We start from the raw sequence: 144179 nt of genomic DNA on the forward strand, positions 1-144179 counted from the left end.
AGATCAGTCGTCTGCTGGTGACAGGCAACATATAAATAGGAAGCCACGTGATCACAACACTCCCTTGCTGTGCGGAGCAAAAAGTATTGCTCATCGTCGAAAACCCATACAAAATACCCGGATGTTACCAGCGGCACAGTTTTGCCGATACGATTTCATCAACGCTATTTTTGTAGGGAACACTTGATATTTTTGTGTGAAATAGATGAATATATCCTTTATCACTCGAGGTTAGTAAAATAAAAACTTTAGATGATATTACAGATAAAAAATACGTTTTTGTCTTACATCGTCGAAAACCCCTGACACCGGGATAATATAGTCTCCCTGGCACAGTCAACTGAGGTCGGCTATGTGTACGTTCATGATTTATGGCTTGGGGGTGATGGTAAGTTTTACGGAGAAGCATGTCCAAAATCAATGACCACGCCCTAGAACATGTGTACAAAATTGATGACCACCCACCCCACTTAAAATCATTATACCCCACCTCCCCAACCCATATATTACATGAACGGTCCCTAATTGTGTACAAGTAAATATCGGCTTGGACAGACAATGCCTGATAACCTAGTAAACAGTTTACTCAATGGTTTAACTTAAAATCACACAAAACACCCTTGTCAGAACATACACAAAGGGAGGTAATTGCGTCTGCTCAAGATCCTAACTCACAATCCTGTAACACAGGCCAATGTTTTGCTTCCATAGAGCCACGGTTGTTTTTTATATGTTTTTATATCTTAATCATTAACTGTCCCTTTTATGGTTTTGTGACGACCAGTTCTAACTCGGATGTTTCCTACTCACAGTTTTATGAAGAAATATTAACAGTCTATGGGTAATGTGGAGGATACGAACCCTTCCATTATTTGAAGGAAATTTAATTTGCCACTAAAACGCCAAAAAATCCATATATATAAGAAGTCGCTTGTTAGTGAGTCAGTTGAGTTTTACGCCGCTTTTATTGACATTCCAGTAATATTATGAAATTACACCAAAAATGGGGTTCACACATTGTACACACAGGGAATCGAGCCGGGCATTCTGCGTCACGAACGAACACTTTAACCACAAGGCCACCTGACCAATCTGTCTCACAGTCCCTGAACGTCATTATTTCCCATTCCGACCAGCCCTCCCTGCAATACTAAAGCTCTAAATGAAGCAAGTCTAGATTTCCTCAGGTTCTGAATCTCCCATATTACTGGTCTCGTTTTCATTTTAAAAGGAACTACATGTATTTGTTTCTATCAAAATTATATTTATTCAGAGACTAAGCGTCTGTCTAGGACACTGGTCAGACAGACCTGTGACGACTGCTCCCGAGATCTCGAGCTTTGCTAACCTTTACCCAACAACTAGGAGAAAGTAGCTTTAAAACTGTATGCCCATGGTACAATAACTCTGTCTTTAAAATGGCCACATCTGTATCAGAACGGGTTAGTGGCTACTGTTTATGGAGGCGACATGTGATGTTTCTAAATAGTTATAAATTCCTCTGATTTTAAACACTTATAGTTAATGTATGTGTGCCGAGTTAAATTTAACCAGTCGTGATATCCCAGCCCTTTAAACATGTGCATAAATTCATAAACAGTATGTCGTATACCCCATTATACCACAAAATATTAACCATAAGGCCACACTTTTTTATTACTTTGTTTACGGATTCTTTACAGCAATATTCCTGTCGGTAGGTGGTAAGAAAAAAAAGTCTGTTTCCGATTTTTTCTTGATGGCAGTCAAAAGAAAGAGTAACCTCCCTTTACCTATCGTTTTGTTTCAGCATTTTCACTTAGTAACGTCAATTCGACGATTTTATTTGTTTCAATATTTGAAATTTTGTTTTGCAACGATGCCAAATTCGTAAGAGAAAGTCGATTTCAATAAAGCGGATTTTAAAATCATTTATTTGGATTTTATTTAACGGCGGTATTTCAAAAATGGAAAATTTGATTTTTTTTCCCACTTTAGCAAAAGTTGCGGTCTGTGGATCTGTAAACCAAGTAATAAAACAAGTGTGTCCTAAAGCTTGTGAATAACACTGACAACATGATGAATGACTAAACTAAAAACATCCCGCTCTTCTTCTGGTGTGTTATAATATACTCATGCCAATAATGGTTGTCACCCCCTTCAATTCCTTTAATTGGAGAGGGGTGTGGGGTGGGGGTGTGAGGTGTGTGTGGGATTGGGGTGGGGAGGGGAAGTCGCTTGTTAGTGAGTCAGTTGCGTTTTACGCCGCTTTTATTGATATTCCAGTAATATTATGAAATTACACCAAAAATGGTGTTCACACATTGTACACATAGGGAATCGAACCGGGCATTCGGCGTGATGAACGAACGAACACTTTAACCACAAGGCCACCTGACCAATCTGTCTCACAGTCCCTGGGTGGGGAGGGGGTGACAACCATTATTGGCATGAGTATACTTTCCACGAAACCTGAGCAATGCGGCTTATGCTACTTTCATAACTCATAAATTATTCCATTACCAAACTTGTAAATCATTTTTCAATTTCCTGAATTGATGTATGCTCTTTTTTCATACATACGTGTATTGTGCCCAGTGCAGTGTATTCGAAACAGGTGTCACCAAGTCACGAAAACTTCCGCCCACTTATGAATTTTAACACACTTGATTCCACTGTAGGTTTAAGGTCTCTACAAGTGTGCCTCCTTATCAGGGAACCCGTGAAGATCCGGGTTAGATTTGATCTTCAGTAACCAATGCTTGTCGTAAGAGGCGATCAACAAGATCGGGTGGTCAGGCTCGCTGACTTGGTTGACACATGTCATCGGTTCCCAATTGCGCAGATCGATGCTCATGCTGTTGATCACTGGATTGTCTGGTCCAGACTCGATTATTTACAGACCGCCGCCATATAGCTGGAATATTGCTGAGTGCGGCGTAAAACTCAATTCACTCACTCACTTCTCATCCATGCACCACACGCATACACCAACGTCGTATCCGAATTGCTTAGATCGATGCTGATGCTGTTGATCACTGGATTGTCTAGTGCAGATTCGATTATTTACAACCACCGCCATATAGCTGGAATATTGCTGAGTGCGGCGTTGAACAACAAACCAACCAACCCTGTCAGGGTACGATGCCATACAATCGACCCAGTCACCAACAGGCCTGACCACACCATCCATTAAGTTACCTTTAGGGGCGGTCGGGTAGCCTAATGGTTAAAGCGTCCGCTCGTCACGCTGTATACCCGGCTTCGATTCCCCACATGAGTACAATGTGTGAAGCCCATTTCTGGTGTTCCCCGCTGTTGTATTGCTGGAATATTGCTAAACGCGGCATTAAACCTTCTCGTTTAACGGCATCATACTGAAAACATTGTCAAAAGATATCGAAAATGATTGGAGCATTTCAGAAATGAAAGTTCCTACTAAATAGAACAACACCAATTTTTCTTCAGGATTTACTCACACCTGTAGTAAGCAACCGGACAAAACTATATGACTTAAGAAACTCCAATAATTTTAGCGAACCATGTACAAGACTGAGGTACTCAACATCATCTTTTATTCCATCAGCAGTTAAAATGTGGAATAATATTCCCTAAGCTATTAGAAATTGCGACTCTGTTGCATCATTTAAATTTTATATCTACGTGAAAGAAAAATGTGCACCTTAATATTATTCATATGGAATAAAGGGGTTAAATGTTTTGCACACAAGATTAAGATATATGATGAGCACACTTAATTATCATATATTTAGAATAAATTTAAAAAATGACGCATCATGTCAATGTGGCCATGGATGTGAGAATGTTTTCCATTACTTCCTTGAATGTCCATTGTATACTATTCAAAGACATAAGCTGTTACACTCTTTAGAAGATTACACTCTTTAGATATGGGTGTCTGTCAATTTGGAGATAACCTACTACATATACGACTTTGTGCATAACATCTTCTTGTTTATTGCACAGAGCAACGTTTCGGTGTAGATTCTTACACCTTCATCAAGCTAAAAGTGATACAACCAAGAAGTGAGAAGTATATACACACAGTAAGCTACGACATTCAGCAGATTACAATTACCAACAGTAGCAGTGATTGTCGTAAGGGATCGGGTGGTCAGGCTCGCTAAATTAGGTGACACATGTCATCGTATCCCAACTGCGTAGATCGATGCTCATGCTGCTGATCACTGGATTGTCTGGTCCAGACTCGATTATTAACAGACCGCCGCCATATAGCTGGAATATTGCTGAGTGCGGCGTTAAACAACAAACCATCCAGCCAATATAGCAGCAAGTAATTGATAACAAGTGGCACATGATTGTGTGCAATGATTTTCAGCTGTGACTATAAACATCATCATTATTGGTGGGTCATGACAAAACAGGCTTTTGTCGACTTTACACTTTTGTTTTACTTGGTATAGTGGTGGGTAAAGTCAGGGAGTTGGAAGAATGGCCATTTTAAGCTTTGGTGGTCTTTAGTTTTCTCAATTTGCATTTAGGAGCCATTGCTTTAAGGAGAGACTATAAATATTATTCCATATGAATAATATTTAAGATATTAATGAAAAAGGGGATTTGGGGTGATGTATTGTGTAGTTTTAACGGTTCTATGTACTGTAAAACGGACTTGTATAAATAATGTTGGTAAAGCGCGCGAGTGCACCTTCCGTCTCTGTCCACACACACACACACACAGCTATTTATTAGTGAGGGTGTAAACAGTTTCATTTTGAAATCCTTGTTCTAACACATAGTATCACGAACAAATGTATGTCAAGGCAAATCTTTGTACTACGACATATACAGCCGCGATCGTTTCGGCGTATTCAAAATCAATTTATGGGTAAATATTTTGTGAGAAAGACATATCAACAACCTAGATCTAAATTTCATTTATTTCTTATCTATAAAGTTTACTTAACATCCATTAATGCTCATCGTAAGTTTGAAATGGAAAAATACGGGCAGCTACGAGGTAGTGAAACGGGCACCTGCACGAGTAATTTATGTATGGATAACGTCACGTGACACAAGCAAAGACGGTAAACAATCAGCAAGTGACCTCAGTGTGGCGCGTTGTGATGCTGTAACTGTTTTGACTCTTTACGCATGAGGTGTGACCGGCCAGCGTTCCCAACATGCGAGGGAAAATCTATATATAGCGTGACCTACCTAATGTGAATACGTCGGGTCATCAGCATAATGATTGAAAGTGGGTGATGACGTAAAATCACCCGATCGGCTGCTCGCTGTCGATTGGCTAAAGTCTCGTGGTGAGATTCAGTCACAACAAAATGGCCGACAACCTGAACTGGCCGATCGGTCTGGATAATTTGCCTGATCTAGGACCAGACTTATTGGCAACAAATGATCTTGAAAGTGGCGGACTTGGTAGCGTTGATGGTAAAGTATATTTTGACCAAATTTGAACTTTCTGCCGTATTTCATTCCAAAGATACCAAACATGTACCATCACGCCTGAACGCGGCGAAATCCCTGAAATTTTACTACGAGAGAGTGGTTAGCGTAGCTTGGTATTTGTATGTATGGTTGCAATTGGCATATGTCAACGACACACGTTGATGGTCTGCTACAGAAACTCTCATTACAATTAATTATGAAGCTATATTTTATCCTCCCACACGCCTGTCATGTATAGAGTGAAGCGTTAGAAACACCGGGCTTTCGGCACTGGCTCAAACAACCCCAACCCTCCAACCTGTATGTTCAAGGGGAAAAGGAAAATAAATTGGAAGTGTTTTTTCTTTTATATCGCCAGAATGTCTGTTGACAAAAAGGAGGGGTTTGATTTACTACTGATTTCGAATTCTATTAATGAAGTATTTCTGTCTGTCCACCATTATTTCTAGTCCGCCTTCGGAAGACACTTGCGAGTAAGGCTCATATACACGTCTAGGGCGAATATTGTCCCGAGAATCAGGAAAACTACTTAATCGCCCGATTTCCAAAGAGAAATATGATAGACGTATTTCATCATTTGGATTATGTAACAAGTTCATACTACCTATTCATGGGAAAAATAGCGTACAGCTCTTTCCCCAAAGATACTATCCATGGCGATGCTTGGTATACTATATTTTACAAAGGTGGGTAACCCCTCCCACTCATATTATTACCACAATACTATTATGCCGCTGGGGAACCTTCTCAAAACATGTATGAATGTTTCCATCTTTGTTAGCTTTACTGTAGAAATGCATCAGACTTACTTTTAGTGAACATATTTGGAAATCTTGATTGCTCACATTTCAGATATTCTGAAATATATCAATGGGGATAATCCAACTGGTGACCTCTTTGACCTGCCTTTGGTGAAACAGGAGCCGGATACATTGACAGCTGAACCGCAGCCAGTGTATGTAGAAGCAACCTCAACAGCAGCACCAACAACACCAACAATACCAACAATAGAATTGGTACAGCCTGTACAAGCTGTTAAAACTGAAACCCAGCTTGAATCAATTAGTGAATTGTTGAATCAAAATGCACTCAAAACATTGCTTGAGATTAACATTGACAACACATCATTTGGCAGTCAACTGCAGCAGGTTGCTGCTCGCATGCAGGCCGTGCAAAAAGTTCAGAGACTTGCACAGCAGCAGCGCACAGCAGCAGCAACAACAGCAGCAGCAGCAGCAACAACAACTTCAGCAACTGCAGGCACAGACTGTACAGATACAGCCACAAGTGCAAATACAAACTCAGCCACAGGTGCAAATACAAACTCAGCCACAGGTGCAACAGCGCTCTCCTCAGCAGCAGCTGAAACTGATTTTGCAACAGCCTTTGGTTACGACGACGACAACCCAGGCTCAGCCTCGTACCCAGGTGCAACAGTTAATACAACAAGCAGTGTCTTTGCAGTCTGCAGCACCGGCTGCAGCCCCAGCTCCGACACCGGCACCTGCACCCACACCAGTACAGCAGACGACAACAAATGTCAGTCAGCTTAGTTTGCAGCAACTACAACAGGTTTGATATGCCCCCTCCTTCATATGTCAGTCTTTGTGTTGAACGACATTGAACCAATGAAAGCACAAAATCAACTTACTTTTAAGATATTTGTTCTCAAACATATCAAACAAGATTGGAGTCTCTGAGACAACTTTGTTTTTGCTTAAAACCATATGTAATTATATTAATGCAGAACATTTTGATTTGGTTCGATATCATTTTTGATGTACAAAAAATCGAACATATTTTCAAAAGGTCAGCATACATGTAAGCTAATTGCAAGTTTAGTAAGAAACATATTTCCTGGTTTGTAATATTACAAGTGGGTATGCTGATTAAATGAAACACCGAGAACAAGAATGGATGGTTTCTACGGTAGTCTATGTTAACGCTCATCACGGACCACGCATGCATTTGTTTCACTATTCCAACTACTGCGCGTACCCCCTTGTATTACAAACCAATAATAGCGATTTGAAACTATGATGGCAAGGTAAAATCATGAGGATTCACAATCTTAATTTCACTTTATGTGATTTACTTTTTGGTTTAAATTGAATTTCATCGGTACGTTTTCACTGCAAACAGACTATAGTTGTTGTTCAGTAATGTTGTTAACCATGGTAATAATGAAAGTATTACTTATATTATTTCACCTCACTCATATGAAATATTTGTGTCTTTTCCAAAGTTGTTCACGTCGGCCTTTTCTGTTTTAGTTGCTGCTTCAGTCCCAAGTTTTGAAGACCACCACTGTGAGTGAACCAACACCAACTGTTGTGTCAATTTCTTCTCCAGTCACTACAGTCAATAATGCGAACACTACTGTTAGCAGTGTGACATCATCACCGGTGCAGACAATTGTTGCTGGGGGCAACACCATACTCACGAGTATTCCTATCCAAGTTGTAGATGGTGACAAGGTACCCATCAACAGACTCAATACCATGCCCAAAAAAGCACACAAAGGGGAAAAACGCACAGCACACAATGCCATTGAGAAACGTTACAGGCTCAGTATCAATGACAAGATTGTGGAGTTAAAAGATCTTGTAGCAGGAACAGAAGCAAAGGTAAGGCAAATTGAGATGCAGAATTTCCTTGTACTCTGGTGAACATTGCTGTGATCCGTGTGTCTCACGACATCTCTGCAGGATTTACATAGATGTTAAAACGAGTCCGATAACTCAAAGTAAAAATGTTTTTGGGAGTCTTTTTCTATGTATGGGAGTCTTGAAAATATTTTGTTAAATGATTCCATTATTCATTCTAAAACAAGTAAAGCGAGGGTTGGGATCTTGTGATATTTTCTTTCCTGGATCATCTTGGCATGGTTAGTAAGTAGTAGAAGATCAAAGACTTTGTATAAGAAATGGTTAAACTTGAAGTCAGTACTTGATTTTCAAGTATTGTAATTTGCAGTCCAAATTGCATTTATGACTTACTTATTCCAAGAACTAATATCTGATGAAGAACTGAAATGCATCTTCAGAACTTGGAATTCAAGGTAGTTCCTTGAATTCCAAGTTCTGAAAAGTTCTGTTCCTATTAATGACCACTAGATGCCAACTTGGCAGTGTTGTCTGATTACATGATGCATCAATGTGAAATGTCTGTTGTAATATTACTTTGACCTCAGATTTTCAATTGTTTGTATGGTTTCTTTGCTTCAGCTGAACAAATCTGCAATTTTACGGAAAGCGATCGATTACATCAGATATCTGCAAAACAGCAACAACCGCCTGAAACAGGAGAATATGGCTCTCAGGATGGCAACCAGCAAGCAAAGTAAGGAGTTCACTGAATATTACCAACTAAAGTTGCATGGGTTCATTTTGGAAGGTTATTCTTAACTGACTCAGGGGTGGAAATAACTTTAAAATTGCTAGTGTACACCGGTACAGTGGCACATGTAACATCACTTGCCCTGATAATTTTTCCACTATACTGGCCGTTTTCTTGTTGATTTTTTAAATAAACAATATAATAAACATTGGAAAGTCAACTGGACACCGGTACAGTGTAATATACAAATTTGCTTGCCCGACAGAAAAAAACACTGGACTCGGACGTCGGGCAATGGGTTATTTCCACCCCTTTGACTAGGTCCTATTACCATGATTACCTATATTTTTGTTGTTTCAGATCTGGAGGAGTTACTGACATGTAAAAAGGAAGCAGGTGCATTCCCAATGACACCTCCAGTGTCTGACAACTCAGAGCCTGATAGTCCTCTCTCCAATGACAGTATGATGGGTAAGGGATTTGAAATTCAGTGTGAATATGATTATCATGAAACGATAATATGTATGGTCATGTTTTTGTGATTGATGCCAGAATCCCTATTCTTTGATTGTTGGTATTATCACTTGACTTAAGACATGATAGGACAGACTTGAATGGTGCTTTTCTGTAGGGTCAATATTTGATGGTTTTTCTTTTATTTTGCAGATGATTCTGGTGATGAAGAGGATAGTCAGTTTGATATCACAAGTGGTATGCTGGATCGATCTCGTATGGTCCTGTGTGTGTTCATGCTTGGTATTCTGGCATTCAACCCATTCAATTCAATACTTGGTGGTAGCAGTAAAGTCGGTATGGAGGCACAAGTCGGGCTTGGACATGGAGCTAGTAGACATCTCAATTCGCTTGGAAACTTCTCACAAGAAGCCACCAGTGAGTTTTCAAAATTAAGTTTATCATAAGATGTAGCTTTTCACCCAGAAGTTTGTGTTGCTAACTAGAGTATTAAGTAGGTACATTGAAAGTATATATGCCCTTTATAAACAGATTTTCAGTCCTCTTAAACGGCGAATAAATGTTTTCATATGTGACTTAATTTTAACATTGGTGTCCTTATTTTAAGTTTTGTTGCTGATTCTCCTTTTTAGTTATTTCCATCTGTACTGTAGAATAATCTGATGCATAGATGGTATTTTTTTGCAAGACCCGCTTTAGCAAACAATGTCTTTTTTCCATAGAACATGTTAAGCATCATCCTCGATAATCTCCAGAGTATATGTTACGATAACTCTCCACTATACCCTGGACACATCTACAGTTCCGCCGGATAATTTTATTACCTCCCTTGGCTGGCATTTTATCCAATCAGGTGTCTACGCTGGGAAGTTGAGCGGACCGATCACAACTCACTTTTGCTTCTTGAATTATCTAACCGATTAAACTTGGCAACACAATTGATGCAGAGGTACTCTGAAAGAGGTTGAAGAAGTTTTTGCATATGTTTTTTTAAAGTTTCAGACCTGTAAATTTGTCTATGATTTCCCCCCAAATCTGAGTCGCACTGCGAATAAACCTTCGCGGCAGCGACCACTATCTTTGTTGACACTGGCAAGCTCGGTTGTAACGGCGTCTTAGCTGATTGGCTACTGTGAGAATGGGGAGCCAGCCAAGGGAGGTAATATAATCATCGGGCCAAGCCGTAAATGCGTCTAGGGTATAAAGGAGAATTATCGTAACACATACCCTGGAGATTATCGAGGATGGTTAAGCATGTGGAGAGGTACTTTTTAACTGATATATTTTCACATGCCTGAATTTAATGTATTGCAGGTGGTTACCAAGGCTGGTTTAACTGGATGTTTCCGACACTCTTCCTGTGGCTGATGAATGGTGTTATTGTTGCTGGTGTACTTGCGAAGTTATTGATCTACGGTGAACCTGTCACTTGCAAGAACTCAAATGCATCAGTGTCATTCTGGCGCCATCGGAAACAAGCTGATACTGACATCATGAGGGTAAGTAAGAGCTTTGGTTATTCATTTCAATGGTGATAGTGATGGCTAAGTCAACGGGGAAATTTTCATGAAAGTATGTTGTGCAATAAGTAATTATTCCTCTGATGAAAAGGGGGCGTTGGGGTAGCCTAGTGGTTAAAGCTTTGGCTTGTCACGCCGAAGACCTGGGTTCGATTCCCCACATGGGCACAATGTGTTAAGCCCATTTCTGGTGTCCTCCGCCGTGATATTGCTGGAATATTGCTAAAAGCGGCGTAAAACTAAACTCAGTCAGTCAGTCTGATGAAAAGAACTTGTTCTCAATTACCAATTTTGACTGGTGGATTGTTTAGAAATAATATGACTAGATTTTTATCTAAAACAAGTAGTCCTTCCAGATTTAAATTGTCTGTGGAATTTTAAGCAGTTTTGGTAAGTCTTCTTTACTGACTTACGGGGTGGTGGGGTAGCCTCGTGATTAAAGCATTCGTTCATCATGCCGAAGACCCGGGTTCGCCCATTTCGGGTGTCCCGTGCCGTGATATTGCTGGAATATTGCTAGAAGCAGCGTAAAACCAAACTCACTCACTTATTGATTTACCTCATCTTCCAGGGAAGCTTTTCGGCTGCATCTAACCAGTTGCGACAATGTCTACAAGCTCTCGGTCGTCCCCTTCCTACTTCCAAGTTGGACATGCTTTCTGGTGTTGCTTGGCAGTTGGTACGCCAGGGACTTCACCGTGTTTACCTAGGTCGATGGTTGTCCAGCAAAGCAGCAGGTTGGAGGAACAACATCAAGAGCAGTGATGTGAAGGAATCTGCTCGGGATGCTGCTATTGTCTTCCACAATCTGAACCAGCTTCATCTGTCAGGTTTGTTCTTTAACTGTGTTAACAATGCAGCTTGAAAGTGTAACGTGATAAAACACTGCCTTTTCATGTCATACATAGAACAACTCTTCTCTGTATCTTGTACCATGCGTAATGTAGGGCCATAATTTTGATTATTGGTATTTGTTGGTAAACTGTACAAATAACTAGATATGTGTCCAATAAAACTATGTGCTATAAGAGATGCCAAAAGACTATATAATGTGCTTAATGTGCTTGACAGTTTGTTGATGAAATATTTGCTCTTCAGGTGAGTTGAGTGGTGGATCTCTCTGGGGTTTGAACCTGGCTCTGAGTGCAGTCAACACAGCAGAAGCTGCCCGAGAAGCTATGTCACGGACTAATCTGGTGGAGATATATGCCACGGCTGCTCTACAAGTCAAGACTTCCCTCCCAGAGAAACTGCATTTTCTTGCTGTGAGTGTTGTAGCAAGTTTATGTTAATGTTCTCTTTTCAAGTGTAAGCATGATGTAGTCTTCTATTCTTTATCCGTAGTATTGCAATTGATGACCCATCTTGATATTGATTAATAGAATTGAGGAGTCCTGATAGTCTATCTGCTAGTTAAATCAGTATGAGAAGTAAAGGCCGTCATGGGGTAGAATTAATTTCTTTGGGTGTATTTTATTTATCATTATTTGATTCTTTCGCTGAGTGAAAGGAACCAAGTTGTCTCATTCACCATATTTCGCTCAGTTGCCTCACTTGAAGCCTATGGCCTTGGGGTTGACAACATTTTGTTCCTTGTGAATGATGTTTCTTCTCTGAATTACAGCGCTACTTCCTCAGTCGGGCCAGGAGAGTGTGCTTGAAGTATGGAGATAGAGTTGGACCTCATGTTCAGTGGTTGGCTCAACCCGAGGGACACCGTTTCTTTGTGGACTCCAAACTGAAAGTTGAATCAAAGGACACATTTCTCTCTGCTCTTGACAGCCAAGGTAATTAATTTAAATGTTAATTTGCAAGATTTTTCCTTATCCTGACTCATGCTCTTTTTGCTTGTCTTCTTCTTCTTGCGAACATAGTGGAACACTTGTATCTCCCTAATTGAAGCTCCCTTCAATTTAAAATCACTAATTAGTATTCACCACGAGTTACCTCCTTTCCACAAGCCGGGGAACGAGGGAGCCACCTCTACCCATGTGCCTCACTCTCTCTCCTTCTTAAGCCCAGTGAGCTGGGCGTGAGGCGCCTGTGTCTCCGACACACTATATCCTTTGATTTATATTTAGTTAGTTACCTCGTTATAGACATCTATAGAGGTTTAGCTAGTATCCTTCAGCGATTATATATTGATATTTAGTCGTTTTCTACAGTTTATTCACGGGGCGCCGTGTTTGTTTCAGTGGATTACGTTGATGAAAATTCTGTACTATTGCAGATTCGTTTTTATGCTGCTGCTGATCCGCCTTTAATATGATGTAATGCAGAGCCATTTTATTATATTCACACTGCAGTTGCGGTACTAATTTATCAATTCTACCTTTTTATTAATATTTACTGCGTTTGTACGCACAGCAGATAGGTCAGCGTATGCAGAGTCTAGTATGACTGATACGGAACCCCTCGCCAGTCTACTGCTGTTGGCCGACTCCCCTCCGTGTGGTGTTCCGCTAGAGTGGTGGAGAGGTGTGGGGCGTAGTCCGCCATCTCCAAGAAGCATCCTGCTTCCCCAGACATCCCATCGTCGCAGCAGAAGACTAGAGGTTTTCTACTACATCTCAACAGCGAGACCGTTCCCATCCGAAGTTTTGGGCCTGTATGATGATCAGCCGGTCATCATACGGTTGTACATCAAAGATTGACCGATGTCGGCACAGATCAGCATGCAGCCTGATGTACCAACGCCAGATATCGATGATGCGTCCTGAGGGTCCCATCATTACCAACACTCAGCGCCAGGCGTCGCACCCAGGGCAGCGTCGACCTCTGAGGGAAAATCAGCGAAGTCTACTAGGACTTTCTCAGCGAGATTGTTCCAACCGATGACCTGGACCTCTACGATGATCAGCTGATCATCATCCCGGCGTCTCGCCACAAGAAGCGACCGGTGACAGCTACAGCGACATCAGCAGAGATCACCATGCAGCCTGATGCCTCTACACTGATGTCGGACGATTTTCCGGTGGACCCCTCCATTAACACCGCAGATAAAGCACCGGCGACCTGCGTCGCAGACCATCCCAGAAGACATGATCGACAAATTATGAACATCATGGAGGACCAATATCTCGCGTGTAGCAGGGTCGAACGCCAGCGAAGGCTCCAACGTAGACAACACCCCAGAGGCACCCCGTCAGCGTAGCAGCCAGGGCGATGTCACCTTCGCGAAGGAAGTCACGGACCACCTTGGCCAGGACCTAGATGTACAGCCTTTCGCGAAGGCCTTCCAGCGAAGGAAAGGACCTAGATGTACAGCCTTCGCGAAGCGGAAAGAACCTAGATGTACAGCCTCAGCGAAGGACTGCTTGCGAAGGCAGGATAGATCATCACCTTATCGCGGTTTCATCCCTAGATGTGGACTCGGACCATCAGACATCACGGAAGCCTTAGCGAAGGTCATATCGTCGTTCCCCGGACCGGACGCAGAGGAAGCTTCGGCGAAGGCATCTTCAGCGAAAAGGACACCTGAATCCAGATCATCATCATCTAGAAGGACATCGAGGGACTATACAAGAGCTTGTGAAAACTATCAACGTTCCCTCACAAGTCTCGAGAAGATCAACCCATAGACAAGTTGATCATCGATATCAAGTATAAGAACTACAATCATTATATTGGTTCTGTTGAATCCATGGCGAGGCGGTATGTTAAGCTGGCCTAAATAGATCTAGAGCGATCAATTAGACACTTATCACCAGACTTAGTATACACGACTTACAGATATGATAAGATGATCCATGCGCGGCCCTACTTAGGCAAGCAGCCGTGATCCCACATCCTGTTAAACACAGAGGCTGTTCACGAAGCAAAGCGCTCATATATATATTTATATATATATATATATATATATACTAATCGGGCTTTGACTCTCGACACCTTCGCGATGGTCGCGAAGGCTAAGTGTCAAGTCTACTTCACCCAGAAGATCTAGAAGGGATACTTCGAGAACTTCGCGAAGTCTCCGGCGTTCACCGAGGAAGTCTCCTCCAAGGTTTCCATATACTAGCCACTTTCGTCATATATAGCTACTTCGTCAGTCCGTTCAAGGCGTCGCATATAAGTTGATTATCAACTGTATGCCAGATGCCGATCTATAAGCCTACTGCGAAGATAATTGCTTAGGCTATTTACAACACAGAACGTCAGCTGTATTATTAGTCAACGACATTTCATAGATCTTCACGAAATCAACTATTCGTTATAAATTGCTAATATACAATCCCGGACGGCGATACGATTATCTACATGCGTGACCATTACGCATATCTGCAGACAATTCAATATCGAAATTGAACAGCAGCCTTGTTACAGCGGCAGTATAACTCTTAATCGTCAAAGTTTCTGAGAAGAAATATGTACAACAAGTTCAACGTTAATTCTACAATTATGGCGATACATTCATGTATACAGTCTACAAGCTCACAACTTACAAGTTGTTTATACCCTTATATATAAGGAAGTCGAATTATATTCAAAACTGAAATTATTTTCCGACAACCAGGAAAATAACCTACCCAGCATAAAATTACAGAGCGAGATATTTCGGCGGAGGTTTCAGCGGTTACCATTAACCCTCGAAACACGTGGTCACTCGGATAACCGGAAGCTACGGTGAAGACCGGCGTTTATGCTAATATCAACGGCGACAAGAATTTATTCAAGGTGGGTTTTTTCCCGCTACACGGTGACATCACAGCCGGGTATTTATACAGAATCAAAATGCCTTGTTCTGATTGGACCCGCGAGGGACAACGACCTACACAGAGGTCGATCTCTGTTCACAGTTCAAGACTTACGTCTGAAGTGACAACTACATATCAGTGAACGAGCAAGCCTCATTTACAGTCCAGTTAACCTGAACATTCATGATTAGACTGCCTTTCTTCAAGTTAGAGACCTCCCTGTCAAGTTAAGGCGAGGATCGGGCAGTCGAGGCGATTTTACATAAAGTTCAGCGAGGACAGACACACCTGGTTGTGCACCTACATCGTCAAAGGACTTAGCAGCGAATTACCTGAGCGAAGATACAAGTGGATCTAAATCCACAAGCGTTTCAGACTACAGCTGAATTTCATCAAGCGACTAACACAACTAGATGGTTAGTAAACCTACTAAACTTCTGTTTGGAGAATAAAGCGGAAATTTCCGCTTCAACCTGGGGATATGAATATGGTGCTCCAACACCTCACAAGTGAGGTTTATGAACACGCCTGGATGACATACTTGGACCCCATGATACGATGATTCTATCAAGATGGCCAGCAAGAGCACTGTAAATTTATCTCCACCAAACCAAACAGGAGGAAAAATGCAACAGATTATTTCCTCTATCATCAACTTACGCAGAGTGAAGTCTCATGTACTATATCTCCATTTGGATCAGAACTGTCATACTACTACGTGCATATGCGGGATGGACCTATTCCGACCCTCCATGAGCTTAATACTCATGATATTATAGCTACTTAACTTCTAGAATTGTTCTACACAAATGTGATTGAAATAATGGAGGTTTATTTCTGAAAATCCGATATGGTGGTTGCAAACCATTATCTGAGAGATATCACCACGAGGCGTCTCAGGTATACACCAATTGATCCCATGGTCCTCGCACAACAGCTGACAGTTCCTCGGAGAAGATAAGTCAATCTAACAGATTTTTACTTATCTTATAACAATACTAAATAGCTTCATGCTATATATAATTTACTTAAGTTCCTTTTATCATCACAGTACTATGATTATTACATCATACAATATATAAGTTAACAACTCTACAGAGTTTGTTATTATATATATTTACCTTAAGTTATTCATATCTTAAGAGTAATACTATGGTTACATGATAAATGCATTAGCTAACAAACTCTACAGAGTTTTTGGCTATTTTATACATAGCTTAAGTTAATTAAGCTAACAAACTCTCTGAGTTTTACTATTATATAGGTAACCCAAGCTAATTATACCTTAAGCATAGTACTATACTCATATTATTAAAATATATTGGCTAACAAACTCTAAGGAGTTTTGCTATTATATAGGTAGCTTAAGCTTATTCATATCTTAAGCTTAGTACTATGTTTATATCATATAAGTAGATTAGCTAACAAACTCTAAAGAGTTTTTGCTATTTGGCTTAAGTATCATCATATTTCTAAGCAATATGGTTATATTATAACATGTATTAGCTAACAAACTCTACAGAGTTTTAGCTATTATATATGTAACTTAAGCTTATTCATATCTTAAAGCGCAGTACTATGTTTATATCATATAGGTATATTAGCTATCAAAACTCTAAAAGAGGGTTTTGCTATTATATATTTCGCCTAAGTTTCATCATATTTTAAGCTTTATGGTTACATTATAACATATATTAGCTAACAAACTCTACGGAGTTCTTGCTATTATATATGTAGCTTAAGTTTTCCTTCATAAGCTCAATACTAGGTTTATATCATAGCTAACAAACTCTAAAGGGTTGTTTTCGCTATTATACAAATAGCTTAAGTTCATTATATCTTAAGCACACTACTATACTCATATTGTAAAATATATTAGCTAACAAACTCTACGGAGTTTTGCTATTATATATGTAGCTTAAGTTAATTATATCTTAAGCACACTACTATACTCATATTGTAAAAATATATTAGCTAACAAAACCCTACAGAGTTTTGCTATATATATGTAGCTTAAGTTAATTATATCTTAAGCTCAGTACTATACTAATATTATAATATATATTAGCTAACAAACTCTACAGAGTTTGGCTATTATATATGTAGCTTAAGTTAATTATAGCTTAAGCACAGTACTATACTCATATTATAAAAATATATTAGCTAACAAACTCTACAGAGTTTGGCTATTATATATGTAGCTTAAGTTAATTATAGCTTAAGCACAGTACTATACTCATATTATAAAATATATTAGCTAACAAACTCTACAGAGTTTTTGCTATTATATATATAGCTAAAGCTTATTCATATCTTAAGCTCAGCATTATATCTATATCATATAAGTATATTAACTAACAAACTCTAAAGAGTTTGCTATTATATAATTAGCTTAAGTTTAATCATATCTTAAGCTTAGTACTATGTTATATCTTAAAGTATTTTAGCTAACAAACTCTAAGGAGTTTATACTAGCATATTAACAAGCTTAAGTCTATTAGTCTTAAGCATTGTATTAATGTTATATATACTTTATCATAATAAGTACATGGTAATAACCTTTTATATGGCAGCTGATAAGTTAGCAGCAGGAATTCATCAGTTCAGTGCCTTTATGAAGTTCCCATAGGGTTATTACAATCATCACAGTTCAAATCACTAATTATTAAAAATCCAAAGTATTAGTATTCCCACCTCCGTTCCGTAGGATGCTACAAGCAAAAAGAGCATGAGTCAGGATAAGGAAAATATGTAATTTTTGAGTAAAATTGATATTTTATAAAAAGGAGCATGAGTCAGGATAAGTATAAAATATCAATTTTACTCAAAAAATTACATTTTTCTAAAGGTGAGGGACGGTGCCGTCCCGTGGCTACAATGTGTGAAGCCCATTTTTGGTGTCTCCAGCTGTGATGTTGCTTGAATATTGCCAAAAGTGGCGTAAAACCACACTCACTCACTCTAAAGGCAGTGCCTTCCCAATGTTTAAATGTCACACTTGTTATTTTCAGTGGACCCACTAGCTAAGGTTACACAAGCCTTCCGAGAGAACCTGTTGTCGCGGGCCTTGTATTCCTTAGTTGCTCCTGAACACCCAAACAGGTGAGAATAGAGACGTTAGTGTACTACTTTATACTTACAAGTTGGATGCTACACTGAGCAATGTTCCAGCTATATGATGTTTGCTTGTAGATATGGAACCTGGACCAGACACAAATTTAGTGATTGATGAAGTGAACATTGATTCTATCAAAAATTCACTTTTTATGTCATTATGAAGGCAAACTTGGTAAGAAAATATTTTCAACGCCATGAAAGTAAGTATGTTCTGAGTTAATGAAATGATAACTTTTAATTCCAGGAATGATTCTGTGTCTGAGACAATGCAGTATGCACAGTTGCTGTGCAATTGTTCATGCACAAAAGATGGCCATCCTTCAGCTGCCATTGGAGACTTTGGGGTGAACAATGCAGGTATGGAAACAAGTTTGCTTTATGGCACAAGAAAGACAAAATGTCAGGGAAGCCCAAAGTTAGTAGGACTACCTGATGTATTTAAGAGTGTTTTTACAATAGTGTGACTAATATCATTGAGATAATTAATTATTTTTACTTCTAAAGTTATAAAGTAATAAGAATTAAACCTACTTTCAGATGAGGTTTCTCTGTGGTGGGCTGGCATTGTCAGTGTTGCCTATTACTGGCTGAAGGGAGATGATGACAATGCCAAGGACTACTACAGTGTGCTGGATGTCTTCCCTAAGAAACTGCAGGCAAATGAGTAAGCTATTGCTGTTACATGCCATGATATAATTGAAAATTCTGTTCAAAACAGCATTAAACATACTTAACTCTTTACTGTCAGGTTTTGAAAAAAATCTGATGTTATGACATGTTCTGATGACATTGTCTTGTGAAATAATACTCACATTTAACAAATGTGCTGTATTACAGTGATCCATTGCCAAGAGCTGTGATGTTTGCCTACAAAGCAAGAAAGAGCCTGTTGGAACATAGGGAGAATTTTAACAGCAAGATGTGCATCAGACAATGTGACCGTGCAGGACGTTCACTGCGGGAGAGTCTGAAACTTGTGTACTCACAACAGAAAGCTGAAGCTGTGAAGGTAAGCACTACGACCTGCATGTGCACAACAAAGTTTATGTTTATATTTGCTGAAACTTGAAGATTCTGCTGGAGCTGGTTCTGAAGGAATACAAACATTCTTGTGTCTGTGGTGCATTGTAGTTGCATTGCATTAGCTAACAGTTATGCAATGCATCTGCAGTGCAAGCACAGCTGCAGGTTCAACATCAGGAGGAAACCACAATATACAGGTTTTTACCTCGATTCACAAACATGGGGATCCCAGAGACTGATTGATGAAATGAAGCACGTGAAAATGACAGAAACAGCCAAAAGCTTATAGTCATAGATGTGATGTGGGTACAAAGAATAATAATAATAATAATAGAACTTTTTATTTGCATCCATTCTCTTCATGTGTGTGTACTGGGCACACAAATGCGCTCCCCGTAAATCCCTGAATATAAATGTCTTGTCAGAATTTGAGACCTGCAGTGTAAATATATAATTTATAGTTTATACAGTCAATAAAATGTAAAAATGAGTTTTAAAACAAGTAAGATCTGTATTGTTGTAATTTGATATTCAGAGTTTGGATGGCTAAATTTTGTTGCTAAAGAATTCTGAGGTCTTTAATTTGTCATTGTCCTGAATACAGATTTTTTTATAAAAAAAATATTGATATGGATTTTATTTATCGTTGCAGGCCATCCAGCTGCTTACTTGTGATTGGTTGCTGATGACTCGGTCACAAGTTTGGGAGATGACACATGATTGGCAGGGCACTACCAAGCCTGTCTCTCAGACAGAACTCATTGCCTTCCAGCAGGATCTGGCCAGTCTCCGCAAACTGTCACAGATCATGAAGACTGCTTTGCCAAAGGTAATATTATGTTTGAATTATGTAGACATGTTATGTAAGGTAATCAGGTTCAATTTGTTTTAAGGCATGCTTTATGTCATAGCAGCTATTCTATCAGCTGATATTTTGGCTTGATTATTACTGACCATGTACTTGTATCCAGGTGTTCCTGCATGAAGCCATGGCTCGAGTGATGGCTGGGGCTAGTCCTGCACGTACTCAGCAGCTGCTTGACCGGAGCATCCGGAGACGAAGCACAAGAACTGAGACATGTAAGTATCAACATTTGGTGTAGCTATGGATAAGTGTAAGTACGTAATTATGTAGGTGTGTGTTGATATCCTCCTAAAAGAAGTTCACAAAGTTTTTCAAATTTGATTTTACTTCCTACTCACTTTGGTTTGAGTTTTCATAGCTTGTGCCGTCATTACTTAACGGGCTTACATTGTATTAAACCAAAATGGATTCCTGATGTTGTAATTTACGATTTTGATAGTATGGAAGAATCTAGCAAAATATTTCTGTAGTCACTGAAACAACTGAGATTTTTAAAGATTCCCATATACTAACTTCACAATACATGAAGTATGTGTGTGTTGTCTTTCAGATCATGAAGAGACTTCATACAGTGACACATCTGAGAGAGAGCAGGCCTCTGCTCTGTTGTTAGCAGGACGCCACTTACCTGATCCCTTAGTCAGCAGTGTGGGTGCCAGGGTTGGGATGGTCACCCAGGCCAGTCACCTGTATGAAACCATTGGAGATAAAAAGTCTGTTCTGCTTTGTCGAAAAACACTTCTCCAGATGGAAGAAAGTTCACACAAAAGCACAGATGTTGCAATAGAATGCTGAAGTCTCCTTTCATTTCATTGTAAATAATCTCAGAATTTTAACATAACTTCAAACTGCTTTACATATTTAAATTCTGTTTTGTTTTGATTCTTATTTGTTCTGTTTGAATTTGCATTTGAGTTTAAGTTTTGATATGTTGACTGTTACTCATTTCTTGTTTATTTGAAATTGTCACGTTGTGCCAATAATCCTGGCAAATAGACCTAAACACTTCAATATCATTACTGAGATTTTACTGGACATGTTGCTGAACTTTCTATTTTCTTCATAAACTACTTTCAGATGCACTGGAAATGTCTCATCAATTATATATTGTTCAATTTTATAAACATGTCACGAAAAAAGATTGTTGTACATAAGTGTCATAAGTATTATTTAAGATGGGGCAAGAATGATGTGAGAGGTGTGTGTGACTTCTTTACACTGTCAATAAATATTTTAGTATTTATCATTGTATCTTCTGTTTTATTTCCCAGGTATAGACTGTTTTAATAATGGATATTTCTGAATAAAAAACCCTTCAAACCACATTTGCTTTGTCAGATGGCTAAGGTGGTAAAATTGGGTTTAACATTAGTTAACATATATATTTATGGACTTCTAGTGTAGAAAATAGGATCGACATATACAGTTAGGGTCATTTACTGTCAAACAGTTGAGTTCCCAATATATCGCAATACGGGTACCTGAATCGCAATATATTGCAATACAATTTATTTGCCAATACACAGCCCTACTAAAACTTTACTTTCTTGGTTTGTTTAATGGCCACACATTTTCTATGTTTGTACCCCAATATGTATCGACATGTAACCATGGACTGCAGATGAATATCCATTAAAAACTGTTAACCTAGATGTTAAAACAACAAACTACATTTATTTCTCAGTTTATTCCATGAAATGTAAAGCAAAAGGACATTCCCAGCTAGGCAAAATATATATATTTATTATTCATATGGGGAAACCTAACCAGTGTCATAATTATCATATGTGCACTTATCACTTTTGCCTAGCAACCATTGTTTCTGAGTTTCATCGTCAGTATGTCATAAAACAATTGAACGTGACGTCAATGAACTGGGCAGTCACACTTGCTTACCGTGTTTTACTGCACAAATGCACATGAATAAAATGGATAATAAAGAAATTATTACACTTGCAAGTGTGCCACACAGTTGCTCTCGCTGGGGCAATATAAAATTTCGCACTCGTTTCGTATAAGTCGTATGACACACTTGCTCGTGTAATAATCTCTCTATATATTATATATATATCCTTCCAGGCAGAAGGATGCATGGGCGATAAACAAATGTATGTATGTATATATCATGTCCACCTACGAATTCCTGTAGAAGAGCTAGCACCATATTACAAGATCATTCATAACATATACACAGTGAATTGTAAATATGGAAGGTAACATTCTCAGTGATACAATCTAGTTCTACATCTACATAAGTGTCTGTGGATTTTTACAACCAAGATTACCAAGTAATGTCATGTTGCTGTCAGTATCCCTGTGGAGGAAGGCAGGGCTTCTGGACAAAGAATAATTAACTCAGTTGGGCAATGCATTCAGCAGGGAACAGCATCACCCTTGCTTGTATTCATACCACTGCCTCGAGTTAGGTTTGTGATATCTACATACTTGTGTTATAACGTCAGTACAATTCAATTGCCATAAGAAATTCATGATACAATACAACACATATGATTCATAACATTACAAATTCCATTCTTCAAGAAACAGCTGATGCAGATATATATATATTTCAGACAGGTTAATTAAAAATATTTATTACAAAAATACAAAATCTTTTACCTATGTAGTTTCTTTATTATTAGGAGCTGTGGGGTAGCCTAGTGGTTAAAACGTTTGCTTGACACACCGCAGACCTGGGTCCAATTCCCCACATGGGTACAATGCCATGATATCTCAATATAGCTAAAGGCGGTGTAAAACCAAACTCACTCTTTATTGTTATTATCTTAATTTCACATCATAAATATTTTGCCTATCAGTAATAAAGCATCCTCAGTCATGTATTATATCTCCATTCTATTTACATACAAAGTACACTACTGTCATGACTGAAACAAACAGCAGTACTTGACCACGTTGATTGGTCTTGTTGAGTCTGTCTGCATTTCATCTGAAAGACCTGATGACAAATGACCTTCCCTTATCCTATCTCAATCCTTTTGGTAGTTTTTAACATAACATTTATAACAGTCTGCAGATAATGACATGGTTAAGTGAAATGCATCAGATTTCACTATCTGATGCAACAATTTTGAAATTAGAAGAGTCCTCTTGATTGGTTGTTGTTTTCAAGGTCATGGTCACGAGAAGATCTAAGTTGAAGATACAAGGGATGCCGATGACGACATTACATGTGAAGCTTTGGTGGTAACCTGATCAAGGATGTTGATCAAAACAGTGAGTGAGTGAATGAGTGTGTTTAGTTTTACGTGTCACTCAGCAATATTCCAGCTATATGGTGGTGGTCTGTAAATAATCAGGTCTGGACCAGACAATCTAGTGATCAACAGCATGAGCATCGATCTGCGCAATTGGGATATGACGTGTCAACCCAGTCAGCGAGCCTGACCACCCGATCCTGTTAGTTGCCTCTTACGACAAGCATGTGTAACTGTACATCAATTCTAACCAATTCTTCATGGGCTTGATCAAAACAGAATAATACAAGAATACACAGGAGAAATGAGGATGCAACGGCAGCTGATACCAGTACATGAAAGTACAATTTTGAAGGGTGCATTGAGGTACACATGCATTATACCAGATACCTGCCTGCCATATTTAATTAGGTCACGTGATAAGAGCTCGGAAAGGTGAAAAAGTATATAACTGAGATGAAAATAACCCTAACTCTAATCCTAACCCTAACCCTGCTAGGTATCCGGTATAATGCATTCTTACCTGCATTGAGTTCCATACAGCATGATACAGTAAATAGAAGTGATTTACCTAGATCTCATCTGAGATCAATATTCTCACCATAGCTAGTAGGACCATATCTACAATTTTGTTGAAAAATAGGGGTGAAACGGTAAGTTCGTACGGTACATATTGTGGTACAAGGTATTTGGTTCAGTCTGTTTCGGTTCGGTATATTATGAGAACTTACTTACAGGAAATAGAGGCTGTCTAGCAAAAAATCCAAAGATACTGACAAATTGAATCAATTTCTAGACATTCTAGAAAATGGTTAAAAGGTGAACAAAATGACAGTATGAACACAAATTTTTGGCTTGCATTACGGTATACCGAACTGAAGGTAAAATACTCCGGTTCTACTAATACTGTGGTATACTGTTTTACCCCTATTGAACAAGAGTCATCAGAAGATGACAAATCCCCCTTTCCCCAACTTATTTGAAAGAGCAAATCATCTGACAGTTACTTTTAAAGACCCACTTGATTTTTTCCCCCAAAGAAATGAAAAGTATAAATACCAAATATGAGCAAATTGCAAAAGGCACCGATTCAAGATCTGTTATATATCTGTCACGTCTTGTAGAAAGATATTGCACGGTTTTTGAGTTGTGCTCCAGAAACGAAGCCCACCCAACCCTTTGAGACTAAGTCCAAATCGTTTTCATGGAAACTGAGAAAATAAAATGACAAACATCTGTAAATAGCAAAAGGCACCACTTTAGCTTCTGTTTTATTTATCTACCAATTTTTTTTAGTTACGCTCAAAACGAAACGCACGAAACAAAATGATTACGAACCGACGGATGGATGCATGGACAGACAGACAAGGCATCGATTATATCCCCCAGCATTACATCCCGGGCGATAAAAACTATTTGCTAAAATTACTTCAAAATACCAGCAACAGCACTGGTTAGATTGTGCTCAACTGGTGACAAAAAGTAGCATCAAATCACTTTTGCCCTTCAAGTACAGTATGAGCTGTAGTGAAATGTTTGCTATCAACACTTGATACAACACCCTATGGAGGTATCCCTGATCTTCACACAGCATGATATTGTATCTGTGTAAATGATCTGATTTTAAGATTGGAAGACATTTAATTCCCATTTTGAAGAGGAGTAAGTGGAATATTTAATAAATCAGAAATGACTTCACGCAGGGAAAACTTCAGGAACTCGACTTTAATTATGCTTTTGCCCTACACCAAAGTCATACAACCGTAGCACTATTCAAAACACCATTGCTTGTGAAGGAAACATATCCTGCTTTATTTGTCACCAGAAAGATGTCCTGAGGTATCTTCATCTCCCTGTTCGGCAGTGACCTCCTTTCAGGGATCTGGTGACCCCCTCTCCAGGTTCGGGTGACCTCAACAGGATCTGGTGACCTCAAATCAAGGTGCTGGTTATTCACGGAATGTCTGTCCTATGTCATGAGATCAGCTTCACTTCATCTTGATACAAGCATATAAATATTGCATCACAGGAATTGGTAGCTGTAGACATAACATGTCAATTTTCATTGGCCACAGGGGTTATGAAAAGCATATTTTATGAACAGCTACAGAATTCCTGGGGTACTATATATACCAAAAAGGATGTTAACACCTTTAAACAAACATAGCCCTTCAAATGCCACCCTGACCCACAGAGACAAGACAGTATTTTCCTGAGAATCAAATCTCCTCCATAACATAATCCACTTTTTCTGCTACCCTTTTGCAGCCAGTTACAGAGAAAACCTGTTCACTTTCAGGCCAGAATGAGAGTTCCTCAATAACACTTTCAACTCTCTCACTGGTCACTGGGTAACCCTTAACAACCATGCTGTCTTTTATGCATTTCCTCACATGGGTCTTCTCCAGGGGAAGGAAGGGGATGTATGCTGTGATCATGTGCTTGGTGATCAACTCACTGTGCCAAAGTCCAGCTGAAACATATTCCATCAGTCAATACTACTCGTCATATCACCACCGGGACTTCATTAACCATGTTTAATGAACATGTGAAATCATTTGAAGTTTAAGAAGATATGAAGAAATGGGAGAGTGGGAGAGAGGGAGGGAGGGAGGGAGGAGGAGAGAGAGAGGTTTAACTCTGCTTTGAGAGTGTGTGTGTGTGAGTTTAGTTTTACACTGAACACAGCAATAGTGTGGTGTGCCTAAGGGGGACAACTCTGCATAGTGAATTACAGCGTCTCATACTGAGCCGCCAGTTGTCCCTCATAAACAGAGTAGGCCTGCAACTTGTATACACTGTGCATCACTCATCATAGATCTCAGGCTTATATACCTGTGAAGATCCGGGTTAGAATTGGTCTTCAGCAACCCATGCCCTAGATTGATGATCTTGCTGTTGATCAGTGGATCGCATGGTCCAGACTTGATAATTTACAGACTGCCGCCATATAGCTGGAATATTGCTGAGTGTGGTGTTAATAAAAAAACAACCATCCAAATCTTAGGCAAATAGCAGTTTGTCTTAGTGAGTGAGTGAGTTTAGATTTACGCTGTTTTTAACAATATTCCAGCAATATCACGGCAGGGGACACCAGAAATGGGCTTCACACATTGTACCCATCTGGGAATCGAACCCGGGACTTCAGCGTGACCAGAGAACGCTTTAACCACTAGGCTACCCCATCGCCCCCATAACCCAGAAAGAGCTTCTTGTAAGCCAAATCTCCGCCGTGATGTTGCTGGAATATTGCTAAAAGCGGCGTAAAACCAAACTCAGTCAGTGTAAGTCAAATCCACCTCTTGACTTTAGATGTGTTGGATACTAAATGTTCAATTAAATCCATAATGAATTTTACTTTTTGAGTTGAGTGCAGCACGGGTAATAATCTTTTCAACATCTGCCATTTTGATATCTTCTCTGGGGTAGCCCTGTGACCATTGTTGATACACATACTGTGTTATGTCTTTTCCTGCTGTGTTGCTGTGAACAGAGAAAAAAACAACATGAACAAGGTGAAGGTGAGAATACAACAATAACTCCCCTTCCTTCTAAGCCCTTGAGGTGAGGTGAGGTGAAATTGGGTTTAACGTTGTGCTTGAGAATATTTCGCTCATATGATGACGAGCATGCGTGTGTATGTGTGGCTGCTTGTACTAGCCCAGACTGAAGCTGGTTTTATGGTGCTAGCCCACTGAGATACTATGCCACAGTGAAGCATGAATACCCCACTCAGACACATTATACTGACTCCAAGCTGACCAGTCCTTGATGTACCCATTAATGCCGAACGCCAGGCAGGGACCAACAAGTACCATATTTTAACGTCTTTTGGTATGACGCGGTCGGGATTGAACCCGCGACCTTTTGCTCTCCGGGTGGACGCTCTAGCCACTACACCATGGAGGCGGTCTGAGGGGTGGTTAAAGCATCTGCTCGTCACGCTGAAGACCCAGGTACGATTCCCCACATGGGTACAATGTGTAAAGCCTGTTTCTGGTGTCCCCCACCGTGATATTGCGGGACTACTGCTAAAAACAGCGTAAAATCATACTCACTCACTCAAGTCCTTGTTATATGTACAGATCATAATAAAGGGCTGAACAAGAATATACAAATAGACTTTTCCATGAATCAGTTAAGCATGCGTATCAAATAATGACAGATAAAGACAAAAAAGTATTCAAAAACCAATATTATTATTATATGTTAGTCTACTAACCATACACTAACTGCCCATCACAAATGAAATTGAACAATCTTAAAATGGCTGCATAATGAGCAGATGACAGTCAGTGAACCAGTCAGTGAACCAGGAAATGACGTAACTTGAACCTTGAAAGTATGGATGAGCTAAGAAGTTAGTTAAAATGCATATATTTACAGAAATATTTACAAAACTTTAATTATTTTGATAATTGCTGACCTCAGGAAAAGGAATATTGCTTTGCGGTAGTTGACACCTCCCAGATTTTCATAGTAGTCGAGATACGGCTTGATGGTGTCAATGAGACCTGATGGCATCTTGTCCATCTCATCAAATATAAACAATGAGCGAGAACAGTGGGTGATGTTGTGCTCAATCCAGGATCGCAGCTGGTCCTGTAAGATTGATGTAAACCCATGTCAGCAGTCACCATCATCATGATCAAAATGATCATAATCACAATCAGAATGATCATAACAATTCACATACACAATCAATTTATTCTTCGACCAAGATCATTAATGACATGTGGAGGCCCAAGGATGTTAAGCAACATGCAACCTTGTTAAATTGTGTCCCTTTGCCATTCTTGATCAGCATATTGTGGGTTTAAATATGTAAATGTTATGATAAAACTGATATCTTATACTTATCCTGACTCATGCTTATTGCTTATCTCCCCTCTCCTTCGACGGTTAAGTGGAAACTTGAATCGCTTTCAATTCCCTGAAACGATCGTAATATCACTCACCCACGAGTAGCCTCCCCTTTCCGCCCAAACGGTCCCACATGACCTGAGCCCAGTTCTAATCACTCTCTGCGAAATAAGCCCACATTACGACTTACAGTGAAGCCCATAATGCTGAGAGGGGATGGCCGGGAGGGCTTTAGATCATGAGTCAGGATAAGTATAAAATATCAATTTTATCATAAAAATTACATACTTTTACTTATTGTGACTCATGCTTATTGCTTCCCGATTCCGACGGAATAGGTGGTGCCCGTCAGGTCAGCCACCTAACGGGATTCACTGTGGCTGTCAACCAAACAGTCTGATCGCATACCCCCTGGGAAACTATTCTTGCGGATTCCTAGTTGTCTAAATTGTATACGAAAGGGGGGACCACTTTCTCTGAATTTATTACAAGAAGTAAATTTTATAGATTTTGTGGATTTTAGATAATCTAGTACTCTTCAACGAGTTATATTAGAACGATCCATATGTTAAGGTTAGGACTATTACCGAAACTGAATCACAACCCATATGTTAAGGCAAGGACTATTACCGAAACTGAATCACAACCCATAAGTTAAGGCAAGGACTATTACCGAAACTGAATCACAACCCATAAGTTAAGGCAAGGACTATTACCGAAACTGAATCACAACCCATAAGTTAAGGCAAGGACTATTACCGAAACTGAATCACAACCCATAAGTTAAGGCAAGGACTATTACCGAAACTGAATCACAACCCATAAGTTAAGGCAAGGACTATTACCGAAACTGAATCACAACCCATAAGTTAAGGCAAGGACTATTACCGAAACTGAATCACAACCCATAAGTTAAGGCAAGGACTATTACCGAAACTGAATCACAACCCATAAGTTAAGGCAATTACTATTACCGAAACTGAATCACAACCCATAAGTTAAGGTAAGAACTATTATCCAACTGGGTTTATATCACTCATGTGCTGACTTAGTAAGACAGGGGAACACGGGACTCTCTGCTGGTGGCAATGGGTCAGTTGCCTAGCGTCAAGGAGTCAACGTGGACTGAACTGGTGAACACCTGATACATCCTCTGTAGCAATGTCTCGAAGACAATGATTAGCAAACACTGAGTCGGATCTCCAAAAGCAGCCCTCCATGATGGATGACAATGAGCAATTCCCATGTAGTGCGAGTGTCGACGCTAATGCTCTAACTTCATGAGGGTTAGATGCTCTAGGTGGAGCCAGTCCTGCTGTTTTGTAAGCTCGTAGAATGATAGCTCTGATCCAAATGAGATTGTGGATCGAGAGACGACAATAGTTGTGGCAGGTGACAATGGAATAAAGAGACGTTTACAATTTCTCCTTCTTATAGCAGTCAGTTCTAAGTTGATTTTCAAAGCTCTGACTGGGCATTGGGAGAAGTCCTCTGTCTCATTCTCGGATGACTGATGACAATCCTGGTACGTGGAATTGACAATCTGGTTGACCAGGTAGTTGATTCTTAGCTATATAGTCCCATCTTAGTCCCAGGAGGACTGCAGCATGTTCTCCTGTGTCGAATTTCATTCGTCCATTGTTGCATGTATTTCTGACATCCTTGCTGCTGTAGCTAAGGTGAGGAGAAATAATGTTTTCTGAGTTAACAACTCAAAAGTGTCTCTTAAAGGTTCGTAGTCGTCACTGGTGAGATGTTGCAGCACTATATTGAGATCCCAGGCTAGGATTTTAAATTTCTGCTGTTTATCCTCTAGTATAAATGACCTCAGTAGAGTGACGAGTTCAGGTACTTTGGTGAGTTTAACTCTGTGTTCATCGTGATAACCGAGCTGATTGCTGCCAAATATGTTGAAAGTGTAGATCCTTTCAAGTGTCTAGTCGATCTCAGATCATAGATATTCTGCTACTTGAGGATATGTAGCTTTCGCGGCTAAGAATCCTTTGCGTGTTGCAAAAGTTAAAAGTTGTTTAACAAACGAATATAGTTTCAAATCACTATTATTGCTTTGTATTACAAAGGGGTAAGTGCAGTAGTTGGAACAGTGAAACAAATGCACGTGTGGTACGTGATGAGCGTTAACATTTAATTTGCATACCCCCTTGTCATACAAACCATACAAAATCGTTTGTTAAACAACTTTTATCCATGCTGAATAAAATTCTCAGATTTAAATGTTCATTTGGCAAGGTAAAATTATGAGGATTTGCAATCTTAATTTCTCTTTATTTGATTTACTTTTTTGTATAAAGCGAAATTCATCGGTATGGTATCACAGCAAACAGACCATAGGTTGAAATGCTTCATGTTGTAGATGAGGCGCAACTTCTCATTGGAGTTCTTTTTTGGAAAATCGGAGAGTAGAATCCTGGTGTGAGACTGTGTTCATCTAGAATGTCTACGGCGTTCTTTACAAATAGTGATTTGATGGCTTCCGTCAGTTTGATGTGTTGAAGTTCTGGGTAATGATGCACCTAGGGTGTGACAGTGAGGGGTGTCGACGCCTTGAGCTGAATCTCATAGCCTTCGCGTAACACCTATAGAACGTAGTCATCTTGTATGATTCTCCAATTTTCCCAGTAGTCATCTAGACACCCCCCCCCACACACACCCTGTTGAAGGTTCTACAGAACACCTGGGAGGGACGACCCAGTAAGTCTGAACCTGATCTTCACTGACGAGAGGAGCGGGAGCCTCCTGATGAGTGGCCTCTCCCAGAACGTCCTCTTGAGTTGTCGTATGATCAACGAAAATTCCCTGATTTGCCTCCTTGAAAGCTTGAAGCCCTCTTATCCTTGGCCTTCTGTATGCCTGGGAACTTCGATCGGAACAGTCCTCGCCATGACAACTGATGATACATATTATCCATCGTCTGCATGGATCTGATGAGCATCTGATCTCTAGAGTCCTGGCATACTTCTCGACGACACGCTGGTCTATGCTGCTGTCAAATAGTGTAGATGCTGCCCAAGGTTGACGTAGCAAGGACTTACCATGGTAGTCTGGCCAGTTGCCAGATGAGAAGAGTCCTTGTTGATGCAGTAAAGTCAAGCCCTCCCATGTAGACGCAAGGTGATCGGACATAAATTCCTGATCTTTCTTTTGCATGACATGTGATGATAATATCTCATCCTCTCTGTCTCGGTTTTCGGATCCTGGAAGTTGTTGATTAAAGCTTTGTTGATAGCTCAAGATCTAGCTAGTCCAAAGAAGGTATGTCTAGTAGTAGTATCTAGGTTAGCCAACTTCCTATCTTCTACTCTGAAGCTATGAGACTTGGAGTCACTGATGATATAGAGGTCGTTGTCAATCTCAGGCCCTCAGAAAACAGTTCCATGCAGTGTAGAGGAAATTTCCTTGCATTAAACGCCGGTGTATGACCTTGGTGTCTAGTAGCATTCACGAATGCTGATTGAGGTTCGACGAAACCTGAAATATCGGTTTTATTGGCAGGATCGCCTATCGATTCCATTGGCGTAGATTGACTGACAGGTTGTATTTCTGTTGAGCACTGTTGTTGTTTCATGCTAAAACCACTTGTGTAACATTAGCCACAAAATCCTGGTCTAATGGTAGTGTAGTATTACCCAGAGGGTTTGCGAATGCTTGTGATTTAGTCATATTACTCCATTGATGACATTGAGTGGATGCGTTCGCCATTCGCAGATGTATTCTCTCTCTGAGCTAGTAGAGATAAAGTTGATTCATTACTAGTCGACTGGTTCGCAATAGTAGAACAAGTTGACTGAGGTGACACCGGTTGATCGTTAACTGAAGAGTTTTACAAACTCTGATGTTGTAGACGACGATCTACGTTGAGACAAGTGTTTTCATGATTGTTTCTGTTATGATGATCTGCTGTTTGAGAACCGGGGATGATCAATATAATGTCGTCAAAGCATTCTCGAATGATGTAACTACATTTGTAGACTTTGTTGATCTGGCTGAATGATGTGATGTAGATTTTGACGTTGATGCCTTCCTTGATGACGTAGACAATCTCTTTTTCTTAACTAACCTCTGCAGCTCAATTTCTTCCCTAAAAGGGGACTTCATCTTAGGGCAAGGTGTGTAGCTGTCTCTGTAACAGCGACAGAGACAAGAGAAACCACGGAAGGAATCTCCAAAGATTGCACCAACAACTCACACTCTGATGCTTGATAGGCACCCATATCAGCAGCTGCCCTGCTATCACGTTTCTTTGTCTCCATTAGCTTGTGTAAACGTGCTAAGAAATAATTATTAAATTGAAATGATGATTATGAGCGTGATATTTACATCGTGATACTAAAGAGCATGAATGAATGGTACAGAAAGAACACACAGGGTGTGGATCAACCGCTGAAAATCATAGCCTGCATTGTTGACACGCCATCATATGTAAACAGTTACCTGCAATCGAGTGTAAAACACAACAGTTAGTTAAAATTTTCGCCTAAATGTTAACATTGTGAAGATAATATATACAGCTTAAATACAATTCACAGCCTTAATTTGGATAAAGAGGCCGAAATATAAAGGATATTAGCTGCAACAGAGACCCATAACGACTGTCCAATCGTCTGCTTGGGCGATGAAGGAGAGAGTGATGAGAGCTAGGCTGAGGTCACCTGGAACCGTTTGGGCAGGAAAGGGGAGGCTACTCGTGGGTGAGAGATATTACGATCGCTTCAGGGAATTGAAAGGGATTCAGGTTTCCACTTAACCATCAAAAGGAGAAGGGAGATAAGCAATAAGCATGAGTCGGGATACGGAAAAACTAGATTTTTTTTCTGATTATGATTCTGGCTCATCTGGGACATTACATCTTCCTCATGGACGTCACCAAGGACGTAAACATCTTGCCTGCCATGGTCACTTGTTTTGAATCCTAGATAAATCTCTCATGAAAAACAAATTAAACATATTTAACAGAACAACGGTAAATAAAACAAGTGTAGAAGTGAGCAAAGCTCACATACCCCCGCTTCCCACTTTGGGACATGGAAATGACTGATATTGATATATAAATGTGACAAGGATCAGCAGCTCACAAGACTTTCTCCTTGACTCTACTAAACTTTATATACAAGTTAGATAATTGTTTTGCCATGTACTGATTACAGTAATAATTTATGGAAACATTACTTTTTTTGTGTTTTCCGTGGAAACCTGACATACAATTGAACTTGTTGCACACAATGAAGTGGACGTAGATGAAGATTGTTATTTTTTAGCACATGGCATATCTGTTGGTCATGATTAACTTGTGTATTATGTTTGGTGAACCTAGCATGTATAGTTTTGATGATATGCTGTGGCCAGGTAACCATCAAACACATTTTGCACCAAGTCATGTTTCCATGGAAACAACAACAAAACAAGTTCTGAAAAACATTAAAAAAAATTAAAATAGCAAAAGGCACATCAATGGGTAAATATTAACATGTGTGTGAAGTTTGGTGAACCTAGCATGTAAACTTTAAGAGATATGCTCCGGACAAAACCATCAAACACATTTGGCACTAAGTCGTGTTTCCATGGAGACAGCAAAAAAAACAATATTCTGAAAAGGCACATCAATGGGTAATGATTAACATGTGTGTGAAGTTTGGTGAACCTAGCATGTAAACTTTAAGAGATATGCTCCGGACAAAAAACACCAAACACATTTGGCACTAAGTCGTGTTTCCATGGAAACAGCAAAAAAACAAAATTCTGGAAAAAAATAAAAATAGCAAAAGGCACATCAATCAACTTTAAGAGATATGCTCCAAACAAAGTTTCGGGACGGACGGACGGACAGACAGACAGAATGAACGCTATATACCCCCGTTACTTCGTAGCGGGGGTATAATAAGTTACTATTAACAAGATAAAAATAAAACACATCAGTTAAAGATATATAAGGGATTTTTATCCACTGAACTGGTATACATATGATAAATGCTACTGTGACAAAGCAAATAACAATGTACCTTATAGAATGGCACCATTCCTTCATGTGGAAACTCTTTGGTTGCCGAGATGAGATGGACAAACTTGCTGCGCATCCCTTCTTTATAAAGCTGCTCTGCTACAATGCGACTAACATAGTTCTTCCCAGTGCCTGTCCAGCCATGGAAGGAAAGAACAAGCGCCTTGGCAGGCTCAGCAGACTTGATGTGTCCACGGATGTGATTGGTCACAGCTTTCAGAACAAGGTGTTGGCCATACAGCTTCTCATTAAGCTGCTTTGGGAGACCTGAAGTATGGATTATTTGAATGAAATGGATGTTTACCAGTATTTGAGTTGCAAACGCTGCTGCTGTATCCTCATCGTCATTTCGTGAAGGCCTCCAGTGTCATTTTATGCCACTATGCACTCTGTGTCTGATACCATTTGTGACATGTAAAGTATTGTTTGTTTGTTGTTTAAGAAACTTTAACACATCATTTGGCGAATTCCAGCTATATAATGATGGCTTGTAGTGAGTGAGTCAACCAAATTTCAGCCATATTGTGACGAGTGGTGCTCTGTAAACAATTAAGCCTTGTCCAGATAAATCAGTGACTGACATCATGAGCACCGACCTACACAATATGGATGACATGCATCAACAAAGACGACAAGACTGATCAGCCTGAGCCCCATTTCACAAAGCGATTGTAGTGTTAAAGTGATTGTAACTCCCATACTTTAACATAGACTTACAAAAGTCGTAGTGCTATGATCGCTTTGTGAAACAGGCCCCTGATTATGGCACTATAGAAGTGAATGCATTTTTAAAGGGGGATTTACGGTAATCTTGGTTAATATCACCTTGCAGAGACTGCTGCCCTTGTTACATTCTTTTCCTTTCATATAGTACTATGACCAGTTTAGTGACAATATATATCTTGATTGAGGTATAAGTTTGAAGTCTACAGCCGTCATCATGGTCATACTATGTAAGACCAGAGACCATATATCTATTATATGGTCTCTGGTAAGACAAGTTACTGTTGTACAAATGACTTCTTTACACTCAATCACAGACAGTGTTGGCTTGCAAACTTGAAACATATCTTTCATAGGACAGGCATGCCGATTCACAATCGAGTAGCAAACAAATGCACCACAAATGACATAAATAAGGGTTAGAGCCAATTGAATACCACTTCATATCCTGCTGAAAACTAGCCTAACAAGGCTGCTCATAAGTCATATCTCTATCTGCAGGTTTGGGAAACCTACCAATCGGCCTATAATAGGCCGAACAGGATATTATAGGCCGTTCTGCCTATTTTGCTATAGGCCGATCCGGCTATATTTGAACATTTTTCTCATTATTTCACAAACTATCAACTTCCACACGAAATGGTTTTATATGATCATAGAGATGAATATTTAATGAACCTCCTCAGCTTGAAAAACATAAGTTTTTGGACAAAATGGAAATTTATATCATGTTCAGGAAAAGATGTTTCATTAAGAACACAATTTTGCATAGATTTTCCTTTTGAAAACAAACACTGAATATCTATGTCATTAATTTGCACTGAAAATTGTCAAAAAATATTATAGATTTATATTTCATTAGCAATTTCCAAACTTCTTTATTATGTGATGAAAATTCTCAAAAAGGGTTTGAATGAAAACCTTAGGACATCAAACCTTGAATGATGTTAATATCCTCATGCGGAAATGCACCGCTTCAAATTTATTTGATAAATATCATAATTATAACCTGATCTGAGTTGCACATAATAAAAATATAAATTGTGTAAAGGGTGTGACAACAGATGTAACGGGTATAAAGGCCAAGGTCAAGTGTGACTGTCTAGAGTAAAGCATCCTCGCCAGTACCTGTGTGGTTGTTGACTATCCAGCGGTCTCCACAGGTTTCAGTAACATAACTCTTCAAGACATCGAACCCAGAAATGACGGCCGCGGCTACTACTGCAGCGGCAGCGGAAATGCCGGAGATTGGCTCAATACACACAGCCAAATGCAGAAAGCATGTACTACTGAGAAAAAATCCCGTAAACAGTACACAGCCTCGCATTTTTACACATTCATCGGGCGAGCAAGTTTGTTTTCGTTCTTGCCTTTGAGTCCGAGATTGACGCGGAAGTGACTTATCTCCCCTTCTTTTGTAGCTCCACACAGAGCGTTAGTGCGCGGAGTTTCATCGATTAGCAGCACGAAGGGGAGCAACTCTAACAACATAATCACATGACAGCTTTGTGTTGACACCAACTTGTCGAAAAGCTTAAGTCCTGTTTTCTGGAGATGAAATGAAACTATAGCGAGGATCTGAGGAAAGGTATGTTCATGGATAATGATGCTAGCGTTTCAGGTTCTACTGTGATCCCACCATATATTAGAATTTTATCTTTTTAATTGTAGTAGCAATAATCATGTCATTATAAGTTGGTCGCCGCCTGGAGCTGATAGCGGTTGAATGAGCTTGCCAGAAGACAAAACCAGTTCAGTCACGAGATTGGATGTTAGGTTATTTTAGTAACCAAATCGCAGGGTATGATGTATCATGGGTGTTGATGATGAATAATTGATGAAATTTGGCATTCATAACGGGTGTTGGTGCTGAGAGTTTGAAGATACTTCAGTTTTTACACTCAAACGCAAAACTTGTAACAAAGAAGAATAACGATGTATGAACAACTTCGATCTGTATGACTGGAAAGTTTCTATGCAGATTCGAACACCTTGCAAATGATGAACAGAAAAGGGATTTAGATACATATACACAAGTGTGAGAAAGAGTTTTTACAGTCAATATGGGGAAGCCAGTTAGCTACACAATGCCTAAGGTCAGAGTATAAACACCATTTTCTAAGTGTCTCTCCAAGAAACTACTCACAACAGTTTCATCTCATGGCTATTGTATTAATGGGCTACAAATAAAGCGTGACTAACAACCATTATGGATGACACTGAGTCATGTGCAGATGTGGACAACTACTGGTATTCGTACACACAGAGATCTGTACCTTGTACATGTTGTATATGACAGATTCATTCACAAATATTAGATAACATGTAGGTCAGGGATGGGTAAATCTGGGTAGGATGGTTATCATTATTACCCTAGTACCTACAGGACTACTCAGACCCAAGGTTAGTCACAGGATATATTCTTCAATGACAGTAAACATTGTTTCACTTCTGTCACACATGTTTTCAGTCTCAATCATGCATATTGTAGCCACGTTTTGCATCTGAATTAAATTTGGACCCATCCTAGCAGTATTAGTCACATGCAGATCTAGATGGGATTGCTTGGAGAGCATTTGAAACCTATTTCTGATTACATGTGCAAATTTCACAGTTTTCGTTTGGTCTCAACAGGTGGTATGTTTTTAAAGAACGAATAAACTTCGTATTTTTGTACACTTTTAACCATTACATATGAAAGACTTGTGGTTAGTCTTCAACGGAACACCAAATTCTTTCTTTAAAAAACTTGTGGTTAATTATTTACGAGTGATTAAAAGTTGCCAAAAAGCCGTCTGCTTCACTCTCGCCTGCCAGCGAAACCACAGAGAGGTTACGTAATTCTGTCACCAGAGCACTGCAGCGAACCGGAAGTGACGTTATGGGAGGAAGGATTTGAAGTCAGTTGTCTATAAAGTGTGTAATAAGCTCGTCATTTTGCTGATTTCTCGACGTTTTCATCGAGTAAAAAAATCAAAACTACTTACCAGTTTTAGTAAAATATGTATATGAATGATGACCAAAAGGATCTTGCATGATACAACTTGTAATATAACAATTTCTTCCTCGGAAGCGAGGTTGTGGTCAAAGTGACAATAGTATTGTAAGTAGTATTATATTGACACGCACCTTGCTTCCAAGAGAGAAATTGTTATGTTATAAGCTATGTCATGCAAAATCCTATTGGCCATCAATCAAATACATATTTTACTACCAGTACAAAGAAACAGTACAAAGTAGTTTTGATTTTGTAACTCGGTGAAAACAAACCTAAATAGCATTTGTTCTCAGACTGTCGGATGTTCGTGACAGGACGTCGCAATTTTTAAAAATCATAAGTCATGGGCAAAAGTCTGTTCGAGAATAAATGAGATTATGGTTTGTTTTCATCAAGTCAGAAAATCAAAACTACTTTCTACTCGTAGTTAAATATGTATTTGAATCATGACCAAAAGGATTTTGCATGACACAACTTGTAACATAACGATTTCTTCCACGGAAGCGAGGTGGAGGTCGAAGTGACAATATTGAGAAAGCCACAATAACTCGTTGTGCCTAGTGGCTGCAAGAGTTGTATACTCCCCCTAGGGAGTTGAGATTGATAACATGATGTGCCTTTGAGATTGACATCCAATGATCGAGGGAAAAAATACCAGCGCCTTGAGCAAGCACTAGTTGCCTAAATAAATATTGTATAATAATATTAATAATAATATTGTGCAATAAATTTCTTGCTACATTAACGTCCACTCACCACTATGTAGATACTAGTTGATCGTGATGAGCGAGGCTGATCATAGTTTTCACTATCACTAGCGTCTGGCTCGAACAATTAAGGCCTAGCGATTGTTTCTTCATTGAAGATTCAATGGAAAGATTGTCGCTGTCTGAATTACTTCTGGACATGATACAGTCTGCTTTGTACAGAAATGCCAACCCACTGAATTAACCATATTGAAATCACTTGACATAAATGGTAACAAAAGCCAGAGCTAGCCAACAGGTAACGGGTATGACAAGCGATGTTGACAGAATTGTCTATGAAAACAAGTTGTAATTTGGAAGCTAGGCAAAGCAGGTGACAAGATTAAATGACAGTAGATTGTGAAAACATAAAGCTTTCACTTTTCACAACAATTGTCACGATTTCAGGTTTAGACAAACCTGTAAACAAGATAATTTATCCCTGGAAATGTACATGAATTCTACAGTGCCCCTCATATTAATACCTCACATTACGTCACGGAGACACGCCCCTTCTGATTGGTTGAAATTTCGTTTGAGGGAGAGAATTGTGCAGTGTTGTCAGAAAGGTTGATTTAAGTTAATTAAGGGTCGAAATGAGTAGTTTTAATGACGGGGTTTGATTAAAACTATGCCATTAAAAGATTTATGCATGTGTACCCCCCTAGAGTATATGTGATCTTTAACGGTTATAATTACCAACATTTCTTTTCAGAAAGTTGTTACACTTAGAAAGGTCTTTCACCTGGTCTGGGAAAAGTTTCATTGCATCATAACTCTCAACAATCTTTAACGGTTATAATTACCAACATTTCTTTTCAGAAAGTTGTTACACTTAGAAAGGTCTTTCACCTGGTCTGGGAAAAGTTTCATTGCATCATAACTCTCAACAATCTTTAACGGTTATAATTACCAACATTTCTTTTCAGAAAGTTGTTACACTTAGAAAGGTCTTTCACCTGGTCTGGGAAAAGTTTCATTGCATCATAACTCTCAACAATCTTTAACGGTTATAATTACCAACATTTCTTTTCAGAAAGTTGTTACACTTAGAAAGGTCTTTCACCTGGTCTGGGAAAAGTTTCATTGCATCATAACTCTCAACAATCTTTAACGGTTATAATTACCAACATTTCTTTTCAGAAAGTTGTTACACTTAGAAAGGTCTTTCACCTGGTCTGGGAAAAGTTTCATTGCATCATAACTCTCAACAATCTTTAACGGTTATAATTACCAACATTTCTTTTCAGAAAGTTGTTACACTTAGAAAGGTCTTTCACCTGGTCTGGGAAAAGTTTCATTGCATCATAACTCTCAACAATGCTCAATAACATGTTCTATTGGAAGGTGTTGTTTTATTTATATGTTCCTGCAGTAATCAAACTAGTAATAGTGGATAATCAGTAATCATACTAATAATAGTGCAACAATACACACATGGTGACATAAACCCCTACTGTTTTAATATATATATTTTAAAATAATAATTGTAGTTCATTAAAAGTGTCAGGGAAATATTCATGAATATTGATCTATCTTTATAAGGAATTAACTGTACACTTTGTAAATGAACAATGGATGTTGTGACACATATTTAAGATAGGTACACATGTGTGATCAAGACCAGTGCAAGATGAATGACATGTATGATGGTGGTGATTACCTTGATCTACATACCTACATTAACTAAAACAGGTGATAACAAATACTCCAGCTGATGGCATTGATAACCACCCAGTTATCTGGTTATCACAGTTATGAAGTCACCTGTATCATATATCCCTATCTTGCCCAGTGGTATTCATATTAGTTTTAATCACCTGTCCATGCATTGTGGGAGTGAAGTGTGGCAGTTTTAGTGACATCCTTTTGATCTTGATATAGGACATTTACTTTGTATTTCAGAGGTACAGATAAGCTGCGTCAATTATGCAAATGTTTATGTGAAAACTCAATTCCTATTTCGTCTATTGCATACACGTTCGCTTGAATTTTTGAAAATACTCAATAAATGTGATCTTACATGTGTACACACAAACATGTCAAATCTTAGCTTGTGTACTGGTGGATAGATAAAATAACTCAGGTATATTGAGAGGTTCTATTTCAGGACATGAACTTGGCAACTTGCAGTCTTTCTTATCGTTTCTCATATTACAGAGAGGGGCGGTGGGGTAGCCTAATGGTTAAAGCGTTGGCTCGTCACGCCGAAGACCCGGGTTCGAATCCCCACATGGGCACAATGTGTGAAGCCCATTTCAGGTGTCCCCCGCCGTGATGTTGCTGGAATATTGCTAAAAGCGGCGTAAAACCAAACTCAGTCAGTCAGTCATATTACAGAGACCGCCTCCGTGGTGTAGTGGTTAGAGCGTCAGCCCAGAGAGCAGAAGGTAGCGGGTTCGATCCCCGACCGCGTCATACCAAAAGACGTTTAAATCTGGTACTTGTTGGTCCCTGCATGGCGTTCGGCATTTATGGGTAAAACAAGGACTGGTCGGCTCGGAGTCAGTATAATGTGTCTGAGTGGGGTATTCATGCTTCACTGTGGCATGGTATCTCATTGGGCTAGCACTATAAAACCAGCTTCAGTCTGGGCTAGTACAAGCAGCAGCACATACACATGCACGTCGTCATATGAGCGAAATATTCTCAAGTACGGCGTTGAACCCAATTTCACCTCACCTCACCTCACATATTACTGATCAAATATAAATAACTAACATTTAAACTTTATTATATTTTTACATTTAATAGAAATGGCAAAATACCCAGTTGAGTTTGAGTGAGGTGAGTACAATGTATTTGGTTACTCAAAGAAAAATTAGGATACCCAGATGAGATGAACACAAGCGGGTACATAACTCAATGACCCCAAAAGTTATCTGTAGCTCTGTATTTGTTATAACAAATTAAATATCATGGAGGTTTAGTTTAAATTACCCTAATAAACGTATTTACTGTGGAAATTGCTGTGTCTATTTAATATGGTTGCAACAAATACAAGTTTTACAAATATACACTAATGAATGTGGATATTAATTCATGAATACTTTGTTTAATAAAAAAACCTAAAAATAATAAAAATACAAATAACAGACTTGTCACATAATTGCTTAAGTTGAAATATATAATGATATTTTCTGTAAAGCAAAAAAAGCAATGCATTGCGATACCATTATGTTTTACGAATGTATAGTAACGAATATAAATATTTATTCATGAATACTTTGTTTGATATAAAATAAAAAAAATAACAAACATGTCTTGTAATTGCTTAAGTTGAAACATATGAATAATATTTTGTGTAAAGCGAAAAAAAGAAATACATGTGGAATAATGCTGCTTATACTTTTTATAGACAAATGACAGTCCTGTAAACTAACGCAAGTTACACTACTGCATGGCTTGGATACGTTCCATTTTGTGTATCTCACTTAGATAACAACAAACTAGTAAAAACACTACTCATGTCGACTTTCTGTATCAGAATGACTGATGTCTGTTGATGCTGGGAAAAAACAATGGTATCTGAAAGCTTATTCTATTCATACCGCTTAAAAAAAATAGGGTCGGCACCAGAATTATACAGAAGCGTAACCTAAATTCGTGGATAACCTTGATTCGTGGATCGCGGAAATTATCATGCTTGCTCGTAAATTTAGTTTTGACTGATGTCACAAAGCGGCACTTTTGATGTACACACAATGCCACGCCTTGCTGACAAAAAAAGTTCCGAATCTCTGCATTACACACAAGTACACTAAATATAATTGTCCAGCATTGGGATAAATAGCCCCAAATCACTAATACCATCATTACCAAATTTTCTTTTTACAAAATGTCAAGTGAAAAGGATACCGTTAGCTCCAACATTCTCACTTCTCGTTGTCTGCTTTCCTTGGTGTCAATACTTACAGCAGTGGGATGTCGTACATAGTGGTATAAAGTAACCGACTACGTAATCCACGAAACAAGGTGAGGTCACATTTTGTGGGCACACGACTAGGTGATGATTGCAAATGGCTTCCGTAAACAAACGTTTCATTCATGAGTGGAATATTAGGCATTTTCAATTTGCTGAATCATTGAATAAAATAATCAGTGCATATACAAAATGAAATCATTCATTTAAAATATGAATGTCGCCGTACTTCCCGTACATCAACAAATCAAGGTTACGCAAGTGTAATTAATAAATTGATATGGTGCTGCATTATTTCTACTTAGACTTTGCACTCAGATTTCATTCTCAGCCTCTGGAGTATCCAAAGGTTGTGTGGCTTAAGGAAAATGGGTGTCTGTAATAAGTATGTTGTTGCAGTTTTTAAAGCGGTTGCCATGTTTACTTGTGTTATTCTTCATGCTCTCAATGTGTATGTTAGGCCCATCATCCTGCATTCATGCATCCCATTTCACCTGATATAAAGAGACCCCAGGGTCTTTTATCATGTTTATTTTGTTGAATGTATTATCATGATTATTGTTACTGGACCTCATTTGGACCATAATTGTATTTTGACAACACCATATGTGAGCGTAGTTACAGGTCTACCAACGTGTTTGACACAACTTCATCGCAGTTCAATTTTTACACGCCTTCTGTTAGTTATTGTTAGTTATTCACTGGTTTGTTGTCGTAACCTGTTGTAGCAGGGGTGGAAATAACTTTAAAATTGCTAGTGTACTCTGGTACAGTGGCACATGTGAAATCACTTGCCCTGAAAATTTTTCCACTATACTGGCCGTTTTCCTGTTGAATTTTTAAAATAAACAACATAATTAACTTTGGAAAGTCAACTGGACGCCGGTACAGTGTGATATACGAATTTGCTTGCCCGACAGAAAAAACCACTGGACTCGGACGTCGGGCAATGGGTTATTTCCACCCCTGTGTAGGCTGATTTACATGCATCAAATTAAATTTTATAGAAGTTTGTGACTTCATGTTTTTGCTTTTTTTCAGAACAAGATCACTGAAGATGGCTGCCTTGATTGATTTTGACCACGGCCTTCTGTTTGGTAACAACACAAATGGCAGCAGCATACCCGTGTATCCTCAATACCTGGGTTTCATCAGTTGTGTCGTATCAGCGACATTTTATGGCACAAACTTTATCCCAGTCAAGAAGTTTGAAACAGGAGATGGTAAGAATGGAAACAATTGTTTATCACATTTATCATATGTTCATGATTGTTTATTGACATTTTGTACGTGAAGCATATAATAATACTAATAATAGTCCATATATATTGCACATTTATCCATGCACATTGCATGCTGAAAGCGCTGACATATTACCCCAGTTAACGAGTACAGAACACTCCCTGTAGAGAATACAACCAGTAGCCTGTCAGGCTCTCAAGGTTCAAATTCAGACTACCATCGTATCATACCAGGAGCTCAGTTTTACTGCTGGGTGGATAGAGGCAAGTTGGAACAAACTCACTTGCCTAAGGTGAGACCACATGTATCACATGTGTTTCGTTGTGGGGCAGGACTGAAGTCCTAGAAACTCTAAGGAGTCAAGCTGCCACACATGGTTACCCATCTGAGGACTGACCGCGACCAATGTTGCTTAACTTCAACTGATTGTGACCTGAGCTCTACGCCCCGGACCACACACCGCATATGTTTAACTTGCCATGCTTGCAGGAAGTGTAGGAATTAATTTTGAAAACTCACTGGCCAGGAGGGCTGTTTAAGTAAACATGTTGCTAGCCCACGTCATACTCCACTTAAAAGCCCTGCTAAATATCAATGTCAAAATGGACATAGGTCAGAACTGGCGTGATGTTTGGTAATTGAAGATGGTAAGTTATTGTTGCCTCTTGGAAACAATATAAATCAAACAAACACAATCAAATGTAACGTTACATTTGTATTGTAATGGTTCCTAACCTCTTTTGTGCAATGCTATTAAAAAAATTTATATAGCGATCGTGTGACACCTAGATAATGAATATCATGCAACTCTTGCGGGCAGAATGTTAACTCTGTGATAATTTATGAAATAATAAATGAAACAGCTGCAAGACTCAATGGTTAGTCAGGTGATATTGTCAGTGCTTGGGGAAATATTATTAAATTAATTTTTAAATATTGTTGGTAGCAATTTGTAAACTGTTACATGTTATCATGTCTATAACTCAAGGTCTATTAACATTGATGAAGCTGAAACCTTGCAAGTATGTTCCAAGCAGTGTCTGTAAACATGCTAAGACCTAATTGCATAGACCCTGTGTGATGCAGTTTTAAACATGGCTGAAAGTGAAAGGCAGCCACATTGATTGGTGTTTGCACCTGTTTATAAAAAATATTTTTCTGTATAAAACCCAGATGTTTAGTCAGGGTGTTACTTGCTTAATAACTACAAGTGTAATGATAGAACAAATATTACAAACTATTGATGTATTGAAATTGTTTGCCTGACAATAGTACTTAATAGATAGGAATTATAATAATTACAGTTGTATTGTTGATAGCATGAATAAGAATCAGGAGTTTTAGTTGTTGCAATAACATATAAATAGATATAAAACATGTAATTTTCAAACCTACTGGTGTGTTGGTTAGCAAGGATTATATTTTCATTTTAGAGTTACTTCCCTTTTGTGTGAATTGACAGGGAGGAAAATGGCTCATATTGACAGTGCTACTTTATCACATTTTAATTATGATGAGTAAAATTGCTTTACAACTTCTGCAGTGGCAATAGAATTGTATTAGGGATATAGCCCCAATACACAGCCATTTAATAACACATGTTAATTTGCTTGCTCAACTAAGCCAGTTTTTATGGTAAAATGTGAGTGAATGTGTAAGTGAATATTGATGGAATTATGATACTGATTGTGTGGAAACAGTTATATGCTGAAGACCCCAGATCTTCAGTAACCCATGCTTGTCATATTAGGCGACTAATGGGATCAGGCTAGCTATTCTCGAAACGTTCGTAGCCCTACGAACTTCTTAAGCCCATTCTTAACACATTGGCTACGATCAAAGTTAGAATTCTTAGGGCTACGAACGTTTCGAGAATAAGGGTCCTGGTGGTCAGGCTTGCAGACTTAGTTGAGGCATGTCATCGTATCCCAATTGCATAGATTGATGCTCATGCTGTTGATCACTGGATTGTCTGGTCAAGACTCGATTATTTACACACCGCCGAGATGTAGCTTGAATATTGCTGAGTGTAGGGTTAAACAAACAAACAAACTGTCAAAATAAATACTATACAATGTTTCAGGGATGTTTTTCCAGTGGGTGCTGTGCAATGCCATCTTCATGGTGGGCCTGGTTATACAGATGATCCGCATGTCTCGCTTCTACTCGTTTGTGATGGTTGGAGGAGTTATCTGGGCTACAGGTAGGCATCTCATCTTTTGTAATCGTGTTTGAAGGTCAAGTTCCTGTTTTTTCTGTTGGATGAGGGACCTGTCATATGACTGTAAATGATGATTCCATCATCGTACGGATCACATATTTTGTTTGATATTGTGAGCAAAGGTCCAGGCCATCGGGTGCAGGGATGACTTTCTGGAATATTATGTGAGACAGTATGCCAGACTTAATCCACACGGTCAATAAAGTGTCACCTTATTAGGACATGCCTTATTGATGTGTCCAAGACCACAACCCTATTGAACGCATGCAGAACTAGCTACAGATAGCCCTCTCACTACACCCTGTCCTTCCGACATCTCTACAGGAATTGTGTTAAACAACAAACTAAACGGATTATTAGATTAATAAAAACATGGTCATGGTCATGGTCCAAAAACTGTCTTTGTCTCCTGTGACATTCAAATCAAATTCCTGATTATACATCACAACCTTCTCCATGGAAAGTCAAGATTAGAATAGCTCCACAGCAATTATACTACTCAAAGTTTGTAAAGGATCAGGGGTGGAAATAACCCACTGCCCGACGCCCGAGTCCAGTGTTTTTTTCTGTCGGGCAAGCAAATGTGTATATCACACTGTACCGGTGTCCAGTTGACTTTCCAATGTTAATTATGTTGTTTATGTAAAAAATCAACAAGAAAACAGCTGGTATAGTGGAAAAATTATCAGGGCAAGTGATTTCACATGTGCCACTGTACCGGAGTACACTAGCACTTTTAAAGTTATTTCCACCCCTGAGGATCATATGCTGGTTACCATTTGAGTGAGTGAGTTTATTTCTTTTCCACACTCAGCAATATTCCAGCCATATGGCAAACAAACAAAATGTGACTGGTAATCAGCAAGATCAAGATATCAAACGAAGATATCAAAACTGACATGTTAAATTATCCCAATATTAAATTCATTGTATACAAAGAATTACTCTCTGTAGTGCATATGCTATCGTGCCATCATCGTCTCAATCACCAAATATGTGTTTTTTTTCAGTGTGAAAGTGGCTTATGTGTTCAGCTTTATTTGATACAATGTTACATGTTTTAAAGACAATTATTTTGTCTATCAGTTAAACATGGTGAACAAGACGTGTCTGCTTCTGGTAGGATAAAAGTTTTGTTTCTCAAATTATTATTTGTTTCCACTTTTTGGTGTTGTTGGAATTGGTAAACCAATTTAAGGAAATTCCTTTGTGTTTATGAGAAATGTTTCTTTTTGTCACTAGGCAATATATGCGTTGTACGATCATTAAGACAATAGGTCTTGGACTGGGATTGTGTGTCTGGGGCTCTATAAACCTCCTGGTTGGATGGGCAACTGGCAGGTAGGTGCTTTCTGTTGTTGGCCATCTGTACATGTGTGTCCTCTAATCTGCATATATCTGTTCATGTGTGTTACTCATGTGTTCATGTTTGTTCTCTTGTGTGTTCATGTATGTTCACTCTTATGTTGTGTGTGTTCTCTCATGTGCTCATGTGTGTTCTCTCATATAGTCATATATGTTCACTCACTTGCGTGTTCTCTAATGTTTGTGTGGATTCACTCATATGTCCATGTGTGTTCTCTCATACAGTTATGTGATCAATCATGTGCTCATGTGCATTCACTCATGTGGTCATATGTGTTCACTCGTTTGTCATATGTGTTCACTCGTTTATCATGTGTTCACTCATATGCATTCACTAATATGGTCATTTGTGTTCACTCATATGTGTTCACTAATATGGTCATATGTGTTCACTCATATGTGTTCACTAATATGGTCATTTGTGTTCACTCATATGCATTCACTAATATGGTCATTTGTGTTCACTCATATGTGTTCACTAATATGGTCATATGTGTTCACTCATATGCATTCACTAATATGGTCATGTGTGTTCACTCATGTGTTCACTAATATGGTCATATGTGTTCACTTGTGTGTTCACTAACATGGTCATACTCGTTTGTCATATGTGTTCACTCATATGTGCTCACTCATGTGTGTTCACTAATATGTGACCCTAGAAGATCCGGGGTAGAATAGGTCTTCAGCAACCCATGTGCTTGCCATAAAAAGGCAACTATCTTGTCGTAAGAGGCGACTAACGGGATCGGGTGGTCAGTTTCGCTGACTTGGTTGACACATGTCATCGGTTCCCAATTGCGCAGATCGATGCTCATGCTGTTGATCACTGGATTGTCTGGTCCAGACTCGATTATTTACAGACCGCCGCCATATAGCTGGAATATTGCTGAGTGCGGCGTAAAACTAAACTCACTCACTCACTCACTCATATGTGTTCACTCATGTATGTTCACTAATATGGTCATATGTGTTCACTCATGTGTGTTCACTAATATGGTACCGCCGTAATGTTGCTGGAATATTGCTAAAAGCGGCGTAAAACCAAACTCAGTCAGTCACTAATATAGTCATATGTGTTCACTCATGTGTGTTCACTAACATGGTCATATGTGTTCACTCGTGTGTGTTCACTCATTTGGTGATATGTGTTCACTCATGTGTGTTCACTAATATGGTCATGTGTGTTCACTAACATGCTCCTATGTGTTCACTCATGTGTGTTCACTAACATGGTCATATGTGCTCACTCATGTGTGTTCACTCATTTGGTGATATGTGTTCACTCATGTGTGTTCACTAATATGGTCATGTGTGTTCACTAACATGGTCATATGTGTTCACTCATGTGTGTTCACTAACATGGTCATATGTGTTCAGTCATGTGTGTTCACTAATATGGTCATATGTGTTCACTCATTTGGTCATGTGTTCACTCATGTGTTCACTAATATGGTCATATGTGTTCACTAATATGGTCATATGTGTTCACTCGTGTGTTCACTAACATGGTCATACTCGTTTGTCATGTGTGTTCACTCATATGTGCTCACTCATGTGTGTTCACTAACATGGTCATATGTGTTCACTCATGTGTGTTCACTAACATGGTCATGTGTGTTCACTCATGTGTGTTCACTAACATGGTCATATGTGTTCACTCATGTGTGTTCACTCATTTAGTAATGAAGGTGTTCTCTCGTTTACTGATGTGTGCTTCAAGTGTGTTTTCTCATGTTCATGTGTCAATCATACCGACAGGGTCTTGTGGCTCTACTTTTCTTGTTGTGACTGAAAGTATATATTTCTTAACCATTTTGCCATTAATTTGTCTGTTTTCTATTTGTTACTTGAATTGATGCATCTGTACATGTTTTGATGTTGGTTTAGTTTCTGGATGATGATTAACTTCTGCCTTTGCTTAGATATTGCTGGAGTATTGCCAAAAATATATCTAAAACATTTGAACATTTGTTTCAATTTTTTGATAAATTTGAACTTTTCATCCAACATCCCGTGGAGATGATGAGGTAGCCCAGTGGTCAAAGGGTTTGCTTATCACACCAAAGATCTGGGTTCAGTTTCTCTCATGGGTACAAGACATGAGGCCAATTTCAGGTGTCGTCTGCTAGAATATTGGTAGAATATCACTAAAAGTGGATGTTGCTAATATTGGAATATTTAAAAGGGCATTAGTCTAAGACCATAGTCACTCACATGCACTCATCATTTACAGATTTGGTCTTTTTGGGTTGACTCCATCGATTCCAAACCAGATCGGGATGAACTATGCTGGTGTTTGCATAGCTGTCTTCAGGTAGGGTCACCATTGTTTTCCTGCTACCTGTACAACCTGTACTTCAAGGGTCACCATTGTTTTCCAGCTACCTGTACGACCTCATTCTCTTTCCACAGAGGTTATTTGTCATATCTTCCTACGAACCTCTGTTCTAATATGGCCATATTTCCCTGTTCTCGTAAACTCCCCTAGCAGCAAAAAATCGCAACACAAATTATCTCCCTTCTTTCTATCCAATCGATTACATCGACTTTGATCCAACTTGACTAATGCAAGCAAATATGGGGCTAGAAATATCTCTCCTCTGCCGGGGACTTGTGTGGATGTGACACACAAGACATTTATTGGCTAGCTTGTCCGTTGTCAACGAGGGCGATGGAGACGCCATTGATCCGCCATAACATGACTGAGTTCTGTCTAGAAGAAACGTTTGCGCATCGCACAGTCAAAGAGGTTTTAGTTTTCCCGAAGCATACAACGTCGCTGATTGCACAGCTAAATCTGATTGCAAACAATCACGAATCCCGAACACTCGCACCATGAAAGGGCCGTATTAGAACAGAGGTTTGTAGGAAGATATGACAAGTAACCTCTGTGGGAAGAGAATGGTACGACCTGTACTTCACGTTTTAATTCTAGACTTGGCTTTGATGGCTTTGTGTATATTTTGTGGTTTAGCTGTCACCAAAAGCTAAAATCAGAAAAGGAAATACAAATAGATGGAACTTATTTTATTTTGTTGGATAATAAGCCTTTTGGATTTATGAATAAACAGTGCAACAGAATGGAGTCAATTTTCGTATATATTTCACTATGTACATAAATGTTTGTATTTAGTAATAATTTACCTCCATGATTGAAACAATCTGAAGAGAACTAAAGTTTGGGGATTTGACTCCTGTGATGTTAAAGATTGTATTTGCTACCCTGAAAGGCACTGTGGATTTAAGGGGAATAAAATAAGGACGAAATCGAATGGGTATTCATATAAACTTGTGACAGGGAATCTAAGTGAGCTGGAGCTATACAACTGGCATGATTCCGGACTATTAGGAGCAGCTAAACACTGCAAACAAGTACAATAAACTTGGATGGACATTAATCCCTACCTCACCTGACCTCAAAGACGGGCCGTGGGGTAGCCTAGTGGTCAAAGCATTCGCTTGTCACGCCAAAGATCCGGATTCCCCACATGGGGACAATGTGTGAAGCCCATTTCTGATGTCCCCAGTTGTGATATTGCTGGAATATCGCTGAAAGCGGCGTAAAACTAAACTCACTCAGGAACGGATTAACCTAGTTGAAAGTTCTTGTTTAACTTTACTATTAGATGTTTACAATTTGTATGCACTAAAAATACCCTGACCACTCTGTTCTTGTTGCAGTTCAGTGATATATTCGCTGGTCAAGCCAGAAGTCTCGAAATCTAGCCTAGAGATGACGGTAGATGTCGTATCTGATGACACAGAACCATTGCTCAACCCGGTTAGTGTTGTGTTTGTGTTAAACTGTTACCATGGTTACAGTTGAAATTGGCTTAGGTACTGCAGCTCACCTTTTGTGCTTCCTCTTTTTCATGTCACTTCTTGGTTCATTGTCATTAGGGCAGCGGGGGTAGCCTAGTAGTTAAAGCATTCGCTCGTCACTCCGAAGACCCGCACTCCGAAGACCCGGATTCGATTCCCGATATGAGTACAATGTGTGAAGCTCATTTCTGATGTCCCCCGCTGTGATATTGCTGGAATATTGCTAAAAGCAGCATAAAACTAAACTCACTCACTCATTCGTTGACATTAATATTCATTCAGGGCATGTGGGATGGTATCTTGGTGGGCGAGCACTCTAAAACTGGCATTATAGTCCGTTTGACTTCATTTGTGGTAGAACAGCCAGGTAATCACCGTGTGTGTACAGTGAATTTCAATTTTACACGTACAACTTGCACACCTGTCTGTCCTACCAGCAAGTATTTCCCCCTCGTAAGAAATAGCGAAAAGTGACAACAAAATAATGTTCATTTGTTAAACAACTTTTTATTCGGGTGTCCAAAATTATGAGACAAATCATCAGAGTTGGTCTGTTGATTTTGATGTGACTGTGCAAACTTTGGTTTTGTTGCAATTATTAGATTTTGTGTTAGTCAGCAATTCATCGGTCTAAAATGAAGTCAAACGGACTATAGTGTTGGCTAGTATAAGCAGTCACTTATACAAAAGCACACTTTCACACATACTTTTGGCAAATCTTGGATCTTAGGAGGTTTCTTCGTTGTTAAAGTGATGAATTAAAGGTTTAAGACTCAAGGTACTTGCTATCTTATGATTTTAATGATTTGAGGAACATTGTGAAACTAGTGGCGTAGGGCACTCATCAGTTTTCTTCAAGTACTTGCAAACACTTCTAGTCAACGTCTGTGTGTATGCTTTTTTTTCTGTTCAGCAACAATGAAGAAAATCACGCAACATTTCATTATGTAAAATGTTCGTCAAATTTGCACAGTTTTGGATGATATTGTCCATATTGTTCATCTGGCTGTTTTTGCTCATTATGTTCAGGAGCAGGACAACATTCAGTCACGTCGACACAGTGGCTCCCTCTATGGGTCCAATTCAGAAGATATCCTCGTCTTCAACAAGGGGCGGGTGAGGCATTGTCTCTTCTTTCTTGCATACAGAGGTTCAGTGTCAGTGGTCTACAATCATTAATTGCTCCATCATGAAACATGTCTATCGCAGTGATCTAACTTTACACCTTTCCAAACCTAATCATCAACAGATAATGTCTTGCTGTATTCTCTCTTTAATATATTTACATCGATGAGCATGTCATTGGTGCTTATGTTATTATGTAGTTAATGCTGTTGCCATGGTTACTCTTACACATTAGTACAAAGGTCTGATTGAATTTAATAAAAGTCAGTGGCCCTTGGTTGTAAAATCAGTATAGTTACTATTAGAAAGATCTGTTTATCTTCACCTCATGTCTCAGGCTTTGCACCCGTGAAGGTCTGGGTTAGAATGAGGCGACTAACGAGATCGGCTGGTCAGGCTCGCTGGCTTGGTTGACACATGTCATTGGTTCCCAATTGCGCATGTTGATGCTCATGCTGTTGATCACTGGATTGTCTGGTCCAGACTGGATTATTTACAGACCACCGCCATATGGCTGGAATGTTGCTGAGTGCGGCGTAAAACTAAACCCACTCACTCACTCACTTCGGCTTTGCAATGTAACATGGCTTCTTCAACACTCTTTTACCATATGTCTAATGATGCTATTATTAATCAAAACACATGGTTAGGCTGTCATGTTTGTTTTCCTTTGTCGGCAGTCTAGCAGCAGTTTGAGCAAATCAAGCGAAAATGGGGGGAAAATCCAAGAATGATGATGAAACAATACTGGATAGAATGTCCCCACTAACACAGAAGATTGTGTAAGTATACATATTGAAGTGGTTCACAATACCAGCCAATGTCAGTGGTAGACCAGAGCAAGATACAGGTTATGCATGATCTTACAGCGACTTCCCATACAACAATAGGGCGTAAATAGGTCACGGCACTGTGCTTCGTGACAAACAACATTTCATATCCTTTCGAATGGTCTCATGGTTGTCAGTTGACAGTAAGGAACCAATAATTCTTGCAGGAATGACAAATTTCCAATCTACCCATCCCCAAAATAGCCAAGGATTGTGACTGTCAACAGCTGTGACAGCCAAGCATAGTTGTACACTTGGTGCAGTCTAGTAAAGTCGGTCGCACAATTTGGAACCAGAACTCTACTTGAATATGCGCTTGTCACTGGAAATCTGGTACCAGAAGTAAGCTGGGCACCGTCTCGCATATCGCGTGTGCAAAGTGAGCTGGAAACCAGCTTAGTACCGGAGTAGCACCTTGCGAGACTTACAGGCCCTGTAGATGGAGCTGGGATTTGATTTGGCAAGGTGTTAGAAGAGGCTGAAAACTTCATTTCAGGTCATTTCCATGTCAGGTTCATAAGAAAGTGCATAACATGAGATAGGATGAATATTGTAAATATACAATTTATTGTTAATGTTTATTTTAGACCCCAGTTATTCCTTTATTGCCACAAATTTGTTATCTCCTAACTGCACAATAGTGCAACCAGGAATGAACTCACCATTCTCGTGTGCAGGATCATGTTAGATATTACCATGCTAACTGACACTTTTTGGGTCGGTCTGTTACTGTCACCGTGTTTATCTCCCCAGAGGCTTGTCACTGTCCGCCTTCTCTGGCGTGTTGTACGGAGCTCAGTTCACGCCTGCCCTTTATGTGCAGCAGTCCCAGAAAGACCATGGGGCCAGTCAGAACTGTAAGTTGTTGCATCATTGATGATGGGCTAAATGTTTTGTCTATTGTTTGTGAGGGGTACATGAGGGCTCGATAGGTAGCCTAGTGGTTAAAGTGTTGGCTCGTCACGCCAAAGAACCTGGTTTGATTCCCCAAATGGACACAATGTGTGAAGCCCATTTCTGGTGTCCCTGCCTTGATATTGCTGGAATATTGCTAAAAGCGGCGTAAAACTAAACTCACTCACTCATTTATCAAGTTGAGATAACTCACTGGGATTAGAAGTTGCTTTAGTAGGAAAACACATATATTTTTAAACTTATTCTATCTCACATATTGTATTTCTGCTGACTGTTCTAATGATTTATCTGATCACTGGATTGTCTGGTCCAGATTCAGTTATTTACAGACCATCGCCATATAGCTGGAATATTGCTGAGTGTGGCGTTAAACAACAAACAAATAAACAAAAACAGGTGTTTTTCATTTTGCCATGGACCACAACCATATGTTTCACAACCCATCTGTAATTTCAGCCTTGGATTACGTGTTTGCTCACTTCTGTGGCATCTACCTCACCAGCACCGTCTTCTTCATCATCTACATTGTCTACAAACGCAACAACCCAAATGTCTACCCTAGAGTTATCCTCCCTGGGCTTGTGTCAGGTGGCATGTGGGGTATTGCCACAGCCGGATGGTTCATTGCTAATGCATCACTATCTGAACCTGTGTCCTTCCCCATTATCTCAACCGTTCCTGGAGGAATCGCACTGGCACTTGGAATTCTGGTGTTTAAAGAAATTAGGGTGAGTTACGGGCTAGTCCAGGTGGTGGGGTAGTTTAGTGGTTAAAGGGTTTGATCATCAAGCTGAAGACCCGGGTTCAATGTGTGAAGCCCATTTCTGGTCTCCCCTTCTATGATATTGTTGGAATATTGCTAAAAGCAGCACACTCACTCACTCACACTTTAGTCATTATTGTTATGTTAGGTTGTGCCTAGGCCAAGCTTTGCATGTGGCTCCTTGGATGTAAAATGTTGGCCAATGTAATCTGTAGCAACTCCCACAATGCTTTTAACGGAACATATATATTTATTGTGTATGTCTACTTGCAGACTCCCCACAATGCTTTTAACGGAACATATATATTTATTGTGTATGTCTACTTGCAGACTCCCACAATGCTTTTAACGGAACATATATATTTATTGTGTATGTCTACTTGCAGACTCCCACGATGCTTTTATAGCATATACTGTAATCATATATATTTTCGCGGGGTGCAATTTTCGCGGAAAGTTCACAAAAGATCTGTTAGCGCAGTTGTTTTTTCGCATATTCCAAACACCTGAGTGATGGGGTCCATCACAAAGTTTTCACAACCGATAGACATGCAATGATCAAAGCGAGCCGCCATAACTGAATCGTGTTTACTAAAACAATCAGAGAGAGAGGTGGGATTATACTTGTGTCAACATGACAACATCTGTCCCATATGCGAGATCAAGTGACAACGAATTAAGGAATAGTGTATACAAGTACTTACAATAATTAAACATATAAATCATAAAGTAGTGTTTGTTGTTCATGAACACGTGTTGTTCACATGGCCAAATCGTTGATTGGCTGCATTTCTTGTCTTTGTTTCAATTTGTGGTGTATATATGATTCAATTTCAATATCTCACCTTATGCTCCGAAATCTGATATCAGGTTGGCATTACGAATGTGGTTAGCGAAGGCTCGTAAATCTCAGACACCTGGATTACCTGATCCGAATTGCTGTAAAGACGAGGGTGATTTTGAAGTGACCATAGCGGCCAATAACGCAGTTGATAAAATGGAAGAAATGTCAGCAAGTTCATCTAACAAAAAAAGAAAACGCGGCGAGTATGCCAATTACAATGAAGAAATTAGGGCTAAAATTGCTGTCTATGCAATTGAAAATGGCGTGATGAAGGCATCAAAAAAATATTCATCTGAATTAAAGTGGAAAGTTAGTGAGTCGACAGTACAGGGAATGAAAAACAGTTTTCTAAAACAGCAAATGAAAACTGGCGAATCTCCACCGCGATTGGTCAAAGCTGTCAGAGGTCAAAGGCCAAAATTAGGGTGTGGGTTCGAAAAACTCGACTCTCAGGTGGAGCAATAAATACAAGAACTTTGTTAGCAGCTGCTTATGGAATCATGAAAAAACGCCATAATTCGCTTCTCAAAGAAATTGGAGGGAACATCGAGCTGACAGAATCATGGGCCCAGTCACTACTTCGTAGAATGGATTTTGTCAAGCGGAAGGGTACGAATGATGTGAAACGACTACCAGCTGATTTTGAAGACATCAAGACAGAATTCATCAACGGTGTCTCAAAAGTGATTGAGAATCACGATATCCCTGACGAACTCGTAATAAACTGCGATCAAACTGAACTGTCGCTTGTGCCTGGAGGTGACTGCACTATGGACGAACGTGGTACTAAACAAGTGACGATCTCTGGAATTGGTGACAAGCGTCTAATCACTGCCCTTCTCGCCATCATCAAGTCAGGAGAATTCCTGCCAACCCAACTGATTTATGGTGGTAAAACGGACCGATGTCACCCATCAGTGAACTTTCCCGAGGATTGGGATGTTACACATACGGACACACATTGGAGCAACGAGGAATCTATGATGAGGTACATCATTTAAGTCGTTGACCCCTATGTGACAGCGACACGTGCCCGGCTTGGCTTACCAAAGAAACAGAAGGCACTTTGCATTTTTGATGTGTATCATGCTCATCGTGTGGAACCCGTGCAGAAACTCTTGGCGAAAAAGAACATTGTATTTGTGTATGTGCCTGCCTGTTGCACTGACAAGTTGCAACCTCTAGATCTCGCCATGAACAAGACTTTCAAAGATGAAATGAAACACCAGTTCATTTGTGGTATTCTGGTGAAGTTGTTCGCCAAATTGAAGAGCAAGAAGCAAACGGAAATGACGATCCCACATCGACCATTGATGTTGACATCAAGACAAGTGTTGTTAAACCTCTTCACGCCCAGGACAACATCTCCATGACAACATCTCCAAGCGAAGTGACCTGATCAAGAGTGGTTTCACTCAAGCTGGACTATTGTGATTTGTGACTGTAAGTGAGCTTCGTTCATGTTGTGATTACGAGTGATCAGCTGTCAATCAACTGATAACAAACATTTGCTGATTGTGATCGCTATTACTAGTATATATGCCTCTATTCCTTTATGTATTGTTTTGATGTTGTTATCTGAGAGAATAAATTCCTACTTGAGTATTTGTCATGACTTGACCATGAATATTTCGCGTGGTATGATTATTGGCGCACAATCTTTTTGCTCTAAAAGCGCGAAAATTAATCCCACGCGAAAATAACTACGACTACAGTATATTTATTGTGATATGTCTCCTTGCAGACTCCCATGATGCTTTTAACGGAGCATATACAGTACAACCAGAAATTATTGAGAATTTAAAGATTGCAATTTTTTATATTTTTTCACTCATTACTCACGTATTAAATGTGAATATTAGCAGAACATAACTTCAGATTCAAAGACAGGTGAGCAGTTAGTATTTTGTCAAGTCACCATGGGCAGCAATGCAGGCTTAAATGCGGCGGGGCATTCTACTGATCAAAGAAGTTAAAAAGTCGTGGTCCATGCTGTCCCAATATCGGACCACCTCTTCTTTCATTTCAGCAATATTTGTCAGATTTTTCTTATTGATACTTTTCTTCATAAGTCCCCAAACATTTTCTATTGGATTTAGGTCAGGGCTATAGCTTGGCCAATCTAATAATGTCATATTTTGGGTCCGAAACCTGGCATGTGAATGCTATGAACGATGTTTGGGGTCGTTGTCCTGCTGGAAAATCCAAAAATTTCCATAGAACACGTGAGCAGATGGAAGTAAATGTCCCTCAAGAATATCTGTGTACCGCTCACTGTTCATATTTCCTTCAAATACACAGAGGGCTTGCCCCCTAACACAGATATGCCACCCCACACGTTAAATTTCGGACTGTACTTTGGGCGCTGATACAAAGGTTTTTCAGTTTGTTTGGTCCAGAATGTCAGTGTATTAGGAAAGAGCCACACAGAACTTTCATCTGAGAAAATCACATTGTCCCAGTTAAACATTTTATGCTGTAAGCACCAGTTCAACCTTCGCTCCTTTTGTTCAGGTTTCATGATCGGTGATGGAATTCCTCGACTTTTCTGCCAACTCATTGCATGCAGCTTAGTTCTAATTGTCTCCTTACAGACAGCCACAGTTCCTCTATCAATCATATCCAGCCTTAAGTTTTCTAAACTCCTTCGTTTGTTTTTAGAAACAAGAATACAAAGCTGCCTCCTGTCACCGACAGTCAATTTTCTGGGCCTACTTGCGCCTCCCTGGTGCTCAATGCCATATCCATTTGCAATATTTTTCAAAACACGATAAACAGTGGACAAAGGGATGCCTATTCTACTTGAAATCACTTTAGCTGATCTGATGTCCTTGTTATAATACTCTAAAATCAACTTCTACTTCTCTAAATCATCCATACTGAGGATCACTGAAAATGTCGTCTGCTAGCAAGTAAACAAAGGGGGATAACTCTTCACAAACTAATGAAAAAGGATTAACGGAGTTGTCTCTCTTGAATGAAACCAAGCACTTGATAGCTGGTCAAGGTTGTTTATACTAGAAATCCAATTAAACATATTCCTAAAATTCTCAATAATTTCTGGTCATACTATATATTTATTGTGATATGTCTACTTGCAGACTCCCATGATGCTTTTAACAGAGCATATATATTTATTGTGATATGTCTACTTACAGGGTCTGCGCAACATCCTGATTTCACTGTTGGCCATGTCCTTCACAGTAACCGGAGCTGTTCTAGCTGGGATGTCCAAATCATGAAGAGGACTTGGAACTGAAATTTACTTCAATTCCTGATCACTTCAGACATCTTCCCTCATGTTCGTACTCAGTCAGTAAATATCATTATGATAGTGTTGCTAGGCAACTGTGATGCAGCATTACATTTACGGTCAGCTCTTGTTTTTTAGCATTGCTACAATGTCTTTCTCCTATGGACAATGTGATTGTATGAACTTTGTCACAACTGTTTATATCATGTATATTGCTCACCTACATAGGGAAACAAAAACTTGGATTTGCCTTCTGAAACCTGGGATCAGATACCAGGATTATCTCCCTTTGCCTGCCATCTTCGTTTCCTAGCCTTTCTGTTATGTTATTGTTAAGCAAGTTCATTGTGCATTATCAGGAGGCCAAATCAGAGGGCATTTTATTGAAGACAGGAGCTCAGTTTGTTTTTTGTTGTATCATGTTACATGATTGATATGCTGTCAGCTTTAATGGTTGATAATTCAACGATGATCTGTTATGATTCACGTGTTGTGTCATCATAAATAATAAATAGGTATATCAATATGACTGGTTAATGTCGTATATGATTTATGTGTCATATTTTATGATTGATATGTTATATAATCTGACCTGATTAAGGTGCTGTATTAACCAGCAAGGCTTGAGATAAAAGGGAGATTTATACCCGAATGAGATGTTTCTTGCCTTTTGTTTATCATTCTAAACAGAAATACATCATATATGGCAGTAACTTCTATATTGGTTACATTAGCATGAGGATATTGTTGTCTTTATTTATGTTTCTCATCAAATGCATGACATTCCTGGAAATTAATACACATTAAGAAGAATGGGTATGTCTTTATGGTAATAATTAAGACCTATATAATATGTATATATCCTTAGCACTATTTATTTTGTCAGGGCAAACTTTACCTGAGATCATCCTCAGGGTATTGTGTTATAGATACCATGAACACGATGAACACTTTTGCTTCCGTAGATTTCTTTGAGCCTTATTCAAATGGCACCATGATGAAAATTGCCATCTCATCAATTAACTTTCGTGAAATTCTGCCGTTTATAGGTGATATGGAGATGGTACCATGGTAACAGAATCATCAAAGCTGTGGAGGGAAGGTGGGGTAGTCTAGTGGTGAAAGATTTCGCTCGTCACCCCGAAAACCCGGGTTTGATTCCACACATGGGTACAATGTGTGAAGCCCATTTCTGGTGTTCCAGGCCGTGATCTTGCTGGAATATTGCTAAAAGTGGAGTAGAACCATACTCACTCACTCACTCAAAGCTGTGGTGGTGAATTGGGTCCAGGGTGCTTATCTGGATTGGAAGTATACACAGTCCCCTGGCTAATCGAGGATGGTCTCAGATCAGTCGTAATGCCTTCTCTCAGGGATTTACCTTGAGTCCTGTATTTGAGGGTCCCTGAGACTCATACTAGTAATTTTCAGGAGACAACAAAATAGGAGTCCCAGACACTTAAATATTATTATCAATACTGTTTTTGTATTGTGTATTATGTTCAGCACATTGTTACAGTAATTAAATTGCAAATGATACCATAACCCAGCTAGTAGCAAACTCAGTGATAACCTATTGTTACTTGATTGGAATTTATTACAAAAAGTATCTGGACTTTTTCTGCGTCCCTGGGGATGCACTAGTAAATTTTGTTTCGTCCATTGTCAATTTTTATGCGTATAGGTTGCAGGAATACGCGTCCTGTAAATCCCTGTTCTCTTTAACATGTAAGTTATGCTGAAAGATGATGATATTTATGTTGTTAAATGTTGATGATGCAACCATTTTTTATAACAATGACAGAATGACTGGATGTTGAGCAGGCTCTTAACACTGCCTGGATTCCATTTCCCAGTACAGTTATACAGACATGAAAGAAAGACACATCCATGTATGTGATGTTACATTTCCATGTGTCAACTGATTACAGATGTATTCACAGGACACAACATGGTCAGGGGAATGGGCTCACTTCATATGGCATATTATTTGTTTCATGTTTTATGTTCCTTATTAACGTTTTAAATTGTTAGTGATGTTGTTGGTTCTATTTTTAAAGAGAGATATTCAGGTTCCTTTAATATTGTTTTTTAATAGTACTGTTCATTGATATTTGCATCATGTTTTAGATTCAGGATCATCAGATGAAATCCTTTAATGTTCAGTCTTATTACCATGATATCACAACATAAAACGTATTTTGCATCAATGATGAAGAAGCATTTGAAGTGTATTTTATCTTTTTGATGAGTTTAGCATGTTTACTATAGCCATTTTTCAGCATGTTCCGGCAGGGAAATATATTAAATAGGTAAACTATTACATCACATCACCTTGTATCTAAAAAATAAAGTGGTTCATAAATCTTAAAATGCATTTTTTATTGAAACTATGTATGAGTTGTCTTTTCAAAGATTGTTTTTATTTCATTTACCTCAGATATGCCCTGACAAAGATTTTAAGTTTTCTTTTTGTTGCTCATTTGCTCTGGCCAGTAAGGCCCATAAAACAAGAGGATCCTTGGGAAGCCTCAGTTGTTTATCACAGACCATGTGCCAATAGGTTCATGTCTACTTGATTAATACAATTTGTGAACAGATTTTATTATATGAATATATTTTAGGTAGGATAAGGAATTGTATCACAGACCATGTGCCAATAGGTTCATGTCTACTTGGTTAATACAATTTGTGAACAGATTTTATTATATGAATATATTTTTAGGTGGGATAAGCAATTGGTTCATAACTATATTCTATTAGGATGTTTTAGACAATGATACATTATATTTCTTAGAAAATGTGTTTGTGGGATGCAAGGGTTTGTAAACTTAACTGACTGTTACCTGTGGCAGTCGTGCAGCTGTATTGGGTTCCCATATATAAAAGGTAAATGTGCATTTTTGATAAAATATTTCATATAGAACGTTTATCATGTTAGAATTATTTTTGTAAATATTCACTATGATATTTATAACGTTGTACAGAGTGTTGCAATGCTCTGAGTGTGGGGCAGGTTTCTTTACTGAAGAGTATATATGGACTCAATGCCAAAGAACTGAATAAAAAGAGTTAATACAGAATAAGACTTTTTGACCCTACCTACAAACACAATATAGTGTACACATAGACAATTACTAAGGTATCTGCAGTCTCAAACAGTCTTTTTTGGTATAATATGCAAGGTGCACATATGTGCTGTACATTTGCTACTGCACTGTATATTGAGTTTGTATTTCAAGCTCATTTAATCCAAACTCAGTGTGGGGTAGCCTAGTGGTTATAGCATTCGATAGTCACACAAAAGACCCAAGTTTGATTCCCCACATGGGTACTATGTGTGAAACCCATTTCCGGTGTCTCCATCTGTGATATTGCTGGAATATAACTCAGTGTTTCCTGTTCCTGGAGTATGGATATTTTGAATGTTATTTTTGTGTGTGTAGTACAATAAAAGCCTTTTTCAAAACCTTTTATGAATGTTCAATCTTTATATTTATGTGGTTAATGTGATATTCTCCTAGTGTACATTCATAATGCAATATTTGATGATTGTGATCAGGCACTGATATTTGGGCACAAGTCTGCAGAAATGTCAGTTCTAATTCCCAAGTCTGCAGAAATGATAGTACAAATTCCCAAGTATGCAGAAATGTCAGTACAAACCCCCAAGCATGCAGAAATGTCAGTACAAACCCCCAAGTCTGCAGAAATGTCAGTACAAACCCCCCAGTCTGCAGAAATGTCTGTAAAAACCCCAAGTCTGCAGAAATGTCAGTTACAAAATTGCTAATTATTGGTGTTAATATTATAACCATTGATAGTCAGTGATATAGCATTATACAGGTGATTTGTATTTCTTTGATAACAGGACCACTGAAGATGAATGAGGATGCTGTAGTACTTAGTTTGACACTTGTGTTTATTGCAATGATGTAATGCCACGAATTTGAGAAAATGAGAACGAGATTACCAAGACCAGTTACTCTGGATTCCTGGATTAATCTCCTGGATTGTTCTATAGTAATGGCTGCCATAACTTTTGTAACTTGTTCTTGTTACAGAAATTGTTGATTTTTAAAAACAACATGTTGTTGTATGTCATGAATAGCTCCGCAACAATTTGTGATAAACATTTTGTTTTATCAGTAGATGTATGCAACACTTTTGTCATGTTTTCAAATTTATGAATATGCATGTATGATGTGTAAATATGTCATGTTTAATAATGCAGAGAATCGGGACTTAATTGCCAGGTACTTATTGTTCAAGATATATTGAGAAAGCACAACTTGAGCATTTGTTGTAGAATGCAGATTAAACAGCAATTCGGTTGTAGTGTTGATATTTTGTAGTAGCTACTCTGATGTCGAGGGAAATATACTTATGTTTCTGTAATCATTGTTACCCTTATAGCAAGTTTTGTCTTGCTGAAGACTTTAATATAAATTCTGACATGGTGTACGTTTGTTATATTTTTCTAGCAGTACACAGCTTGTCATGTTAACAAACAACCAGGACATACTCATTATATCTGTTCTGTATTGTGGGTGTTGTGTTTTCCTGCTTGAAAATGCCATTAGGAACAAATGACTGATGTCATACTGATGTGATGGATGATGTCATTGGTTTCCATGGTAACTGTTTCTCCATGAGCCTGAAATGCACAAGAAACAAACATTTCAAATATTATTCTGATACATATTGATGAGAGTTGATAAATAAATGTTGTGGTTTCCATGGCTGCTTTAGTTTTCATACTGTATCTTTTGAAAGTATTCATATGCGCTGGCTGAAAAACTCGGAACCTGTCCCTTTAAGCAATTATTTTCAATCAACCAGATTGCAACACTCACACTACAATTCCTTTTATGAACAGCAGTAATATGGCTGAGTGAGTGAGTGAGTTTAGTTATACACCGCACTCAGCAATATTCCAGCTATATGGCGGTGGTCTATAAATAATCGAGTCAGGACCAGACAATCCAGTGATCAACAGCATGAGCATCGATCTGCGCAATTGGGAACCGATGACATGTGTCAACCAAGTCAGCGAGCCTGACCACCCGATCCCAAAAATCGCCTTTACGACAAGCATGGGTTACTGAAGATCAATATTCTAACCCGGACCTTCACGGGTAGGCGTAATATTTATGGCTTGTTTATGATTTATACCTGGAAGTATGCTTGACAATCAAGGACTATGGGACCGCATACACCAAGAGTATGGTGTGAGCAGCACAGCAGAGTCATTGTTTGCTTCTTGTCTGAGTGCAAGCAGTCCAGACTGGTAATGTGCTATCTGACAATATGTCTCTGACCTGTGGAGTGCCACAGGGCTCGGTCTTGGGGCCAATATTATGTACTATGTATATGTGACCACTTGGACTTCTCTCTCATCTCACAACAGAAGGTTGCCCATCACAAACGAAGAAAACAACAGTTGTTTGCAAGGTCGAGAGCTGCATCTCAACAATTCAACATTGGATGTAATCAAACATGTTGATGTTGAACAACAAGAAGACAAAAACACTCTTTATAAGACTGAAGAAATGTGATACCAAGCAGCTTTACACTGGTCAATCTGCAGTGAATGGTTCATCTTCACTCAAGAACTTGGGTGTTCATATTGACTGCAATCTTGGTATGGAAACTCAAGTTTCTCAGTTGTGTAAATGCTGCTGTTTCCATTTGAGAAACATTCACCACCTGTTGACACAAGATGCTACGGGTGTCTCTTGAGAACTTTAGTTCTCTCTCGGCTAGATTAATGTAACAGTTTATTGTTTGGAGTTTCTAACGAGTTGATCAGCAAGTTACAAAAGATTCGGAACATCGCTGCCCGTATTATAACAAGAAGCAAACCATCCTGTCACTTATCACCCATTCTCCAATCTCTACACTGGCTTCATATTCCTGAACGTATTAAATTCAAAACATTGATACTCAGCTATCAGACAAATCACAAAATGGGACCTGCCTATCTTCAAGACCACATCACACTGTACACTCCCTCCAGAACTATCCGCTCCCATGATCAGTTTCTCCTGTCCATGCCTACTTATAACTGGAATCGTTTGGTGCCAGGTCCTCTCAGTATGCAGCTGCTCCCCTTAGAACTCTCTGCCTCTTGACCTAAAATCAGTACGAACTCTGCCACTCTTCAAAAACAGACTCAAAACACATCCCGTTCAACGCTATGTATTTTCTTGTACATATAAACTAGGGCGGTGGGGTAGCCTAGTGGTTAAAGCTCGTCACGCCGAAGACCCGGGTTCGATTCCCAACATGGGCAAAATGTGCAAAGCCCATTTCTGCTGTCCCACCACCCTTCCCCCCGCGCCGTGATATTGCTGGAATATTGCTCAAAACGGTATAAAACTAAACTCCCAAACTCACTCACCTATGAACTGTCAGCGCTTTGAGGATTGCCCATGGTTGGTAGAAGTCAGCGCTATATAAATACTTTATTACTATTGCTATTACTATTATTAGGTAAATACATCAAAGTGGATGTAGAAATCAGCAATGGAAGGGGGAGGAGGGTAGGTCCCTGAGTTGCGGGTGCAGCTGCTGAATGTAGGTTCAAAAACATTTTTGTTTGTTTGTTGTTTAAAGGCCAAACTCATCAATTTTCCACCTGTATGATGGCAGTCTGTAAATAATCAATCCGGACCAGACAGTCCAGTGATTGGCATGAGCATCGATCTACGCAATTGGAATACGATGGCATGTGTAAACCCGACCACCCGATCCCGTTAGTCTTCTCTAACGACAAGCATGGGTTGTTGAAGACCAATTCTAACCCGGATCATCACGGCTGTTCAAACGACTGATTGGCTTATATGATCCTTCTGTTTTGTAAGCAGCATTCTGTGTTCCTGACAAAGATCATATTTCATATATGACTGCTTCATATTCCGACATATCGACTGTTTTTATGTCAACAGTTCACAACCGAGTCGAGATTTCCCAATGCTGCTTTGTTCTAAAAATATTTACAGCGGCTGGACGCCATAAAAATCAACGCGATGTTTTCTGTTTTACACCTTGTGACAAAATTTGCATCAAACTCTTTGAGAACGCTGCTGCTTTAAACCAACGTGCCTTCCCTTGTGGGTCACAATAGTCACTGTGCCCCGTGACGGTGTCTTCTCATGAAGTCACCAGTACGGGGAACACTATTCGCACTAAGTCACTGGCGATTTTGCTTTGAAGTTTCTATTTCAATCAGGATTAACGGATTAGGGATTAACGGATTAGTCAGTTGGTCAGTCGAGCGAGAGACGCTAATGAGCTGAACGGTTAACTGTAAATTACATGACATTTATTAGTGAACTCTGTTCAACAATTTTATGACAAATATAAATAGATGGTACGGACCACTTTCGTCACTAAGTCCTACCATGGCAAATGCAAAAGTTCATCCCAACTTCGAGAGGCGGCAGATATCTTTGTTCGGGTGGTTTCATGTACAGAGTCGAGAAAAAGGAAACGTGATGAAACCTTAGTATGGAAGTGACCCGTGACCTCCGCATGATATAACCTATTACTGTGTTATCACAACACAAACGAATCGTTATCTCAGAGTGTTTTATATTTCGGTAATACGCCCCGCCTCCCGCCTGAGACCCATACGTTCGACCCTCACATTGGCTTGTACTTTAGTGTCGCATGGCGTAAATGTGTAGCATGTTGCTGAACGAGTACATGAAGGGCACCATTATCTTGCCTTGATAACACGAGGACGCTGTGTGTGTGTATGGTCTCATTGTCAAGTAAGCGGACCACCTTGACCTTCATCTGTTTGATGGAGCTGCAGTTATCTTATAAGGACACTCAGTAACGTGGACATCGCTGAAACAGCACTGAGTTTAGGGTGAAAGGCTTATGAATTTAAAGGACGATGACAGTCATCAGATCACTGTCCAGGGACTGAAATCCTTCGATACTGTCTGTACCTATCTAAAATCAAAAACAGTTTAGATGATACTTGACATAGGGCTTTGATGTCTAATACATAGCCTGTGCATCTACTTTTCATAAAAGCAACCTTGGGCAATGCAAACATTGTCTTTTAAGTGTATTGGATCATAGGGGCAGTTGTGCAATAACTGAGTTCAGCATATGTGACTTTGAAACATGCAGTTTTAAAATTATCTGCTCTTCGGTATGGCTAGTTTGTTTGTGTTGTTCTGTTTATATTATTAGTGATGAGGCTAGTTTATAGTTGAAAGGTATGCATGACCACCAAACGCATTTTCAGTTTAAGGTGTTTCTTAACAGTACTTTAGAATAAAGAAATAAATCACGGCGAAGACTGAAGGTCAACGTTAAAGGTCACATGCAACGTAAAACACAACTTTGCCGATTCTGATAGCTTTCGGTATGGACTTACAGTAACAAATTATCAAAAATGCAAATTCAACTTATAAAGTTGAAAAATAACGCGATGAAAAAACCCCGCGAAATCGGAGTTCAAGCGATTCACTAAATTCACCCAGCTGGGGTGAAAAGTTGTTTCAAAAACTGCGTTGCGCTCATGGCGCATGCGCAGTGAATAGGCTTGCGCAGCTTGGCAGCGCCATTTCAAGACGGAAAACCTTCGCTGGCGGTGAATACTCGGAGTAGGCTTTGATGTGAGCTATTTTTCTAATCTTTTGATGATATTGCACAGGCGCGAGATGTTTATATGCTATGACAGTAGATTACCGATTTAACTGTTTATATAATTTCATTTGACTATTTCACCACACGTTCTTCTTACCGAGTCACTTTCTCAATTAGATACTTACAAGCAACGTCATTATTTAGCATTGTCAGAATGTCTAACTGTGATATAGATGTGCCTCTGTCACAGACAAAACTCAATGTTTGTTTTATTGACACCTATGTGTCTGCCTGCATGTCTGCTAATGACAATATGCAATACACAACTTCCATCACTGACCACATGCAATTTGAACTTAACATCTATCAGGCTATACATCATAAACAAAAGTGCACCCTGTCACAGTATGTAATTACACAGACAGGCAGGTGTGATTCTTGTACACATGACATGTTATGATGTCTGTTGATTGCAAAATGTTATACACAAACAATGAGCACGTATTTACAAAACCCAACATCTCTATACACACACACACACACACACACACACACACACACACACAAAGGGCCCTGAGGGCATCGGCAAATGAACCAGCCAATGAACGTCTTTGTTACACTTAAGTGCACGCCCAATCGCTCTGACAGGGTTCGGTACAACGGGTGCTTCGTTTCGAGGGAAGTAAACCCATTGATTTGCGATTGTACAGTTATAATTTTGTTTATTTGATTTTTCATAATCAGCAATGTATATTATATGTTATGAATAAATGATAATTGTTTTTTATTTATGTTTGTTTTTTTGGTTGCATGTGACCTTTAATGAACCGGAAGTGTTCATGAAAACGTTAGTAAATCACCTAAAATCAATTGAATTCCAATTTCACAATTGACCAGGATTGGATATGTTTGCTGTTAGTTCATTATTAAGGTCTCTACAGGCAGACCCGTGAAGATCCGGGTTAGAATTGATCTTCAGTAACCCATGCTTGTCGTAAGAGGCGACTAGCGGGATCGGTTTGTTGTTTAACGCTGCACTCAACAATATCACAGGTATATGACGGCGGTCTGTAAATAATCGAGTCTGGACCAGGCAATCAAGTGATCAATGGCATGAGCATCGATCTACGCAATTGGGATACGATGACGTCAACCAAGTCAGCGAGCCTGACCACCCGATCCCGTTAGTCGCCTCTTCGACAAGCATGGGTTACTGAAGTCCAATTCTAACCCGGGTCTGATGTTCAACTTGTCAGAGATATATCTATATATGCTCATGTATGTATAAGTGAGTGACACTTTATTCGATGAAGAAATCTTTTGGACACCGTCGAGAAAATGCCACATAGGAAACAACAACAACCCGCAAAACAAAAATACCAAACCTCACCCCAAAAAATCCCAACAAAAAACAAAACAAAACCAAAAACAAAAAACCCCACCAAAACACACGCTTTGTCTTAGATTTACTATTATTAGGACAAGGTGATGATGTCTATTTTTTAAATGCCATATCATTCAAACCCGTATCTCTATCGCCTAATCTCACGTGACACTCAAACGCCACATGACATTATGTAACTGTTCCAGATTGTGACCTTACCCCTCAAATGAATAATGGACCGCTCCATAAAACAGAAAACAACAACAACAAAAGTTAAACTAAGTGTTGTACTTCACATTCGACGGTCAGGCAGCAGTGAGATAGTCGGATAAACAGATTCCCTGGTGAAACGACCTGTTTAGGTAAGTATGTGGATTAGCGAGGTCAAGGCACTTTTCTTTACCACGCTCAGTTTGAATGTCCACAAATTTGGAATGGTTTTAATAAGAAAATTCAGTGAGCAAAGAAAACATAAGGTGAGTGAGTGAGTATGGTTTTACTCCGCTTTTAGCAATATTCCAGAAATATTACGGAGGGGGACACCAGAAATGGGCTTCACACATTATACCCACGTGGGCAATCGAACCTGGGTCTTCGGCGTGACGAGCCAATGCTTTAACCACTAGGCTACCCCACCCCCCGGAAAACATAAGGGCTTTTATTGATTGAAACATATTTTATTCATTCAAGAAAAGGATTGGTACATATTTGAAAACATTTTGGGCTTTTGTATGTACTGAATTACTGAGAAACAGCGTAATCATAAGTTCATCTCTAAACACACCAAACGACATTCGAACACCATCAACAATAGTGTTGTGTTAAACTACCCCATACCTAACTATACCAGATGTATATTTTCTGTTACCATTTTGCCAAATATTACAAGAAATGGAATGTTTGTTTTCGTAGAGTTTCACGAATGCTCAGCATTGTTTTTACAGCCTGACACATTCGGCACTAAAGTACTCACGGAAACAGAAATGAAATGTTTTTGGGCGTGTATTTCGTAGTTTTGAACACAAATATAACCTGATGTGCAAAAGAAAGTACACAGGTTGTGTTTCCGCAGATAGCGATCCTCTTGGGGTGTTGTGACTCTGGAACGTCCACTTCTGGGTCGATCACATGTCTGGCCTGTCGTACTGAAACGGTTAAACAGCCGAATTATATTTGTCTTGTGCAACCCAATGTCCTTGCAATATCGCTGTTGAAAGCACCCATTTGTGTCATTCCTTTGGCCCGTTCTCGTTGCGCCGACGTCAATCTTGGCATTTCCTCGTGACATTTCTGTCAAGTGATTGTTCAGTCTTCCCGACAAACAGGTTTTATACTCTCTGTCAGAAAAGTGCTGGTGCATGGGACAATAATCACAATTTTGCAAAAATTCGTGCAAAACACGTACAAATGATTTTGGTTGCATTTTGACAAATGCAACATGATGGTTGCGTTCTATACAATCAATGTTTTTCAATAATTTTATTAGTTATAACGCATATTTGGGATTGCAACAACAATTACACCTGTGTACTTTCTTTTGCTCGTCAGTTTATTTTGATTGTTAAATGTTCTGTGACTATCGTTTTGCCTAACTTTTGTTTTTCACACTATTTGTAAAAGCATCCGAATCATCCGCCTTTTGACGTAAGAAATCACCATTGGTAGGTGCAAGATCTGATCTTAGCATTGATGTCCACGAAGACTTGCCTTGTGTTCAGAGGGGCGAGGAGTAGCCTAGTGGTTAAAGCGTTCGCTCGTCACTCTGAAGACCCGGGTTCGATTCCCCACATGGGTACAATGTGTGAAGCCCATTTCTGGTGTCCCCCGCCGTGATATTGCTGGAATATTGCTAAAAGCGGCGTAAACCTAAAACTCACTCACTCACCTCGGTTCAGAGAATGGTAAATTGATATGTGGTACAACAGCCACGTCTAGGATGTTAATGATGTACCGCATTCCATGGCCCACATATCAAAGTCAAAGTCAAAGATCTTTATTATGCATATTATGCCACCGGCCCATGTACATATAACATATATACAATCAAAATATATTGGAAACATGATGTAAAACCATTAAGAGTTTAACAAAGTCTGTCTCTTTTTATAAGCAGATAAATAAATTAGCATAAATTTAATAATGCTTCATTTGACGCAGAAGTTAACAGGCTTTTGAATATAAATATATTTGGAATGCGGTTGTAAACATGTGGAAAATAAGATAATCTTTCTTCAGAATAATATTTGCATACTAGAAGAAAATGGAATTCATCCTCTATACCGCATTTACAAACAGGACATGTGCGTAGAGATACATCAACATTCAACCATCTTCCTTCGTTTATTTTTAATCGTAATAGGCCTGCTCGGAATTTTATACGAATATCACGATATTTGTTTTCATGTATAACACTGAAATATTTTTTCAGGTTCTAGTAAACTCTTACATTCTCTATACAAATTGTAGCGTGAACTGTTGTCGAGAGTACAATGCCAAGATTGGTAAAAGATATATACACATACATCTGTAAAACATCTAAGAAAATCAACCTTATTGCCTACACTTTGTGCTAACCATACAAATGCAAATCCATGTGAAAAAAGTATATTACGAATATAAGAAACATAATTATTTTGCCCAATGGTATCTAAATATACTGACATGTCATATGATTTTTTGGGTATTCTACCAGAGTGCATTTCTATAAGTTTTAACCAATATTTAATAACTCGACATAAGCAATTTATATACAAAGGATATTGTCCGCATTCACCATATATTATAACATTAGGCGTTTGTAATCCTACATTTAGAAATCTCTTACATGCAAGCAAATGAACTTTTTCAATATTCTCATAGAGGCTAACCCCCCATACCTCCGCACCATAAAGTAAAATTGGTTGAATTTGTGAATCAAATATTTTAAAGAATACCCTAGGATCAATCACATCAATCTTTCTTAAGTTATATAATATACTGAGTCAAAAAAGAAACTTCACAAAATGTAATTTGAAAAATAATGAATAATTTTTCTCTGATGATACATCTATGTATCCGTAATGGGATCCCTATCATTCGACTCTAGAAAAACGTTAGCAGAACCCACTCGAACCCATCCATTCGTCGTGCAAATGACGTTAGTGCCAAATCAGGGTTTGCAAGAATTGAAAAAAACACTTTTAAACCACAGTTCTAACGGTACTTGAAATGCCACGATTGTCAAATGTGCAACGTGAACGTGCCGTTTGCATGTTGCAAGCGGGAAGATCAGTTATTGACGTCGCAAGAGCAATGGGATGCAGCCGTCGTACTGTGTATGACTTGCGAGGTGGTCTACAACAAACTGGCACCACTTCTGATCGCCCAAGGTCGGGTCGTCCACGTGTGACGTCACGAGCAGAAGACCGTCAAATCGTCCTACGTCACCTACGTGACAGATTTCGGCCGGCTACACGAACCAGGGCTGAGATGTTTAGAGGTCGACTGTCCTCACAGACCATTCGAAATCGGTTGCGGGCTGCCAATCTCCATTCTCGACGTCCATATCGTGGGCCAATATTGACGCCGTTTCAACGTCTGCTGTGGGCCCAACGTCACCTCCGATGGACCCAGAGAGACTGAAACCGAGTCGTCTTTAGCGATGAATCCAGGTTTACCCTCAGATTCGCGGACGGCAGGCATAGAGTTTGGAGACGACGTCGTGAACGGTATGCCCAATGTTGTGTACAGGAAGTCGACAGATTCGGGGGCGGAAGTTGCATGGTGTGGGGGTGCTTTCTGTGGGAACAACCGTTTCCGACTTCTGGTCATCCGTGGAAACCTCACAGCTGCTGCTTACCGCGACCAGGTGCTCACCCCTGAACTCGTTCCTTTCATGGCGGCTCATGGCCAAGGTCTACAGTTCCAGCATGATAATGCTCGGCCGCATACCGCGATGTTGACACGACATTTCCTTCAAAACGCTGGAATCAACGTCATGGACTGGCCATCGAGGTCCCCTGACCTTAATCCAATAGAGCACGTTTGGGATGCACTTGGGAGAAGGCTTCGTGGTCTTAGGAAGCAACCTCAGAATCTGCAGGAACTTGGCGCTGCCTTGCAAGAGCAATGGCGCAGAATCCCCAACCACGTGTTCACAAACATCAGGCAGTCGATGAGGAGACGGTGTTTGGGAGTGGTGAATGCGCGGGGCGACCATACACGATATTGAACTGAGAAATTTCGCATTTTTATTCTTGTGACTTGACATTCTGTATACCCATGTTTTGGAACGGCGGTGTAGCCTAATGGAACTGATTATGGCACTGTCAGTGTATCGAGTACATCACACAGATCTCAGCAATGAAATAATAACATTTTAACCATCTTACCATCTCTTGTTCTTTTATAGTGCCCTGAAGAAAGAATGTGAAGTTTCTTTTTTGACTCAGTATATTTGTAATAATGCTCTTTTTCCTCTCAGTGCTAGATCGTCTGTACATTTATTCATTTTAAACGTGGATGGAAATATAATACAAAGATTTCTATATGAATTCACAACGTCAATAACAGAGTCTTTATAATACCATTTTTCTTTAGCTGATAATCGTCCACCCCTTCTAAAAACAACAATATTGGTTTTATCGAGGTTGACTTCAAGTCCCCATTTATCAGAATATGATTCTTAAATATTCAATTGTTTTTGTAGTCCCGAAGCAACTTCAGATATGAGAATGACATCATCTGCATAAAGAAATAGCAATATCTCTTTCTACAATATCAGTACACAGTTCATCAATAAAAAAGGAAAAAAGAAGTGGACTTAAAATACACCCTTGTCTTAGATCGTCTGGGCAATCAAAATAATCTGTGTAAACATTATCGTTGCATCTTACACATGCTTTAACGGATACATTTATACTTTTTATTGCAGCTAACAGTTATATCCAGAGTTTTGGAGACAATACCAAAGTTTATATCGTGAGACGGAATCGAAAGCTTTCTTAAAATCGACGAAGGCAACATATAATTTCTTCTTTTTTCTTGATAAGCATTTCTGAATTATTGCATTTAAGGTGAAAATGTGATCAGTTGTAGAATACTCTTTTCTAAAACCGGCTTGAAATTCAGGTATTTTATCTCTTATCGTAGCCCAAGTTGTGAGTCTGGTATGAAGAATCCGTGTATATATTTTGCTAAGTACACTTAAAAGGGAAATCCCTCTGTAATTATCGGGATTACATCGTTCACCCTTTTTATGTGTAGGAATTATAATTGCTTTAGTCCAGTTTTCAGGGAAAACACCTTTTTGAAACAATGTATTAAAAAGTTTTCTAAGAAATGGTAAAATAATATGTGTAGAACATGTAAGCATTTCTACAATTATACAGTCATTACCTGGAGATTTACCTCCTTTTAAATGATCTAAGGCTAATATAATTTCAGAATCAGTGAAATCCCATTCAAGAATAGTTGCATCAATATCATCAACACAATCCTTCACATCTTGACATTCCCAAGTTACTGTATCACTGGGCACAGGTCTATTAAAAACCGTGTTAAAATGATCAAGCCACATGTCTTTATTGATCTGAGGTGGTGTCTTATTTCCTCCAGAGATGGATCGTAGCTCTTTCCAAAATGATTTTGGGTCCGATAATGTTGCATTTAATATGTTTCTCCTTTTGCGCTTAAACATGGCCTTGGACTTTCTACATATATTTTTTATAATCATTTCTTTAGTTTCGCAACACATGCTTCTTGTTTCGTTTGATTTATGTTTTCTGAATCTTGTCATAGAACGTCTCTTTTAGCAGATTTACAGTGATGATTATAGAATGAATTATTGAAAATATTTTTGTTTCCAAGAGGCTTTTTCATACAATCGGCAGCTTCAAGAATGACAGATACAAATTCATCGACTGCATGATTAACATCGTTCTCTATATGATCTTTGAGTTCCTCATTCCTCCACAGACAACTTAGAGCTTGTAAATATACATCAGCCTTGTTATTGTCCCACCTATATCTACACTTATCTTGTGATTGTTCATGTTTACAGTTAGCAGCATTGTCTGTCACTTCAGTAGTACACTTTAAATGTAAACTCACTGGCATATGCTTCGACTCTACACGAGTATCAATATGCATGTAATTACAGATGTGATGTACATCAACAGAACTAATGAAATAATCAATTACACTGCATCCTTGGTTTGAAATATAAGTGAAGTTGCCATCCAAATCTCCATTTGTTCTTCCATTGAACAAGTACAGATTTTGAGCAAAACATAGGTCTAAAAGCTTACGACCAAACGTGTTTATAACATTATCGCATGAGTGTCTCTGGCCAAGTAGCACAGGACCTTCATCCGGGAAGGCATTTCTGTCAAGTCGTTCAGTGTCAAGTGTCTCTGGTGGGCTGTTACCAATAGCAACTCTGGCGTTCAAGTCCCCACAGAGTTCGAGTCAAGATGTTGAGTGAGCCAGTCATCTAGCTTGTCGATGGGGTTAGATTTATCGACTGCAACATAAAAAGTCGAGCTGGCAGGAGGGGCATACATTCCTAGTATGATGATTTCTTTATGTTTAATGACAATGTTTTTCTCTATTTTTGAAACATACATCATTGTTTATGTCAGTGAAAACTAATTTGCTGTGATACGCCATGGTGCGTTTAACAAACATTACAACCCCAGCTGATAATCTACCATACCTAGCTAGCCTATGTGCTTTACAGATATACATAACATAGGATGAGAGCTCAGGTATGATCATCTACCATACTTAGCTAGCCATGTGCTCTACAGATATACATAACATAGGATGATAGCTCAGGTATGATCATCTAACATACTTAGCTAGCCATGTTCTTTACAGATATACATAACATAGGATGAGAGATCAGGTATGATAATCTACCATACTTAGCTAGCCTATGTGCTTTACAGATACAGATATAGGTATATCATCTACCATACACAGGATGAGAGCTCAGGTATGATCATCTACCATACTTAGCTAGCCTATGTGCTTTACAGATATACATAACATAGGATGAGAGCTCAGGTATGATCATCTACCATACATAGGTAGCCTATGTGCTTTACAGATATACATAACATAGGATGAGAGCTCAGGTATGATCATCTACCATACTTAGCTAGCCGATGTGCTTTACAGATATACATAACATAGGATGAGAGCTCAGGTATGATCATCTACCATACTTAGCTAGCCTATGTGCTTTACAGATATACATAACATAGGATGAGAGCTCAGGTATGATCGTCTACCATACTTAGCTAGCCTATGTGCTTTACAGATATACATAACATAGGATGAGAGCTCAGGTATGATAATCTACAATACTCAGCTAGCCTATGTGCTTTACAGATATACATAACATAGGATGAGAGCTCAGGTATGGATATGACACTGTCTAGAAACGTTTCGACTACACAAATGATATCATAGCTTTGTATATACTCAACAAAATCACTATCGTTAAGTTAAGTGAGGAAACCATCAATATTCCAAGTTAAAATATTTAGATCGCAAAAAGAACTGGAATATTCTGCACCTGATAGTTGCGGTCGTGTAGAGTTGTGGGCCTGGCCGAGTCCCTAGCTGTCGTCCATGGAGGAGCCGAGGTCCGGAGACGGGGAGATGTCAAGCTGTTGGCTGGGGCTGCGGCTGCGGCTGAGGCTGAGGCTGAGGCTGTGGCTGGGACGGGAGTAGAGGCTTGAGAGCTGTGACGCATGCTTGTCCTATAGGCGGACTGTCCGGAACCCCTGCTCCTTCCTGGTATGGATGGAGCAGTCCTAGCACGGGTTAATCTGCGTAGGATAGCTGGTGCGGTCACAAGCTTACCGTTTTTGTAATATGCTATAAGCCCTCTGCTCTTACGGTCCGATATAGTCTCTCTTTGTCTCTTGGTAAGATCATTAGCCACACCTATATTTACCTTTCTCAGATCATCATGATGCTTCAGTACAGCTATTTTATCCTCTGTCGTCGAGAATTTTGCGATCATCAGACGGGGTTTATCATGGCCTTCTTGTCTACGACCTACACGATGCGCTCGTATAATGTCTGACCCTTGCCAAACCTTAACTGCCACATTGCTATTGAGAACAGGTGAGGTGAGGTGAAATTGGGTTTTACGCCGTACTTGAGATTATTTTGCTCATATGACGACGTGCATGCGTGTGTATGTGTATGTGCGGCTGCTTGTACTAGCCCAGACTTAAGCTGGTTTTATAGTGCTAGCCCACTGAGATACCATGCCGCAGTGAAGCATAAATACCCCACTCAGACACATTATACTGACTCCGAGCCGACCAGTCCTTGTTGTACCCATTAATGCCGAGCGCCAGGCAGGGACCAACAAGTACCATATTTTAAGGTCTTTTGGTATGACGCAGTCGGGGATCGAACCCACGACCTTCCGCTCTCCTGGCGGACGCTCTAACCACTACACCACGGAGGCGGTTCTATTGAGAACAGAGATCACTTTGTTTTTACAAGCATCGTAGTTTTCATCCCGCTGTTCGTCTATTCCATACAAAATAAGTTTATCTCTTCGGCTAAAAGACTCCAGTTTATCAAGTTCGGATTCGTGTGTTAAGACTACAGATTCAAGGTTTTCACACTTATGATTCATAGCGTCTATGTCAGTGTAGATTGACACTTGTTCATTTGCCACTCTATCTACGTCTACCCGTAATTCCGACAGTGAATTATCCAATGAAGAACATGCTTCTGCTACTTCGCTTATTTGAGAGTTTATGGCATTCATTTCCGTACACATCGATTGTCGAATTTCGCGGATTTCATTCAATATATCGGTTTTAATCTCAGCTGTAGCAGCATTAAGGTCTTTCATGGTCAATTGTGGACCTGGATTTGTCTCTACATTGTGTGAGAGGATTAGTTGTAGTTTATACATATCAATAAGTTGCAGTTGTCAGTTCAGGAGGCGCCTTATTTGCTTATCAATAACGGAATTTCACAGGTTTACGAGCGGTAAGAACAATTTACTAAAACGTGATATCAGCTCAATAAAAGGGGAGACGCATTGCACGTAATGCACGCCTTTGGTCGTAACAAGTGCATATCTAAAAACGTATGCGCGCCCTAAGGGTCAAAATAATTATACAAACAAACATAATTATGAATATGAATTGTTATATAGGAATTACTGACTGACTGAGTTTGGTTTTTACGCCGCTTTTAGCAATATTCCAGCAACATCACGGCGGGGGACTCCAGAAATGGGCTTCACACATTGTGCCCATGTGGGGATTCGAACACGGGTCATCGGCGTGACGAGCCAACGCTTTAACCATTAGGCTACCCCACCGCCCCATATAGGAATTACAATCACAGATATTGCGATACCTTTTTCCAAGTGTATATATTAATTCATCATTCTGTCCACAATTTCTGTCACCACTGTAAATATAGATTTCATATTAATTTTCTGAAAAATGACGGTGAGACAAAACAGCTGGCCATGTGACGTCTGATGGGAGATTAGGGTTTAATCAGTCTCCTGTCCATATCCTGGAGAATATTTCAAGAAATGAATCAAACTCAAGACTATTCCACAATGGTTTGTCAACTCAAGATTGCCTCAGCAATAACACACGGCGTTGGTACCTTTGGTCATCCATAAGTTATACAGGCCTTTTTTCACTAGTGAGTGAGTTGGGTTCTACGCCGCTTTTAGCAATATTCCAGCATGGCGGGTAACACCCGAAATGGGCTTCACACATCCTACCTATGTTTGTAATGGAACCCGGGCCTTCGGTGTGAGGAGCTTTAACCACTGGGCTACCCCACTAGCCTACCTAAGATAGACATGATTCTACCATTACGTAAGGCAGTACAGAATGGCTGAATGTATTTGCGGGTGTTTGAGTAACGACAGGCGGACAGACAGACAATTCATTCGGTAGAAGCCTAGGAGACCACTGTCCTAAAATATATTCAAACACACCTTTACTTGCGTAAGGATATTTCAATATTTTACTCCGAAAGGTATTGATGAGTATACACGCCCACGAAATATCGATTATGTGCTGAGAACCTAATTCCAATACAAGAGAGAAAGATTAGCATAGCATGTTTACATGCAGATCAAATGGTATAGGAATGTTTCAAGAGTTTCTCAGATTGATGTGAGATTTCCTCAAAAGCAGACCAGATTATTTAGATGAAAATTTACGATCAAGCAATAAGTGCAGTGGTGATATTTTCCTTATAAATATCGTTTTTTTTCTTTCTGTCTTTCAGTAATATCCATTTGGGGCGACTATTTGCTTTCAGTTTACCGTTTACCAATCTTGCCAAACAGTGAAAACTATCAGCGATGAACCGAAATGGGCACGGGCTAATGGCTGAGCCTTGTGTGACACCTTGTTGCAAAATCGCAAGCTTTTTATGCCACCCTCATTCAAAGTATTAAGACCACACAGATATTTGTGCATTCAACTGCTTCACACATGCAGTGATGAAACCCAAACTTGTTTCATATCATGACAGACCCATGAAGATCCGGGTCAGAATTGATCTTCAGAAACCCATGCTTGTCGTCAGGGGCGACTAGCGGGATCGGGTGGTCAGAGTCGCTGACTTGGTTGACACATGTCTTCGTATCCCAATTGCGTAGATAGATGCTCATGCTGTTGATCACTGGCTTGTGTGGTCCAGACCCGATTATTTACAGATCGCCGCCATATAGCTGGAATATTGCTGAATGCGGCTTGAAACTAAACTCACTCACTCATATCATGATAGCTGGATTGTGGCAGTTTTCAACCTAACGATGCAAGAATCATTATTTCAGTTTTGGTTCACAGAATCAAGCCAGCCACTCTTGAGGGATGGAGAACACGACCACCCCGTTGTCTAACGACACAGACGTGGAGGTCCTTCCCCAGTATGTCGGCTTCATCTGCTGCGGGTTAGCCTCCATCTTGTTTGCCACCAACTATGTACCAGTCAAGAAGTTCGAAACGGGTGATGGTAAGTGGGTGGATGATAGTAGACATGTAGGCGGATGATAGTAAGCGGGTAGGTGATGGAGATGGTTGGATGATGGTAGACGGATTTGTGTTAAGGGCGGGTGGGTTACGGGTGACCTTCACGGGTGATAGGTTATCGTAAGAGGGTGGGTTATAGTAAGCGGGTGGGCGATGTGGGAGGGTGGGTTATGGTAAACGAGTGGGTGGTGTGGGCGGATAGGTTATAGTAAGAGGGTGGGTTATAGTAAGCGGGTGGGCGATGTGGGTGGGTGGGCTATAGTAAGCGGGTGGGCGATGTGGGTGGGTGGGTTATAGTAAGCAGGTTGGCGATGTGGTAGGGTGGGTTATAGTAAGCGGGTGGGCGATGTGTATGGGTGGGTTATAGTAAGCGGGGGGCGATGTGGGAGGGTGGGCTATAGTAAGCGGGTGGGCGATGTGGGTGGGTGGGCTATAGTAAGCGGGTGGGCGATGTGGGAGGGTGGGTTATAGTGAGCGAGTGACTTACCACGGATGGATGATGGTACACGGTTTAATGTATCAGTGGGACCTTCTGAAAAAACATTATAGCTATTTCAATGGTATATTCTTAAACTGATGACATCTTGGTATTTTCAGGAATGTTTTTCCAGTGGGTGTTGACTAATGGTATCCTCATCACCGGTTTTGTGATCCAGGCAATCCGGCTGTCACGTTTTTACCCAATCGTCATGGTCGGGGGCTCATTGTGGGCCACAGGTAAGTCATAGACTAGCCTGTCCCACCCTTCGTCATGGTCGGGGGCTCCTTGTGGGCCACAGGTAAGTCATAGACTAGCCTGTCCCACCCTTCGTCATGGTCGGGGGCTCCTTGTGGGCCACAGGTAAGTCATAGACTAGCCTGTCCCAACCTTCGTCATGGTCGGGGGCTCCTTGTGGGCCACAGGTAAGTCATAGACTAGCCTGTCCCACCCTTAGTCATGGTTGGTTGTTCCATCTGGGACCACGGGTAAGTGGCAGACTAACATGTCCCACCTTTCGTCATGGCTGCTTGTTCCATCTGGGCTTTCCTCATTGTTGGTAATTTACAGACTAACATGTCCCACTTTTCGTCATGGCTGCTTGTTCCATCTGGGCTTTCCTCATTGTTGGTAATTTACAGACTAACATGTCCCACTTTTCGTCATGGCTGCTTGTTCCATCTGGGCTTTCCTAATTGTTGGTAATTTACAGACTAACATGTCCCACTTTTCGTCATGGCTGCTTGTTCCATCTGGGCTTTCCTAATTGTTGGTAATTTACAGACTAACATGTCCCACTTTTCGTCATGGCTGCTTTTGTTCCATCTGGGCTTTCCTCATTGTTGGTAATTTACAGACTAACATGTCCCACTTTTCCTCATTGTTGGTTGCTCCATCTGGGCTACGGGTAAGCTGCAGACTAACATGTCCTCCTTTCGTCATGGTTGGTTGTTTCAACTTGATTGTATGTTTTCGGCATTTGACTCAACGATTCTCAGAGTTTATTGAATTGTTAAGAAAATTTTGCTGATTTTAAAGTACAAACTATCCTGAAAGAGTACATTTAATGTTCCTAACAATGGTGTTGGGTCCCGCTCCTCAAAGAGATCGTAGTGCTACAACCTTCGTAAATCTATTGTCGTGGATATGCGTCGACTGGGGGATTAGCTCATAATTAAGATGAAGTGTACCTACAATACGTTGACGAGACGAAGGAATACGTTGAGTTCAAACTTCTTTAAATGTGGTGAGCGGAGTACCTGCTCAACCCCAGGACGTTTCCTACGAGCGGCATTATCCTGCTCGCAGTCGTCCCTACACAAGCAGGCGGTATACCGGACTCGTCCTCCTTCAACGTATAGATGTGAGCATGCTAAGTATATATACAGTTTTTGACAACAATGGACAGGCGACAACTCAACAATGGACAATTAGAAAAACAATAGCACTTCCTTGACCAGTTGATGTGATGGCAGACACGGCCAAGGGCAATGGCCAATACGGGTTTTAAATGTCATATACAGTAATTAATTACCTGACAAGTCAATGTACAATGCGGAAGTGATAAGGATTACATAGAATACAGATTAGCATCATATAAATAATTACAATAAAGTCTCAAATGTCTTGACTCCATAGCTTTTTACTTTTTAAATATTTGGACGATGGCTGTCCTGAATTAGTCACTAAAACACTATGTTAAAGTATGGGAGTCACGACTGTCATAGTGCTACGATCGCTTTCAAGAACGGGGCCCTGGTCTCATTACACACCTTTTAAGTCCATTGTCTAAGGTGAATTTGGAAGCGAACGTGAGTAAAATATACACGCGAATTGTAATATTTCGTAAGCTAAACATGCATACTACCGTATCCCAAATTAGAGCAATATGTTTAGAAAGCAGCGAGAGTTTGTGCTTTCCAAGAGAGAATAACAGCATGTCCTTCACACGCTGAGTTACATAAAACAAATGATGTCATGAATAAATGAGCTAATAAATGAATATTCAAATATATACTCATTAACTGAGTTATCTTTGGACCACTGTGCCCAACTCAGAAACAGGTTAAAGCGTTGCCCTCAGAAGTTACTGTATGCACATTGGTAATTCACTATACTTGTAACCCCTATTAATGCAAATGGACTTAACAATTTTGTTAAGCTTATTTTTGCTTAGAGATAAGAGTTAGGATAAAGGTTTATAATTAGTCATTGTTGCAGAATCGTGCATAAGCTCTTTAAAAATAAATAAAAATTGAGCAGAGGAATTAGAAATTACTACTGTATAAACAGCAGAATAATATAATGCAGAATCGACATTTGTTTTTTTTTATCAGAAATCGTCCAATTGACATTACACTGAGTAAAATGTGTCACTTCCTATTCCCGTCATAATTTAAGTAAAAATCTAGTGTTTGGCACGTCCATGTACTAAAATGGACAAAATACACCGAGAAGAGTATCCTTTGTACCAGACAAGCGGCCAACCAGTGTACCATAGAGGGCATCTTCACTGGCTCAACACCCGTGAAGATCCGGGTTAGAATTGATCATCAGTAATCCATACTTGTCCTAAGAGGCGACTAACGGGATCGGGTGGTCAGTCTCGCTGACTTGGTTGACACAAGTAATCGTATCCCAATTGCGTAGATCGATGCCCATGCTGTTGATCACTGGATTGTCTGGTCTAGACTCGATTATTTACAGACCGCCGCCATATAGCTGGAATATTGCTGAATGCGGCTTGAAACTAAACTCACTCACTCACACCGAGCAGAGTATCCTTTATACCAGACAGACGGCCAGCCAATGTACCATAGAGATCCTTCTTCACTGGCTCAACGTGAGACGTTAGGTTGTATCACTGGACGCGTGTGCATGAAAGGTGCACTGCTTTTCGAGATCGGATCAGCATCAGAACACAATCTACCGGGAAATTCAGAACAGCATCAGTCTCCAAGTCAAAATGAGACGACTTCTTGATGTAATATGTAAGAGCAGATATAAGATGAGCTTTCCTCAGTGCCCGAACAAGCTATCATTGCATCTTTTGCGAGTGTGACATTCACCCACTTGACCATGTTCTAGGCAGAGTGGAGGAAGGAATGACAAGTCTTTATGGATGATCAACTTCTTTATTGTACAATATCGACGTTTCGGTATATAGATACTTATACCGTCTTCAAGCATGAATGTAAGTATCTATACCGAAACGTCGATATTGTACAATAAAGAAGTTGATCACCCATAAAGACCTGTCAGTCCTATTACTTACAACTTCTAGAATGCCTCTCAAACAGTTCAGGATGGAGGAAGGCCCTGACTCCGAGAAGATCACATCCTCCAAAGACTAAATGACATCAGCCTTGGTTGTAAAGTTTGCATAGAAACATTGGACCGCGTACCAACATCCACTTCGAGGGAGGGCACCATCAGTTGAAGAACATGATCCATCCCAACCTCTTCCTGTCCACGACTCACCTAAAGAACCTGGACCCCGTTTCACAAAGCTATCGTAGCGCTACGACTGTCGTAGGTCTATGTTACAGCAAGATGGCTTTGTGAACGGGGCCCTGGAAGCTGTGAACAGGGCAAGGTTTGATCAACTAGATCTCGAAGGATATTCTCAACACCTGAAGAAGGATGTTTTGCAGTTCCTAGATTCAGCAATCAAATTTTACAAAGTTAGAATCACACAGTCCACCATCCACTTTGCCTGGGAATAAGGGAAGACAGTCGCAACGATTTAAACTTGAGTATACGTAATGTGGTAGCCCATTGCATGTGTCCTGTTTCCATGATAATGCAAAGGATGCATTAAACATCACTCACTCACTCACCCCTCACTCACCCACCCAACTCCCACTCACTCACTCCCTCACTCTTCCCCCAGGAAACGTTGTTGTGGTCCCAATCGTGAAGACCATCGGACTTGGACTTGGCATCTGTGTCTGGGGCTCCGTGCAGTTGCTCGTCGGTTGGGGCAACGGCAGGTACGTCATGTCCTGTCCCTCGCAGTGATATGGCTAAAAGCGGCTTAAAACCATACTCACTCATTACTTTGAGTCTCATCCTACAAAAGCAATTCATCTATTAAAAAGCAACATTCGGTTTCAATCCAGATTTATATCAGTATGATAAAACGGATATTGCACTACCATGTTATATAATTCAAACCCTGAGATGAACATGTTGCAGGTTCGGGCTGGTGGGCATCGACGCCGAGATCCCCAACAACATCACCTTGAACTACGTCGGTGTGTCCCTCTCTCTCGTCAGGTAAAACATGCAGATCTTGCCTGTATATATGGTGTGTATGATATATTCTGCGCACATTCTATCTTGAAATATAGTCAATGTATGTTTAAATTAGTTTGGCCCATAGTAACGCATTGTACTTGTGTGGTCACCATTGCGATGCGGTGCGGTGCGGTGCGGTGCGGTGCGGTGCGGTGCGGTGCGGTGCGGTGCCGTGCGGTGCCGTGCCGTGCCGTGCCGTGCCGTGCCGTGCCGTGCCGTGCCGTGCCGTGCCGTGCCGTGCCGTGCCGTGCCGTGCCGTGCCGTGCCGTGCCGTGTCGATGCAATGCGATGCGATGCCATGCGATGCGATGCGATGCGATGCTAGGTCAGGCGATGCGTTGTGAAGTGAGGCGTGTCGTGTCGTGGCGTGGTATAATGGAGGGTAAACCATGGTCCTATGGATTATAAGAGATGGGTGTACTCGGGATGCAGATCGAGAGCGGGATGTCAGTTGGCGTGGGGGTCGATATAGATGGTGTTGGTGCTAATGCGTACAATGTAGATGCAGGTGGATTCGGGGATATCAATAGGGCTCGAATGTCGGGTTGGAGTTAAAAAAACGGGACCTGACTATTTTTTATTATTGCATTGAAATATGTAGCATTTGCAGCTTTATACCTATTACATGATTGTATTCGGAACGTATCAATGTAACTGTGGTAACAATGATCTTTTCTCTGCAGTACAGTGATCTATGCGTTTGTCAAGCCAGATATTCAACCTATCACCATGGAGTTGACAATACCAGGACCTGACGAAGAGGCGGCCGACAGTAAGGTCAGTATGTGTGGGCCGTGAATGAGTGAGTGAGTGAGTGAGTAATTGAGTGAGAGTGAGTGTTGATTTGCGTCGCTTTGGACAATATTACATCAATATTACGACATCGGACCCCATATTCGGGAATCTCACATAATGCTTTGACGCTGATTATTTATAATAATATTTATCTACCATTTCCACGTCCTACAGGAGATCCGCATGTCTGAGCCAAAAGACGGTGACATGGAAGGAAATGCCCCTATAAAACCGTCCCCCGGACAAATGTCTATAGAAAGATGGTCGCCTGTTAAGAAGAAGATAACGTATGTCAAATGTTTCCTCTTCAAACCTGTCATTTCAGTTTCAACATATTCAAATTGAGATTGATGCATTTTCCTGATCTCAACGAATCCTGAATTGTGTTACATGATGAAATACGGATATTACACTTTCAATGAACGTACTTTCATATAACTCACATTGCGAAGAATATCGTTATGTTAACCTGAAGCTAAGCCAAAGTTTTAATTAAAATACCAAACCGCATGAGAAAATTCAACCCCTGTTTGGAATAAAAGGAATGATCCTATCAAAGTATGAGCGGTATATTTTGTCATGTTTCCAGTGGGATCGTTCTATCTGCAATCTCCGGTGTGCTCTACGCCTTCCAGTTCATCCCGGCCAGATACATGCAGGAACATGAGAAAGACAACGGTGCCAGTCAGAACTGTGAGACTACTTCTACTACTACTACTACTACTACTACTACTACTGCTACTACTACTACTGCTACTACTGCTACTGCTGCTACTGCTGCTGCTACTGCTGCTACTGCTGCTACTACTACTACTACTACTACTACTACTACTACTACTGCTGCTGCTACTGCTACTGCTGCTGCTACTACTACTGCTGCTGATGCTACTGCTACTGCAACTGCTGCTACTACTACTACTACTACTACTATAATCGATATTATCTACTTACAGTACTCGACTACGTGTTCGCTCACTATTGCGGTATCTACCTCGCCTCAACCGTCTACTTCGTCATCTACGCTCTCTTCCGGCGCAACCGACCCACGGTGTACTCCCAGGTGGTCGTCCCGGGGCTAGTGTCGGGCTTGATGTGGGGGGTAGGGGGTGTCGGGTGGTTCATCTCCAACATGGCTCTCTCAGACCCTGTCTCCTTCCCAATCATCTCTACCGTCCCTATGGGAATCTCGCTTCTGATTGGAGTGTTGGCCTTCAAGGAAATCAAGGTTGGTCGATGATGAGAATGAGTGGGTGAGTTTGTTTTTCACCGCTTTTAGCAATATTCCAGCAATATCACGGCGGGAAAAAAACAGAAATTGGCTTTACACATTGTACCCTTGTGGGAAATGGAACCGGGGCCTTCAGCTTGACGCTTTAACCACTAGGCTACCCAATGCCCCGATGATGCGAATGAAGCGAGAGAACGTCGTGTTTCCCCCCGAAATACCCGTGTGGATGGCGTTTATGTAATTTATACAGTGAAGGTAGAAACATATCCATTTATTATTGATATTTTGGGTAATAGTATTGTAATAAATGCCATATTCATCATTTATAACTGCTGTCGAAATGTTAATGACGTAACAGATAGCAAATTCTTGATGAAAAGAAATCATTCAAGATCGCATGTGTCTGTTGTGTATTTTATGAAACCAAACGCAAACCAAACCCAAACAAAATAAACAGGAAACAAAACCCCCAAAACTATATCCATTTATTATTGATATTTGGGGCAATAGTATTGTAATAAATGCCATATTCATCATTTATAACTTGCTGTCGAAATGTTAATGTCGTAACAGATAGCACATTCTTGATGAAAAGAAATCATTTAAGATCGCATGTGTCTGATGTGTATTTTATGAAACCAACCGCAAACCAAACCCAAACAAAATAAACAGGAAACAAAACCCCACAAACAAAACAAATAGCACAACGCGAAAGAAATTGCATGGGTTGAAGACCAAACCCGGATCCTCACGAAGGGAGACAAGCATGGGTTGCTGAAGACCCATTGGAACCCTAATGTTCACTGGTTATTAGAAATGTCAACCATTTGTACCTTGTCTAGGATTTTGTTGCTGTACATTTGATGACATGACCTTTCTGCACGAGTGGTGTCCAACACTTTTGAATGTTTTGTTGTGTCTCTCCAACGAAAGACAATCCACTAAAGGTACATTCAGAAGGGTCTTTTGTTTGACAAGTCTTGACACAGTATACGTTGGCATAATTATCACATTTCGTGTTCTGTAGGGACGTCGCAATATCATCATCGTTCTCGTCGCCATGACGTTCACCATAGCTGGGGCGGTATTGGCCGGCGTCTCAAAGACGTGATGCCATGACTGTTGGGAGGCATGAATACTCGGACTACAACATGACATGACGCCGTCTGTCGGGACTGCACGCTCTTCACCATTACAACATCCGGAATTTACTACTATTGTTAACATAATCTCATCAAAATTAGATAGTTGTGGTCGATACCGACAAACTGAGGATTTCACATTTCAGACCACATCAGGGCGTCCTTTCGCGAACTTTGATCGGTAAATGATCAACCGTAAAATCGATATCAGCCAATCACGGTCCACTTGCACGGAGCAATCTTTGCGCTATGTACAACCATCTTAAGTTGTGTTAAAGTATCGGAATTACGATCATCGTAGAGCTAAAATCGCTTTGTGCAATTGACTCCTGAATCTCTCGATTTTTTCGGCACTAGTTTAAGAATGGTGAATCTTCTTTCTGGACAGTACGTATTATACACTTCTACACTTGTTAACAAAGATCTCTATTCTGTTAATCTGAAAACTGATCAAAACAAAGTGTCTAACAGACGATATATATTGTATGGTGGAATTCACCACGTTCGCTGGAAAATGTTTCAGTGGGTATGTCCCCTTACAGTCCATGACTGTCGTTAGGAATGCCTGCTGGTAACCTTTTTTAGATTAATGATTACACTTAAACACATTTGGACATTCCCTGACCCTCATAAGCGACGTTTTGACCGGTCAAGATGAAAGGCCGTTCATAATAGAATTAAGATCTTTGTGTAGCCGTTTGAAGACCTGTGTTCAAAGAGCTTACTAAGATAAAACAAGACAAGACAGTGTTATCAGATCGTGAGAGATTTCTATTTAACTTAAAAACAAAAACTTGTTTAATTTGAGGGTACATCACCAACAGACTGTTGTTACATCACGAACAGGTTGTTACATCACGAACAGGTTGTTGTTACATATCGAACAGATTGTTGTTACATCACGAACAGGTTGTTGTTACATATCGAGCAGATTGTTGTTACTTATTGAGCAGATTGTTGTTACATATCGAACAGATTGTTGTTACATCACGAACGGGTTGTTGTTACATATCGATAAGATTGTTGTTACATCACGAACAGGTTGTTGTTACATATCGAGCAGATTGTTGTTACATCACGAACAGGTTGTTGTTACATATCGATAAGATTGTTGTTACATCACGAACAGGTTGTTGTTACATATCGAGCAGATTGTTGTTACATCACGAACAGGTTGTTGTTACATATCGAGCAGATTGTTGTTACATCACGAACAGGTTGTTGTTACATATCGAGCAGATTGTTGTTACATCACGAACAGGTTGTTGTTACATATCGATAAGATTGTTGTTACTTATTGAGCAGATTGTTGTTACATATCGAGCAAATTGTTGTTACTTATTGAGCAGATTGTTGTTACATATCGAGCAGATTTTTGTTACATATCGAGCAGATTATTGTTACATCACGAACAGGTTGTTGTTACATCACGAACAGACTGACTGTGTGTTGTATTGGTGGAGGCGGTGTGAATTATTATTGTTTATTTTAATATTGCTTTTGTATTAACCCAGAAATTGAAAGCAAAGCTCAACAGTAGCTTGACGTCAGGCTACTATGAATAACCCAGGAATACTTTATTGCAGGGTTTTAGCGCCTTTGACTTGCATCTTAAAATGCATACGTATGTCCAATGCTTCTTTTCTGTTTGAACGAGTCTAATGATATTGTTGTACATGTCAAATGAATAAATATTATGGAACCAGCCCTTATTAAATCCTAATATGGCGGACACATATTGTCCCAAATAGCAGGGGCCCGCCGCTCTCACAGAATCAAAATGCATCGTATTTCTTGCATAGCAGTGCCACACACGTGCTTAGGGTGTCATTCCTGATTTGCGTTCTCACGGTGCGACTTATAGTAACAACTTGTAGGATACGACTTGTAGTAACAATATAAGTTGTTCACTGGTCACGAGGGGCGCATGAGTTGATGTACCCAAACATAAACAAACATCGAGGGTACATCAACCCATGGGCCCCGAGGGACCAGTGAACAACGTATTTATCTTGCCGAACACCTTAAGGTTAATTTTGAATTGTTTGAAGCACGGGTACAAATCTTTTTGTAGCCATCGCTAGATTTTGCTGACAAGACAAACAGATTTAGAGTTATCTCCCTTCCATCGATTTGCATTCGCAAAACATCGGTAATTTCCGTACATTATACGTGATTCAATGTTATACGAGAAAAGGAATTACTACCACGAAGTACCAAATGAGTTGCCATTGACAGCGGGGTACATTCAAATGTTACTCGCTTGTAATCGGGGTACATTGAAAATAATAGAAGAGCTCTCAGCCAGTCAGAAAGCGACATTCATGTGTGAGGTAGATAACAAAGATTGTAACGACTTTGTTATTTGTGTATTCAACTAAGTCGCATTCAACTCGTATCTCGCGAGAATCTCACGTATAACTCGGCAACATGGAATCGCCGAGTGAAGAAGAAACGCTAGCGTTAATGTCAGTCTGTATATCGCAGTCACTGAAAAAGAAGGGAAAGCCTAAAGCAGTGTAAATGTGGGTCGGTTGCTTCTCTGGTAAGGTCGATTTCGTTGTCTCCGACTCTGAGGTGAACACAGATCTAAGCGATTTGATTGGTCGAGAGCATGTGAATTCGGACAAATCCTATGTCTTACAACTCGCCTGCGACTAGTTGTATGTGATATCACTTCGCTACGATTTGGGTGTTCTCACGTCGCACCGTGAGAACACACCTTTACGTGCTGAGGGTCTGCAGGTAATGGCATGATGGAAACTTCAGCATCTATAGAACAGAATGGTTAGAAGCGACCCCCACAGAACAATAACATGACAGGTCCACGTGTGCGTCAACGTCATCGGCCACTTACCATGCACTGTACGCTGCAATATGAGTGGTAGAGATTTCCTAAATTCGCCATTGGGATATTTATACGCAGTGGGGCAACACGCTGTACTGTCATACTCCACAGCCGGCTGTAATGTGTTCCTAATTCGTTCGTTATTATCATGCGATTGTGTGTTTGTTTGCTTATTTTTTAACGCCCCATGCTGTAATGTTCCAGCTATATGGCGGCGGTCTGTATTTAATCGAATCTGGACCAGCCAATCCAGTGATCAACATCATGAGCTTCTATCTACGCAATTGGGATACGATGACATGTGTCAACCAAGTCAGCAAGCCACACCACCCGATCCCGTTAGACGCCTCTAACGCATGGGTTTGCTGAAGGCCAATTCTAACCCGGATCTTCACGTGTCTTCATACAACTATGGCTAGAAACGAAACAACGCACAACGAAAAGGAAAACAGTTACCTGATAAACTAGACTCATTACACGTTTATAGGGCATACTGACACAATAGAAACAACAAGAAAACAACAACAACAATAACAGCAACAACGTTGTCTGTAAATTCAGATGCATCTACACCTTCATACCTATATGACTAAGTTAAGCCTTCATAGCTCCATCTTGGAACTTGTTTACGACACATGCTACTCTATTGGGGCCCACTAAAGGCCGCTTAGTTCTGAAGTGTCCATTGACATCACTCACACCCTAACAGCAGAATGTGTGCAATCTCTGTACGGAAACCTGCTCACTGGCGTCACTACTTACCGTTATTGTGTGCTGATAAGGTACACACCTATATCTATATCTCCTAACCTCAATTGTCAACCGACATGTCCTTGTAAAACTATACCAGATTGTAACGTTACCCCTCAACTGAATAATGCACTGTTCCACACAAACTGTAAGGGGAATTAAATCCTGCATTGCACCTTCGATAGACAGGTGGCATTGGGATGGTCCTAAGAATCCTAGATTGAGAAGGCAATTTAAGGTAAGTGTGTTGTGTGTTTGTGGAGATAGATAGATAGATAGATGGAGAGAGAGAGAGAGAGAGAGAGAGAGAGAGAGAGAGAGAGAGAGAGAGAGAGAGAGAGAGAGAGAGAGAGAGAGAGAGAGAGAGAGAGAGAGAGAGAGAGAGAGAGAGAGAGAGAGAGAGAGAGAGAGTTCCCAAATAACTGAGCACTTTTAATGGGATTCGAACCCGTTTGACGACTATCTAGTATATGTGTGTACTTACTTCAGTCCTAAATACCCCATACCCCAAACTGCGTCATTTTATTTTTGTGGTCATTTTGCCATACATTACATTAAAAATCAAACATGCATTTTCATAATGTTTCAGTGAAGAGTCACTAATGTGCTACTGATCAGAATATGTTCCTGGTGCTTGCAATACTCACCAGTGTACTATGTGAAAACAGGTCTCTTGCAAAGAAGCATTCATTTTAGATCCTGCTCTGCATATGTTATGTGTCAAGGTCAAAGCTATTTATCATGTCTGTTTACTAAATATCTGCATGGGGCACCTTTCAGAAGGTCAACATAAACTTGGCAAGCCTTCCCTCCAGTAAGTACAGGGACTGGCCTGTGTTTTGACAGCTCAGACGTGTAGAAAGTCTTGGTTGTTACAAATATAGGTTGCTGCTAACTCAGAGCTGATAACAATATATATAACCATCTGATAGTAGTATCTTGATAACGCCTCCAGCAAAGATATCAACGTATCAGCGTCATCAAACGTGTGTTAAATAATGTGTCATTATTTTCGGTTGTATCAAACTGTTTATTTTCATCACTCTTGTAAAATACATGCAGTTACTTGAATGGGGAAATGTGCTTACCATTTACCTATCGTTAAAACTAACCATACGTCCTGACATGCGCAAGTACGTTGATGAAAGACTTTATGTTTTGCATTGAACACATGTCAAGCTGAACGTCAGACGTGACGTTTCTTAACATACTGTGGAGGCGGTGGGGTAACCTAGTGGTTTGAGCGTTCACTCGTCCCGCCGAAGACCCGGCTTCGATTCCCCGCATGGGTACAATATGTAGCCCATTTCTGGTGTCTCCCGCAGTGATTGTGATGGAATATTACACGGATTTATGGGCAAATTATTGCTGAATATTTTAATGTAAGCTGTGAGTGAGTGAGTGAGTGAGTAAGTTTAGCCGCACTCAGCAATATTCCAGCTATATGGCGGCGGTCTGTAAATACTCGAGTCTGGACCAGACAATCCAGTGATCAACTGCATGAGCATCTATTTGCGCATTTGGGAACCGATGACATGTGTCAACCAAGTTGGCGAGCCTGACCACCCGATCCCGCTTGATGTAAGGACGCATGAAAAAAACCAAATGCTTAGTTTAATAACGCCATTGACAAATGAAACATTAAATACGTTATAAACCAGTACGGTTTATTGAATAACAAGTTGACAATGCTTTGATGCAGTGAGAGTCTGACTAACAAGACCATACAGTTTACAATTCATGTATAGCAACGTATCTCGCGTGCCGGGGCGGTGGGGTAGCCTAATGGTTAAAGCGTTGGCTCGTCACGCCGAAGACCCGGGTTCGAATCCCCACATGGGTACAATGTGTTAAGCCCATTTCTGGTGTCCCCCGCCGTGATGTTGCTGGAATATTGCTAAAAGCGGCGTAAAACCAAACTCAGTCAGTCAGTCAGTATCTCGCTTGCCAATACGAGTAACGTGTGCAAGTCTCGCCTATTTCTGTAACCTACAAGAAGATCACGAACGAACCTTGTGTCCCTCTGCTCTACATATTACTAGGTTCATGTCCGGATAGGGTCCATTTGCCCATCCATGAGATATGCGAGGCGTCCTTTATACAGTTTACTGAAGATAGACACAGGTCACAACTACACAGGAAGCATAGTGGACGTATGTATTCAGGGGTGATATAGAAACGATAGCCAGACATACAGACATGCAGACAGATAGACGGGTAGGTTGAAACTGTATTCAGTATAAGACCACTAACCCAAAATAGGACCATACAAAAGTTTACCTGTATGGCCATATTACAACATTTAACTCTGAAGGAAACTCAGGTTCGTGATGTATAGAGATCCGTTCAGTATTGGTAATGGATAGCTCAGAACAAACTGTGGTCCAATATTAGAAGGAAATTTGATGCCGAATGTTTGATCCCAGGGTGATGGAATGTTTGCTCAAATTAATGTAAGATTTTCTCATAACGATTTTAGACATCAGCATATTTTGTTACAATTTTTCCATCAACTAACAAATTCAGTGATGATGATACTTCTATAAACACACTTTATTCAGTAATATTCCCTCTTAGGACCATTTGTGTTTTCCAAATTTTACCATAAGAAATTTTCTAGTTGATGCTCAAAATTGTTTCATATAATGAAAACATGGCTTCAGATATATGTTTGTTGCTGTTTTTCATTAATTTGGCAATATCCACTTCCGTTTCATAAATTTGAATATATACAGTCATACAGTTCAAATTATGAGCAATGTACCGCAACAGGCACGGGCTAATGGCCAAGCCTTGTGGAACACCATGTTGCTGAAACAAAAGACCGAGTTTCTTATGTCACACTCAGTCAAAGTGGGGCGGTGGGGTAGCCTAGTGGTTAAAGCGTTCGCTCGTCACGCCGAGACCCGGGTTCGATTCCCCATATGGGTACAATGTGTGAAGCCTATTTCTGTTGTCCCCCGCCGTGAAATTGCTGGAATATTGTTTACTCACTCTCTCAAAGTATTGCAACTGCCACAGTAGACTAAACAAATGTCTGTGTTTTTAATTGTTCCACACGTGCGATGAAGAAACTTAAGATTGTTTCATGTAATGGAGTCATGGAAACATGGCAAAACACAAGTATCATTATTTCATAAAAATATAATTAATGATGATAAAGTTGTGACTAAATTCAGTTATTGTTTACAGAATCAAGCCAGCCAATATTTAGGGATGGAGAACACGACCAACCTGTTGTCCAACGGCACAGACGTGGACGGCCTTCCCCAGTATGTCGGCTTCATCTGCTGCGGCATAGCCTCCATCATGTTCGGCACCAACTTCGTACCTGTCAAGAAGTTCGAAACGGGTGATGGTAAGTGGATGGGTGATGGTAGGACGGTGGATGATGGTAGGTGGGCGGACGATGGATGTGTGTGGCAAAAGTGGACCGATAGGTGATGAGAACGAGCTGGTGATGGTAAGTGGGTAAATGCTAAAGACGGATAGGTGATGATAAATGGGTGAATGCCAAAGACGGATAGGTGACGGTAAGTGGGTGAATGCTAAAGACGGATAGGTGATGGTAAGTGTGTGGATGCTAAAGACGGATAGGTGATGGTAAGTGGGTGAATGCTAAAGACGGATAGGTGACGGTAAGTGGGTGAATGCTAAAGACGGATAGGTGACGGTAAGTGGGTGAATGCTAAAGACGGATAGGTGACGGTAAGTGGGTGAATGCTAAAGACGGATAGGTGATGGTAAGTGGGTGAATGCTAAAGACGGATAGGTGACGGTAAGTGGGTGGATGCTAAAAACGGATAGGTGACGGAAAGTGGGTGAATAATAAAGATGGCAAGGTGATGGTAAGTGGGTGAAAAATAAAGACAGGTGATGGTAAGTGGGTGAATAATAAAGACAGGTATGGTAAGTGGGTGAATAAAAAAGCTGGCTAGGTGATGGTAAGTGGGTGAATAATAAAGATGGCTAGGTGATGGTAAGTGGGTGAATAATAAAGATGGCTAGGTGATGGTAAGTGGGTGAATAATAAAGACATAGGTGATGGTAAGTGGGTGAATAATAAAAACAGGTGATGGTAAGTGGGTGAATAATAAAGACGGATAGATGATGGTAAGTGGGTGAATGCTAAAGACGGATAGGTGATGGTAAGTGGGTGAATGCTAAAGACGGATAGGTGATGGTAAGTGGGTGAAAAATAAAGATGGCTAGGTGATGGTAAGTGGGTGAATGCTAAAGACGGCTAGGTGATGGTAAGTGGGTGAAAAATAAAGATGGCTAGGTGATGGTAAGTGGGTGAATGCTAAAGACGGATAGGTGATGGTAAGTGGGTGAAAAATAAAGATGGCTAGGTGATGGTAAGTGGGTGAATAATAAAGACGGCTAGGTGATGGTAAGTGGGTGAATAATAAAGATGGCTAGGTGATGGTAAGTGGGTGAATAATAAAGATGGCTAGGTGATGGTAAGTGGGTGAATAATAAAGATGGCAAGGTGATGGTAAGTGGGTGAATAATAGAGACAGATAGGTGATGGTAAGTGGGTGAATAATAGTGAGTGAGTGAATGAGTTTAGCTTTACGCCGCACTCAGCAATATTCCAGCTATATAGCGGCTGTCTGTAAATAATCGTGTCTGGACCAGACAATCCAGTGATCAGCAGCATGAGCATCGATCTGCGCATTTGGGAACCGATGACATGGGTCAACCAAGTCAGCGAGCCTGACCACCCGATCCCGTTAGTCGCCTTTTACAAGCATGGGTTACTGAAGATCCATATTCTAACCCGGACCTTCACGGGTCGGGGTGAATAATAAAGACGGATATGTGATGGTAAGGACTGATGGGTGAGCAACAAGTTCAAAAGGAAGGATCCGTGATGGTAAGCGGTTGGGTTATGAGAGCAGATGAGTGATGGTAAACTATTGGGTGTATAGTTGTGGCTAGTTCAGTTATTCATATTTTAACATATGACATTCCAGTTTGTTATTTTCAGGCATGTTCTTCCAGTGGGTGTTGAGTAATGCCATCATAGTCTCGGGCATAGTGATCCAGACAATCCGGCTGTCACGCTTTTACCCCTTTGCCATGGTCGGGGGCATCATTTGGGCAACAGGTAAGTAACCTAATAACATGTCTTTCTCTGTGTCGTGGTTGGTCATTACATCCAGGCCATGGGTGAATTACAGACTAAGATGTCCTTCCTTTTGTTGTGGTTGGTAGTTCAAACCGAAACATGAGTCTCATTAACCAATTCAGACAATGACCTACTTTTCAGCCGATTCGAATTTTCTCGTGTGAAATTGAAAGGAGACACTACACACAACTATGGTTACACTGAATTCCAATTGCTTGTGTCATAAGAAAATGGTATTTACAAATTAATCTTAATTTTAAAGTTTAATAAAATCGTATTTCTATATTTTATGTCGAGGTTAAGGTAGCATGTCGTTATCTAAGACGTCACAGCCTGCCCCTGTTTGAAGAGGTCGTTTAATTATTCACAATTCATCTGGCTCACTGGTTACACCTGTAATGTGTTTTTGCGCGTATTAGGTGCATTATTTGTAACGTACACTGTGATTGATGAAACATCAAGTCCGTACTAGACCGCCAAATTTTTCAAGCGGCTGAGCCTCGTCTTGAGATTTCCACGATGTCCAGATTTCCGTTTGTCAGCGCACGCTGTGCGACACAGCACGCTGCACGACCTGTTTGGAAGGATAAGAAGGAGCGTAGTGTTGCAATATGCAAGTGATTAGGTCCATCAGATAATACAGATTAATAACTATATGTCCAGTTGAATGAGTTAGTCTCAAAATTGTTGACTGGTTATTGTAGTAAGTTGCGCAATAGGACGGAACCCAGTCAGCAGGAACGAGACTTGTGCGTAATCATTGTTTTGACTTGTTTCGGGGCCACGGGTGAGTAGCAGACTAACATCAAGTAATTACATCTGTTAAATGACACTAACAAGTACTATAAAATATTCATTGAGAAAAAATAGAATTAAAGCTTCATGAAATCTAACTCCAGCTACGCTCTTGTTGTCGCTACAAGAAGATTTCCCATCACCGGTCACGTCAGTGCGACCGTTCGCGAATTTTGCAGGACCAATAAAATGATTAACATGAAGTCAACATTAACCAATCAAAGCGTATGACGGCTTTTTCAAGCCCTACAGAACAAGTTTCAAACTGGCGAATTCCGTCTCATACTAGGCTTTAAAAATATATTGACAAATTCTTGATTCACTGGTAAAGTGACTACAAGAAAATTGTGGAAAAGATGGCTGAGACTTAAGGGCAGTTCTTTCCACGTGTAATGGAAATTTATTTTCAGTTTGATGTTTTACCTTATTGAGGAATACATTTGACGGAATCAGTCACATAGTCCGCTCTTTCGTTTGGGATGTCAGCTTTCTCGACGTTCTACAACACATATAAATTTGCACTTTGCCCGTTCGTCCGACTGTGACCTCTGATGGGCTGTGACAAATTAATGCGTTGCAGCTGCGAGCACGGACATTTGATTTTCATGAGACTGAGCAGCATGTATCATTTATGTCAAAGGCAGCTGAAAATATAGGTATTGTTAGGCGTACATGTACATCGGATATGTTTGGATAATAAGTACATCGGAAATGTTTGGATAAAAATGTTCTGCAAATGATATGCAAGGTACTTTAGAAGCTCGTAACATATTCATTCATGTTGTCAAATCATGGGAAAACGAATATTAGAAAATTAATGAAATATTTGAAAAACTGTCAGACTATAATTTAAAATGACTTACTTTATTGCATAATAAACATTACTCTGAAAGAAGCATTCTTTGCCTCCAAGGGCATAGGGTAGTCTGGTGGTTACTTTTGGGGCTCATCGCGCGGAATGACCGGGTTCTGCTCCCCTCGTGGGTACAAGGTGTGAAGCCAATTGGTGGTGTCCCATCCTCGTAATTCTAAAAAACCCCAAACTCACTCACTCTTCCCCAGGAAACATCTGTGTGGTCCCTATCGTGAAGACCATCGGCCTTGGCCTCGGTATCTGTGTCTGGGGCTCCGTGCAGTTGCTCATCGGCTGGGCCAACGGCAGGTGCGTCATGTCCGTCATGGACGTCAATGTTTGAGCGTTTGGTCTGATACAGTTTGCAATAAATGACATTGTAAACATAATGCTTATAGATGGTACCTGAGGTGAGGCGATGGCTCTGGTTAGACATCCCGAGTCGAATTCTTGAGCACCATTTTACCTGAAAAGTGCTTTACTGTCGTCACTTTCAGTTTAAGTAAACGCTTTTAAAACAGCTTTTGACCCAGTTTTTAACTCTTTGTTAATGTATCGATATCGGATATTGCGCTACCATGTTATATAATTCATACCTTGAGATAAACATGTTGCAGGTTCGGGCTGGTGGGCGTGGACGCCGAGATCCCCAACAACATCACCTTGAACTACGTCGGCGTTTCCATCTCTTTCGTCAGGTAAAACAAGCACATCTACTGTGTGTATTCTATACACATGTATGCAGTAGAGGGGATGAAGATGAGTTAGATGAACAAGCGGCGATGAAGGTGCCAGTGATAGGAGATACGCGTAAAGTGTAGGTGGGGCGTGGCTGTCGACGTGAACTCTGAATATGCGTGTGGATTCATAGATATGATTTGTGTTGCTTGTTTATCTCGTTGCACTCGGCAATATTCCATTTGTAAATAGACGAGTATGGACCGGGCAATCCAGTGATTGGCATCACGAGCATCAATCTACGCAGTTGGATACGATGACATGTGTCAATAGTCAAAGAGCTTGACCTTTTACGACAAGCATGGGTTGCTCAAGACAAATTCTTACCTGGATCTTCACGGGTCTTTGTGATATGAAAAGGGATCGAATAGCTGGGTGTAGTTTGGAAATAGGATTATATTACATTATTAAAAAACGCAGGTGATATTCGGAAATATCAAAATTTATAAAAATCAATATTTTAAGAGATATTAGTTTCTGTTTCTAATTGGCTCTTATGTAAGAAGTTGATTTTATGAAGGACTGGAGAGAAAGTGTTTCTGGATAAACAGTGCCCACAATGTGTCAAACATCCTTTCACTTAACGAGGCCTACAGAGTGTAAGTCTCTTACAGTCAATTTGAGGGAGTCCGTCTCACTCCTTTTGCAGCGCCTGGCCAAGTTCAATATGGTCGGCAGCCAATGACGCTGACGTACAGGTCGCCCTGATTACTTGTGACAATACAAGTGCGTGTAAATGGTTCATGTTGGTGTAGGTTTAGCAGGGTATCAGTATAAGTGAACACTATAGATTTGAGATTTAAACACGTCTTGTTGTCGGGGTAGATATAGGTGGGATTGAAATATATAGACCTTTTCAATTGTATGCTAGAAACATTATTGTGGTGGGAACATGGTAATGACAATGTGGTAACATCTGTGTATTTCTCTGCAGTACATTGATGTATGCGTTTGTCAAGCCAGATATTCAACCTATTACCATGGAGTTGACAATACCAGGACCTGACGAAGAGGCGGCCGACAGTAAGGTCAGTATATGTTAAGCAGTGAGTGAGTGAGTGAGTCAGTGAATTGTTTTATCGCCTTCAGCAATGTTCTATCGATATCAGTACGCATGTCACGTGGGGAACCGAACCCGTGCTGTTGGTGTGGGGTGCGAACCACTGTGCTACCCTGGTCACAGGTGTCGACAGCTCCGGTGTGCATGAGTAGGTAACTAAATACATCTGTACCTGTGTGGAAAATATAACGACACAAAATGCATATTTACTCGCATGATAAAGCATGACTGTATTGCAAAATGAATTTGATTGTGTTAATTAAATACCTAATAGCACATAAATTTGATTTGATTTTTTTGGCCATTTTGTCAAATGTTGAATATGTTTCTTCAAATGGTCCAGAAGTTTTAAACAGTATCTTGACAGATTACTCGTACCATGCACATGTGTTCTTTTCCTTGAAAACCTTGAAAACCAGTGGCAATTCCATGTAAAATATTGACCCCAACAAACCATTGTGATTGTCGTAAAATGCGACTAAATGGATGGTCAAGTTTTGGTTAATTGGTTTCTTATCTGTCATCGATTTCCAATCGATGTTCAATATATCAGTCACTGGCTTGTATAGTTGAGAATCGATAATACACAAGCCTCTGTAATATAAGAATACACAATGCCTTTTAAGAAAGTGGTCAAATGTGCCATATGTTACCCTTAGGTCTTGTACTTTTTATGGTTGAGTGCAATGCGGGATTCGAACCCACACTTGCAGCTTGAAGTCATCACACACTATTATATAGCTACGGTGTGTTTAGTTTTATGCCGAGTTTAGCAAATTTCCAGCAATATTCCAGCAATATCCAGAAATACGAACCCGGGTCTTTGGCGTGACGAGCGAACGCCTTTACAACTAGGCTACCCAACCCCCCCTATATAGCTATAGCGTACACCAGTCCCATGGATAAATTCTATAGCCAATGGCTTGTCGAAGTCCACGAAAAATCAATCCAAATCCTTGTAATACTTATCAAGGATTTATCAAGAGGCGTTTGGGTAGTCTAGTGGTTAAAACGTTGGCTCGTAACGCCGAAACCAGAGTTCGATTCCCCACATGGGTACAACGTGTGAAACCCATGTCTGGTGTCCCCCACCGTGATTTTGCTGGAATATTGTTAAAAGCAGCTTAAAACCGCACTCACTCACCCATTTAAGCCTCTTAAACGTTAAAAACCCCCATCCATGTTGTATGTTTATGCAAATCGCCATGTCAACAGCTGATAAATTACGATGTAATATTTATCCACCATTTCCACGTCCTACAGGGGATCCGCATGGCTCAACCCAAAGACGGTGACATGGAAGAAAATGCCCCTGAAAAACCAAACCCCGGACAAATGTTTATAGAAAGATGGTCACCTGTCAAGAAGAAGATAATGTATGTTGAATGTTTCCACTTCTAAACCGCCAGTTCAGTTGAAACATATATTAGTTTCAAAGTATGTAAATTAATATTAATGCAAATTAGGACGGATCTGGTATAATCCTAAATTGCTTTCCCTAATGATAAATATGTATTCAACTCACTGTTAATACATTCATAAACTCAGAGTACAAATTGTGATGTGACAAAATGTTTACTTTACCTTAAGCCAAATTTCCATGATGACATAAAATCACATAGAGCCATTCAGTTCCTAATTACATTTAAAGAAATAACCCTATACAAATTGAGCGGTATGTTTTGTCATTCTTTCAGTGGTATTGTTCTAGCTGCTTTCTCCGGTATGATGTACGCCTTCCAGTTCATCCCGGCCAGATATCTGCAAGAACACGAGAAAGACAACGGTGCCAGTCAGAACTGTGAGGATGCTGCTCACATTTGGGGGCGGTGGGGTAGCCTAGTGGTTAAAGCGTTCGCTCGCCACGCCGATAACCCGGTTCAATTCCCCACATGGGAGCAATGTGTGAAGCCAATTTCTGGTGTCCCCTGCCGTGATATTGCTGGAATATTACTAAAAGCGGCGTAAAACTAAACTAACTCACTCACTAATCACACTTGATATAGTAACCGGAAATCCGGAAACCCTGTCTCAGGGACATATACAGTTTGGAACGATGAGACATAATTTTGAGCTCAAATCTTTGAAGGGCATTTAGAAGTGGAATGCATAAGAAAAGCAATATTTATGGATGTCAACTTCTTTATTGTGAATAACAGGACGTTTCGGATTGTATGCTTTCGGAGTGTATGACCAGATGTAGAAGTAAGCATACACTCCAAATCGTCGTGTTATTTACAATAAAGAAGTTGACATCCATAAATCTTGCTTTTCTTTTCTAATTTTGGGCTGTTACTCCGGACCAGTGATTCGTTTATCTGAAAATATATAACTTTGTGTTTTTATGTTGAAGATTGGTACAGTCCAGATTAGCGGGGTTCTGTTGTATTAAGAGATCAGTTGTTACAGACGCAACTCCGTCACAGGGATTTGTTGGCATATTTATTGTATAAGACACTATCCAGACTCTGTTAATAGGGAGACACGCCAGTATGTTGGACCCCATCATCCCGGAAATCCTACATTGTGGGCGATTACCTTTGGAAAGCGCTAAATTGACCCAATAGGACTCAAGGCCTAATACATGATATGTTAATCCGGATGATGTCAGTGATAATGAGAGAGTCCGGACTACCGGTGTTTCATTGTTCACAATTTACTTCCAGCCATCGACTACGTGTTTGCTCACTACTGCGGTATCTACCTCACCGCAACCGTCTACTTCGTCATCTACACTGTCTTCTTGCGCAACCGGCCCAAGGTGTTCCTTCGGGTGATCGTCCCGGGTCTAGTGTCGGGTTTGATGTGGGGGGTAGGGACAGCCTCATGGTTCATCGCTAACAAGGCTCTCTCAGACCCCGTCTCCTTCCCAATCATCTCTACCGTCCCTATGGGAATCTCGCTTCTGATTGGAGTGGTGGCCTTCAAGGAGATCAAGGTAGGTCGATGGTGTGAATGAATTGAGTGAATATTGATGAACCCCATCAGTCAAGTCACACACTAGAATCCCTTGGTGTTCACGAAGTCGAACACTATGACAAGCTCTGTGCACTGGCGACCTGTTGTTTGTTACACCAACGATAAGTATTCACAGTTTATCTGTCAAAATCTTATGATATTACTTTCAAGGTACCCGTGAGGATGGTTAGAAGTGGTCTTCAGTTACTCATGCTTGTCGTAAGAGGCGACTAACGGTATCGGGTGGCTTGTTTGACAAAACAGATTCGGACAATGGTCATTCTGACTCCCTGGTCACAGGCTCCCTGACTTGGTGACATATGTCATCGTAAACAATTGCCTATATCGATGCTCATGATGTTGGTCACTGGATTGTCTGGTCCAGACCCGATGATTATTGGTTGGATAACGCAGGTTCAATAAAGTCAGAGTGACCTGGGTTATTCCTTCTCGGTGCTGGTGTAGGTGGTGTCAGCGAAATCTGTCCTGGCTGATCCTCTACATACAGGGTTGTGTCCAGTTGTGTCCACATCCGACACATCCAGTGGCGGCGAAGGAATACGTGGCTTGGGAATCGGTTTACCGTCTGAACCAACCCGGAGAAGCACGTTACGGTGGAGAACCCGACATTCAACAGTGCCTACCTTTCGGACTTTGAAAACTGGAATGCCCATATTGGGTTGTGCCTCCACGACATAGAAATTCTCTTCCAACGATCGGCCATCTTCTGTTTACCTCTGAACCAACGTTACGAACCAACACCACATCATGAACCTTGACTGTTGCACCACGAGCTTTGAAGTGGTAAGCTTTCCGTTGTTTCGCTCGGGCCTTTTCAAGGTTTGCTGATGCCAACTCATACGCAGAATTTAATTTGCGCTTCAAATCAGCAGCCAACTGCGTATAAGTGGGTGAAGGTGCGGTAGCTAAAGATAAGCCAAATGCATCGTTGACTGGCAACCTGGGATGTCTACCAAACATGAGATAATAAGGAGAAAACCCGGTTAACTCATGAACTGTGCAGTTGTAGGCGTGGACCAGATGAGACAAATTGTTTTTCCAACGTGCATTTTCATGGTCATGCAATGTACCGATCATCCCTAGAAGTGTACGGTTAAACCTTTCAACCAGCTCGTTCCCCATCGGGTGATCGAATGCAATCTGCCTGGCGCCCCGCAATGAACAATAAAGTTCTCAGAGGGTGCTTTGGCAGTTGTCTGATTCCAAGTTGGAATGGCAACGGCATATTTAGTAAAATGATCGGAAATTACTAGGACATTTTCGTAACCACCAGCGGATGGTTCGAGAGAAAGGAAGTCCATACAGACCATTTCCATCGGTTGAGATGTCTCCACATTACCAGAGGTGCCTTTTTGGTCAGATTGGGAGCTTTGCTCAAAATGCAGCGTTGACAACTACGGATATGGTTCTCAGCATCCCCTATTTACTCCAGGCCAATAGTACCAGGCCAACCTGGTATGGAGAAGTGCCACTCTCCGATCCCTACCCAGATGTCCCATACCATCATGAAGGTGTGTGATGATGGTCTCACGTTGAGGTTTGGGAACAATCGTCTGAAAATAGGGATTGCCACTGTCGCCCTGTTGTCTCACCAGAATTTTATTTATGTGATGAAGTGAATCCCACTGACGTAAAATGTTGGCAGTTTCTCATTCCTTTGAAGGACGATTACTAGTGCGGAGTAGTTCTACAATCGAGCAGATTGAAGGATACGCCTACTGGAACATTAGCATTTTATTATCAGTCCCAACACTGGAAGAACTAGGATCATTGACAGAAATCATATGGCTCAAAACTTCAGTCACGTCGTGGGTCATAGATAATGTTTCCACAAAAGGAGTGGTCTGCTGTAAGTTACAGATAGCAGATACAGATTTGATGTCTAACACCTCCCGTGGCAACATGGACAGAGCATTAGCATCCCTATTCCTTGCGCCTGGAATGTACTTTATAGAAAAATCGTAGGCAGCAAGATTAGCAAGCCGGCGATCACCACAGGCATCAAGTTTAACAGAGGTCAGAACATATGTCAAGGGGATATTATCTATCCAAACAGTGAAATGGTTGCCGTACAAGTAGTCATGAAACTAAACAGTTACGGCCCATTTTAACTCTAACTTGTGAGCTGGATGTCTGCGCTCAGAGCAAGACAATCCTCTGCTTGCATAGGCGATCACTCTTTTCTCACCTTCTGGTTTTGGTATAAGGCCTTCACCGCTAGCATCAATGTGTAGCTCGAAAGGTTGAGAGGAGTCTGCATAGGCTAAGATTGGAGCACTGCTGAGCTTGTTCACAAGTTCACTGAAGGCAGTTTGATGTTCATTACCCCACATCCACTGCTTATCTGTCTTACGTGTCCTCTTTTTGCCGCAGTGCCCAACTAATAAACCGATCAGCGGTTTTACAATCTTAGCATAGTTTGGCACAAAATGACGGGAATAACCAGAGAACCCAAGGAAGCGATGAACGTCATCAACACTTTGCGGTACTGGCCATGTCTGGAGGGCTTCAATTTTCTCTGAATCGGTGGTGATGCCGTCTTCAGACATTACGTGACCCAGATATTTAACAGGTCCGCAAGAATTGGCATTTGGAAGGCTTCACCTTGAGGCCCTTCTCTCGCAATCGTTGAAAAATTGCTTGTAATCTCTCAAGATGTTCATAAAATGTCTTAGTAAATACAATGACGTCATCAAGATAAATAGAATAGGGCATAGGATTACACTCGTAAAATCCTAACGGACCAACTGTGAAAGCCGTACAAGGCTTGTGCTCCTCCACGAGACCTCAACTTGCCAGTAACCGGACTTAAGATCCAGACAGGAAAAATACTGTGCGCCATGAAGTGAATCAAGGGTTTCTTCAATCCTGGGAAGAGCATACGAATCGCGAATCGTGCGTTTGTTCAAGTCTTTAAGCTCAATGCAAAATCTCAGAGAAGAATCTTTCTTGTGTACGAGTACCACAAGAGAAGCATAGGGAGTTGTTGAAGGACAGATAACGTTCGAATCCAGTATCTGTTTAAGATGATCCCTAACCTCATGATACATAGAAGGTGGAATATGGCGATGTCGTTCCCTAAATGGTTGTTCGTCTGTGAGTTCAATCCTATGAGTGACCAAATCAATCCTATGAGAATGTCCCACATCCATATCAGATTTACTGAAGCCATCATCGAATTCAGAAAGGAGAGACTTCAACTGGGCTATCTGCTCTGGTGTGTAGGAAGTTTAATTTAAATTAAACAAGTCTTGTTTCTCGGAATCAGGCCATGGATAGTCTCTTCATGTTCTGAAGGAAGGCCTTCAACCAAACTAACCTGTTCCAGGCAGCAAAGAACTGTCTTGGCTGGAATGGTAATTGGTTTTGAAGATGGATTTGTGACCATCAACTGTTCCCCTTGTTGTTGTCTGTCCTGGTTTAGAATTGACAATACCATTGATGACGTTCAGTGCACGAGAAGTAGCAAAGAAATGCTTACCCTTCTGCTGTGGCTTACCCCTGCAAATACCAGCGACAATCTGAATGCAGGAAGCAGGGATAGTAATTGACTTGGTAGTCAGCACACTTTCAGTACTGTTAAGGTCAAGCAGAGAATCTCTTAACCACTGACGAGCCCGAGTCCATGAAGGAGAAGTACCAGAAATCGGTGAATCAAAAAGGCTATGTGCATGACGTTGGTACCAAGAATCAAAGGCACATTTTTGTGATATAGAGTTGTAGGTACTATGAGAATAGGGGTTGGTACCTCAACTGCTTCACCCAAGAAGTCACTAGGTACAAGAATAACTGTATCAATATACCCAAGATACCCAGTCCCCAGCACCTGTCAAATCTAAAAGTGACCCAAGCTTCTGAAGCGGAAGATGATTGAGGTGACATTGGTGGACGGTCTCTGACATACTCGAAATCTGTGAGCCTGTGTCCGAAAAAACCTTGCAAGAAATACTTTTCACCTGAACAGCAGCTGAATTGGAAGGTCCCACTAAATTCGGCGGAAGTCTTAACACAAAAGTCTGAGGGGTTGCCAGAAGGGTCTTGTGGGGTGTGTTGTGATTGGAATTCTTCTCCAAAGAAGTTTGATGGCTTATATTGGCAAATATTAACCTCTGGATATTTTGATAACGAAAATAGGGCGCATGTATGTGTATGTATACGTACAAAGAATTCATTCATATAACTCTTTCGTGCGCAATAATCGTAACGGGTGCGCGAAAGTGCGACAAAAGATTTCCTCCATTGCGGCCTATAGAGGTGCTTCATAGTGTTAGTGTTGAAACTCTCGTGGAAACGGGTGAAAATGAACTGTGCAAAACCCCCACCCCCACCCCATTTCTCACAAAAACGTATCCCATAGGTGGATCCAGAGGGAAGGGGGTGGGAAGGAACGGGTGCGCACCCCCTTTAGTCCTGAAGTTTATTGAATGACCATTGAAACTCTCGTGAAAATGAAGTGTGCACCCCCTTTCTCAAAAGTGTGCATTCCCCTTTCTCAAAAGCTCTATCCGCCCTGTACCCCCCTCCCCTCTGAATACTGGGGATGTGTCAACCGTATTTGCGATGTACCGATCTCTAACAGAAGCAACTCTCTAATAGCCGGAGGTATGGTCACCGTGAGGCTCTTGAAATCAGCTTCACCCCCCAAATAATTTCACGTCCGTCTCAAAAAAATTCCTAAATTACTCATGTGCCTCCAACGCTGCCTTTTCAAAAGGCTTTTCTTGTTTACATACTGTCTCCATATATCTGGAATATTGCTGAGTGCAGCGTTATACAACAGACGTTCAAAGAGCATCATGAGCACCATGGGTTCCGTCGACCAAACCTGTGGCCTTGAATATTGTTAAATAAGACAATGTCAATAATGGTCGTATTCCTCTCTTTATAATCTTTCTTTGTGTCCCTTGACTGAATCCCCAAAATATAAACTCGGTGAAGTAGATCCCGTATTGTTGATCATGACGTATCTTGGCATAATTATCACATTTCGTGTTTTGCAGGGTCGTCGCAATATCATCATTGTTGTCGTCGCCATGACGTGCACCATAGCTGGGGCGGTAGTGGCCGGCGTCTCAAAGACGTAATCACATGACAGCCGCGTCTGGTGTTGGGAGGCATGAATACTCGGACTACAACATGACATGACGCCGTCTGTCGGGGCTTTACGCTCTTCACCATTACAACATCCGGAACTTTCTACTACTATTGACATAATCTCATCCAAATTAGGCCCTCCACATTTTTTTATGTTTCTCATCTCCAAACTGTTGTTGATGAGGGGCGGGCAAGCGGGCGAAAAAGCAAAAAAAAAAGCAAAAACAAGAAAGAAAAATAAAGCAGTTTGCCATCTTCTTTTCAAGTTGGTGACAGAAAATGACCCTACTACAGTACCCAGACCATTAAAAGAGGCTTTTCTTATTGTGAGAATCCTTTTTTCTCAACTTTAGACAGTTCATATATCATTAGATATAAGGAATCTATATGAAATCCTGAGAGAATGCATGTATTGACTCTTAATTAAATAAGTTATACTACAAACTTTTAATAGAGCCTCTTTAAATGCCACATTGAATCATAATACAACAACAAAGTCAGTTCTTCAAAACTGACAATTTGTTTATTTTTGAAGAGATGTATAGCTTTTCGAAGTTTTTTGGGCCACGGATCATAGGCTGTCGTCCACTGGTAGCACACTGGTTGCAGGTCCACAGTTTGTTTAATATCCAAGCGCAATACGAATTGACACGATATAAGATAGCGAGGAAAACGCCATGAAACATCAGTATATTGTCAGGGCATTTCCTACGACAGAACACGAGACAGTGTAAGTCTCGGGTGTCATAGCATCTATGAAATAATGTAAACTCACTTTATATATCAGCCCTTGTGTTATTTCCGACGGCAATTCTTCAACTATTGCCGCATTCAAATTTAACAAATAGTTCTCATACTACCACCAACCTCAATGTGAAAAGAATCGGAGATACACCTCCAACCAACGGACCTGTGTCCCCTGGATGACCTTTATCGCAAATTTGTAATTATTACACATCCCTGAAGAAATTCCGTGTAGAATGTAACCTTTAATTATAAATACGAATAGTACGTTTTGATCAACAGTTCCTCACACATTTCATTTTGTTTTCAAATTCTGACTCTGAAGCATACTTAATGTACCATACACCTATTATCCAAGAAGTCGGTTGCAGCATAAATACCAGTCATCATAGTTTGAAATAAAAGATTTAGCCCTCATGAAATGTGCCCATCAGTCAGTGCTGTGCTGTGCAAAAGTGTAACACCATTTAACCTCTAAACATAAGTAGTCATTTACAGAGGTTGTCTCAACAAACAGATCATTCTGACCACCCAAGAGGATGTGTATTGTATAATTACATGACATATGTATCTTCTTGTTTTGGTAACATTATGTTGATGCAATATTTCATATGACAGACCATATACTATCTAGTTATAGCTTTATATTTTGATTTTGATTCAGCAGTTCTGATGAAAACTTTAGCTTTATGTCTGTTTGTTAGGAATTAACATAGAAAATGTGTTTAAAATGAAATATGTTTTTGATGACATAAATTTGAATTTAACCCCACAATCATTCCATGTCGATATGTGTATGCATTATTTATATTTTTGCAAATTCAACAGACAATACTTATGTACAATAACTGAATACAGCCAGGCATGTGTAATGTAATATTAAAGTACACACGCACCATCATACAAAAATATCAGATAAAATTCACGACGAAATTCACACATTGCACAATGTTCAATGCTTTCACATTTCGCGCACCGCATCAGCTCCCGGCCGTACTGAATTACACGAATGCAGCCTAATCGGCTTAATACGATATAGATTTGAGTACATATGCAATGAGAATACACTGCAGGCTTAAAAGTGTGATATTCAGACGTCTAGTGCCAGACTTAAATTACCTATTGCAAAACGTCAACAAAACGAAAAAACAAGACCTGAAAACGATCAGCTGATTCCACCGCCTCGCTTCGAATGGTGAGGTGAGGTGAGGTGAAATTGGGTTTAACGTCGCGCTGGAGAATATTTCGCTCATATGACGACGTGCATGCGTGTGTATATGTATGTGGGGCTGCTTGTACTAGCCCAGACTTAAGCTGGTTTTATAGTGCTAGCTCACTGAGGTACCATGCCGCAGTGAAGCATGAGTACCCCACTCAGACACATTATACTGACTCCGAGCCGACCAGTCCTTGTTGTACCCATTAATGCCGAGCGCCACGCAGGGACCAACAAGTACCACATTTTAACGTCGTTTGGTATGACGCGGTCGGGGATCGAACCCGCGACCTTCCGCTCTCCGGGCGAACGCTCTAACCACTACACCACGGAGGCGGTCCACTTCGAATGGCCATTTCGCGATTCATTAATGCAATATAAGCAGTCATGGCTATCCCAGGTGTATCATGAAATCACGGAACAAATATTTCAGGATATCACACTTGATATATCATCGGTCAAGGGAAAAGATATACTGTCCATATGCACCAGCGTGAACGTTACCGGTGATGGTGAAGGCTGTACTGGTTAACTGTCTCTAAGTGTTTAGTAACACGTGCAGCTCCCATCGCGCATTCGTAAGACATGCGCTGTCAGTTTAAGGTTGGACTGTCCGGATCAGCGCTCCAAGCGGATTAGTGAAGGGAAGATTAAAAAAAGATCGCCCATTTAGATGCTTGAGAGACTTTTCAAAATATTATATTTTTTTTAAAGTTGACTTTTAAGACACATTTTTCGTTTGATCGGGCTGAAATTATTGCTGTCGGCGACATTTTGTCAAATAAAAAAAGTATTTTGTTCCGTCGGAAGGAAAATTTGGGTAGGTCGGGAGATCAGAAACACAGAAACAAATACGGACGGCCTTAGATATTTGTGGTTGGTACCGACACACTCTGGGATATCACATTTCAGATCACTTCAGGTCGTCCTTTCGCGAACTTTGATCGGTAAATGATCAACAATGATCGGTAAATGATCTCTCGACTTTAGTTACAAAATGGCGAACCTTCTTTCTGGACTATACTTACAAGTCAAAACATTGATTACACAACAGTCTCGTTTCCTGCTGACTGGGTTCCTTCCTATTGCGCAACTTACTACAATAACCAGTCCAGAATTTTGAGCCCAATTCATTCAACTGGATGCATAAATATTAATCAGTATTGTAACTACCATTTTCTTATGAAACAAGGAAATGGATTTCTGTGTAACCATAGTTGTTTGTGGTGTCTCTTTTTACTTTCACACGAGAAAATTCGGATCGGCTGAACAGTAGGTCATTGTCTGAATAGGTTAATGAGACTCATGTTTCGGTTTGTTATACACTTCTGCATTTTTTGACAAAGTTCTCTATTCCAAATCTGAAAACTGATCAAAACAAAATTCTGAAGTGTCTAATATTGTGTGGTGGAATTCACAGGTCATGGACATTTTTTCAGTGGGTTTGTTCCTTTACTGCCATAACTGTCATTCGGAATGCCTCCTGGCAACCCTTTTGAAATTAATGATTACAAAACAAATTCGGACTTTCCCTCTCGCGAGCTCAAACCGACGTTCTGATTGGTCAGATGAAAGGTCGTTCTGATGACCGATTTGTGTATTCATAATAGGACAGGCTCCCTGACTTGGTTAACACATGTCATCGTATCCCAATTGCGTAGATCGATACTCATGCTGTTGATCCCTGGATTGTCTGGACCAGACTCGATCATTTACAGACCGCCGCCATATACATTGTAGATGAAATACTGCTGAGTACGGCTTTAAACAACCAGCGAAACATTTCTGATTTTGATCATTGACGAAGATGATGGCCCATGTAAATCTCTATTTTGACTTGTAACAGTTATTGACTTGCCGTCACATGTGTTTGTGACACCGATGGGGCAGGATACGCTCACCTTTTCAGAAACTCAGACTTAGTGGAATAGCTTGTGTTGGAAGCCGTACCGTGAAGCTGATGTGACGTCAACACTGATATGATACAACGAAGCAACTGGTGTGACATCAGTAAAAATTTCGACAACAGTGGTGCTGTGATTAGTTACGAATGGCATTTATTACAATACTATTACCCAAACTATCAATAATAAATGGATATATTTAGGGATGTATATCTTCACTCATCCTCGATAATCTCCAGGGTGTAAGTTCCGATAAATCTACTATAGTGGAGATTTATCGGAACGTATACCCTGGAGATTATCGAGGATGATCTTCACTGTACGAATCACATAAACGCCCTGCACACATGGGGCTTTCGGGGAAAACCAGGTTCACAGTAACCCAACCTTGGCTGAAAAGAGGATCAACTGTTGGGCCTTGTTACCACCAATGGGGTCCGTTTTGGTGAAGACTGATAAATGTCACAGTGACCCGCCGCCCCGCTTTGACTGAGTGTGGCATAAGGAGCTCGCTCTTTTGTTTCAGCAACATGGTGTTCTACAAGGCTTAGTCATTAACCCGTGCCTATTACGGTACATTGCTTATAATTTGAACTGTATGACTGTATATATTCAAATTTAGAAAACGGAAGTGGTCCAAAAAGTGAATATTGACTTAACAACAGCTCGGGCATGATTTAACAACATACAAAAGGATCGGGACGATAACAAGAGTCTGTTAATGATTTACAACAATTTGCTTCCGTTGAACAAATGTCGTGGTGTAACAACAGTCTCTTTGTGGTGTTGGTATTACACCAGTTTGTGTAGCAACAATCTGTTCGCGATGTAACAACAATTTGTTCCCCGTTCGTGATGTAACAACAATCTGGCCATAATGTAATAATATGTTCGTAGTGAAACAACGGACATATTATTACATTATGGCCAGATTGTTGTTGCCCTTTACTGGTGTCCCCCGCCGTGATATGGCTGGAATATTGCTAAAAGCGGCGTTACATCCCGAACAGGTTGCACATTCGAACAACAGAAACAACAAGAACGCAACATTGTCAAAAATCACTACAATTTGTAAACTAGACTTATTTGTAAATTCAGATGTATTTTAACATAACATCTACATCTTCCATCCCATAAAACTTTAAACTGAAACGTCTTAGCTCCATCATGGAAATTGTTACCGACACATACTACACTACTTGGGCCAACTGTAGGCGGCTGATAATGCCTAACCCGTGCCTGACTTCTGAAGGGTCCCGTGACATCAATCATACCCTAACAGCCGAATGTAGGCAATTTCTCTGTAATGTAACCTGCTCTCCGGCGTAACTACTTAGGGCCTCATTTTTTTTATGTGTTTCACGTAGCTACCAAATTCTGAACATGGGTCGGTCGGGGAAAGCAAAAAAACAACAACAAGCAAATACACCCCCCCCAAAAAAAAGACAAAAACCCAAAACAAAATACAACAAAAAAACAAAAAAAACCCAAAAACAAACCAAAACCAAACAAAACAAATACAAAACAAAAAAAAACAACCAAACAAACAAACAAGCAAAAAATTGTCCGAATAATGTTTTGATTCTCATTTATTGTAATTCTTATTACAATTTCTCGGGTTCTATGGACATGAGGCAGCGACTGATTAAAACATTTTAGTTAGATAAGCATTATATATGACGAGGCGGTACGTTTTAGGTTCGAGTCGGTGGTGTTGGAATGAAAAAGAGAAGATAGGGGGCAGAATCGTCAATAAGATTGAGTCGGGGGATCAGAAACACAAAAAATAAAAATGCTGCCCTTACCGTCATTGTGCACTGCTAAGGTACACACCTATATCTATATCCTTATGTTTCTTAGCCGACATGTCTTTGTAAAACTATACCATTGTATTGTAGTACTATACTATAAAGCTTGACAATGTGTTTCATGGGTGCAACTTGTGACGTTGTGACATTACGTCAATTCTCGCCTATATCCGTAACCTTGTGGTCCACTGCTCTACATATTACTAGGTTCATGACCGGATTAGGGTTCATTTGCGCCTGAGATATGCGAGGCCTTCTTTAACCAGTTTACTGAAGATCGACACGGGCCACAACCACAAAGAACGTATGTATGTAAAACTAGACTCACTCACTCAGGTACGTGATATATACAGATCCGTTATGAATCGATAGTGGCTAGCTCAGAACGAAATGTCCAATATGAAAAAGAAAATTTGATGCAGACGTGTTTAATCCTAGCAGAAAAGGTGATGGATTGTTTTCTCAGATTGAAGTAGGGGCGATGAGGTAGCCTAGTGGTTAAAGCGTCCGCTCGTCACGCCGAAGACCCGGGTTCGATTCGCCACATGGGTACAATGTGTGAAACCCACTCCTGTTGTCCTCCGCCGTGATATTGCTGGAATATTACTAAAAGTGGCGTAAAACCAAACTCACACACTCAGATTGAAGTACGATTTCCTCCTAAAGTTTCAGACAAATCATCAGACAAGTAATTAGCTACACTATTTACCATCAACTGACACATTCAGAGATGATGATGTTTCCTATAAATACATATTACGAAGTGGATACAGGTTGTCATGTACTGATTTTTGTTCATTAAGCACCATGTTATTTCATCCACTGAATGCTAGATGAGCATACCAAGTGTTATTTACTATGTGTTGCTTGGTAGATGTTTGTGTTGCAGGATGATCTTGCTATAAGACCTTATACCACATTGTGTACAAAGGGCAGAGGCCCCTATCACATTCAACGGGACATAGGAAGATTGCCTAAACAAGGCCTCCTCAGTAATGGTGACATTTTGCAAATATGATACCTGGTAAACATTATCAATTTTACCATGTTACAGGACATTTGACTATCCTTGAATGTCCTTCTTTGCACAGTGTGTGTTCATTGAGGTGATCATGGGTATCTCGAACCCATCACAGCTTGTTTACCAAGATATCGCATACTGTTGTACAGTTTTTGAGTTCATGTATTCAACAGCAAATAAAAAAAAAAATAATAAAAAATAAATAAATACATTTTACGCTGTTTTCAGTAACATCCCCTCTTGGGACCATTGGTGTTTTCCAAATTCTACCATGAGAAAGTTTCTAGTCTTAATGTAATAAAAGAGACCAAACCTTTTAAAGATACCACAGAAGACAACATATATGCGTTTATTTTCAAATGACTCATACACGTGTTGATGCTCAAAATTGTTTCATATCATGAAGACAAAGCTTCAAATTTGATGGAGGGGGGCGGTGGGGTAGCCTAGTGGTTAAAGCGTTGGCTCGTAACGCCGAAGACCCGGGTTCGATTCCCCACATGGGCACAATGTGTTAAGCCCATTTCTGGTGTCCCCCGCCGTGATATTGCTGGAATATTGCTAAAAGCGGCGTAAAACTAAACTCAGTCAGTCAAATCTGATGAAACATTATGAATTAGGAGATAAACGTACTGTGCTGGAAATTAGATGAATGTTAGGCAGAATTGATAGTCTCTAAATTTCATTTGGAACCGAACGCGGAGATAAACGTACTGTGTTGGGAAATTAGATGAATGTTAGGCAGAATTGATAGTCTCTAAATTTCATTTGGGAACCGAACGCGGAGATAAACGTACTGTGTTGGGAAATTAGATGAATGTTAGGCAGAATTGATAGTCTCTAAATTTCATTTGGAACCGAACGCGGAGATAAACGTACTGTGTTGGGAAATTAGATGAATGTTAGGCAGAATTGATAGTCTCTAAATTTCATTTGGAACCGAACGCGGAGATAAACGTACTGTGTTGGGAAATTAGATGAATGTTAGGCAGAATTGATAGTCTCTTAATTTCATTTGGAACCGAACGCGGAGATAAACGTACTGTGTTGGGAAATTAGATGAATGTTAGGCAGAATTGATAGTCTCTAAATTTCATTTGGAACCGAACGCGGAGATAAACGTACTGTGTTGGGAAATTAGATGAATGTTAGGCAGAATTGATAGTCTCTAAATTTCATTTGGAACCGAACGCGGAGATAAACGTACTGTGTTGGGAAATTAGATGAATGTTAGGCAGAATTGATAGTCTCTAAATTTCATTTGGAACCGAACGCGGAGATAAACGTACTGTGTTGGGAAATTAGATGAATGTTAGGCAGAATTGATAGTCTCTAAATTTCATTTGGAACCGAACGCGGAGATAAACGTACTGTGTTGGGAAATTAGATGAATGTTAGGCAGAATTGATAGTCTCTAAATTTCATTTGGAACCGAACGCGGAGATAAACGTACTGTGTTGGGAAATTAGATGAATGTTAGGCAGAATTGATAGTCTCTAAATTTCATTTGGAACCGAACGCGTAGCGTGAGGATTCAAATGATTAATCATTTTAAATCGGTTATGGTAGAATGGAGATCAACGTATTGTGTTGGAAAATTAGATGAATGTTAGGCAGAATTGATAGTCTCTAAATTTCATTTGGAACCGAACGCGTAGCGTGAGGATTCAAATGATTAATCTTAGAGACTATCAATTCTGCCTAACATTCATCTAATTTTCCAACACAATACGTTGATCTCCATTCTACCATAACCGATTTAAAATCGAACTCCTTCCTTCCACGGAAGACACTGCGAAATCCGGCATGGTGCGAGAGGCGAATTGAACTCGTCTGTGAAGGGAGTGGAAGGTGCCGTTCGTATTTTTTTAAACATTGCAACATATATAATAACTAACTACTGTTTATTCAATGCAATAATTTAATACCTAAGAGCTTGGTTTATATAATCCCAACTCCACACGACCGAAACCAGCCTATTGTTTTGCGTGCCGTGTTACTCTAACCCCCTGGCCACACTATATATACATATTTTTCTTACAGTTACGCAACAGTTTGAAATGGCTTACAGCCAGTGTTTACATTTGGAGTGACAGTGGAAAATACTAGCTAAGATAAATAGCGTTCACTAACATGAACATGTCAGTGAGCGCTATGTATCTTAGCTACAGCGCTACGGTCTGGCATGTAACTGACACACATCGACACCCTGCTGCTAACTTCCCGCTACCGGTACACATGCGCAACAGATGCGCAGACATTCGCCATGAACATTCTTAATTTTTATCTTATCTCTCACTTGCACATGTCAGCTCACAACATTGCAGAACACGTGTGTATCATTCGCGAAATGCGTGTCGTCATAAACTGGAACATTTGTTTCAACGAACATTCGGTATTGCCATGGACGACTTATAATTCATTCACTATATCGCATCATTCAAACGCTCTTTCACTTTCTTTCGGAATCGATGAAGACAGCTGATGAGAAGCAAGTAAACCATATCAGTGGAAATGACCAAGCTGTGCTATTTTACATTTCTGGAAATATTGTCCATGCTTTGCTAAAAAGAAGACAATAAGTGACCAAAACATCTAGGATTTAATCGATAGCCTCCATACAAGAACAGGGTACAAAGAAGGCTACATTCGGACATTTTCCAGATGGACATTTGTGGCTTCTTCCAGGCATGGTTCATCTCTAGAACTGAAAAAAGGAGATACACAATATTAATATTAAAGAAAAAAAATAATATGAAGTGTTCTAAATACTTGTTAAAATTATGCAATAGTTGGTTGCCAATGCTCTTTCAAACAAGGTCTATTTACTTACTCAAGATGGGAATATTGTACTTAATAGTAGGCTTCTCGAGAAGCCCTTCCCATAACTGCCGATGAAAACTTTCTTTTTCCTGGGCATCTACAAAACAAATGATAATTTTATGATTTGAATATAATGCTGAATTATGACTTCATTTTGTCACTTTTATTGTTGCATAAGACAGGCTGTTGGTACTGTCTAAGCCCAGGTAAACTCATAATCAAACTTCATTAGGAAGAATAATGATAACAACTGAAAAATACATTAATTGTAGTCATGATAAATAAGGACCTTTTGTACAAACATAATCATCACAATGAACTATAATATTAATGGAAATATGAACATTTATTTTCAACCGATTAGGTGAATGAGACTTTTGTAAAATGATTTAAATATATATTCGGGTCATGTTAAGAAACAAAATGAATGTTATGTCGTCTGCTACAATGTTATTGAAATGTTCGGTATACGACGCAAATATGGGTTTACGCCAAAATCATAAAACATATAATACTGATCGTAGCCATATAAATTTGTTACCAAGCAAAGAGGAAAGCGCCGTGAATGTTGACATATTTATTTAAAAATGCTAGTAGTAAACTATTCTTGTGAAAGTGTGCGAAAATCAAGTGTTGTGGAGTAAATATTTCTGAAAACATCTTATTTCGTCGCATTGCAGGAGTCAATATACGGACTTACGCGACAGCCACAGACTTATAAATGCCACTTAACTAATCTTTATCTTATCTGATTTTATTACACTCCGGTAACTAAGGATTTGTATTGAGATGTAGTAGCCGTTATTGAAAATCAAAATCGGGACTTTAGCCGATTTTACACCGCCGCCATTGTTCTCACAGAACAACGAGCACATTGACAGTATTCATTAAATACAAAGACAAATATATGCTTTAGAACCCTAATACACCTCAAGTACACTGTTGGAAATATAAGTATATACATGAGAATAAATGAAAAAATATTAAATCTTACCTTTGCAATGAAAATACGCGAAATCGATGACTGAAGTGAACCGACGTTTCGCCAGCTTCCGGATAGGCTGCGCAGTACAAGCCGTAGCGCTGATGGTTTTGCGCATTGGCTCGAGGGCCGACCCTCTATTATATGGTCTCTGCTGTAACTATTCAAAGATTTGTATGACCAGCGAGTGTGGATCATGATTTCACTTACAAACGCTGTAGGTGCCTCCACCCCGGCATGCGACGAAAACAGTGACAGTTCTGCTTTGTGTACATGTAACTAACTTGGGATTCCTTGGAACATTGTTTTCATCATTTGGGACTGGATTGTGGCCAAACTTTTTTCAAAGTGTACGAACAAAGATCACCAGCAGTGACAGCCTTGTGGGGAAGCTGGCAGAGAGCAGAATTCTGATGGTTCAATTTTGTACATGTATTTTTTTAACGATGCAACGGGACATGATGGAGTGTGAGTGTGGAGTTTTTTGTTTTGCCTGACCGTTATCTTGCGAATTTCCCATTCATATGATTCTAAACGGAAACAAATATACCATTTACCAGTAAGGTAAATGTTTAGTAAGGATTTGCTGCACATTTTGTATAGATAGGGATGACATTTACAAGGCTTTCTGATTTACATGTTAGATATTGTTTGTTTATGTTTGGGGCTGTGTATTGTAATTGAGTTTAAATATTTCTATTATAGAATGTTATATAATAGTGAGGTTCCCTAATAATTGTTGAGGAAAAATAATATAATAATTGTATTTTTCGAGTTTTAATAAATGTTTTATCAGCATTTCCATCACGTCTGTTGTGTTGATATTAGCCATGTTGGTGGTCAAGCTGATGCAGCAGTGTTGTATACGTGCGCAGTGAAGCGGTCATGAAATCAGACGAATTTTCAATCCAAAATTGATAGCGTCTAATTTTATTGATTGACCAATCAAAATCGAGCATTTCACGTAGCCATTGTAGAATATGTGTTTGTTGCTGTTATTCAATAATTCGGCAATATCCACATTTGGGATCACGCCATTTTCCTAAATCTGAATGAAAACAGTTTTCCAATCTTGTCAAACTGTTGAAATTATGAGCAATGTATCGTAATAGGCACGGGTTGATGACCGAGCCTTGTGGAACACCAGGTTGCTGAAACAAGAGCCGCATTCAATCAATGTATTGTTACAGTAAACCACACTAATGTGACAATGTCTGTGTTTTAAATGCTGCACACATGTGGTGAAACCTAATTCTTTTTGTAATGGCGGCTGAACATGCCCAAAACACAAGTATCATTAATTGATAGAAGTATAATTAATGATGATAAAATTGTGATTAAATTCAGTCACAGAATCAAGCCAGCCATTGTTGAGGGATGGAAAACACGACCACCCCGTTGTCTAACGGCACAGACGTGGACGGCCTTCCCCAGTATGTCGGCTTCATCTGCTGCGCAATAGCCTCCATCATGTACGGCACCAACTACGTACCTGTCAAGAAGTTCGAAACGGGTGATGGTAAGTGGGTGGGTGATGGTAAGCGGTGATGATAGGACAGTGGATGATGGTAGGCGGGCGGACGATGGTAAGCCGTGATGGTCGGACGGTGGGTGATGGTAGGCGGGGGAACGATGGTAAGCGGTAATGTAAAGACGGTGGATGATTGTAGGCGGGAGAATGATGGCAAGCGGTGATGATAGGACGGTGGATGGTGGTAGGCGGGCGGACGATGGTAAGCGGTGATGATAGGACGGTGGATGATGGTAGGCGGGAGGAGGATGGTAAGCGGTGATGATAGGACGGTGGATGATGGTAGGCTGGATGATGGTGGTAAGCGGTGATGATAGGACGGTGGATGATTGTAGGCGGGCAGACGATGGTAAGCGGTGATGATAGGATGGTGGATGATGGTAGGTGGGCGGATTATGGATGTGTGTGGGGAAAGTGGACCAATAGGTGATGAGAGCGATGTAAAGCGGAGGAGTGATACTTAGGAGATAATGTTACTTTGTTTTGAAAATAGCTTTTATAATAGCTCTAAATTTAACAGAAGGTTTAAAATATAAATTTAGAGCTATTATAAAAGGTAATATTAAGCGGGTGAAATACAAAGACAGTTAGATGTAGGTACACTTATGGACGATAGGACGGATAGGTTATGGCCAGCGGGTGAAGGATAAAGACGGATAGGTTATGGCCAGAGTGTGAAGGATGAAGACGGATAGGTTATGGCAAGCGGGTGAAGGATAAAGACGGGTAGGTGATGGTAAGCAGCTGAATGATAAAGACGGGTAGGTGATGGTAAGCAGCTGAATGATAAAGATGGATAGGTGATGTAAGCGGGTGAATGATAAAGATGGATAGGTGATGGTAAGCGGGTGAATGATAAAGACGGGAAGGTGATCGTAAGCACCTGAATGATAAAGACGGATAGGTGATGGTAAGCAAAAGGGTATTAGCTGTGGGTAATGAGGGCACATGAGTGATGGGTATGCTAGTTCCCTGGCTAATTCAGGGATTTCTTCTTTGACATATGAGATCCCCATTTGTTATTTTCAGGCATGTTCTTCCAGTGGGTGCTGGGTAATGGCATCCTCATCGTCGGTATGGTGATCCAGACAATCCGGCTGTCACGATTTTACCCCTTTGCCATGGTCGGGGGCTCCTTGTGGGCCACAGGTGGGTGCCAGACTAACATAACTAATCATGCCGTTGTGGTTCAAGGCCGGGAAGGCTAAAATCGTGACGTTTCTCGGTTCAATGAGCGTAGCCTTCCCGGTACTTGCAATGCAATGTTATGGCTGAACGAACACGGCGCGCCTCACTCTGACAAATTACAAAGAAAACAGGATTAACGTGGAGGCTCTTTAATTTTGGCACATGTAAAATATACACATTTTTCACGTCGGTGTCCTCCCATTTGTGAGAACTCCCAGTTGTGAGACACATTAATTAATGGTTCAGTGCACATAGGTGGTGTTTCCACATCCCTACAATGAAAGTGGGATCAGCCCAGCCCAGTACCCACAGGAGGCATAGTTCATTGATGAGTTGATTAATGAAATAGATTATCAAAGATTATATTTACACAGAAGAAATATTTCATTGAATATTTTATTTATTCAGAAGAATATGTAATTATGATAACACATTTTTATTGACTTTTATGAAGCTTGAAAGTCATGTTGGTTTAAACATATTTTATTATTGTTTATGAAAATGAATTGGGATTGGTGAAGTATTACTGCTTATGTTAACACCGTTCCCATGCAACATAAAATATAAAATGAAATGCAGGATGTGACGTCATCGATATTGACTATTGCATAAATATATTTTTAAGTACATATAAATATATACAGATAACATCAAATTCAATACAACTATTCTCTAAGTAGTCATAATTAGAGACTTACAGTTGTGTGTGTCTAACAAGCTATTGTAGGAATATAAATCAATCACGAGAAGGTTGTTGAGTTAATTTCAGTATTTCCCTGTGAAAATTTGAAGGTTGTGTCTTGATGATATAATCGTGGACGGATTCAACTATTTTCTGGTTTACACAAGGAGTAAATTGTTTGTTTCCGTTCAAAAAATTATCCAGGTTATAACGGGTAGTTGATATCCACAAGAGCAACATGCACTGTCTATTATACTGTCTGTTATACTTATCGGCGTTTAGGTCGCTAGATCCGAGCCTGAGGCAGCAATGAACGATTTGACAAAAACAAGAGCCATAATTAAGATCAATATAAATCTTGTTTTCGGTTTTTTTAATTAGGTTTTAAAATTCTTTGAGACTGCATGACTCTTTGGAATTTGGTAGGGCATTCCATAAATGTATTGTGTCGGGTAGAAAGGGTTTGGCATAAGGGGCATTTCGACTGTAAATTTCAGAGTTATTTCAGAGTTATTTCTTAAACTATAGCTTGTAGTTTCGGAGACGGTGTAAATCTGAGTAGGTAAATTAATTTCTCTTTGATCACGAAGTTACCTACACAAAGTGTTTAATTATTAAAGACATTTACCTGAGTATGTTAATTAATTTATCTTATTAAGTTTCATTAAGTTACCTCCACAAGATTCTGTTACATAGCAAATCAGTACTTATATTAGCTAGGGTGAATCCATTCTATCAGACAGGGGAGTATGGTGTGTTTTCGTTGTTAATTACCTACTCCACTGTCTCACAACTGGGAGTTCTCACAAATGGGAGTAGACCTTCACGTCTATTCTTCTTTATACATTTTCTTTAATTCGAAATTAAATTGTCATTTTCCATGAGTAAAACACATTTTTGTCAATCTACTTCGAGTTTACGACCAAAGTTATCAACGTTCCAAGCCAAGTTCATACAAAACATGTATACACTACGTAACCATGATTTATAACCATTATTTAGATCATTTAAACATTGATCTGCAAAATACGCCTGCAAAATTTTAATTGAATTTTTTCGAACTCAGAACGTTTCACAATACCCCACACTTCACAGCCATACATCATAGTAGAGGTAACAAAAGTGTCGAATATTTCACACAGGGTTTTCAATGAAAAGTTGTAACAAGTGACATTTTTAAGAAAAACATTCATAGCTTTATGACCTTTGCCTGCTAGAGTTCTATAAGCTTGTGTAAAGGAGCCTGTGTAAGAAAGCACTATATTTCCTTCGGTCGAAGCACTATATTTCCTCCGGTCGAATCTTTGCTCCTTTAGGAAAATCCATAATTCTACTTTTGTCTACATTATCGTTAAGGCCCCAGTCTTGGAAAGCGTATTAAGTGACAGCTGTAAACCTCCAGGTAATTCGGATATGAGCACCATATGTCGGCAATAGTAGTATAAAGGTTAATATAGCCAAGCAGCAATCTCGCGTCGTAGTTTCCTGTAAAGCCAGATTACTCACCATTGTGTTTAACACATGATTTCACAGTGTCATACAAAGACACAAAGAAATCTATCTACACCCCGACATGAATTATGCTTCCTGACACCGTATCTTTAGTTTTGGCGGTACTGCCCTACTCCCTTGGAAATTAGCTCTCCCGGAAATCCGAAATACTAGTATACATTTTAGCCTTCCCGGGACATATGAAAAATAAATTTTAGCTTTCCCGGCACGACACCCCCGTTTTCGTGGTTGGTTATTAGATCTGGGCCACGGGCGAATGACTTACTGACATGTCTCTTCCTTTGTCGTGGCTGGTTATTACATCTGGGCCAGACCCGTGAAGGTCCGTGTTAGAATGAACCTTCAGTAATCCATGCTTGTCGTAAGAGGCGACTAACGGGATCGGGTGGTCAGGCTCGCTGGCTTGGATGACACATGATTCCTGGGGTGGAAATAACTTTAAAATTGCTAGTGTACTCCGGTACAGTGGCACATGTAAAATCACTTGCCCTGATAATTTTTCCACTATACCGGCCGTTTTCTTGTTGATTTTTTTAAATAAACAACATAATTAACATTGGAATATCAACTGGACACAGGTACAGTATGATATACAAATTAGCTTGCCCGACAGAAAAAATACACTGGACTCGGGCGTCGGGCAATGGGTTATTTCCACCCGACGGACATGTCATCGGTTCCCAATTGCGCAGATCGATGCTCATGCTGTTCATCACTAGATTGTCTGGTCCAGACTCGATTATTTACAGACCGCCGCCATATAGCTGGAATATTGCTGAGTGCGACGTAAAACTCAACTCACATCTGGGCCACGGGTGAATGACAGAATAACATGTCCCTCTCCCGGTCGTGGTTGGTTATTACCTCTAGACCACGGGTGAATGACAGACTAACATGAAATCATTACATCTGTTAAATGCCACGAGCAAGTACGGTCAACTATTCATGTATATAAAAAAGAATTAAACCTTGATGAAATCTCACTCAAATGGGATCTAAGCTGTTGCTGCTGCCTCACGAAGATATCCCACCACAGGTCACGTGGGAACGGCCCCTCGCGACGTTTTGGCCGACCAACCAAATGATTCACAAGAAGTCAACATTAACCAATCAAAGCGCCGCTTTTTCGAGCTTTACAGAACAAGCTACAAGCTGGCGAATTCCGTCCCACACTATGCTTTCAAAAACATTCATTCGAGTCATTGGTGAAGTGACAAATATGGCCGAGATTTTAGGGCAGTAATTTCCACGTGTTACGAAAGTTTACTTTATTTTTTTCATCATTTTAAATATGTATTTGAACATTTGATTTTCATGAGACTGAGCAGCATATATCATTTATGCCAACAGATGCTGGAACTATAATAGGTATCGTTAGGCGTACATATACATTGGATATGTTTGGATGCTGGAACTATAATAGGTATCGTTAGGCGTACATATACATCGGATATGTTTGGATGCTGGAACTATAATAGGTATCGTTAGGCGTACATATACATTGGATATGTTTGGATGCTGGAACTATAATAGGTATCGTTAGGCGTACATATACATCGGATATGTATGGATGGATATACGGAACCATAATAGGATATACATATACTAGTACATCGGATATGTTTGGATGCTGGAACTATAATAGGTATCGTTAGGCGTACATATACTAGTACATCGGATATGTTTGGATGCTGGAACTATAATAGGTATCGTTAGGCGTACATATACATCGGATATGTTTGGATGCTGGAACTATAATAGGTATCGTTAGGCGTACATATACATCGGATATGTATGGATGCTGGAACTATAATAGGTATCGTTAGGCGTACATATACATCGGATATGTTTGGATGCTGGAACTATAATAGGTATCGTTAGGCGTACTTATACATCGGATATGTTTGGATGCTGGAACTATAATAGGTATCGTTAGGCGTACTTATACATTGGATATGTTTGGATGCTGGAACTATAATAGGTATCGTTAGGCGCATTGGATATGTATTGGATATGTTTGGATGCTGGAACTATAATAGGTATCGTTAGGCGTACGGGCGTACATATACATTGGATATGTTTGGATGCTGGAACTATAATAGGTATCGTTAGGCGTACATATACATTGGATATGTTTGGATGCTGGAACTATAATAGGTATCGTTAGGCGTACTTATACATCGGATATGTTTGGATGCTGGAACTATAATAGGTATCGTTAGGCGTACATATACATTGGCGTACATATACATCGGATATGTATGGATGCTGGATATATGTTTGGATGCTGGAACTATAATAGGTATCGTTAGGCGTACATATACATCGGATATGTTTGGATGCTGGAACTATAATAGGTATCGTTAGGCGTACATATACATTGGATATGTTTGGATGCTGGAACTATAATAGGTATCGTTAGGCGTACATATACATTGGATATGTATGGATGCTGGAACTATAATAGGTATCGTTAGGCGTACATATACATCGGATATGTTTGGATGCTGGAACTATAATAGGTATCGTTAGGCGTACATATACATTGGATATGTTTGGATGCTGGAACTATAATAGGTATCGTTAGGCGTACATATACATTGGTTTGGATGCTGGAACTATAATAGGTATCGTTAGGCGTAACTATACATCGGATATGTTTGGATGCTGGAACTATAATAGCGTTACGCCATATACATTGGATATATGTTTGGCGTGCTGGAACTATAATAGGTATCGTTGTTTGGATGGCGTACATATACATCGGATATGTTTTGGATGCTGGAACTATAATAGGTATCGTTAGGGGAGCCGAACTGCCAGTAAAGCATAATCGGCGTCGATGCTGGAAACCGCAACAGTACTGCCAGCATCGCCATATGCCTGCTGTCCAGTAATAGTACCGTTAGTACGCTACCACATTCCAGATATGGCCTGACGTCGAAACCATTACTTCATAATCGTCGAATGCCACGACATAAAATCGCATGGCGTTCAGCGCTTAAACCGCAAGAGGTCGCCAGCGCCATGCATCGCGGCGTCATAGTGCCGTGTCCGTTAATGGTGCATCGCGAAGTGCTTCTGGAGGTTTACGCCGGGTCCGATGGCATCGCCAGGCGGCGCATCGATATGTTTGGCTGGAACCATACAAGGTATCGTTAAAGTGCAGGCATTGACAGGCCGGATGCTTTTGGAACCGGTGGACGAAAGGCACGGAGGCGGCGATGTCCGGCATAATGAAAGGCATTTCGGCGGCGTCGGGATGCCAACGGCATAGTGTACCAAAGAAGCGCGCGTAATCCGAGAAAAGCGCATGCTGGAACCGGGTAAAATGCTGAAGTGCAGGCCACCGCCGGGGAAGAAGCCGGAAGCCAACGGTAGCAGGGCATTGCAGTACTTTGGGCCAGGCTGGATGCCGGAAACGGGTAATGAGTAATTGTTAAAGTGCTGGCACCTGGCACGCTGGGGTCCCGGCAGCCATCGTTAAAGTGCATACTGAAGGCGCCGGATGCCAACCGCACAGCATCGCCAGCGGCACGGACATGCCGGGCTGTCCGCAATGAAATCGCAGCGCGCAGGCTACCGATGCCCGTAATGCGCCGGTCCGCACGCCAGCGCCGGCGACCGGCGGCGCTTCTGGAACCAGCGAAAGTACCGCGAAAGTGCACCGGAGCGTCGGACGCCAAAGTCCGCAAAGGTATCGCGAAAGTGCACTGGTTACCTGGCTGGAAACCAACGAAACGCTGAAAGCATACTGAAGAAGGCCGGGAAGTGCCGGTCCGGCAGGCATACCGAAGCGGCACGAGGCAAGCGAATGCCAACCGCCAACAGCGTAATTCGCGAAGCGCAGCAATCGGCGGCGTCGGATGGCCAACGGCAATGTATCTGCCGCGTTTACTGGCGTTTACGCTGGTCCGCGTAATCGCGAAGCGGCGCGCAATGGCGGCGCCTGGAATGCCAACCGGCATTTAGCAACGTTGAAAGCGCCACGCACCGGATATGTGCGAAGCCAACGGTAGGTATCGCGAAGCGCACGCGACATGCCACGCCAACCGCGTTGAAAAGCACCGTGGTAATTTATGGCGTTAGCGCTAACCTGGCAGTATCGTTGAAAAGCCAGCATACCGGCGGCGATGCTGGAAACGAATAGGTATCGCAGTGAATGGATAGTGGCGATGCTGGAACGGTAAAGTAGGTATCGTTAGTGCAGCAGTGTGATTTATGAAGCCGAAGCGGAACCGTAATGAAGACGTTTGAAAGCGCATACGCTGACGATGCGCCGGATGCCGGGAACGAATAGTACAGCGCCACATGCACATCGATACGCCTGACGCCGGGAACGGCGCAATAGCATTGGTGCATACATTATATGTCGGGATGCCGAACCGTAATAGTATCGCGGAAGGCCATGGTACACCGATATGCTCGGAATGCCGGAACCATAACAGGTACTGAAGCGCCATGGCGATGCCAGATGTCGGATACGTGGAGTCCGGAATTGCCAGGCGCCATTGCCACCGTGACGGCGTCGGATGGAAACGGCGAAATAGTATTGTTGAAGCGCGACAAACATTTGAGGCGTTTGAAAAGTGAACGGTAATAGGCATCGCCAGTATACATTGCGATATGTTGGCTGGAACCAAGGTATCGAAAATCGTTTAGGGTGCGCGGCGCATCGGCGGGCGCGTTTGATGGTCCGGCGAAGGTAACGAAGCGAAGGCGCATGGCGTTGATGGACCCAGCGAAAATTGCGAAGTGGCATTGGATGGTGTCGATGCTGGGAACCATGCAGCGCTGAAGTACAAACATCGATATGCGCTCGAATGCCGGAACCGGCATGAAGACGCGAAATATGCTATTGGCAAATGGGAAGCGAAACAACAGGTCGCTTAGGCATTGGTTGCTGGATGCTGAAACGGTTAGGTAGCGGCAGCATTGGAGGCGTTTTATGCCGGTAACCATAATAGGGCGATAGTACAAAACATCGTATAAAGCCGGTGCTGCTAAACGGCACAGCGCATACGGATGCGTCGAGCGCCGGAACCATAATGAGTAATGAAGAAAGGCGGCGCACTGGAGGCGTTTTAGTTTTCAATCAGTAATAATTGCTGCGGCACTGGTTCTGGATGCCGAACCCAATGCATCGTTAGCGCTGGCGACCGGATGGCGGTTGAATATGAATGCGCCGCAAAACCGCGACGCATGCCAGTCGCAACATTTCATTCCCGCACCACGTCGTACGCCGCAAATCCAAACGAATTTTAAAACGAAGCGATCGGTACCCGGTCACCTGGCTTAATTACGCCATCACTCATTCCGGCCAAAGTGAGGTCCAGGCATTATTTCCGGGAACACCTGCCATTCCTCAAAGCAGTTAAAGTGTTCGTACCAGTGCGCAAAACATCCTGTAGCCGAACCTCATATTCACCACCACTCTTCCCCGGTAAACATCGTGGTTCTGACGGAAGTTAACTACCGGCCCGGTCTCAAATGGAAGCTCCCGCAGTCGTTTCGCCCGGCCAACGCGGCGCGTGCTGCCCGCCTTCACGCACTTGGTTTCGCTCGACGGTACCACTCTCGACGGTATCCGTAGTTGAGGACAACCGAGCAGCCAGGCCAAACCCGGCACAAGTAGCTGCCAGACAACGGAAAGAAAGCATATGGCGATGGCGCTATGGAGGGAAGCGGAGGTGAGAGGAGTGTGAGGTGAGGTGGAAGCGGAGGTGGAGGTGAGGTGAGGATCTGAGTAGACATCCCGAATTGTTGAGCACCATACTCATTTCAATTGAATGACAAGAGTGTTTTACCGTCGTCACTTTCAGTTTCAGTAATAAGCATTTAAAACTTTTGAACCAGTTTTTAACTCTTTGTTGATTTATCGATATCGGATATTGCATAGCCATCGATATATAATCATGAGATGTTGCAGGTTCGGGCTTGTGGGCGTCGACGCCGAAATCCCCAAAAACATCACCTTGAACTATGTTGGTGTGTCCCTCTCTCTCGTCAGGTAAAACAAGCAGATCTCTTCTGTATCTACGTGTGTGTGTGTGTGTGTGTGTGTGTGTGTGTGTTGGCTTTTGATGTGATCACTGTAGACGATGGATGTGATTTGTTTTGCTTGTGTACCACTAAGCAATATTCCATCTTTAAATAGTCGAGTATGGACCAGATAATCCCGGGACTGACATCTTGGGCATCGGTCTATGCAATTGGGAACCGATGACATGCATTAACCAAGTCAGCGAACCTGACCACCCGATCCCGATAGTCGCTTCTTACAGGCATAGGTTGCCGAAGACTAATAACTGGGATATTCGGTACTTCCGCCACAAACTGTGAAACATTCATTTACTCGTCGAGGCCAACTCAGGGTGTAAGTCTCCAAACCAGTGATTTGTGGAGTCCGTCTCTGCTCCTTCTTTGCAGCGCCTGGCTAAGCTTACTCTAATCACGATCGACAGCCAATGACGCTAACGTACAGGTCTCACTGACTGCAGGTACGTGTAAGTGTTGGCCTAGGTTCGGCGTGGGTATCAGTAGAGGATTTTTATGTGTACACTCTAGATGCAAGTGGAGTTGGGATGTGAACAGGTGTTGTAAATCTGGTTGTTGGCGTGAGATTGATATATAAAGACCTTTTCAGTTGCTTACTACAAGCATTATTGTGGTTGGGACATGTCAATGGGACTGGGGTAACATTTATATTTGTCCTTGCAGTACAGTGATGTATGCCTTTGTCAAGCCAGATATTCAACCTATCACCATGGAGTTGACAAGACCAGACGACGTGGCGGCCGACAGTAAGGTGAGTGAGTGAGTGAGTATTGTTTTATCGCCTATAGTGACTGGTTACTCCACAAACAGACTTCTCACTCTGTACGCATGTCACGTGGGGAATCGAACCCGGACTGTTGTGTGGGGTACGAACCCTGGAACCACTGTGCTACCCAAGTCTCACGTGTCGGTGTACAGGCTTGGGTAATTGCATACACCTCTACGTGGGTGGAGTGAGTGAGTGAGTGAGTATGGTTTTACACCGCTTTTAGCAATATTCCAGCAATAACATCAGAAATGGGCCTCACACATTGTTCCCATGTGGGGAATCGAATCCGGGTCTTCGGCGTTCCGAGCAGACACTTTCACCACAAGTCTACCCCTCCGCCCCGTAATGAAAATGTATAATCAACATTAACTCGAAGATAATGAAAACGATTATATTAGAAAATATTACTGTGATACAAATTAAATTTGATTGTGTTTAGTTAAATACCTAAATGCGCATAAATTTGATTTGATGTTTGTAGCCAATTTGTCAGACATTGAAAAAGTTTCTTCAAAGTGTTCCAGAATATTGGCTCTCAACAGATTACTCTTACCATGCGCACGTGTTCTATTCCTTGAAAACCTTGGCCATCAGTGGCAATTCCGTGTACAATATTGACCCCAACAAACCATGACTGTCACAAAAGGCGACTAATTGGATGGTTAGGGTTTGCGACTTGGTTGCTTGTTCGTCATCGTATCATAGTTGATGTTCACGATATCAGTCACTGGCTTGTATAGTTGAGAATCGATAATACACAAGCCTCTGTAATATAAGAATACACAGTGCCTTTTAAGAAAGTGGTCAAATGTGACATATGTTATTCTTGTGATTACACTATAAAGCACACTAACAACTAGTCTCTAAAATGAACATATTTTACAGAAAAAACGCTCATAGTAAATAAAAATGAAATATAATGAAAAGGAGCCCAGAGACTTTCTTCATTTTGTGGAAATCTAGACTTGCCACATTTTCTAGACTTGCGTGGGCTTTCTTGGATATATTTGCTTCAGGGTCTGTATGACAGACTAACTTTAAAGTACAGAGTATTGTACCTATTAGGGTTGAATCCAAAGCGGGATTCGAACCCACATTCGCAGACTGAAGCCATCACACACTACTATGAAGCTAGAGCATCGACACTGTTGTGCTGCGTAAACCAACACTCAAAATCCCATGGATAAGTTCCAGCCAATCATTTGTTGATGTCCTTGAAAAGGCGATCCTAACTCTTGTTATGCTTTAAATATGTATAAAAAGGGGCGTTGCCTAGTGGGTAAAGTGTTGGCCGAAGACCCGAGTTCGATTTCCCACTTAGGAAATGTGAAACCCATTTCTGGTGTAACCAGCCTTCATATTGCTGGAATATTGTTAAAAGCGGCTTAAAATCATACTCACTCACCCACTTACGATTTTTAAAGCGACTGTTTTTCCCTCTTGAACTTTTGAAAAAATCATCCATGTTGTATGTTTATGCAAATTTCCATCCTAACAACTGATATATTACGGTGTAATAATTAATTATTAATTATAATTTACACGTCCTACAGGGGATGTTTATAGAAAGATGGTCGCCTGTCAAGAAGAAGATTATGTATGTAAAATGTTTACCCTTCTAAACCGCCAGTTCAGTTGAAATATACGCATCAGTTTAAAAAAAATGTAAATTAATATCAATGCAAATTAAGACGAATACTGAATTGTGTTCCCTACTGATAAATAAGGTGGTTTAACTCACTTTTCATACTTTAGAAATACACAAATTGTGATGTGACAATTTTTTTATATTTTATCTTTAGCCAAATATCTATATAATATAAAATCAAATAACGCCATTCAGTTCCTATCTGCAATAAAAGGAATACTAGTAACCCTGCTAAAATTGAGCGGCATGTTTTGTCATATTTCCAGTGGGATTATTCTAGCTGCATTTTGCGGTGTAATGTCCGCTTTCCAGTTCATCCCGGCCAGATACCTGCAAGAACAGGAGAAAGACAATGGTGCCAGTCAGAACTGTGAGGATGTTGCACGTATTTGATACAGAGAACCATTGTCATTCCGGAAACCGTGTCTAGCGGACATATACTGTTTGGAACAATGAGACATAGATTTAGCGGTCACTACAGGTGATTCGACTATCTGCATACATGTTACTTTGTATTTATACGGGGTACAGTCCACATTAGCAGGGTTCCGTTGTATCAAAAGATCAGATATGAACTAGTTACAGAGGCAACTCCGTCACAGGGGTTTGTTGGCATATTCATTGTATAACAGACTATCCAGTGCGGTGACACGCCAGTGAGTTTGACCCCGTCATTCCGAAAACCCTGCATTGTGAGCGATTACTTTTGGAAAGGGCGAAATTAACACAAACCGATTCTAGCACTCATGACTATTCGTTAATCCGGACCATTTCAGGTGATAATGAGAGAATCCGGATTAACGGGTTTAATTGTTCACAATTCTATTCAAGCCATCGACTACGTGTTCGCTCACTTCTGCGGTATCTACCTCACCGCAACCGTCTACTTCGTCATCTACGCTCTCTTCCGGCGCAACCGGCCCAAGGTGTTCCTTCGGGTGATGGTCCCGGGTCTAGTGGCGGGCTTGATGTGGGGGGTAGGGACAGCCTCGTGGTTCATCTCCAACATGGTTCTCTCAGACCCTGTCTCCTTCCCTATCGTCTCTACCTTCCCTATGGGAATCTCGCTTCTGATTGGAGTGTTGGCCTTCAAGGAGATCAAGGTTGGTCGATGGTGTGAATGCGTGAGTGCATGTTGTTGCATGACGCAGTCAACAATAATCCTGATATAGCATAACAGCTTGTACTGAATCAGGTCCAGACAAACCAGTGATCGACAGTATGATCCATATGATCCACGTCAATGGGTCACTATGACCTTTGTTAGTCATGTCACCAAACCAGAGTCCCTTGGTGGTCACGAAGTCGAATATTCATATATCATCTGTCAATTACCTTCGTATTACTTTCAAAGAAACCCGTGAAGATCCGGGTTAGAATTGGTCTTCAGCAACCCATGCTTGTCGTAAGCGCCGACTAACGGGATCGGGTGGTCAGGCTTGCTGACTTGGTTGACACATGTCATCATATCCCAAATGCGTAGATCGATGCTCATGCTGTTGATCACTGGATTGTGTGGTCCAGACCCGATTATTTACAGACTGTCTCCATATAGCTGAAATAGTGCTGAGTGCGGCGTTATATACTCATGCCAATAATGGTTGTCACCCCCCTCCCCACCCCCACCCCCTCTCCAATTAAAAAAATTGAAGGGGGTGACAACCATTATTGGCATGAGTATATAAAAAACAAACACTCATTCAAAGAGCACCATGAGCACTATGAATTCAGTCGAAGCGCCCGTTAAAATCTCTGCATACATTAACATTTTTCTGAGGAATTGAATAGAGTCAAAAAAGTATTCTTCTTTTTGAATGTTTTGGTGTCTCTAGAATGAATCCTCAAAGGATAAATTCAGTGAACTAGATCCCGTTATTGTTTATAATGATCTATTTTCAAAACAATCGGAACAGGATAGGTTGGAATAATTATCACATTTCGTGTTTTTGTAGGGTCGTCGCAATATCATCATTGTTGTCGTCGCCATGACGTTCACCATAGCTGGGTCGGTAGTGGCCGGCGTCTCAAAGACGTGATCCCATGACAGCCGCGTCTGGTGTTGGGAGGCATGAGTACTTAACTAATCCTAATTAGAAATCAATCAATACAAAGTACTACTCACCTGAGCTTTTACTTGGACTCAAACAATTTTGCCTGCCTCTGCTGTGTGGCTGTGGTTATGTTTGCCTGGCGCTCTGTCTCCTGTTGATTTGGTCTCGGCAACAGTTGCCTTACAGGGACGTTTGCTACATCTGTAGTAAATCTGATTCTGAGTGACCTCCTGAAAGATGTAATTAAATAACGTTAATATAACGTCAAAAACAATAACATTAAATATAGAAATATCCAGGTATAGTATGGTTGATAAAATAGGATTAAGATGTAACAATACCTTTATTACGTAGGTGAATCCATTCCTGTCTACCAGCTTGGGTTTTGATTTCTGTGAGCCGTCCGATACCAACGTGTATGGAGGATCTTCCACCTCCCGCACCTCCACTAGAATATCCTCCTCCATTGATCTGGTATATCAATAAAAACTTGTGTTATTAAAATACATAAACTTGAAAATATATAATACATATAATTGTTTGATCGGCATTAAGTTATATGTTATACATTATGATGTTAAATATATACTTACACTTCCTGAACTTCAAGAGTGTCATCGAAAGCAACTGATGGAGCATCTATTGAAGAATCCAACTGGAGAGTGAAGTTGGGAATAGTTGTCTTGCATAAATGACACAAGAAATTAAATTCTTCTCCACTTCTGTATAAGTCTAGGTAGCCGTCACGAGTCACCCCTGTCCCACAAATCCTGTGTTTCCATGACTGACAGTGATCACACTCTAAGGCATGCTGATTTCTCCTTATAGTCTCAGAGCACTGCGCACACTGGACAGCCATGGTTAGTGTTGTGAATGTTGTATGTTGGGAAGCAGGTTATATACCATATTATCAATTGAAGTGAATGCATTAGTTAAGACACTGAGTCGACAACAACAACAAAAACAAACATCCCATACGGATTAGTCATGACACTGAGTCTCATGTTCAAATTCCATTGAAAATAACAAAAACAACAAACTAAACACTATTCATACTATTTTACTACGTAATTTATTAAATTATTATTTATTAAATTTTATTTTATTTTCGGCCCTTTTTTCGGCCTTATTGACTTTTCATTTCGGCCCATTTGACTTTTAGCCTCGGCCCTTTTGTCCTTCGGCCCATTTGACTTTTAGCCTCGGCCCTTTTGTCCTTCGGCCCTTTTGACTACAACCCCGGACTACAACATGACATGACGTCGCATGTCTAGGCTGTATGCTGATCTTTGTACTACTTTCAACACAATCTCGTTAAACTAACTTATTAGTAGTCGGTATCGCGTAACAAGGGTCTCAGGACAGCACATCACAGACCTCATCAGAACACCGTTTCGTGACCTGTTACCGATCAATGAAATGGATAACCGGAAGTCGACATCCGCCGATCAGAAAGTAGAGTTTTAAGGCTTTGGTTTTAACATGGCGATTTCCTAAGCTTCCAGACTGCACATATTTTAAGCCAATACATATTTTGACTAAGTTCACTTTTCAAAATTTGAAAACAGAACAAAATAAAATTCTGGGAATGTCTATCAGAAGGCCGATATTGTATAGCACTATTCCACGGGATGTGCGAAATCTTGCCCGTTTCACAGGTTTGTCCAATTACTTCCCGATATTATCATTCGGAATACCTCGTCTTACCGTTTTCAAGGTTGCATGGTCTGAAAACATATTCTTACTTCCGCTTTTGTGATCTCGTAAACGACGGATTGCTTTGTCGATAGAAAGGTCGCTCTGGTGTGATCCTTACATAACGGTATTTCTTTAGATATTTGTGTGGGGGTAACGAGCACCAAAATCGGAGTTTAATGAGATTACTTTTAAGAAGACGATATAACTGACTGACTGATTTTGGTTTTACGCCGCTTTTAGCAATATTCCAGCAACATCACGGCGGGGAACACCAGAAATGGGCTTCACACATTGTACCCATGTGGGAATTCGAACCCGGGTCTTCGGCGTGACGAGCCAACGCTTTAACCTCTAGGCTACCCCACCGCCCCTTAGACGATATAAACTGTGAGGAACGCACATTCTAATATAATATCATATTGGGAAATGATTCGGGTGAGATCTATTTGTTGTTGAATCGTTTACTATTGCAAAATCAGTGACAGAGACTAAATTAAATTACTAACTGATTTTTGTTACGCAACGAACAGATTGTGGTTAAACTAAAATGAAACTAAACTGAAATTATGTTTACAAAGAGTTTTTGTCTTATTGTCATTATCATTACGATATAATTACGTAACCATTACCTGCACTTTTCAGTAAATAGTATCGACGTTAGAACACGACCTTTACAGTCAGTGTTGAAATCGTAAATGATGAATTGTGAGTGAGCGAGTGAGTATGGTTATGCTATGCTTTGAGCAATATTTACATAATTTCACGGTAGGGAATGCCAGAACTGGGCTTCACGTTGTACCCACTGGCTAATCGAACCCGAGTCTTCAGATTGACGAGCGAAGGCTTTAGCTTCTAGGTTACCAACCGCCTTGATGGTTATGTATAAACTAAAAATGTGTTTGCGTGAATTATATTTCTTTTTTGTAATGTTGGTGTTGCATTCTCCCAGTAACTGAGAGCAATATACGCAGTACAATGACATCAGACAATTATGACATAACTGAGAAAGTGTACTTCATCGCAGGATTTTAGCATCTTTAATCTGCGTCTTTGAATGTGTGTGTGTATGAAGGAGTCAAAATGATATCTGTTAAATATGATTAAATCAATTCAAGGATTATTATTTTTTGTTACGTTTTGTCTTATTTCTGAAACCACCCCTAATTAAACCCCAAGTTGGATTGACATAGTTGGATTTGACATAGTCAAAGAAAGTGCAATATTCGCTGCTCACCATAAGTATGTTTGTTTGTTGTTTAACGAGACACTCAGCAATATCCAGCTATATGGCGGCGGTCTGTAAATAATCGAGACTGTATCTGACAGTCCAGTGATCAACAGCATGAGCATCGACCAACGATGACATGTGTGAACCAAGTCAGCGTGCCTGACCACCCGATCCCGTTGTTCGCCTCTTCTGACAAAGATGGGTTGCTGAAGACCAATTCTAACCCGGATCTTCACGGGTTTACCATGAGCGAGGGGCGTGTCTATATGCCAAATACCATAACCCACCGAGATGGTGTGACCTATATCTGACTGTCTCTTCGACGAACTTGCGAATATATTATCAGCACATAAAATTGTTTTGATAAGTGGTTCGAGGAAACAGCTTTTGCCATCAAGAAGACGTCTTCAAACTGCCGGTAAGGTCAGAAGCATGTCATGTGCTCTCGCCTTTTTGTTTTATGGCGTCATGTGTCGTCTAATTTCATCTATCGCCCAACCACATTATGCTATGATACCTTTATATATCTATCGCCATCACATATTGGTTCATTTTTGCGACCCTTGATGACTTTGAAGAAACGTCGACCGATTTGCGGAATTTGCAGTAAAGTATTAAAAAACAAACCAAGCATCAACACATAACTCCAAGTGAGGGAGTGAGTATGGTTTTACGCAGCTTTTAGCAATATTCCAGCAATATCATGGCGTGGGACACCCGAAATGGGCTTCACACATTGTACCCATGTGGGGAATCGAACCCGGTTCTTCGGCGTTACGAGCCAACGCTTTAACCACTAGGTTACCCCATCGCCCCTAACTAAAAGTGAAACGACGATGGGATGTAGAGTTGATAATATGGTGATCGTATGAGATACCATCCATCTGTGTCATCAGTGACAACCCTTTTATCCTAAAGTGTCTGATTAAAACGGGTGATATAAACCTAGGGACAAAATACCCTGTTGTTCTTGTATGTAACAGAACGTTAGAGTTTGTAATAAGTGATGATGTATCACACCTGTAATATCTGGTAATTTGGACGGGTAATTTTGTGTAATTTGAACTGTGCAAAAGGTACGAAGCGTTTGATACTAGGTTAAAGTAAATTAGTGAGTGTGTGTGTGGTTTTTCGCCGCTTTTGGTGGCGGTGGGGTAACTTAATCGCTAAAGCGTCCGCTCGTCACGCCGAAGGCCCGGCTTCGATTCTCCACATGGGTACAATGTGAGATGATCATTTCTGGTGTCTCCCGAGTGATATTGCTGGATAATTACGGCGCAAAACTAAACTCACTCACTCACTTTGACCACTGAATAGTGTTTCCAGTAGGCGTGAGAACGACGGGTTAGAAGGATATTAGAACTAAACTCGCTCAGTGGCACATGCTCTGAAAGTTGTGATTTTAGGGCTTCAAAGAAGTTTTAATTCTTGGCAGTGAGCGAGTATAGTTGTACACTGCGTTAGACAATATTCTAGCAATTTCGCGGCGAGCTGCACTGATGCTTCTTGGAAATTAAAGCAGTAATTATATTTTCTCCGTTAAATTTTCCAGTTCAGAAAGTGCATCCAATGACGCTTGTCGTGGCGTTCTTTAAGTGGCGTTTTAGAAGTTCGGAAGTACAATGTGGACAACTTTATGGATGAAAAATTCTTTTATATCGTGTGAGATTCCTGTAACGTTTTGACACTGATTCTTGTACCGTTGTCAAGAATCTGTATCGAAACGTTTAAAAAATCTCTGTCAAAACGTTACAGGAATCTATATCGAAACGTTACAAGAATCTGTACCGAAACGTTACAAGAATCTGTATTGAAACGTTACAAGAATCTGAATCTAAACGTTACAGAATCTGTAAAACGTTACAAGAATCAGTATCGAAATTGTAATTGAAGCGTTACAGGAATCTACACGAATCTGTATGGAAACGTTACAGGAATCTGTATCGAAACGTTACAAGAATCTGTATGGAAACGTTACAAGAATCTGTATCGAAACGTTACAAGAATCTGTATGGAAACGTTACAGGAATCTGTATCGAAAAGTTACAAGAATCTGTATGGAAACGTTACAGGAATCTGTATCTAAAAGTTACAGGAATCTGTATGGAAACGTTACAGGAATCTGTATCGAAAAGTTACAAGAATCTGTATGGAAACGTTACAGGAATCTGTATCGAAAAGTTACAAGAATCTGTATGGAAACGTTACAGGAATCTGTATCGAAAAGTTACAAGAATCTGTATGGAAACGTTACAGGAATCTGTATCGAAAAGTTACGTTCTGTATGGAAACGTTACAGGAATCTGTATCGAAAAAATCTGTAAACGTCGAACGAATCTGTATCGAAAAGTTACAAGAATCTGTATGGAAACATTACAGGAATCTGTATGGAAACGTTACAAAAATCTGTATCGAACATCACGAAATAGAAGTTGTTATCCATACTGATGTGGATGTGGATTTGGAGCTGACAACGTTTAGTTCATATTCGAATTTGTCACACTGAAGGTCTGAGATTCTGCGTTTTTATATGCACTTTAACTTCTACCTACTATTGTCAGATTAAGGTTGCAGGCACTCAGGTTGTTAACATCCCGTTTCTTATCCTGTAGATCTGACACGCGTGACGTAAGGTTATCTCCCGTACCAGATTACCGACAGGTGCAAGGACGTGACAGTTAAGTGGGATAGGCTATTTATCATATACATTGAGAAATTCAAGTAACGGTGGCATTCAAGATTATTCCAATTATATGGCGCGTATTTATGCGTGTGATGAGTAAATATTGCAGTCATTAGTTGCTGAACAGGACAGCAAATGGTGGAGACCAACGCCTTCGCTATTCACAACATTTCAAGGCTATGTTTTTGCTCTTGCATCGTTATTGCAAATTTGAAGTTACAGATAGTGAGTGAGTGTGAGTGAGTTTAGGTTTACGCCACTATTAGCAATATCCCAGGTGGGGGACACCAGAAATGGGCTTCACACATTGTACCCCTGTGGGGAATCGAACCCGGTCCTTCGGCGTTTCGATCGAACGCTGTTACCACAAGGCTACCCCACCGCCGCAGTTAAGATAGACAAGATTTGTTTTAGTGACTTGAATCAAACTTGCTATATGACAGTTACTTGACAATATATTTTCTCCCTGTAACGTACAATGTGGAACTTATCATTACGAGTTAAGATCATAATTTATAAGTCATAGATTACTTAAAATATTTTAATAAAATATGGGATGTTTTGGCATGACTATGATAATATATGTTTGAAACAGAAAATCATTTTGGCTGATCACATGCAGTGAAAATATACTGAACATCATTGAAAACGCACCACCTGTAAAATTTTGAAATATGGTAATAGGATTGTTTTGAGAGTGAAAATGAACGTTGGAAATGTTGTTAATAACACAAAAGACAATAAATAATGCTGTACAGTAAAGAACGGATTGCCCGAACACATCATGGAACACATCACATGACAACAATAAAATTCATGCACAACACACACGAAAAGCACAAATTGCATGCGTAAAACATGCTGATTAGGGGTATAAATGACCGTCGGCAAAAACCGTTCTCATTTTAGCTGTACCTCCGCAAGTAAAGTAGATTTTGCAATGCCAAGATTGTCACCGGAGGAACGAGAACGGGCGTTGGGCATGTTGCAGGTTGGCACATCAAGCAGGATTATTGCCAGACTATTTGGTTGCCATCATTCCACCATAATAAGACTTGCCAACGGGTACCAACAAACAGGAACCACCAGGGACCGCCAACGTCCTGGCCTGGCCAAACGCCAATATCGAGACACGGCGCCATATTCAGGATCGTACGTTGCCGGCTGCCAGAACCGCCAACGCTGTCCAAGGCCGACGTGGTTTGATCAGTGCTTCCACCGTCCGACGCCGTCTCCGTGCGACAGGATTACGGTGTCGACGCCCTTATGTTAGACCCATCCTGACTGATAGACATCGCCGTGAACGCCGAAGATGGGCTGAACAGCATCGTTTGTGGTTGTTACAACGTTGGCATGGTGTTGTGTTCTCCGACGAGTCACATTTTCACTTGCGAAATGCTGACGGGCGTCTACGGGTATGGCGTCGACGGGGAGAACGTTACCATCAGGACTGTGTTGTGCAAACAGATCGGTGGAGTGGAGGCAGCATTATGGTTTGGGGAGGAATAAGTTATGATCACAAAACCGCTCTGGTAGTTTGTCGTGGCAGAGTGAATGCCCTTTACTATCGTGACACCATTTTTCAGAACAACGTCGTTCCCTTCTTTAAGCAACATCAAGATCTGCACACATTCCAACAGGACAATGCTCAAGCGCACACTGCACGTGTTGCAACACAGTTTCTGGCAAACAACAACATTCCTCTACTTCCATGGCCTGCATTGTCACCAGATGTGTCTCCCATTGAACACTTGTGGGATTACATCGGCCAACGCCTCTCAGGTCGCCCACAGATCAACAACCTTGGGAACATGAGAATGCCTTGCAACAAGAGTGGAATGCATTGCCTCAAATCATTATTCAGTGACTTATCAGTTCAATGAGGAGACGTTGCACAGCTTGTGTTGCTGCTAACGGTGGTCATACACGTTACTGACTTTCCAATTTGACTCCATCTTTCTTTCATAGTCAGCTGAATTAAAACTTCACTGTTTTGCTGGATTGGTTGTAAAATTTACACCGATTGCTCATTTATGCTCTTGGAAATCCAAACTAATACAGGTGGTGCACTTTCAATGATGTTCAGTATACGTTGACGCTTCTATACCAATAAAAGCGACAACAAAATTTCCATAAAATTAGAAACTCTGATAAAAGCAGTGTCCTTGCTACAATTCTGACGGTATAAACCATCGACAGACATATGTATCCTCGTATCCGTGTCTTGGCAAGGGAGATTATCAAGTAGTTTTAAAGAGTAATCATCCTTAAAATATACCGCCATAAGAGTAACCTTTTCCAGCATCACAACAGAAATATAGAGCACGAAACGTACTTGCGCCACATGGCCTGATGGTTGCGAGACTGACATGTGGACATTATAGGTATTATTTAATGTATTTCTAGTCATTCATGCCGAGTTAGTATTCATTGCGCAACTTGGGGCAGTTTGGGACACCAGTTACTGTTTTCAGCCACTGCACACACATGGGGAATCGAATTTCAACTGCAAGAACACTTTCACTATGGGATTTAGCAACCGCAGGGGTTTATTCAGCCAATGAAAACTGCGAGTCATCATGACTTTAAAGTTGTGCCTGTTAGCAATAGAGGTTCACATCTGAATGTATATTTCATCTCCACGGCAGTGACAAAAGCAATATCAAGCTTTGAAGAATTAAGATATTCTTTAGATTTACTGGAGTCATCAGCAAAATCATTATGTTTTTAAAATACCCGCGATGGTCCGGGTTAGAATATTGGCCTTCAGTAACCCATGCTTGTCATAAGACTGACTGACTGAGTTTGGTTTTACGCCGCTTTTAGCAATATTTCAGCAACATCACGGCGGGTACACCAGAAATGGGCTTCACACTTGTCATAAGAGGCGACTAACGGGATCGGGTGGTCAGGCTCGCTGTCTTGGTTGACACATGTCATCGGTTCCCAATTGCGCAGATCGATGCTCATCATGTTGATCAATGGATTGTGTGGTCCAGACTCGATTATTTACAGACCGCCGCCCTATAGCTGGAATATTGCTGAGTGCGGCGTAAAACTAAACTCACTCACTCACTCAAACAAGTTATAATAACATAATATTTGTGGCACTCCTTTGGATGTATTCAATTGGAACTGATAATATCGAATAGTGTCGAATATGCCTCGTACAAAATAGGGTTAATTTGAATGAAAATCGCACCGAACAGGCAGGAATTTTCTTCAAGTGAAATACAGCAACTGCATCATTTCATATGAATTAGTCAATTGAATTTGAAATATAGAAGAAGAAATTGGAGCATCACAGGTAGAATGGACATGTATTATCATCAACCACAACCGTATGATTGTGTACCATGTACCGAAACGCATAGCTGAAAGTTTATTTGATTAAATTAGTTTTGAAAGATTAAAGTCCATGATAGCCCAACGCATAGCTACCATATGTTGAAAAAGGCAAATAAACACACAGGTCACTAAGAAAACGGTGAACTAAAGTGCTCGTTTCTTATCAAAACACGACTTGGCCAGAAACAGTGTCATGGCTATCTATGTATGAAAGGAAAGACCTGAGATCAAGATATTGGCGTTCAAGCTCAGTAAAGCTAGGTGTTTAAATGTGCATAAGTCACTATAATTCTTGTACTCAAATAACCTCTAACCCAGTAACCTTGGATATGTTGTCTCATGTGACCTCTAACAAGACGTCACACGTGATTACACATCTACGGTTACTGGGTTAGAGGTTATGTGTGTACAAGAATTCTATTGATTTAATGCATAATGACCTGATAGTGCGGAAATTGCGGAAATATTGCTAAAACCGGCGTAAATCTAAACTCACTCACTCAGTCATTACTATGTCAATGTTATGTGTGTACAAGAATTATAGTGATTTATTGCATAGTGACCTGTTAGTCACCTTGACCATTTATCCACCGGTGACCTGTATCCCACCGTGTCCTCACATGTGACCTTTATCACCTTGGCCATACACTAAATTTGACCTTTGGCCTATTTATTTATCTGATACACCAAACCTAGTCATCTTTGTCATGTGTGTAACCATAATCGATTTTCACCTTTTACCTAAAC

General features: G+C 40.5%; 6 protein-coding genes across 7 annotated transcripts; 5 read left to right on the plus strand and 1 right to left on the minus strand.

Moving 5' to 3' along the window:
- Positions 1-5266: 5266 nt before the first annotated feature.
- Positions 5267-21702, plus strand: LOC124277416 (sterol regulatory element-binding protein 1-like). The gene is given in 18 exon segments (XM_046713115.1): positions 5267-5406; positions 6277-6631; positions 6633-6996; positions 7698-8051; positions 8652-8766; positions 9124-9234; positions 9430-9654; positions 10552-10736; positions 11329-11587; positions 11856-12022; positions 12382-12544; positions 18463-18553; positions 18813-18925; positions 19106-19232; positions 19406-19577; positions 20244-20420; positions 20563-20671; positions 21007-21702. Coding segments are annotated over 18 exon segments (3441 nt in total). The 5' UTR covers positions 5267-5297; the 3' UTR covers positions 21252-21702.
- A 3677-nt stretch (positions 21703-25379) lies between these two features.
- Positions 25380-36682, minus strand: LOC124277417 (torsin-1A-like). Its single transcript, XM_046713116.1, has 5 exons — positions 36405-36682; positions 34555-34820; positions 28101-28276; positions 27033-27157; positions 25380-26147 (listed from the first exon to the last, which is right to left on the minus strand). The coding sequence occupies exons 1-5, from the start codon at positions 36601-36603 to the stop codon at positions 25894-25896; spliced, it is 1020 nt and encodes a 339-aa protein (XP_046569072.1). The 5' UTR covers positions 36604-36682; the 3' UTR covers positions 25380-25893.
- Positions 36683-36720: 38 nt separating this feature from the next.
- LOC124277418 (transmembrane protein 144-like) lies at positions 36721-64065 on the plus strand. The gene is given in 13 exon segments (XM_046713118.1): positions 36721-36864; positions 43984-44165; positions 46268-46387; positions 47648-47662; positions 47665-47746; positions 50007-50087; positions 51455-51554; positions 52625-52711; positions 53401-53451; positions 53453-53502; positions 54304-54407; positions 54922-55193; positions 59231-64065. Coding segments are annotated over 12 exon segments (1212 nt in total). The 5' UTR covers positions 36721-36864; positions 43984-43999; the 3' UTR covers positions 59315-64065.
- Positions 64066-69531: 5466 nt separating this feature from the next.
- LOC124277419 (transmembrane protein 144-like) lies at positions 69532-89962 on the plus strand. 2 transcript variants are annotated; one of them, XR_006898817.1, is made up of 11 exons: positions 69532-69681; positions 80164-80329; positions 80944-81063; positions 84717-84816; positions 85022-85102; positions 85807-85900; positions 86093-86205; positions 86508-86611; positions 86872-87143; positions 88174-89134; positions 89198-89218. XR_006898817.1 is itself a non-coding variant. In XM_046713119.1 (10 exons), exons 2-10 carry the CDS (start codon positions 80188-80190, stop codon positions 88255-88257), a joined length of 1110 nt encoding a protein of 369 aa, XP_046569075.1. In that variant the 5' UTR covers positions 69532-69681; positions 80164-80187; the 3' UTR covers positions 88258-89962. The 2 variants fall into 2 exon arrangements, 1 of the variants encoding a protein (XP_046569075.1); XM_046713119.1 differs by having other exon boundaries at positions 88174-89962.
- A 2058-nt stretch (positions 89963-92020) lies between these two features.
- LOC124277420 (transmembrane protein 144-like) lies at positions 92021-108797 on the plus strand. The gene is made up of 10 exons (XM_046713120.1): positions 92021-92124; positions 95079-95244; positions 96880-96999; positions 98878-98977; positions 99286-99366; positions 100341-100434; positions 101730-101842; positions 102164-102267; positions 103133-103404; positions 108446-108797. The coding sequence occupies exons 2-10, from the start codon at positions 95103-95105 to the stop codon at positions 108527-108529; spliced, it is 1110 nt and encodes a 369-aa protein (XP_046569076.1). The 5' UTR covers positions 92021-92124; positions 95079-95102; the 3' UTR covers positions 108530-108797.
- An 11617-nt stretch (positions 108798-120414) lies between these two features.
- Positions 120415-134460, plus strand: LOC124277441 (transmembrane protein 144-like). The gene is made up of 9 exons (XM_046713139.1): positions 120415-120556; positions 120708-120770; positions 121598-121717; positions 127396-127647; positions 129544-129640; positions 130671-130758; positions 132737-132809; positions 133256-133527; positions 134377-134460. Exons 1-9 carry the CDS (start codon positions 120415-120417, stop codon positions 134458-134460), a joined length of 1191 nt encoding a protein of 396 aa, XP_046569095.1.
- The last annotated feature ends 9719 nt before the right edge of the window (positions 134461-144179 follow it).

The sequence above is a fragment of the Haliotis rubra genome, unplaced genomic scaffold (genome assembly GCF_003918875.1).
Source record: "Haliotis rubra isolate DU_JTF1 unplaced genomic scaffold, ASM391887v1 Scf221, whole genome shotgun sequence".
Classification (NCBI taxonomy): Eukaryota; Metazoa; Mollusca; class Gastropoda; order Lepetellida; family Haliotidae; genus Haliotis; species Haliotis rubra.

What these genes read in the sequence shown, in the direction of transcription:
- LOC124277417 (XM_046713116.1), bottom strand. Translation starts at nt 36,603, where the DNA reads ATGCGAGGCTGTGTACTGTTTACGGGATTTTTTCTCAGTAGTACATGC. An exon ending in GATAGTCAACAACCACACAG is followed by an intron (nt 34,821 to 36,404) that starts GTACTGGCGAGG and finishes TCCATACTTCAG; the next exon opens with GTCTCCCAAAGCAGCTTAAT. An exon ending in GAATGGTGCCATTCTATAAG is followed by an intron (nt 28,277 to 34,554) that starts GTACATTGTTAT and finishes TCAATCTTACAG; the next exon opens with GACCAGCTGCGATCCTGGAT.
- LOC124277419 (XM_046713119.1), top strand. Translation starts at nt 80,188, where the DNA reads ATGGAGAACACGACCACCCCGTTGTCTAACGACACAGACGTGGAGGTC. An exon ending in GAAGTTCGAAACGGGTGATG is followed by an intron (nt 80,330 to 80,943) that starts GTAAGTGGGTGG and finishes TGGTATTTTCAG; the next exon opens with GAATGTTTTTCCAGTGGGTG. An exon ending in GGGCTCATTGTGGGCCACAG is followed by an intron (nt 81,064 to 84,716) that starts GTAAGTCATAGA and finishes CTCTTCCCCCAG; the next exon opens with GAAACGTTGTTGTGGTCCCA.
- LOC124277420 (XM_046713120.1), top strand. Translation starts at nt 95,103, where the DNA reads ATGGAGAACACGACCAACCTGTTGTCCAACGGCACAGACGTGGACGGC. An exon ending in GGGCATCATTTGGGCAACAG is followed by an intron (nt 97,000 to 98,877) that starts GTAAGTAACCTA and finishes ACTCTTCCCCAG; the next exon opens with GAAACATCTGTGTGGTCCCT. An exon ending in AAGAGGCGGCCGACAGTAAG is followed by an intron (nt 100,435 to 101,729) that starts GTCAGTATATGT and finishes CACGTCCTACAG; the next exon opens with GGGATCCGCATGGCTCAACC.
- LOC124277441 (XM_046713139.1), top strand. Translation starts at nt 120,415, where the DNA reads ATGGAAAACACGACCACCCCGTTGTCTAACGGCACAGACGTGGACGGC. An exon ending in GGGCTCCTTGTGGGCCACAG is followed by an intron (nt 121,718 to 127,395) that starts GTGGGTGCCAGA and finishes TAATTGTTAAAG; the next exon opens with TGCTGGCACCTGGCACGCTG. An exon ending in ACGTGGCGGCCGACAGTAAG is followed by an intron (nt 130,759 to 132,736) that starts GTGAGTGAGTGA and finishes TCCGCTTTCCAG; the next exon opens with TTCATCCCGGCCAGATACCT.